General features: G+C 39.5%; 2 protein-coding genes and 1 long non-coding RNA gene across 5 annotated transcripts; 1 reads left to right on the top strand and 2 right to left on the bottom strand.

The window, feature by feature from the left end:
* Positions 1 to 27,884: 27,884 nt before the first annotated feature.
* LOC137136179 (uncharacterized) lies at positions 27,885 to 106,048 on the bottom strand. The gene is made up of 3 exons (XR_010915555.1): positions 105,889 to 106,048; positions 93,634 to 93,770; positions 27,885 to 27,929 (listed from the first exon to the last, which is right to left on the bottom strand). It is a non-coding gene; the product is annotated as an uncharacterized lncRNA (long non-coding RNA).
* Positions 104,747 to 116,243, top strand: tbx1 (T-box transcription factor 1). 2 transcript variants are annotated; one of them, XM_067521309.1, is made up of 8 exons: positions 104,747 to 105,340; positions 106,575 to 106,914; positions 108,983 to 109,084; positions 109,504 to 109,675; positions 110,392 to 110,547; positions 111,562 to 111,629; positions 112,175 to 112,275; positions 112,923 to 116,243. In XM_067521309.1, exons 1-8 carry the CDS (start codon positions 105,157 to 105,159, stop codon positions 113,303 to 113,305), a joined length of 1,506 nt encoding a protein of 501 aa, XP_067377410.1. In that variant the 5' UTR covers positions 104,747 to 105,156; the 3' UTR covers positions 113,306 to 116,243. The 2 variants fall into 2 exon arrangements, with proteins under 2 accessions (XP_067377410.1, XP_067377409.1); XM_067521308.1 differs by having other exon boundaries at positions 106,524 to 106,914.
* A 1,838-nt stretch (positions 116,244 to 118,081) lies between these two features.
* Positions 118,082 to 141,090, bottom strand: gnb1l (guanine nucleotide binding protein (G protein), beta polypeptide 1-like). Of its 2 annotated transcripts, XM_067521311.1 has the most exons (8): positions 140,965 to 141,073; positions 135,366 to 135,472; positions 134,810 to 134,978; positions 134,403 to 134,528; positions 134,116 to 134,278; positions 131,038 to 131,130; positions 125,899 to 126,114; positions 118,082 to 120,495 (listed from the first exon to the last, which is right to left on the bottom strand). In XM_067521311.1, exons 3-8 carry the CDS (start codon positions 134,917 to 134,919, stop codon positions 120,217 to 120,219), a joined length of 987 nt encoding a protein of 328 aa, XP_067377412.1. In that variant the 5' UTR covers positions 134,920 to 134,978; positions 135,366 to 135,472; positions 140,965 to 141,073; the 3' UTR covers positions 118,082 to 120,216. The 2 variants fall into 2 exon arrangements, with proteins under 2 accessions (XP_067377412.1, XP_067377411.1); XM_067521310.1 differs by lacking the exon at positions 135,366 to 135,472 and having other exon boundaries at positions 140,965 to 141,090.
* Between the last annotated feature and the right edge of the window lie 3,089 nt (positions 141,091 to 144,179).

The following is a 144,179-nucleotide window of genomic DNA, read 5'->3' as shown; positions in this document are numbered from 1 at the left end:
CCACGGCCTTCTGTATCTCAACCTGATGCTCTACCCTTTGAGCCACCAGGTCCCTTGGAATAACAATCATCATACTGAGGTTTTTAGTTTTGAGGTGTGTGGTTGTTTCGTAGTAGCCCAGTTTCATTTGTCTTTGATTCATTCAAGGTACAGGGTTACACATGTACCTTCACTGCCTTCTCTGTACAACACATTGACTGTGTTTACATGCACTTAAATAACCAGGTTACTCAAAAGAGCAGTCTTTAGAAGATCCTGCTATAACTAAATGTTAACAACCACAACGTCCTCTGATGCCGAATGACTAAACGACTGAAATGAACATTGAACCGTAACAGCTGGATTGTGATATATCTCATTTTACTGCTGAGGTTTTAGTCTTAGGCCATTTGCAAACCATCTGGTTTGGTGTGCACTGATGATAGTCCAAACCTGTGCGCTCAGCAAGCATTAAATCAAGATGTAGTACAATGCACCTCCTGTGTGACTTTTACACAATGAATTCGAGGTATTCAGCTGACAGTGGTATAGCTTTAAATGATTAAATCAACAGTTTTACAAGCAATGAATAGTGAGAAGTGAAACGATCAATGCCTCAGCTCAAAGTTCAGAGTCCCTGTACAATGTTTAGTTTGAAGTCTTTTTTTCTCCTTTGTTTCTGCAGGTTTCTTACTTTGCACCTGTGTCTTAGACAAATTAGTTCTGCAGATATTGCTGTTTTCTGAGGCCTTTCAACTAAAATATACCATACATTATTCAGCAGTGCAGGACAGATCACTATAAATATAAAGTTGATAGATCAAGAAGAGAAGAACTTGAGAATCTTTGGCCAGCACTGCACAGGCCAACACTGAAAACAAGTAAAAGCAACACAGTTCTAAAATTTACTGGCTTGGGCTTAACATGGTCTGGTTGTTGGGCAAACAGCCCGTTCCTGGGACGCTTTAAATAATATTCAGCACAATAATGTGAGGACCAAGGTTTTTGCAGAGTGTCAAGTATTTTATTGCATCAAACTGAATGTGCATGTGTTTGTATTTTCTATCTGCATTTTTGGAGAATAGTCTCTGATAGACTAGTATGAGAATAATATTCACTGCAGTTTCTGAACTTTGCAAAGTTCAAGGATGTTCATAACTGGCCTAAATATGTTCACAGTTTGATACTCAAATATTAGCATCAGCAGTGCAAAGCCTACATTTTAAATCACAGTGTTGTTTATGTGTGGTTTCAATTATCACTGCTGTGAAAATTGAAGATTCTGTTTATTGCTGCAATCTTCTTGTCATTGTGTTGATGCAGCAATCAGAAAACCATTCAGGGGCTTGGAGTGGCATTGTCGAACAAGAGAAACAAATAGAGATGCAGCAAGGCTGACTCTCGCCTAAGTATTCATCTTATTATCTGATAGGAATCTATGTGGCTGCATTCGATTGCGGCAACCTCACAGTGTCTCCAACTTAATCACAGTGTCTGCCCCTTCCCTCACAGAGATTATCCCCTCTTATCATGGAATCAATTTGCCTGTCACTGAAACACAGCCCTTCCCTCGACAAGGTAGACGGAGCTCTTTGATTGACATTACGGGAATTCAATCATGTTCCAGAGGTAAATTCACATCTGGAATGGAATCACATCTGGAATAAAGGAGGGATGAAAAAAATAAAATGACATGGTTTTCATGTCTACTGACTTTGATTTGATTTTAAACATTTATGGTCTGCAGAGAATGAATCCTATGACTTTCTGTCTAGCATCAGCACCAGGGTGACACTTTTATTGAAATGTCTTTCTCAACTTTTGGCTGAATGGATTAGTGTACAGCATAGTGTGTCCTTTTGGCTTTGGTAATCCCATGACTTCTCCTAAGGAGCCACCATGAGGTAGAGATTTTGGGTTTCAAGCCTCAACAACTACTAGATGGATTGTTTGCACAGTTTGTTCAGATCTGCACCTTGATACATTATTTGAATAAGCAAGTGAAACTGACAAATGAATGCAGAGCGCACTGGGAACGGAACGCGATCAGATCATCTGGACCACATTTGGAGGTGATCGGATCTCAGCCAGATGTGTGTATTGTAAATGAAATCATATTCTAAATGTGTGATCATATTCTAGCCTCTTTCTTCCTTTGAATGTCCATCAAGACTTGTTAAATTAAACAAAATACATATAAAATATGTCTGTGTTTGTTGATGTCCTGCAATGAAACAAAATGATCTCTAAACAGTGGTCTACTGTCAAATACACTGACCTCCAGTTAACCTGTTCCTGACCACTACCAGTCAGTTAACTTTTTCATGAGTCACTGGTGTCACTGACCCCCCCTACACACCCTATCACTTGGCCCACTCATGCATAGGACAGTGGGGTCGACTGCCAGTTCATAAATCTGAGTAGAAAAAGGTGACCCGCTCACCCCTGTTTACTTTAAAAAGACTCTCTGACTTTCAGTCTCTCTCTTTCTGCCTTCGATTGATTCATACCCCCAGGCGTGAAGGTAGATAGCAGGCTGACTGAACAATGAGCAACTGTGTGTGAGTGTGTGCGCGTACATGTGCCTAACCATGCAGGAAGAATGACCTTGCCACCCCAAATGTCTCCAGTGACTGTTAGAGAATTCAGCGACAGTCGTTCAGCTACTGAAGCATCCCTATGGGTCTGTTCTGCTTTAGAGAGAAACCACGCAGCTCTTTTTCTGTTTCCCTTAACATGCACCTTGTGTGCGTGCAGACACATCAACGAATAAAGAGCCGGTTTAAATTCCCTTGAGATGTGATAGAGATTCGTCTCCAAAGGTTAGAAAAAAATCGCAGTTGTTTTTTCATGTTTCCTTCTAAATCTTATGTGAGTAATCTTTGTAATAAAGGACATTTATGTCATTAGTATTTCCTTAATGAGATATATATGTTTTGATAGACTAAGATTAAAGAAATATAGCAGAGGATAAAGAGAGTAAGAAAAGGCCGGAGCTAAAACTAGGAGGTCAGGGACACCACTCTTTCAAACACAATACGAATAACATTGACATTTTTATGCCGTGATGCATTTTAATGACAACTGTAACAAGGTTTGATGGGGGATAGAGGAGCCTAAAGTTACTCACTGCCAAAGCAAATCAACAGAACAGCAACTGTTATAAAACAACTGTGTAAACAGACTCTGTTTGGGACATTAAGGACTGAAAATGGATTATGTTGCACCAAACCCATCTAGGTGATCAATGAAAAACACATGAGTGTGTTTAGAAATGCAAGGCAGCTCTAAAGAAAATGAATGTAAGTCTTTTATTCACTCCCTGGTAGCCTATAGTAGTCCACTGGTAGTCTGCTAACAATGTTTCAGATTTTGTTTTATTTTGATGTTAAGATTTTGGGAACAACTTGTTTACAACTTGAAGTTCATTCCTTAGAACAATGCAGATACAGAACACATACTGTCCAGGGACCTGACTAGAAGGAAACCTGATCTTCAGCCCTTATGACAACAATAGAAAACCTGTTTATAGGCCTTTCCCGCAAAAGACATTTTGACATCCCACAATAAGAGGTAAATGATGAAATGATAGATATAGCTGCTTCAATTTCAGGCCGTTGGTCTTGATACTGGCTGATAAACACTGTCATGGTTTACAAAGATACTGGAAAATACCAGCAAATAAAGCAATTAGTAATTTGGTTAGTAACACCTGAGCCTACAGTAACACCGCTGCCGATATTAGGTTGTTTTGATAGAATTCAATCATTGGTGAGATAAATTATGACTACTTTTAATGGTATATCTTCTCTGTGCGTGTTCTCCTAGTGCTTCAGCAGGTTTCCTCTGGGTATTCCAGTTTCCTCCCACAGTCCAAAGACATGCATGTTAGGTTAATTGGTGATTCTAAACTGCTAGTAGGTGTAAATGTAAGTGTGAGTGCTGTCTGTCGGTGTATGTCTCTCTGGGTTGGCCATGAGACTGGCAACTCTAGCCCGCCGTGACCTTGAGCATGATATGAATTTAAAATAATGGATGGATGGATAGATAGATATTTTTCTCTCTACCCCAGCAAAATACATTTCACCTGCCTAAGGAGTCACTCATGAGTTAACACGGGGTTCCAGAAAATTCTAACAGCTGACTAACACTTAAAGGCACACTATATCTTAGGGGCGGCAAGCCCTGCTTGATTTCCTGCTTGTGATTGACTGAACACACCTGAACCAAGTAATCAGTAGTGGGTTGGACAGGGATAGTTGGAAAACAAACAGAGCTGTGGCTCTTGAGAACAAGGGCTGAGCACCACATGGACCAGGCAAAATGTTCCAAATAACATTAAAGCACAAGACAATGCAAAAAAAGTTGATGCAAAATATTATGTACGAACCAGGGTGAAAACTAAATCTGATGTTGCAGATACACAACTGTGTGCTTTTGGATTCTAACCATGTCCAATAAATGACAGATCCATGTAACATATTCAGGTCAATATAGTATCGCAGATTCCAAAAAGCATTACATATACATCATGATTGTGGCTAAAGTGAATGACATGATTCTGTAGTTTTTGCAATGTAATATTCAACTATCTCACACACTGATGTATAGTACCTTGGTCTCTTTATTCAGGAATTAGAATTAGGTGTTTCACTTAATGTGATGGCAATCAGGAGTGAGTCTGGGAGACCTTGTCTGGTCTTAAAAGCACAGCTTAATATTAGTGTGTAATTGCTTGGACAAAGGAGATGTCTGAAGACCTTAGAAGAAGATATGCTGACTATGGAGCTAGAAAGTGTTTTAAAAGACTACCGAGTTTGGATTCAGCAGTGACCAGTCACATATATGGCGTACAAATGTTCAACAACACTGTTACCCTCCATAGGGATCGACGAATGAAAAAGGTGCCAAGATCAAGGTATGTGGGACGTCACAGGGAACCCCAGAGAAACGTACAGGAAATAATAGAGTGTACGGCAGAGTTGAAAGGAGGAAGCCACTGAAGCTGTTTTGTAAGGAGGAATGGGCAACAATTTCTTCAAGCTAATAAAAAACATTCTAGAAAAAAGTAAACTGCAATTTTTGGTTTATTGCTTTCCCTTTATCTAGTGCAAAGACTTACAGGTCATAAAAATCATGTTACTTTTATCTAACAGTGAAGATTCTAAACAACTTTTAGTTGCAACTGTACATTTATCTCTCTGTGTCTCTCTTAAGTGTTCTTCTAGGTAAAGTGCAGTTAACCCTCCTACCTGTTACTGTCAGCACACTCTCTAATGTCAGGCCCTTTGCTGTGCTAAACAGGCCGCCGTATCAGGGGTCACCACCGTATCGGGGGCCCCACACTACAAACTTGGATGGGTGATGCTTTCAAGTTCGACACAACTGTGTGTCCCATAACATCACAGGATACTGTATGTCCCTTGTCCTCCAACAAACTAGGGCAACTCCCTCCATCCCCTACCACCACGCCCCTGAAACAAATAGTAGCTTTTCAATTTCATTTGGGGGGGTGTGTTGTTGATTAGGAAGGAGGGAGCAGTTTTGAACAGTCTCAACACACTTTCAGATGTTACAGATCAAATATGTCAGGAAGGTCAATACATTGAATCAGTGTAGATTAAAAAAAAATAAAACGTAACGGCCAGAGTCACAAGATTCAATCAATTACTTTTGGAGTCAACCTTCAAATTTAATTTTTACAATATTCAAACTACTATTGTATAAACAAGGTATAGAAGCTAGTTATGAGTGGATCTTCTCCTAGGAATAACAAAACTTAATGAAAAAGTACATTTGTATGACAACTCTAGGCCCCTAGACACAATGACAGAGTCAAGGGCAGAGATTGGGGAGTGGCTTAAAAAAAACAACATTTCATACACATTCACTCACTTTATGTAGCCGTCTTTGAGCCTATTGCTTGGGTTAAATGTAACTTCAGAAAGGCCAGGGTGCACAGGCCTCCCCAGTCTCCAGTGCAGCCCACATCATTCTCTATGCATCATTACAGCTGCAGAAACCTTGAGCCAATAAACAGCTCAATGGCACTGCTCGTATTTAAGGGCAAATGGGGAAATGGAAAAATACACACGCATGTGCACACACACAGAGAAAGGCTCAGGCAGCCTGTCTTGTTGAAACACACTAACTTACATGTGAAAAACCAATAACACAGTTGACACACACACAGTTCATTAGATTCCAAATGGATTGAGTTTAGATCTGAACGCTGTAATTAATAGTTGCAACATACACTGAGTGCTATTAAAGTCACCCCTCAGGACTTTTCACTGTAGAGGAACTTTCAGATAATTAAAACCAGTAATCAGATACATGCACAAGTGGCCAATGTGTGTCTAAAGATAGATGTGTGCTTCTTGTTTTCCCTTATCCCAAGACAATATTTGGCCCTGCAGAGAAAAAGGAAATGAAGAATAAATAAAAGAAGACATTGGCAGCACCGGAATAATTATACGTCACTCTATCCAATCTACATAAATAAACTCTTGCTAGGCAAGAAAGAAAGAGAACGCTCACGGTTATGGTTAAAATCATTTTTCAGACCATGGCCCACCACAGTTTGAAGCGTGTTTATGGCTGCAAGCATGTTTTACAGTGTCGATGAAATATTTGGTTTAGTTTGGCCAGGCTATGACTAGTGAGTCATGGTGCAGGATTGATGCAGAGTGTGTCTCCTAGTGTGACATTAACCATTCATCTCTGACCTACAGCACAGAAACACCATGAACTCAACAAGCTTTTCATGTTAAACTATTGCTGAATGATCTATTTTTATATGTGTCAAGGACCTGTTTTGACCTGCCACATCATAATTGATAAGATATGACACTAAAAGCTTAATGCCAGCAATGCTGACCCTGCATCACCCAGGTCTGAACGTTTGACAAATAGCTGTAAAACAAACACAACATAATTTAAAGCTGAAAATATTCTTGTTTTAAAATGTTAGTTTTTCAGTCGTGGAGTTGCACAATCAACGATTAAGTCATGGGAGAGTAAAAGCTCCCTGTTTTGATAAAACATAAATGTGCATCGAGTGGCTCAGTGGTGGATTTGTAGATTTGTGTGACAGGGACACATGTAGCTGCTGCAGCTACATGTGGAATTACAACCTTTAATACATTATTGAAATATTTTTAATCCACTGTTCTATTATCAGTACTTTTAACAGTGGTCTATTATACGTTTTCAGCAAATTCGTTGTGCATTGTGGCAACTATGCAAAAACATAATTAATAAGCCTAATTTGAAGACAACATTGCAGAATTTAAAATTATTCTTGTATCTCTTCTGGAAAGCAAAAATAAGTTGAATGAGTGTCACAAGGACAGAGTTTTTCTAAAACTAAAGGAAGAATGGATGAGGGAAATGTAATTTGCCTAAAAGGCAATTGATGTAAATAAGAGCTGAACTGCCAGTGGATCTGTGTGATTGTCTCTTTGTCTGCTCTGTTGTAAACTAGCACATATAACTTTGAAGTGCGTAAATAGGATGAAATAACAGAATCGCATGCAACCCTAACTTAGCACAGACAAATCCTTGTGTTCTATGCATTTTAAAGGTTTTAATGCACAAGCCTCTATTGTTTGTTTTTTCAAAGAAAATATAACTTATAACTAAATATATGCATAGCTTAAGTCAGGTAAAATGTTTAAGTACAGGACAGGCTTTAAAATTGATCAATTTTACAATAGGTACACTACAAGCAAATGGCCGAATGTCAATTACATCAGATGGTGGGGATGCAGCAACACAAACTGCTGCTTAAATCAAGCAGCTTTACTAAACAAACCATAGAAATCCAGAAAGTGAAGCTACAAAGTCTGGGCTTCATGTTGCATTATCCTCGCTGCTAGCACCACATGTCCAGTTTATCTGATAGGAAGCTATGAGTCAGAGTCCTTGTTCTCAGCTGCTATCTGTTTGCCTGATCAAGACACTTGTTGCCCTTAGCTGTTTACACTTATTCTGCAAAGGCCACTGCTCCAGCTCCAAGGCTGTGTGGGGATGCTGGGCTCCCGAGGGCTTAACAGGTCCTTGATCAGATACCAACCAATAAACTAGACACACACATTCCCACACACACAAGTAAGACAGCAGCCACACAAACAGACGGAAATACAAATGCACATACACAGTATACAATAAAGAGCATATATACTAAACAATCCAGCAAAAATATACACTCAAACATTGATGCTCACACATTGATGCATATGCAAAACCTAAATGTACAGACTGTGTTCTCAGACACAAATCTACACACGCACAGAGTCAGACAGGGGTCCAGATCAACACCAGCATGCATCGGTAGACTTGCAAAGCAGGACTAGTTTGTTTCGATGGTTCATTGGCCACCGCGCTCCATCAGCCATTCCATCAGCCTCTCCATCAGTCTGTCCATCCGTCTGCTCGTCCGTCTGTCAGTACTCAGATGAAATGCCTAGGCTTCCCGTTCTGAGCTCAGCTGACAGACTGAAAAGGCTTCACTTCACTGCAGCACAACAATATTCTAACACCACTACATGTACTGCATCTGTTCCACAACGCAATTCTGGATCACACTTAATGTCTAATCATTTTTAACAACTTTGAGTTTGAAATTGTGTGTGCAGAGTTCTATTGTGCAAGAACTTAATTTAAAAACCGTATATGACAGTGAAGCTGATTAGATCTTCCGTTTGTAATTGCTGCATTGATTTTAAATAGAATACTTCATACAGTTATGACAAAATTATAACATGGGCATAATAAGCTTGAAGCAAATCTACATTGTTTTAGGTTTACAAATGGTACTTCACTGTCATATGTGCTATTTGCAGTGAGACTGGGCCACAACGTAAAGTTTTCTTGTAATGCTTAATAAATTAAAGCCTATTAATAACACTAGAGATAAAGCATAAAAAGCAACAAAACGAAAATGAAGTAAAATGTTTTTTTTCCCTTTAAATTTTGACTTTTTAATAATGGGGGAAATCCTGAGAGAAATTTTGATAATCATGAAATAATAACATATGTCATAATCAAAAAATAATGACTATATTATTATATGAACTATTGATATTTAGTAATAATAACAATAATGTATACTAATTACAGAGCATTTTACACATTATTTTACACTGAAAATGATCATTTAGGGTTCTAATTCTGAGCTTTCATACAGGACTGCAAGGCAGAAAACAACAAACCAAGCTTTAACTGATCCCCATCTGATGGTACAATACAGTGCATCAGGAAGGGCATCCGGCGTAAAAACTGTGCCAAATCAACATGCGGACAATGATCCGCTGTGGCGACCGTGAACTCACTTGATAAACTGAAAGGACAAAAAAAATAATAAATAAATTGTCGTGCAGTTAGGGGCAATAATCCAACCATACACATAGTAACATCACAGCACAGTACCTGCTGAGTACATGATGAACCAGCCCGCTCCAAGTTTCGCGGGGTGTATGTGTGTGTGTGAAGGGGGGTTAAAATAAATAAGTCAGCAAAACAAAAAAGAAAGACCTCCCTACATAACCTTTGACAAAAGTGTTAAGAACAGAGATGTTTTGTCACACAGGGCAATGCAGATGATTGTTAAAATCCTGGTGTTGCCATCCTTGGCCAGAAGGGGGAGGAAGAGCCCCATGTGTCTCCCCTCTCTCTCCCCTGAGCCCTCACTCATCTGTGAGGGTTTATCACTCCACTATGTCTTTGGTTTATGTGGAACACCCTCATCTACGACTAAATAAGTACGTATATTGGTGGTGATGGACACAGGTAGACTGCAGATGCCCTGCTGGTGAACCTCGACTTTTGATTGACACCAGCAGCTTGTCTCGCTACTTTGGATTCCAGGCGGCTGTTCACTCAACTTTAAATTGCTGCCTTTCTCATTACTGCAGCAAACAGACAGATATTTGTTAATGAATCCACATGCTTCAGTAATCCTAGCTTCCTTTGAGACACAGGGAGAGCGCCCACTTTTTCTCAGTAGCCTCTTCTTGGACCAGGCAGAAGGTAAGGTGGAGGGGGTCAGGGCAAAGGTCAAGGGCGGGGTCACAGGGTTGTAAGCTGCTAGGGTCCATCAGGCAGGGGTTATCTGGGACTAATGGACTGGGTAAAAGCAAAGAAATGCAACAATACTGAGTATCACTGCAGTACTTGGTTCTTCTCAGTTAAAATGTGTAAAAGTGTATTTTGTATATAAGTATCCCAATATTCACATTATATACACAGATCACTATGATTACACTTTCAGTTAACAGAGTTTGCAAACTTAGGCAGCAGATGTTTCCTGTCATTCAAATAAAGCCGATTTCAGAAGAATTAGAAGACAAAAGCCAGAGGAACTGGTGTAATTCACACTAAGCTGACTTTTATTGTTGCTGTAATGAACCGTACTGGATTTCAAGATGACATGTTTGTGTACTATGAAGTAAGTGAGAGGAAAGATTAATTTCAGACACTGCTTTGCGGTAGAAGATTAAGGAAAGTGCTGATGCTATCTTAAAGCAAGAACTGCACAGCACACCACGAACACACTGCATTTAAAGTACTTAATTATGTAAAATGATCCTCAAAGACAAGTGCCTTTGATTCCTGTCTCTGAAATGAAGTGAGAATGTTGTCTAATAATAGGTCACGCTGTTCTGCTGTTACATCCATTTCAATCAGCAGCTTCCAGGTGAGTATTTGTGGTGATAAAATCTAATGGGAATAATCTATTGGAGTGAAAGTAATGAATGTGACCCGTCTTGTAGAATTAAAGTCTTTAACTGATTTTGAATTGCTTCTTTTGGTTCTACTTTGGGTAGTGGATGTAAAGAAATGCAAACTTCCCTTTGACCTCCAGATATGAAAATACCTCTTTACTTCTGTCTAAAAATGGCCTCCAGATGACATCACTTGGAGGGAGCTTCAGTTCAGATTATGTTATCTCCTTTCTCACACTATGGAGTTTACATTCATAATCAACATGCTTTTCCAGAGCGCCTCCAGATGACATCATCTAAACTCCTACTCTAATGATAAAAAACTCCTCTGGAGGTTTTTGGCTAGAAGCAGAGAAATATTATTATAAAATATAGAGTAGTCAGAGGGACGTGTAAAAGCATTAATGTCCATTTACACCCTAAACTAGAGCCATACAAAGCAAGTTGATAAGTGTGAATCAATACCAGTGAGTCCCTGGTTACGGTCCAAAAGAAACCCTAACCATTTATGTGGGAAGTCATGACGATAGAATGCTATTATGTTTTCAACCAAAGAAATGCTTGGAAAAGGTACAAGTAGGAGTTGAAGTAGGGTCATCAGTTCTGGAAAACACTGTAAAGATGTGGGCCTAAATTACGTATTAAGTATTCGTAGAATACCTTTACTCATTTTAAGTTAGAAATCCAAAAACTGATCACTTGGTTCTTCACCATCAGCCTAACATAATTTTAATATGTCTGTTATTTTGGTTTATGACACAATACCTCCAAAACTAATGGTACTGTATTCCTATTAGCCACAGCTGCCCAAGGTTCCCCTGGCTATCCCCTAGATCTCCCCCTGCCACACACCAACATTTTTAATGTATACTCAGAAAGTCTAAAGCCTAGTGATAAATGTTGGACTAAGGCTAGATTTACATCGGTAAGGTTGATTGATGAGCATATAAAGCTGTGAACCAAGTAGAGAATAAAGTTGTTTCAGGACATTATCACACAATATATTTAAAAGGGTTTACAACACTGCAAAGCTGTTAACAGGAGTGCAGTCTTGTTGTACTTTCAATCAGGCTCCAAAATCGAAAGGTTCGGTAGCAGCACAGCCTTGTCATGTCAAAATAATATATCACAGCATTCTTATTTTATTTTAAAGCACACTTTGGTGTCTACAATGCTGACGGATTGTCGTAATATAACAACCTAATGGGATCCTCAGGAAAAACTAAAACAATACAGTCGACTTTATAAAGCAATAAAGACTTTCTTTTTAATTTATCATGTAGCAATAAAGACCAAAGGTCTCCACAAACAGAAACCCAATAGAGGCATTTTTAATTCTTTCTTCTTTGAACATCAGTAACAAATGTTAAACAATGCCATGTAAACCTCTGTGTTTGGAGGTGCACAGACAGGAATTGTTTATTTCAAATCCCATGTATATTACTGCTTAAGGGAAGTAACCTTTCCAGCACTGGCTGGCACACAGCTTGTGAGAAGTGTGCAAGAAAGTATTTGGTGGAGGACAATGCTACCGCATTGGTGCTGAGAGACATATCCAACCCTTGTGCCACCAGCCACCGGCCACTGTGACTATTCCTGTGTGTCTTTTCCCCTTTGTTTCATACAAAACATTCTGCATTTCCTTTAAACATTTGGTGGCTGTAAAACGTGCTCACACTGACACTTGGTGTTATTCATCTTTGATCATTGGGCCCAAAAAAACCTATGTTTGCTTCTGCAGGGTGAAAAATAATAGGGAAAAGCCCGGAGCCACAGTGGGCCACAGCTCACTGATAAAGGGCATCTACTTGTTATGTACAGTATGTATTTGTGCATTAACTGTGTAACTTTGAACTTTTGTGTGTGTTCATTGTGTGTTTCCCAGATTCTGTGATGCATTAAAAGATGCTTCACAGAGCTTACAGGCAGATTCATTTCAGAAAAAATTACATTTACAGTACATTATATTACAGAGACTGCATTAAGTCCAACAAAGACACGCAGCAATGACAAATGAATATGGGCCAGGAGCAGAACACACTTCAGCACTATTAGCTGATAATCATGGCTTCTTAGCTCAGTGACCTATTCATGTGCTCCTCAATATGAATTGTAATAGATTTGGTGTTAAATCTTTTTCATGTAGATATGTGTTTCTCCCTACCTTAATCTGAACCTTACCTCTACCCCAACCCTAGCGTGTCCTGTTTTATGATGTTTACTGTAACTGAAAACCAATTTAACAAATAATCATTTACCAGCCTTTACCACTTTTGGATACCTTATTCGGCTTATCCTATTATGGGTGCGTGCTGACTGCTGGTGAAAGGCGTGGTAGGGCTAACATATCAGGACGCACAACCATTCACACCTACACGCAAGTTAGAGTGACCAGTTAACCTAATTGCACATCTTTGGATTGTAGCAGGTAACTAGAGTACCAGGAAACCATGCAAACTCCTCACTAGTTGTGAGATGGCAGCGCTGCTACTCCATCATAATGAAAATGGTTGAATTAAGTCATTTGGAGGGAAAAGATATCTACTGTTCATTTTTTCACAATGACGTTTTTCAACTAAGTTCAGCATTATTTTAATGAGAAACTGATCAATTTGATCAGTTCATTTTCAAAGTTGATCAAAAGCCAACATCAGACTGGTATCAGTCTAAATATAATAATGTCAGTTAATCTCAAGCCTTGGCAAATCTGATTTGTCCAGTTCGTTCACAGTACTCACTTTGGCCTGCATTAGAAGTTGGCCGGCTTGTCTTTGGTGCAGAGGGAAGGTGAGCCAGTGCTCTGAGGAGCAAGGCTCATCCATCCAGGTGGCTGCTGACAGGGCCAGATAAGCATCTCACCCTGGGCAAAAATAACACAGCATCCCATTGAGACCTGATAATTACACGGGCCCACTGCCACAGTGGGCCTGATGTATGGCCCCAGATAGCAATCTCACACCCGCTAAGCTGCTGCACACATACACACACACTCAAACACTTGCACTTAACACGCAGGTTGAATGAACACACACTCATACCCTGTGAGATAGCATATCAGTTCTATTATAGATCTGGAAAATGCATCTGGATCTAACTTTAACTGTAGCAGCACAGAGAGGTATGAGGTTTCAGTTTACTGAGATCACTGGCACAAGTAGTGAGAAATAACATGTCAGAGGTGTTTGATTGTGCTGCAAGATCACAGGGGCCTTTCAACACAGACTTTTGCAAGATAAAAAATTTTATTGACACAGTGATGGGGAGATGTTGCCGTGCTATTGTTTCTTGTCACCAAACCTGCCAATCTCATGCCACAAAGTCAGATATTGACAAGAGCACATAATAGTTAGCATAACCATAAAGCCCTCACCAACCACACCCCCCCCCCCCCCCCCCCCACCCCCTAAAATTTATATTCTAAAGCAACTGGAAAAGCTACTGAAGGCATTTTTACTTTACCAGTTGTGTTTTTACAAAAGTACCCCTTTAGGGCAGCAGGATGGTAATTTACAGGTACCGGAGGTATTGTGCTGCTGGTGATTACCTCACAACAAATAGGTGATGAACCAGGTTCAAATCTGCAGTTCTCCATGTGCCTGTGGGGGTTTCCTCCAGAAACTATAGTTTTCTCCTCATCTTCACACAACCAAAACACTAAACTTGCAGGAAGTAGTCAACTGTGGACATTAGAAAGCTACTGTCACTTGGCCTGATGAGTGATTTGATCTGCTTCCTTCACAGGATTACATCAGTACCAGTGGTAGTGTATCTGTATAAGAGGGTCCCTTCCCTGCAGTACTTTACACTCCATAATCCCCTGAGTGTGTAGTACAAGGCCAGGCTATTGTGCAAACTAGCAGGTGATCCATTCTTTTCTAAAGTTGTCATCCTTCATCTGCTGAGCTGACGTGCTGACATCGATGGCTAACATGGACCATTGTTTATACTATGAGACTAACAACATCTGATATGACCACCTGTGGGCAAGTTCACAGAGAAGTGGGAGAGTTCACGGCATGTCTGACATTGTGTGGTCGACTCCTAGGAAAGAGTGCCCTTGATTTATGGTTAGGTATTAGTACTATCATGTAGCTGGTTGCTTCCTGATGTTAGCTACAGTTAACAGATAGATATAACCCCACTGTCAGTGCAGCACGGATCTTTGTCATTTAGGCTTTCAGAGCATCTGCTGTCAAATTTGTGACAGCACAAAATTTTGTTTTTTTCTTAATCCCGCTAAGAAGTGGACCCCTAGTACCCTGTTAGATAAAGAAAACAAGCAACAGTATTATAAATGCCTATGAACATACTAAACATATACTGTATCTTGCAAATACAAACGTGTAGGAAAGTTGGTCATTGTGCTCATTTTACCCTGCATAAAACTCACGTTACATATAAAATTGATTCAAGTTGTGCTTATTTTATCCAGTATATAAACTCTCAGGAACCCCTGTGAGTTGAGTTATGGCCGTGCAGCGTGTGGAACCCTGTTGTATAGCCAGAGGTTAACAGCATCAGGCTGTGCAGCAGAGGAGGTGACCCATCAAAGCCTTCCAGCCAAACACACAGACTTCATTAATCTCAGCCACCCTGACAGCACCATTGTAACCTCATAAATAGTCTGGACCCATATCTGATACTCACGGTGACGGGTGGGAAGATGGAACAGAAATGTATAATATGGGAGTTGTAAGTGGGTCATATCAATCTATATGTGTATGTGCGTAAGCACATAGAAAATAATAACCCTCCAGCTTTCTTACAAAACAAACCTGTTCCTGCTACCATCCTGTGCTGATCACAAAAGAAGAGAGGATGAGATTACTGTGGTTAACCTGAACCCACGGGTCTGGTTTCTGAGCACATTTTCTTTTTTTCTTTTTTCTTTTTTTACATAAAACACATCCCTTTAGGAAATAGGAAACAGTAGCCTGCCTGATAATGGCAAGTTTTGAAAAGACAGATCAACTATGGGCTAATACACTGACAAATTGCCTCATTGTATTCAGAATCACTTGAGGTCTTATTGCAGCATAGTTTGACTTAATTTCATTTTTTCAACACCAGATTTTCATTATGAGCCAGGTTTGGATCCCTGAAGCAAATTAAGCCCACTGCATCATAACACACTATTTTGTTTGAATGTATACTTTGCAGCAGCATCTAGCTCAGTGGGATGAGGTAACTGGCATCTGTAAAACCACCACAGGTGCTGGGGAAGCAGCCGCTGAAGGCAGCTTGTCAATATGTCCACAGTGTAGGCAATTTGCATCCAGTATCTTCGTTGTGGGATTTAAACAGGCCTTGTCTGTTGCATCTTCAGCTGCACCTTTGTTTTTGTTTTTTCTTACTAATTTCAATCTGTAGCAAGGATCCCCTAACAACAAATATAATTAGATATAATTAGTCATTTCCACATTTCATAGTTATTACACGGGAACTACCTTATGTGTATTTCATGTAGCACTGCTGAGTCTAATGGTAATGCCAAGATGAATTTCAGGTAAATGGGCTTTTTTTCCCCAAAGGCTTATTACTCAGAGGCATTCATCATCTGGAGAATATGAATGTCTTTACTAAGCTATGAGTAAACTAGCCAGCCAAGTGGTATTTATGTTGTGGTTCCACTGGATAACCTTTGACCTGCGGTCATAACTAGATGAAAAATGATCACCAAAGTAGTTTTTACCAACTTGGTTGTTGTTGGACTGACCAACATAACCTTATGCACAGCATTAGCCTGACATCCATGTACTTGTACATGTACATGTAGACTGAGGCTTGAGGACAGTCATACATTACAGAATAAAATATGTACAGGGGGTAATTAAATTAACAAAATCATTTTAGTGTGAAAAAAACTGAAACTGATCTTTTTAATTTTGTAAAATTAATTCTAAATATTATTCTATTCTATTCACATGTCAGCCTCAGTGCCTAAATCTTCCTAAATGCCGAGTTGAATGATTCCTGGGCTCATTTTTCCTGGGGACAACCACTGTTGCTACTGTTGCATTATCTCCTGCTGTTATTATCTTGCAGTTTAACTGACTGTAACAGCCTTTCCTCCATTAAAAGTCTCTCTCCTGCTGTGTCCTGTCCTCTTTCTCAGCTTCCTGTTCCTGGCTGATACACCTCAGTACAACTCTACCAGCAGGGGAGGGCATCCACACCACTAACCCATAAATCTGTCAAACCAGCTAACCCTCCCTGCCCGTACCTTAAAGGCAAACAGGGATGGGAAAGGTTTGTCTAAATAAAGTATTACAAACACTATTTTGGTGATCCACTGATCAGCTTCAGTAAGATAGTAAGACCATTTTACAACAGTCTTTAGGGAGGTGAGATAAATCTTTATGAATGTCAGACTGCTTTGTCTTATCTGTTGTTTCTTTAGTTCTCATTAGGACCAACAATTCACAGAACAACCATTAGCTTCGACTGACGCCGCATTAGCTTTTCTGTGAACTCACTTGTTTGTCCCTCACTAAATGTCTGCAGAAAGCTGATGAAGTTCACATTGTGTTTTTAATGGCAGAATTATGAGCCCCATGCAGACAGGGGTCAGCTCTGATGGAGGACGTTGTTGCTTGAGTAGTGGGGCGACAGAAAAAGCCTGACTGGTCTGTGATGGGTCTTTGGCCTGCAACAGCTACTATCCGTTACCCCACCACACAGACCCCTACTGCAAGTCGAGGAGCAGTGTGTCAAAAGTGGCTGATCAACTTGTTTTCCAGACAGCCGTGCTACCTTGGCCTGTGCTTTGGAGTGAGGGAATGCACCCACTGGGACCTGAAACCAGACCACCTGCTGCACTCTCCCACTCCACTCCCTGACTCCCAGCCTTCTCTGTTTACCAAACACCAGTTTCTAGGAACACTCAGGCACAGTTATTTGCCATTTGGCATGGTATGGGTGTGTTTAACAGGGGGGCGGCTGTATTTGTGTTTGTGTATAGCACTGTATGTGTGTATGTGTGTGTGTATGTGTGTGCATGTGTGTCCATTTGTCCATCTAGAATAAGGCTTATATGCGTATAAAAGTGTGTGTGAGCTTGTTATGATGGGTGAAGAGACAAGCAGCTGAGATCTAATGAGCTATAATGAGGTCTAATAGTGGAAAAGCCATCTAGAAGCCATGACCTTGGCATTATGACTGATGCCCACAACCATAACACATCTAAAAACAGCCTGGGAAACAAGCTAAAGCACATGGTGGTAAGTCATCGTCCATATTTCATGGGAGGAGTTGAATTACATCAGAGTTAGCAGCGATTTTGCAGCATATTCGTAATTTGGACTTTGGTGCTTGGTTTGATGAGAATACCATTTCTATTACAGCATGTTTGAGAATAACAAACACAGTTAATGTCTTGTTATTGTGGACACAGGAGAAGGTGTCTTGCTCATCTGTAATGTCAGTTGATGAGTGCTTTCATCCAAAGCGTAAAATACATATGTGTGTGGGATAGATTTCAGTAACATAAGATAGATTTCGATAGGTGATTAGAGTAAGGACTTCCACAAATTCAGTACAGCTTCTTCCTGTATTGAAGCATTTGCTTAGTTAAATCCATAGATTTAACTAAGCAGATTATTTTTTTTATATTTATTTATTTATTTTAATATTTATTTTATATATTTTTATAAAAGTGAAAAAGTACATGCTCTAAAATAGTACAAGAAATCCAGTAAGCAATCGTATTAAAATCAGTATTGGGTTTGATGCTGTTGGTAAGATAAATGTAAAAATCTCATCCAGATTTTATATGAAAAACTCTCAAAGGTGAAAATGATCACATAGATAAGTTATGGTAATTCCTGAAAGTTGAGGGCCAAAGTCACCCAGTGAGTTGGTGTAGAGCAAAAAGGGCAAAGTTGGAGCTGATTTTAATTATTTTATTGATTGACGTGGTAGCGGTGGTACATAATTTATTAGTTGTTTTGGTATTAAGAATCTTCATCAGAAAAAAATAACTTGCAACTAATGCTGTAAAATAGATTTAGTGTAGTACAAGTAAAAGCAAATGGAAATACTCCTGTTTTCAAGTACAGTACTAAATGTACTTACCTAAATGTTACCTATTCCTTCTCTTTAGGTTGACTTGTTCCTATTTTCCTGCCCATTAAATTCGATCTCATGATCTTCATCAGTGTCAAGGTTCCTTGCTTGTCATGGAAATGAGTTTGTTGACTTGCCTGGCAACTGTTACAACCTTTTAGAAACTTACATCCACCATGAATTCATGATGATTTATTTTGTTTTGTTTTGTTTTTCTGGAGTTTTCAACTTTATCCCAAATCATTGGCCAGACAAGATGATCTGGTTTCGACAATTCTGAAAAACTGTGAAAAAACACCAATGTTGGATAATTCCATTGCTAACATTCACCTCCTCCAATAATCTTGCACGGCAAATACAGTTTATTAAGTGTTAGGAAAACATCTTATTTCTGAAAAAAGATTTAAATATAACACAGGGACAGTTAGGAATCCAACACACACTTTTTAGTCTGGATACTGATGAACCATGCCTTTTTTACGGGACAGCTAACACAAACAATTCACAGTCTATAAGTCCCTGTCTCTTTGCTTATTGTTTGACCATAAATTACACTGTAGAGCGCCCAGGACGCACCATTCATTTAAATTGGGAATATAGGAAAGATTTAAGAACGGTGTTGGTTCGTGTGATTTTAACACAAACACACTGTTTGTCCGCAGTAATTGCATGTACTTTCTCACTATCACACAAATACTGTCCATAGTTTAGTCATTATTCATAGACCTTTAATGATGAGGTGTAACTAATCATGTCTGGTCTCATTTGGGCTTTTGTTGAGTCTCAAGTGAGACATTTAGACATAAATTCATTAGTGTTGAACCTTGCACTTAAAACCATTTTCTTGACATACATATTGTTTTCTGCAATGCATCATAATGAAAGAACCACTTACACTTTTATACTCTTTGCAATAAAATTATATTTTAAAGCACAAAACTAGGTATGGTCTAATACTGTTCTCTTTCAAATGCTGTTCTGCATAATTCTGTGTCTACATATGTGAGACAGCGTATCTGTGTGTATTTTTGTCTGCCTTTTATTAATATGTGTTGGTGTGCTGTGGCCTGCTGGCTAGTAAATGTCATTGTAGACCGAACGCTGCTGGAATAATAACAGAAAAGCTGCTGGTTTAACTGCACACTGGGACGTATTAAGACTGTGAAAGTATGTTGTTCACTGCAGTAGATTCTTAACAGCCAACATCAAAGTCTCTCTCACACACACACACACACTTGCACAAACATGAGAATTGTACCTCCCTGCTGTTTCATAGCTCTGTCAGGACCATTCAGCCCTCAGACATTCACTTTATTTCAATCAGTGCTGAACAGGTACTCTGAGCGCTGGTAGCTCCCCCTGCTTCAGGCCAGAATCACTTCCACTAAATTAAGTTTGACTGGCAGGTGGTTGTGTTCGGTCTTCTCCTGAATGTTAAAACGGAAGAAGGAGCTAGTTGGTGCATCATCTTTAGCCTCAAAGGTCTCTTTTGCAACAGATCAGTCAGTCAGACTAACAGGAGGAATGAACCCTCAGGATAGCGGCATTTTCACTTCCTCCACCTGTAAAGAGGCCTCCAGTGGTGGAGGCCCAATACGACCACTGAGGCTTTTCAACCCAGCTACACGAGTGGAACACCAACAGCAGCTAAAGCATGTGAGTTTTCTCCGCCTTCCAGTACCACTATAACAAATAAAATTACTTCCTTTATATAACATTAGATTTATACCACTTCTATACTGTATGTACCTGTTTCCAGGAACAGTGAATCCAGATATAGAGATCATACAGATGCTACCAACACCAACTCTTCTCTGCTAACATTTGGTTGGTTCTTAGCCTGCAGTCTGTATTATCATGTGGATTAGGAAATGACAAATGATTAAAAAACATGGTGTGTCATGTTAAATTTAATATATAAGTAAAAGTTTACTATGTATTAAAAATACAAAACTATGATTTCCAACAACAGAAATAGCAAATAAATCAACAGAAAAAAAACATAAATCAAAATTAAATAAAAAGGAAATATAGTGTATTAAGTGTAAAAGGGTTGATGGGGAATGTTGGCAGGAAGTAGCGGAAAATGCTGATTGGATGTTTAAACACTGCTGTTAAATATCTGGGACAGGAAGAAACAACAGGGATCAGATTAAAGAGGGCAAAGAGCATAGAAAAACAGATAGGGACTTATTTACAGGTACTGTATGTTAGCTCAAGTTTTCCTTAAATCTGTCATTAATTGCTTAAATTTAGCAGGTGTATTCAGATAGACAGTTAGTTTAGTGACTGTATACTTTAGTCCTGTATAAATAGTAATGGGAGGCCCATTCAGTTGTTGCTGAAGTATCCTTGGGACTGCTCTGAATGTAAATTAGCCATGTGCTCCTGTTGTTTTATGGTCAGTAATGGCCATGTGCTGGTTTAAGGCAGGTGAGGTTACTGTATTTAGCCTCTGTTTAAATGAATGAAAAATGTAAATATGTTACATTAAAGCGCTTTCATTTGTTAAGGCTGCTAATCTACAGTCCAATCTAAAACATAGTATTTCTGTTAAGCCCTGAAACTTGTTTTTTTATAACAAATATGCAAACAAATAACACCATATAGACAAACACATGTATATGAGTGTAACCTTATGCCCCCTATATTTTTTTACTTATCACCTAAATGAAACAGGCTAGAGGCCCTTTTCAGTAGACATCTTAAAGACTTAAGCCGTTGACTTGTCTTTCTGCTCTTATTGCCAAACTAAGCTAATTGCTTTGTACGCACCAACGCCTGGAATTTGTGGTGTTATATATGTTTTATATCATTAGATTGCTTGCACCCTTGCCACTGGTCACTTGTCAGTGAAACATAATTATAGCTTGTGTTGTGTGTTTTGTTTGGACAGTGTGTTCTTCAGTCCAGTGAACCACCAAAATGCTCAAACTGAATCATCACTGACTGTGTCTCTGTTTTGTTTTTGTTTTTTTCAGATGAAATGATAGAGCAGTCACTTTTTCACTCCATACAAAATGGCATATAGTCCCCTGCTTTCTCAGAATACTGCCTTAAGCGGAAATCTCAGAAGGCTCCTAAACATTTCTGCCTGCTTATGTAAGACTGTGTGTTCGGCCCATAACTAAAGATGCCTTGGGCTTAATGTTTTGGAAAATGGAGCTGACCCTTGGTGTTTTGAGATGAAGCCCATTGATTATTAATACCCCTGTTCAACAGCCCTTTTTATCCTGTGGTAGAATCTGTGGACACCGCAGGCCTGTTCCTAGTTTGGTCCTGTTATAGACTGAGGGTTTGGGGGCAGGCCTGGTCTCTGTCTGATTGCCAGAGACCCCCCCCTTCCACATACACACATACACACACACACACACACACACACACACACACACACACGGCTGCTGATTAATAACCATGGGAACAAAAAGCATAGTCCTGCTAGTCCTGTGCAGTCCCTTCGGAGCTGGTTACCTATAGCACTCAGCTGTTTTTCTGGGTCTGCTGTTTGTGGGGACAGACAGTGATTGAGATCCATATGGCTGTGTTCTTTCTCCTGTGGATGCAGTGTTTGATCTCCAGGCTTTGATCTTAAATAGATTCTTCAGCGTCATCCTTCAGACGTACCAAAAGAAAAAACAGGGATCCTTGAGGCTCTTAGACGTGACTGTGAACCCTAAAATAACCTCCAAGCTCAGTGTATCCCCTTACAAGGAGATAGCTAAATGACTGGCACTTCATAACAATGTCTACTGTTTCTCTGAGGCTTTAAGACACTCACAAGTCTCAAAGTGGTCCATCAAAGACAAAAGTTATTTCTGCACTTCAGTTTTCATTCTTTCATTCCTTTGTGTTGTTGGAGCAAGAAATCCCCAAGAACTCGGTTGTTAAGCAGATGTTTGTTTGATCACAAATGGAAATACTGTAGTGTCAAGTGACAAATCACACAAGATTTTATTTCATTAAATATTTCACAGTTTAGAGACCCTATACTGACAAAACAGTTATGGTTCAAACACAGATGTACTGCACTACAATCACAGTTGGCCTTTTACTCCTTGTAGCACATGTCCAGTGCTGTGGTGGTTATAGATACTTAACCTTTCTTACAATACTTTCTTCCTCATTGATAAATGGCAGATCTGTGAAAATGTTCTACATTATAAGAGTCAAACAGCGTGTGTGAACATATGTCTAAAAATTTCTATCATGTCTTATGCAAACAAGACGCTTCTTGCTGTACACGTGTAATGTCCATTGTGAGTTTATGTCACTGGATTTGCACACTAGACCATGATTGTACTCCAAACTACTTGTGATGTCACAAAAGTACACTTCTTAAAGCCAGATAAAATTAAATGTAGCAGTAAATATACAAACTAAAAATCTATAATTCTCTAGCGACGTTTTCCACAGTTGATTTAAAAGAAAATGAGCAGCCATAAGAACAAAGTAAAAAGCATTAATGAACATGTGGTAGGTTGGACCATCATTTTTGCTTCATCAAGGCATGTGATTAAGTCTTATTTTTACTGTTTAATGTTTTCTATACTTACTTTAACTAGACGAAACTGCACGGCGCTATGGAAAAATATGCCACACTGTGCATCAGCATGTGTCATGGTACACTTGTACAGTGGAAAAACCATATCTGAGGAATCCAGGATCAGGCCACAGGAGGCTGGCATCTCTCTGCTTCTCTGGCCATTCACAACAATACGCTCCAATAGGAAACCTGTCATAATATTAGTCAGAATATTTTTTGGAGGGCTCAGGCACCCCTAAAATAATATGCTGTACAAAATTATACAGGTCCCCTCAACCGTCTACACCAACCCCTCTGTGTCTACACCAAGAATTACAAACTAAAACCTGATGGAAATGTTTTCAAATATTTCTGTCCATGTAAGATACTGTGAATAGTTGTGAACATGTGCTACTAAATGCTTTGCTTTCTCATTTTCTTTAGTTTTCTTGTGATGTTCAATTTCTGCTTGTAGCAAAGCACTTGCACTGGAATTCAGCTAAAGCCACCAGACTCTAAATCATGTAAATTAATCCACAACTAAAGAACAGTGGATTAAATTCAAAGCAGGCAGTGAGTGAGAAATATTTGCAAAGCAGCTGTGTTTTCTTTAGTATGCACCATTATGTGCTGATACAAATAAGACACAAGGGTCTGGGGGAAGAAGACATCCCTGCTCCACCTTCCCAATTACCTGTCCATCCTCACCCCTGTTGTCCCTGGTATTAGGACTCTACTGATATTCTGACCATGAATCAGACCTTCAGTGCTTCACTAGTTAAATGACTTCCTCAGGTCAGGGGTTGATGTCCCACTACTCACTAAACCCTGACTAATGAGTTACTTAGGAAAATGACATCTCGTGTTTTCAGTGTTTTAAAAATATGAAACAATTTTTTGTTATCCACATAGTATACAGCATAAGGAAGAAAATATTTGTGTATTAGTAAGCTACTCGATTGGCTGCATATCATAAATAATGTTATCACAATGCAAGATTTTTAATTTTCTTATTCTTTTTGTTTTGTTAATTTCAATCAAATAAGAAAAATATTCAACAGTGTCTATGTTTACACTTTTTATCAATTTTTCAAGCGCCACCGTGCCTGATTGTCTGTTTCCCACAAGCCCTTCTCACAATTTCAGTCGACAGTTTTATTTTCCAAATCTGACTCAGCATCCATTTTCTGTGGTGTGCACGTCTTCTCCACTGCCCTGACTTGGATGAATAACCTTTGATGCAAACAGCAGTCTGTTGCTTAGATTGCGGCTGTGTTTGCACGCAATCTGAAAGGCTTTTGATGACACATTTGTGCCAGGAAGTAGCCCTGGTCATTGAATACTATTCAGAAACACAAAAGCAACGCAGAAGGCAATATTTACATCAACAGGAACATTAAAGGCTGTAACAATGTAGCCCTCATACTGCAGCATGTGTCAACAAAACAACGCTACAACAAGTCTGAATCCCAAGTTAATTTGCCCCCATAGAGTCTGGTACGGCCCAGTGGAAGAAAGAACTAGCGATTGTGTTTTGTTTTTACCACCAGCTTCACAAACAGTAGCACTAACAAAGTATCCTTTCTGTGCCGTTTCCTTCCACTCTGATTGGACTAATTGGGACCTGTTGACAGCGAATCCCATCCATGCAGGAACAGGCCAATCATGTCTCAGCATCTGTCATCCCTGGCACACAGGGCTTCCACCCCTCTCATAAAGCCCTTTGTTACTGTGACCCCAGTGACCTTTAGCATTTTTTAATATAGAAAGTCTGATTAAGACTCCCAAAACAGGATGTGAAAAATGTTGATGGACAGAATTAGGTACAAAGGATTAAGGTTGTACCCTTCATAATATAAAGAAGTGTAAAACAACCATGCACTATAAAAAGCGAGAAAAACTTTTAATTGAAACTTTAGACGAAACAATTTAACTAAAATGTTGCATTTGGAATTTGTTTCATTTGGAATTTGTTTTATTTAAAATATCTCTTTTGTTAAATCCACCCCTTTGATTGTGAAAAGCTTTAATTTGACTTTGCATATTTACGTTACACCAGTGTGAAAAGTTTACTTGCCCGAACTTCTATTATTTTTATTGGTTACTAGAGTGGTGAAACTCCGTCACATTTGTTTCTTGGTTACATCTTGAGTGACCCGATCATTTTTATGGTGCATTGTGGGATTCTGGGAGACATGGCCCTGTCTGACAACACAATCGAATTAGAGCATTTGCGCTGATCTTTTTAGGGTGTGTATGTGTCAGGGTCACATGATGCAAACTGTATGCTACAGTAATAAGCTAAAATGTTTCTAAACCTAATTTTTAAAAGCACTTCATCAGGAACCACCAGCTGCACTTTAGTTTTGAATTTAATGTTATGGTAAGTGAGGGAAAAATAGCCATTTAAAGAAAACAAGAGTGAAAAAATCTGCAGCATAACTCACAGTGGTTTAAAGTCATTGTTTCCACACTGTTAAGTTTGTACATGTGAGTGAAGGGAATAATACTCTGAAGGAAGACACAGACACATCACTATACTTACTCACATCACTATATTACTATATGGTAATTTTTCCTTCCTTTGCGTTGAACATGTGCACAGTAACGTGGCACAACAGCACCTTTGCTCCAGCAGTTAGTCTGAGACAAATGACCAGAGGTAGAGTGATACTGGAGTGACTAAGGAAGCTACTGAGCTCTATCCAGAGTCTCTGAGAGCAACTTATCTGTCAGCACCATTATGAGCCTCTCATATCTTGGCCTGCACCTGTCTGTGGCAGTCCAGGAGTTCCCCCCCACCCCTCCCCCCCTAGAGTCCCCAAGACCCTCCACCCTCAGAAGCTGAAGAGAGGCCTGGGGATCCCCATTCATTCAGGATGATCGACAGAGCAGCAGCCGGAGGAAAAGGCAGCTATGATGAGAGAAAGAAGAAAAAAGGAGGGTGTACTGCATGTCCTCTTTGTGCTTTTAACCACCTCCCCTCTTGTCTTTTACGGCCATGTCCACACAATAGAGTCTTAACAGGAGCTGTCAGCAGACAACACTAGTGTGACCACCATGGGCACTGGGGTGAGCTGGGATCACATTAGCTCTGTGTTTGTATGGCACTGAAAGCCAGCTAACTACAGTTAAAGCATGTTTTGTGGTGCTTTCTAAAGGAGTTTGCGGCAGCTTTCAGCCTTGTGTTTACCGACACTGGACTCCAAAGAGGCAGCTTCACATCACTGAAGAAATGGAGAGGCTTTCAAATGCTTGAAAAAAACCTTTGGTAAGGTGTCCAGCGAGGGCCTCCACTTTGCACCTGAGGTTTGATCAATATAGTCAAGTGATGACATGATTGCACAGGCAGAAAAAAATGGCCAGGCTGTGAATGGCATCGCTGAGAGACGACGGCAGGTGAATTGTTCTGACAGTGGATACACTGTATCAAAGTGCTGCTTTTAAGTGTATGTTTTTTCTCCCACACTGCCACTCACTCAATATTTTCTTACATTATTTGACCAGAGCTTGTGAAACCGATACTCTTTGCCATGTCTTTTGTGCTTTTGCTTTTGTGATGATGCAATTCTTATGAGTTATTGCATTGTACACACAGGCACGAGCCAGCTGCAGCCATTATTTGGTTTGATACATGTGATTAATACACAAAGCAGTTACAGGCTTTAAGCCAAGTAAACAAAAGAGGTAAGAGGGGCTGATCAGATGAGGTTGATTCAGCTTATGATTTGAATTCTTAAATCCATGGCTGGGCAGGTGTTTGAGCACAAAGAACATTAGGAACACACAGGTTCCCTCATAAAAGACAATGTTTTCAGTAACAGACCACTTCTGGAGAGCTGTGCGGAGAATGGGCTTAATTTCCCTGGGATACATAAGTATTTGGACGTCTGTAGCTTATGTAATAGATGAAACAGTTAACAGCATACTGAGGTGGAAGCATTTGAAGTCAATGTTGCATAGCTCCCTGACCATTAGATGGCAGTAATACACAGCTGAGTCCTCCAAGAGTGAAAGCTGTTATTTTCTGCTTTCTTGGAAAGACAGGGAAAATGTTTAGCTGATCATTTGTCTGTTACAGTTTAAAGCAGTGAGTCAGCACAGCCCAGTTTGGGTTTAGTTTAGGTCCAAATAATATGAACGTCAGACTGTTTCAAATCCTCTGCCTGGCCCTGCACAGTTAATGTGGGCATGTACACTTAGACAAAGGTTTTCCAGTAAGCGTTTTTTGTTCACTATCTCAGAGGAATTTAGTCAAAACCACATTAACATAAAATATCTGCCACATGTACATGCAAGTCACATTTACAGTCCCTGTCACTTATTGGTTAAATTCAGCATTAAAATGCAAAAAATTATGAAAACAACTCAGATACACTGTCATGTAAATTACTATGATGCATATACAATATCATATTTTCTCTCTTGATCTTTACGTGTGATATCCACACAAAGAATCAAACAGAGGAAACCTGAACACTTTCTCACTTTGTTGCTCTTTTCTGTTAGGATAGGATCACATCTCAAATTCCAAAGGGAAAAGCCACAGATAAACAAACTGCAAGTCAACAGAAACACATTTGACAGAGAGGATAACTCACCGTGGTAGCTGACTGCAGTGGTCTTTCTGTGGTCTGCTGTAAGACAACAAGAAACAGTCAGTCTGCAGTGTGCACGCTGGATCAAAGCAGCTTTATCTGCCAGCACTGCTCACCCGCGTTAATGTTACCTTTGCTTCCTGTGGTCTGTCCACTTTATCAACGCAAAGGATTTACTCACATTCCCCTTATTCTTCAGGACCAAGATTATTTGTATGTTCTCATAAGTTTACAATTTGAGCTGGTGTACATCCATACTAAACACATAGTACACACACACACAGTAGCTCCAAAGATGGTTGGTTCTTAAAGTTACTTATAATGTAAAATAAAATTGCAATGGTTTCTGAAACTCACTTTAAATAAGTAATTGTAAGAAAAAAATTGCCAGATAGACCTGAGCATATACTGTACAGCTAAAATCAAATTATCGCTAATTTGTACACGAGTATATCTAATCTAATATAGTATTAAGCATTTTCATGGTCAATATATAAAAGCTGCTCATCAATATTTTTATTTTTATAAAAGTAATTGTGTTGCATCTTTTAAAGGATGGAATTTACCAAAACATGACCATCCTAGATCATGTAAACCCCAAAGGCTGAACTGATATTAAATGGTCCAGGAAAAATTACAGTTGGCTGCCAAGCGGCTGAGGTGGTGGCCAGGAACAGCAGCCAGGGAGCTAACATCACCAAAGGGGCAAAGGGCCCATTAGTTGGAGGCATAATTTCTCAGAGGGTTTTGTTTTTTGGCTATATCTGAAGAAGCAAAATTAGGAAAATTATTTTTTCTCAAATTGAAAAAACAAAACTAAACAAAACACACATCATCAGCCTAAGGTTTGTTTGTTTAAAATTATTGTACAGTTGGTTCTGGATGTAAATGTAGCTACTACATTCTTGAGGAATGCCTTAGATTAAAGTACAGTGAACTTACTGTGTAACAATGGTGCACGTCCACAGTACCTACGGATATATATTTGTTGTTTTTTGATAACAATAAGGAAACTTGGGAAATAACTGGGTAACAAGATGTGAATAAGGAAAATACCTAGAGTGTAAGTATTTCTTAGTTAAGGAGTACTTATAATAATTATTACAATAATTACATCTCCCAAACATCTAACATGAGCTGTCCCTCTGATGTCCTCATTCCTGATCCTGTCCATCCTCGTCCCAAAGAGAACCTCAACATCTTAAGATGTGCTACCTTCAGCTCTGCCTCCTGTGTTTTCTTCTGTGCCACTGTCTCTAATCCGAACAACATCGCTGGTCTCACCACCGTCTTGAACACCTTTCCTTTCATTATGGTGTAACTACAGATGAAAAGAGGGTAAGAGTCTCCTCTTAAAATTACAGCCCCCATTTGTTATATACTGTATAACAACAGGTAACAAAGAGGCTTAGATATATATTTATTTTTAGGAAAAGAGATGATACTGTGCTAACCAACACCCATCATGTAATATTTAATTATTTATCAATAAATTGTTTATAAAACTAAAGTTCAACTGATTTAAATTGCTTTTCCATACTTTGAGGCAATAAAAATAAAAGCATGATTGCCATTTATTTTCCCAATAATTCATATATATTTAGTGTGGAGCCCCATACCCTCTTTTTAACTGTAGTTACACCGTAGTTACACTGTAAGTATTTCCACATTTGATGTAATTATTTAAAAAGTAGCCCTAAATTACAAATTATTTATACTGTAGGTATTTTTCTAACTCTCATATTGTTACACTGTTGTTCCCCAAGGTTTTCAAGGAACAACAAAAATGTATCCGTAGGTACAGTGGAGATACACCATTATAACTAATAAGTTCACAATAAGTTCACTGGACTTACCCTGTAAGTGACGGGCTGTAATCTGAAGGGTTACCAAAATCTGTGTACAACACATCTATACATAGGTCAGGTTTTATGATCTACTACATCTACAGTTATTACTGTCATCAGGACAATACCTCTAGCAGTGCAAACTTATGTCGAAATACGCTTTCAAGCTTGTAGTTTAAAAAAAAGCCTGGATTTTTGGAGTTTCTGTGAGAAAAAAACTCACTGTTAGTCACCAGGACTTAGATAATATTGTATTTGGCTCGGTAAAAGCTCCTGCTTTCAGAAGAGCAGAGAGGTCTGATGGTTAACAGAATCCATCTGTACAGCTGTACTTTACCACATGCTTCAAACACACTGTGTTGGACAAGAGTTCACCACAGGTCTGTGTATCAGTCGCATTACCTTTATATAATTGTCTCTAATAAAAAGGCATCATTTAAATGTAACATTTTCTTCTTACAAAGCTTGTTACAGTTGGTCAGACAACAGACAGGGGGAGATGGGAGATGGGAGATGAGCAGCAGTGAATGACATCCACCCAGACTTGAGGCACATGCCACAGCCCTTCCCTCTCAGCCAGGCAGAAAAGCACCACTCTAGCCTCTGCAGGCTATAGGCTGCAAAACACTGCAGTTCTCCCTCTTGTGAACCCAAACCCTTTGGCCAAGTGCAAGAGAGGTATTAGGGCTCATGTCAAAACAGCTTATAGCCAAATAGTGTGCTGTAAAAGGCCCGGGCCTATTCATGGAGTCATTCAAAGTGACAGCGCCCTGAGCCTCCTGCTCTCTAACATCGCTGCTCACTGGAGTGAGGAGAGCTGGTGCTTGGCTAATGTCAGGGAACATGGCGTAGCTCTTTGTTAATGTTGGCAGCCGAGGTCTGGGTCTTTAAAACAGTTAAGAGTTTTCCTTCAAGAGAAAAGCTCGGCACATGTTGCTGGCACAATTTATACGTATGGAGAAGGCCAGGTAGTGACCATATGTTGGTTGAACTTTGGATAAACTTTTTGCTTGAATACACTCAAAGTGAGTCTCCCAGTTGTCCTAAAGAAACCAGTTAATTGGTTACCCACCACATCCTTAATTGAGCACGGCTTAATTATAAGGAACGGAATAATCATCACAGTCATGTGGGTAAGCCTACTGTTTGCCACAAAATTGAATTCAAAACCCTTTGAGACAAAACAGAAAAGCCTGACAGAGCAAGATGTGTCCATGCCAATGCTACGCTTTAGCATCAGAGTAAACTCTAATTACAGCTTTGATAAACAGATCATGTGCCTAACAAAGTTAGACTGTGCTCCAAGTTAAAGATTAAAGACACTATCTGTATATATTTACTGTATAGCTTGCTGCTGGAAGCTTGGTCCTGCTATGGGCTGTTTGTACAGGTGCTGCATGTGCATTTATACAATCTACACCATCTACACCAAAGCATACAACTAATTTCCAATCCTGCTATTATGGCCTCTGGGTTTTGCAGTCTGACCAGGAACCGACCCTGATTTAAGACGAGTAAAACCGGTTTTTATATTTAATTCACACTCGCTCTGAACTTGTTTTCCATCGACTTTCTCCAGTTTTCAAATCTAATGTGGAAGTGTATTTTATTTCATGCTAAACAATTTTTCTAACGTTTTGTCCGGAAGGAAAATCACTGGATGTGTTAATATTGCACTTCAATAAATTTTATGCGAGGGATCTAAAAAGTAGAATGTTGATCAGACTCAAAAATATTAGGTAGTGCATGTTCCATAACAAGACTCAATGGCATCTTTAGTTCAGAATAAATTCATCTTCATATGAACATTTTGGCATCCGCTTCTGAAGTTATAATGCCATTTAAAGGCCGTTATGTGTTGTTTATAGCACCAAAGTTATGAACCAGGAGATACCCGCTCCGCATGTTAGCAGGCTCAGCATGTGAAAATATGCACTGTAATGTTAATTGTGTTGGGGACAAAAAGACAACTTTTCAATTTTGGGCACAGAAACGAGAAGGTTAAGTTACAATACAGAAACACTTACTAACAATATCAAACACGAAAAACTCTCCTAAAAAGACCAACTCTGGGGCCTGTGATGTTTACTATGGTCAGTAGATGTCGCCAGTTTCCAACTTGTCTTGCTAATGCTAACTATGCCAGTAGGTAGTAGGCGATCTAAAAAACCATAACTATGGACTTACAATTTAAAGGCATGATAACACTCAAATCAGCTCATTTCGCACAGTGGCGCTTTGAAAATTTTTATAGATACTTTGCTAAGATAATGAACATGGATTCTATGAGAGTCGAGTTTTGAATGAAAATTTTAAGGGCCTTCTATATGACATTGTGCACACTGGTTTATGTTAAAATCATCCATTTGGAAATAAGAGCCAAAAAGAAGTAATAAATAGTATGATCAATATCAGTGCCATGTGTCAGTACCTCCTTCATTGACCTTTGTCCTGTGTGGCTTTGTGTAATGCTGATCAACAAGGTGTTGAAGGTTCTACTACAAGTCATTGTGAATGAATGAAAAATGACACAAAGGCACCTGACAAGAAAGTTTCGGTGTGACATTACTGGTATGTTAAAAAGAAAGGATCCAATATCACTCTCGGCTGAGCTAGAGACAGATTGTCCTGGCAAGCTAAATAAACAGTAGATTAATCTGTCTTCTTACTACAGGCTGACAAACTCAGTCATGGATGAAATCGAGGCTTTTGACAGGTAGTCTTTCCAGATGAAGCGCTGATAGTGAGAACATGAGAGGGAAACTCTGAAACGTGAGTGTTCTGTTGGACAAATAACAAGTGATGAGATTCAGGGAGTTACTCCTGACAATGCTGTGTGCTGACTTTCAGGTGATAATTTCAATATAGGATGTGAGTTTTTTTTATTTTGTATTGACAGAATTCAATGATCTTTGATTCTGAACTCTTTAGTGTTTCTAAAACTCATGAGCACAGCTCCGGTGGGTCCATGCCATACCACATGTTTGCATTTAAACCTGAATACGTTAGTCAGATAAAATCTCTCTAAGACTTTCGATACATTTAAAGAGTAAGTACTGCAGCAGGTGTCAAAGGAGCAGCACAGGATCGCACCAGGCAAGCAGCAGGCTTGTCTTATCAGACAAGGCCTCATGCTGTCAGCACAGCGAGTGTTGAGTCTGCTGCATAACATTGACATCGTCCAGACGCCCACAAACTCTAAAATGGAAGGAACTGTTATTTGTCTTCAAACCTCATTTTGTAATGAAACAGTCTTCTGTCTTCCACACTCCAAGTGCACACAGTAACCTTCACATTTAAAAGACACACAAAGAGAATACAGCACATACATACACATTTGTAGTGTAGGAAAATAATGTATATTTTAGGTAGAATGATGGCAAACATAATAAAATAAGGATTCTGTTTACTTAATATCCCAGCTGTTGTTTGCTTTGAAAGAAAGAAATTAACAGAACACAAATGTATGAATTGATAACAAATTACAAAAGCAGTTTGTTGCTGCCACCTTGAAATATCTGCTATAACAAGATATTTATGTCATTTCTCATTTTTTTTACATTATTGCAACTCATGTTAAACGTTTACATCTGGGTGTTGTGTATATCACGGGGTGATACTCTGCTGTGTAGATATCTCATAATAACAAGACTGGTGTACCGTGCAAGTATTCATACTCCGAAATGTTTCACATTTTGTCGTGTTACATCCAACGTAAATTGATTTTATGTGATAGACCAACACAATTTACAATTCATAAAAGTGGTACATAATTCTGAAGTGAAAGGAAAATGATAATTGGTTTTAAATTTTTATATATATATATATATATATATATATATATATGGAAAATGGAAAGAGATTGGCACTGTTGGAAACGTACCAAGACATGGCCGTCCACTAAACCTGACATGCCAGGCAAGCAGAGCATTAATCAGAGAAGCAGCCCCAAGAGGCCCATGGTAACTCTGGAGGAGCTGCAGAGATCCACAGCTCAGGTGGGAGAATCTGTCCACAGGACAACTATTAGTCGTACACTCCACAAATCTGGCCTTTATGTAACAGTGGCAACAAGCCATTGTTGAAAGAAAGCCATAAGAATTGCCTACAAGCCATGTGGGGAACACGTGGAAGAAGGTGCTCTGATCAGATGAGACCAAATCTTTTTGGCCTACATGCAAAACGCTATGTGTAGCAAAAAAGACTGCACATCACCCTAAACACACCATCCCCACCGTGAAACATGGTGGTGGCAGCTTTATGTTGTGGAGATGCTTTTCTTTAGCAGGGACAGGGAAGATGGTCAGAGTTGATGGGAAGATGGATGAAGTCAAATATAGGGCAGTCTTTTCAGATATACTGTATATTTGTAAAATATTTTGAAAATCATTGATCATTTTCCGTTCACTTCACAATTATGTACCACTTTGTGTGGTCTATGACATAAAATCTCAATAAAATACATTTACATTTGTGGTTGTAATGGGACAAAATGTGAGCCATTTCAAAGGGTATGAATAGTTTTGCAAAGCACTGTAAAAATGTGAAATTAGTTAATAGAAAACCTTTGACAAGGGAACATTACTATAAATCGTGTATCTAAATAAAGACTCATTTACCTCCTCATACAACTCATCACACTCATCCCTTTTCCAACCTCATAACAATTCTTACTTAATAAAAAAAATGTGTTTATTTAACATACTAGATGAACCTAAGGTAAAATCACTGCTCCACAAATCTTATGTCACAGTCCTGTTTCCCTTGTATTGTGTGCTAATTATTACTGCCAGTGAATTTTCTGCTTTTAATTGTTTTACATCACTGTAATTAAATGTCTGACAACTTCTCACTTTTTATCTGTTCTGATTAATCTGTACACAAATCAAAGTAGTGTATAAAAATGGTATGGTGTGGTTTTGCAGGGGTTTATGTGTGGGACAGTTTCTTGGCCTGAGAACTTCAATGGGCAGTTTATCCATGGTTCCAGTCATTTTGCTAAGTTAAGCCATCATGATTGCTGGATCCAGCTTCAGCCAAAACACAGAAATGGATCTTCTCAACTCCCAGTATGATCATGTTAAGGAAATTTGTGTCAAAATCCACTACTACTTACAGAAGAACTGCAACACAGCTAACAAAACACACACCTTTTTTACCTAGTTTAGAAAATGAAAAAAGACCTTTATTTGTTAATACAGTTCTTACTAAATATCTCGGGTTTTAGTTTAATAAAGGCACAGATAGAATCTAAATTTCTTAGAAAAAACCTTATTACAAAACAACACTGAACATTTCGATTAATATCGGCCAATAAGAATAAACAAAATTCCTGTAAATGTCCAAACTGCAGGATACACAACCATAGACGCACAAATGCACACAGTCACACGTATACTCCACTGTACACAGTTACAAGCTGTAAGTAAACATACACATCTGAGCAAACAGAGAATGCACACAGGTGGATTTCAAACCTCATAATTATTAAGCACCGTTGAGCAACATACTAACAAGCAGCAGACATTTGGTTCTTTGTTGCTGTTCTGTGAGAGACTATCAATTGGAGGCTTGGTCAAAAGGAAAAAAAAAAAAAAACACATTACAGGTTAAATTCCACCGCTGAGGATGAAAACCAAACAGATGCACTGAACGTGCAGTACGACATGCCTTCCATCTGGTTTGCATGTTCACTGTAATCAGCATAGGAGGACACAATGTGTTTTGCAGGCTCAACCTCTTATTTGGAGGCTTTTCTGAGGAAGTGCTTTTCAGCTGTACATTCAAGGGAACCCTCTGCCCACTCAGTGCCAAAAGTGCTGCTGCCTGGTTGAAACCAGTTGGCCTCAGGCTACAACAGTAGCAGCCAGCAGCAGGAACTGTGAGCACTGTTCAGTACTTAATACTGAAGCTCAGCTCTTGGGAGAAAGGCAATATTTAACATAGTATGTAACATAATACACCAGTGGTGATTTTCTTTAATAATTATCAAATAAATATATATTTTTTATTGTTGACAAAACACTAAGACCTATCTGTCCAATCAAAGTCTGATATAAGTTGGTAGGGTAAGACACTCCTTTATTAAAATGAACAAAGGTGCTGTGTTTTATTCTTAATTAGCGTTTACCTCCCACATACAACATTGACCTGTTTCAAATCATTAATGGACAAATAATCAAACTTAAATGTGCATTGGTAAAGTAAAGGTAGATTCCTATTGCATTTTAAACTGATATACTCATATATATATTTTATCACACGTATCATTTCTATTTATTGTACAAAGCACTTTTCTTTGCTGCTTCTCATTCAACCATTCAAACGCACAGTCACACAACAATGACAGAAGAGCTATGCAAGGCACTGGCCGGACCCACTGAGAGGAACTTGGAGTCCATGTCTTGCCCAAAGACAAGTCGGCATGTGGACAGGATTGAGTCACACAGTGGTAGCTGTGGTTTAGGAAGTATAACTAAAGCACTTTTCTGCATTTTGAATGATGAATTTGTAAATATTAATACAAGTGTATATTGATTTCACTTTCGTAAAGGATCTGGGGGCTGACTCCTTTATTCATCCTGTTATAACTCTCAGTCTATAAATTGTCTGACAAACATGCAATATGAACGTCATGAAAGGCATCCGGCCGAAAAAACGGTGCCAAATCAACATGCGGACAATGATATGCTGTGGCGACCCTGAACTCACGGGATAATAAGCCGAAAGGACAAAAAAATAAATAAATCATCAAATTACAACATGTGTAAATGACTTTGATGTACACCAAAATTATTAGACCCCAAACCTCATCTAATATGCAAAGGTCAAGCCGTCAGAGAAAATCTGTAGTGCCTGGTGTCAGTGTTCAGTGGCCCTGACAAATCCGGACAGGCTGAGGCATCTCTCTGCCCCACCAACCCACCCACCTCACCTCAACATTATACTGAAATCGGATCTGGGACTTCCAGTCATGCGCCACGATTCTTCATAACTCAGTACTACTGTTGCTTGAAGTCCCGTTGCTCAGCAACCAAACGTATGCTGCTTTACTTATTTTGGCCTTTTTTGCTTGCCCCCTACCCCCACCCTCCAAACACATACAATCGCACACACAAGTATTCCAGGAATTGCATCACGGAAACGCATTCAAGATCTTCAACCCCAAATTACCACAAGTACCATAATACCTCCTATTTTCTCTTTTTCTTGGTTCTCTCCATCTGCACAGGAGATTATCATTGACTCCACTTCACTCCATCTTTCAATCCTATGCTTTTTTTCTCATCTTCCTTTTCCTCTATTTCATATGTTTTGGTCTATACCTAAAGCTGTTGATCATCAGCCATGGCCAACCAGCCACATTTGTTGACTGACAGGTCTGAGAGCTGCGGCTAACCAATGGGAGTCATGGATTGGAGCCACTCAGTAATAAACACAGAAGCTGTGGAATAAAAAAGCAGCTCCTCAATCTGCATCTCAGCAAGTCTGTGATGAGTTGAGAGGAGACGGGCTTGCTGAAAATGCCTTCAAGCCTATAAATAGTCAGAGCGTGCTGCTCCGACAGAGCTTCAAACACAGCAGTCCTGTGCTAGTGTTCAAGACAAATATCTGGGATAGACTGAGGCATTATTGATTCTATCCATCACGCCTTGGAGGAGCCACAATGGGAGGGCGTGTTGATAGCTTGCTTTGCCTTCTGTGGCAAAAACCAAAAGAGCAAAGAGAACTTGAAATTCAATTCATGAGAGCAAACTACAAGCTGTCTTCCCCCTCGTGACAACAGCTCCTGTGTACTCAGCAGCATACTGTACACAGGTGGAGATCTCTGTGAGAATATAGCTCCTTTTTCTTCTCCTGCCATTTCTTTCTTCTTTCAGTAGGGTGAAATCAAGATAAATGTTGCACAGTGATGCTCTGCGTACACACACACGTAAGCTCAACCAGACACTGCAAGTGAAAATAATCACAGCTTTGCAATCGTGGTGTTAATAGATTGAACTGTGGAGACATCAGAAGGTGATATGTCTTTCAATGTTTCTTACTTTAGCAGAGAGAGTAGTGGAAAAAACACAGTAATTTGGAAGAAAATGAACACAAACAGAACTAGAAATCCAGGGGGGAAAACGAAGGAAGGGGATGTGTGTGTAAGCATGTCTGCATGTTTTTTGCTTTTATTGTAAAGCAAAACAAATCTACGTATGTGATCTACAAATAAAGCATGGCAATGTTCGTTTATGTGGTTGATCCTAAAAACCACACACCATTTGCACGAAAGAAATTTGTGTTTAACAGATAAATTGGTGGTGCAAGGCAATTATTCAACTTTTTTTTTCGGTCATGCTCATGAGATTACAGCGCGAAGAACAACGGGTAAATATGTTTACTGTATACATGGGAAATAAAAAAATAAATATTTTACTATATCCTGCACCTTGTTTACATTGTAATTACAAGCAAGAGTTTAGAGTTTTATCAAGAGCAACTGTTATTTGATAGATAATGCATACAGTCCTTTCAATTCAATATTGTGTTTATATTTGAAAAGAATGTGCTGAATGAGCCTGAAGTTCTTTTTTAAAAGCAGTCTTGATTGTTCTATAGACTTGAAATACAGTGCCACAACTACATTATAGTCACCCATCCTTAAAACAATCTTTTTATATAGCTGGCAGCTGTAAAGACCTGTTTCATTTCCATGCAACATGTTATCAACATACTACAAAACGTACATGATTTATTTCTGACTCTCTGTTAAACACAGAGTACTACTTCTGCTCTAATCTTTCCTCTAAGTACTCAATACGTTTTGTCGTGATACACTTAAATAATTACACTGTAATGTGTTGGCTTTAGTCTAAAGTGTTTCCACTGTAGGCCGAGCTGTGCCTGCTCAGCGCTTCAGACGTGGAAAAAGGGGGATGGGGGGGCTTTGTCTGCATGGAGGGGTATCAACATAGAGCAATGGAGGGATGTTGTTGTGGAGAGAGGATGAGGTCAGAGGGAAATGGATCCATCCATTAGGGGGTAGAATGAGAGGGAGCAGCTGCTTGCCGCTGGGTCAGACAGCACACAGATGTGAGGGAGCCTCATGGCCTGACAGAGCTGAGAGGGAAAGCTGAAGTCCCTGTGCCATGACCTCATTCCCAGATTCAGGGCTCCCACTAACACCAGTACCACTGCCAGCAATATAAGGCCTTTCACTGGAAAGAGCCAGAGATCACTCATACCTTCATCTTAAATGCTAAATCAATGTAGCACCACCGTGTCCTGCTCCTGTACTGCCTGGTCAAAATCCAGCCAATCCAGAGGGGCACAGCCCGACAAAGACTAAACTCAGCATCACGTCCATTGCCACTACCTGCATAATCAAATATTTTCATGGGTGGTTTGACTTTTATAAGCTTCAGTAGAGTAACATGGGGAATGCTTAAATTAAAGTCTTTGTTTTTTTTTTTTATATGTGAGGACAATAGAATATTTCTGGTGAAATGGTGTCATTTTATCTCCTTGAATCAGCAGCTAAAAGTTTGAAAAGTCAAATCCGTCATATTTTATTATTCCAGTGCTTTACCAGCTACAAACAAGTAGCTGATAATAATATATATTAAACATGTAAATTGAATCACACATTTACATAAAATCTGTTTTTCACACAGACATGATCAAAGAATCATATATTTCATGACATATAGTTCATGCAAACACACACATGTAAAGTCCTGCAAAACACACTGATTTGTAAAACACACACACACACACACGAAGTAGGAACAGTGAGTCTTGGAGGTGCCGACACTTTTGGATGTGTCGGCACCATTTTGGATGATTGTGCGGCTGACAGTCTGTGATGAGTTGACGGCTGTTCCCTCTGTTGTTACAGGCCCCTGCAGTTTTTCTCTCTATCTCTCTCTCTCTCTCGCTCTCTCTCAGATGATGACATCCAGCTTAGTCATTCAAGTGCTCCTGCTTTGTAACGCATGTTCCCTTGTAGCTGCAGAGCTCTCTAGACATAAATGGAAGTCTTCCTTAGAGGAGTGGGACAGTGCTTTCTTGCTTTTATCCCACTGCAGCTCGTGAGAGAAGGATGGAGGTAGACGTAACTTTCAATTGTATCTTATCTTTGCTCATTTGCCACCTTCTGTTTTATATTCCATATTCCAAGTGTGTAGTGACATCATTAATTTTGTTTTTATCATTCCATTATTTTACATTCCTGTATTATATTTTCACTTTCATTACTATTAGCTTATTATTCGCTTGGTGCTACTATTACAAACTGCCATCAGATATGAGTCCCCCTCTGTATATAAGAGCAATATTTTACAGATCACTGGGTTTTGCAGCTTACTTAGTGTCAACCATGGATGTAAAAGCACTTGATCCACTGGCTTTTATGTCAATAAAAATACTCAGGTATGTTTTTGCTGCAAGCACTAGAAACATAGTTGCGTGGCAACATTATACCTCGGCTAAAAGAATCTCAAAGAGCACTGTTTGGGTCACTGAATACCTCAGTGTTTACCATGAGTCTAGTGTGGGATTGTGGCTACGATCCCCACCTCCTCCTGGGAGTTATTCCCCAGTGACATGTGCGATGGGGAAACTTAAGCCTCAGCAGATCTCCAAAACAGGAATTTTCACTTCTTTTCTTTATAATCCTATAACCCCCACTTCTTTAAAACCACTGTGTGCATGTGTGTGTCATTTGTGTGACAGGTCTAACTCTTCTCCAAACAGCAAATCAGTACAGCCTACTGCTCAGTTTAAGCACCCAACAATGGAGCAAGCAGCCAGCCAATCAGCACGGGACAGAGCGTTGATTGGACATGCTGCTTTCTGACCTTTCTGGTGAATTACACAAAGTCTACTGAATATTTACTGAACAGCAATAGAAAGAGACTCCATTGCTGCTCTCGGTTGGTCCAGGCCAATGCTAATGCAGAGTATACGTGGCATCAATGTCATATTTTAATGTGGAGAACTTCGTGATGGTCTCCATTTGAAGAGCTCGACACAAGCGTCATTTATCTGGGATCATTTGATTATGACTAAGCTAACAGAGAAGCCTTGCTAAAGTTAACCACTGCAAAATACAAATAGGGACAGTGTCGTGAGTAACAGAACTTTGTCTGTTTTTATTTTAATTAATTTGCTCCTAAACCTTATGTGGAATGAAATCAAATAAATGCTGTCACATTAATGTGAAAAAGCCTTTTGAAACTACAAGCAACTGTACATATTTTTGTAGTGTGTAGGTCACTCAGGTTCATTTACACTCCATCTTCTCCATACAGATTTATTTGCAGAGCTCAAGTACTAACATTGCACTGTAATCAAAAATCAAAGGGAGTTACATTTGCTGCAGACGACCATTTATCTCGGGGTCAGAGACCTTGAAAAGACAACTGTGATTTGGCAGTGGTGCGAGCAAATTCATCCTTCACATCTGCCAGGACTAGGAAGGGCTTACACAACAGCTTGAGTATAAAAGTACACATCTTAAAAACTCACTAAGACCACAGAGGAAAGCTCTGCTTTACCTCCAGAAAAACATTAATGGGCATATAAGAAAGCAGCCCAGTTAGAGGGTGCTGCAGGTTTAACCAACAGTAAATCCTTTAAGATAGTCATTGAAGGCAGATACAGTAGACTTCACCTTCAGACTGTCTACTCTTGGTAGAGAGGAAATGAATTGAAAAACAGGCTGCTTGCTTACACACACACACACACACACACACACACACACACACGTTTTTATTGGCAAGCTACGACTACCTTCCCCCATCATCTAAAGCTACTATACCTCTGAATTACTAAAACAGAGAAGGGTTATTACAGTCTTTCTAGCAAAATGCCATTTAAATCAAATCACTACATTGGACAGCACAACATGTCACCCACCTGTTGCAGTAACTGTAAATTACACAGCAGGTACAAAAACAGGTGCTGCTGAGACCCCTCTCTGTTTAACAATATGTACATTGTACTACATGTAATTGCTTCCAAATATTAGAAATGACAAATTAACTACTGTGAAAAAACAACAATGCTCATAATCTAATGAAGGAATGGACTATTACAATTTTATTAAACAGAAATTGTTAATAAACAGTCACTTCACAGACAAGTGTGAATGGTTGTCTGTCTGTGTGTATCTCTCTGTGTTGGTACTGTGATAGACTGGAGACCTGTCCACAGTTTACCCTGCTTCTCATCCAATGTCTTTGAAAAGGATGAGTGAGTACAGATATATATATATATATTTGTATATGTAAATGTTACATGCTATTAATCAACTGGGATTTGCATGCGCAGTTACAAGGGTTTGTTTAGTTTAAAACCTCAAACAAGCAAACCTCATGGAAAGTCTTCATCGGTTTTCCAGTCTCAAATGTCAATGCCATTACATCTACCTTATGACCCTGCACTTACTGTACAGTATCTCTCCACGTGCTTTCAGGTAGACACACATCTGTGCAAACATATTCACATGCCCACACACATCTTCACACAAAGATAACACACAATGACACAAACTCTTTTAACCAGGCCATGTAAAGTTAATAAAGATTCTTTCTGCACTGATCAATAAACCAATTAATATGTTGAGAAGGGATTAAGAGGCTTTTAGGTCAAAAACAACATCTCCCACAGCGCCCTAGAATCGCTTGCTGCAGTGGAATGACAGCCTGCCATTACCAGGAGATTACCTGTAATCTCTTATTACTTAAAACAGGGTGGAGAGGCTTTCATGAGAGTCAAACCAAAAAAATCAAATTGTGCTGTCAGCCAGGCTTAAGGCTTAGTTTATACATCAACTCATATTTGTACAGGAACATGCCTGTATTTGTACCTCCAACTACTTAGTAGGTTAGAGCCTGAAACAACCACACAGACATGGTTTTCAGCTCAGACTTTAGTGTCAACAGAACTAAAAATGAACTCCTGTTGTCTTTTTGGGATAATGGCAGTCTCTCGCTGGGGGATCAGCCCATAAAGATCTTATGATCATCAAAGTGTTAAACAGTATTTATACAAACACAGCAAACTGCGTGGAGAAGTTTACAGCTAAAATCCATGCACATTCATCAGCAGGAGTAAGACACCAACTGTGCCACAAAGACAGGCAGAGAACATGTGAAGACAGAACATTGTTCAAGATTAAAATATTGGTGTGTGAACTACATTGGCTCTCTCTCTTTCAGATAATTGCTGTTTTGTCTTGACTGCATGTGCTGTTATTTATTTGCACAGGAACTGAGACAGTTTCCCTCAGGGCAAGAGATGTTTTTCAGCTTGTAGTGTTTCAGGTTTTGCAAAAAAGAAATAATTGAAACAATGATATTATTTAAACCCAAATTTATATATATATATATATATATATATATATATATATATATATATAAATAAAAACATCAGTAACTTTTAAAAATGTATCCAAAAATTATCTGGTATCTACCACATAAAATCATTCAATCAACAATGTGTAGCTGCAGGGACAGTAGTTCTGCAGAAAGTGTTTATCTATGCTAAACAATGGTTACTTTATGACTTGAAGCCTGGTGTTTTAAATGCAAACACGAAATGACACTTGCAGACACTGGCACCTGCATTGCTTCAGGCTCTTCACCTGATTGAAAAGGTCACATCTCACTTTCAATCTGTTTGATTCCTGTTAAATAAGAGGACTGGCAGGATAAAATAAAAAGAAATAAGGAAGCATCCAAGATCAAGGAAAAGGAAAAGGTCACTCATAAATTATAGTATCCAAACAAGCTTTGTAATTAGATGCGGATAAGACAGCATAAAACAAGAGTGAGAACCTATGAAGCAACAAAAGGAAAGATGAGCTTGTGCCTGTAGTTTTTTATGGGTGCTTCATTGTTTGTTGTGTAATCTGATATGTTCAAGTACATCAGAAAAGGTCAGTATCCAAACCTGTTTTAAGACCTACATTCACAACACTGCAGGTATGTGCCTGCTGAGTAATGAGCCATGTTACCCAGCATGCTCCTATGTTTCACCTGTGTCTCAGCGGCTCAGATTTCATCTTCAGCCCCTGCAAATTGAGTGTACAATTGAATTCTGTCTATAAGGACGGCCAGTGGCTGCACAAGGAGGCAGGTGTCTCTGACATTCAGTGCAGGCATTTGTGACAGGCATCTTCCTGGATGAATGACAAGGAGAGCGAGGAGGAACAGGACCTGCAGATCAAAAGACCCGACCCGTATTTCCATGTCCTCCAGTCAGTCTCCCCATAATTCAGCTGTGATTGACACTATTATTGAAACATACCATAATGAAAGACAGGACATTTTTAGGAGAATGAATACTGCACTTTTCTGCATCTTTACAGGCTTCTGTAATATTTTGCATGTGTCTATACATGCACATGAACATATTGGACCACTTAATGTAGCTTTGTGGTATTTGTACATCTTTGTAAAGGTTTGTGTATTTGTAAGAGCATATGTATACGTATAGAGTAAATGACAAACACCTCAGGTCCATTTCATTCTTTACTGCTAAGGGTCATTTAAATAGATGACTAGTAATATGTGGACAATCATAAAGTCATCATTTAAAATCATCAGTCATCATCAAAATAAGACTACATTTTGCTTATAGAGAGACAAATTTATGGCAGCACATTTGGGCTATACTGTTTCAGCAGCTTCTATAGGCGTGTGCAGTGTCTAATTGAATATTTCTTTTGTCAGTTTGTCAAAATAAAACCTGGTTTATGATGTTTACTTCCTTTATTCTGACTGACTGACTTCTGTCTTTATCCATAATACTTCTTATTGCTCATTATAAATGTCAAATTTTCTACTTTCTGGATGAAATATCTGCTGTTTAGCAACAGCTGTCTATTTATTGTCAATAGAAAGCCAGCTTTGCTGCCGAATATCACCCTCTGTGCACTACAGATTCAACTGGAGCTCAGCTACAGGGTACAGTTGACCAAAGCTCAACAGCTCAACAGTTTAGCTACAGTCTACCAATCAGGATCATTTTCATTCCAGTTGAAAGTGAAGCGGAGAGCAAGATGCCAGAGAGCCACCTGATGCATTGTTTTCCTAATATTAAGAACGTTTGTTTAACATCCTATGAAACATAAGTTAACAGGACAAAAGAAACCAAGAATAAAAATAGTAACTAAACAGCTGCACAGTCAGACCAGAACATGTACAATAAGTAACACACAATGTTCAACACACCACGGACCAAGAACTACATTTTACCAGAACCCAGTTCCAATACGATACAATGTGGTCTTATTATTTGTATTAAGGATGTGCAAACTGAGCACATCACTCTTTTTGCAAACAAACGTCTAATCGAAAGCAAACCTTTAGGTCCACGCATTCACTGTGCCATGAAGAATGTAGAGCAGACTACATGTGTACACTGAGTGTGTATGTGACATACAGGTACATTGTCCCCACAAGTTAAGCTAATATAACGTACTTAAAATACATGACTGAATGAAAATGAGTGAACACTGCCAGGAGACAAAATACAGAAACCAAAAAACCTCATTGTTAAATTTAATTGTTGAGATGGATCTTTTTTTTGAGATGTCATTTGCTTTCAATATGACACACTCTTAGTTCCCAGATCTGTGTATAGAGAGCAGGTAGAAGTGATCTTTGATGTGTGCCAAATATCAAAAGATGTATTAAAAGTAACAAACAACAATTTATAAGAAACTTTAAACTGCAGGTGACTCAGTGCACATTGCGGTTCATTAGTCAGTTAATGATTCAGATGAGAAACCTGATGCATGTTTAAGCACTGTATATATTTAACATTTCAGAGGTTATACCATTTATGATTACCAAACAATACATAAATCACATGAGGTTAAAATTGGGTAATATTCATTAATATTGAACCACTGAGCTGGGCTTGTTTAGATTTCCTGCGTCATTTATCATTGTAACAGCTGCCTGGGTTAATGGTTTCAATTGAATAATCAGTTATATCATTTTGCCACGCCTCTGCTGACAGTCAATTCTCAGTGGAACTATTTTTCAATTAGGTGATTAATTCCACTCAAGTGACAAATTAGTAAGTCCAGGGAAGAGCTTCAATGACTTTGTGAAGGTTATTTTAAAAGACTACGCATTATTTCGCAATTAATCTGATCTTGATGAATATATCGCACCAGCCATTTGTTATCCATTGAGAGAGAGACAGGAAGTGAAAAGGAGAGGCTGACTGTTCCAATGTAATTTTGAATCGGGGGACTTATTTTTCATGAAGGTAGTTAAGTTAGCGTCACAGTCTGAAAGGGACCACCTGTGCCTGAGATTTTGAAACTAGAGAATAGGTTTTCAACTCTGCACACACCTAGTGTTTTAAATCTCATAAGTCTCACATGCACTGAGGCAAGTTATCAAAGCGGCAATAACTCATTTGTAATAAGTGAGACGAGAATTTCCACATGGCCTTAGGGCTTGTCAACAAAATGCTTGTTCACTATTACAGGGAGCTAAAGTGGATCTGGAACTGAATTCAATGTTACCCTGTCTATTTGACCAAATTCTTACAACTTCAGGTGGACTGGTTTCATTGAGAATACTTAGATAATGAAATGCATAAATTACCCAGGATAAACGGTACTTTACTCCTACTAGAGTGTATAATAATGTTGGTGAAATTAAACATTAAAGCAAGAGTTTAAATGACTTTGGGCAAAAACATACATTAAAGCATTTTTGGTAAATGCCCATAAAGACAACTGAGACCTAGTAGGTATTAAAAGAAGGGACCAGAACCAGACTTAGGGGCATTCTATGAGTGTAATTTATTTCAATCTCACTTAAGACTATCATATAAAAAAAACATATGTCCTTATTTCCTCAGCCCTGCAGTGAGTATGATAGTTCATCAAGGAGACAAGTGAAAACACAGCGGAGTGTGTGTTTCTTCACAAAGCCTGAAGCTTTTAGTCTGACCTTCTCCCCTCTCACCTTCTCCCCCTCTCTTCTCTGCCCTGGGGCACCATTGGGTGGGCCTTAAGGAGAAGCGAGTAAAGAGGGGGGGGCCTGGCATCAACCGTACATAGGCTTGAAAAAAGAAACAAAAACCTCAAAGGATGACGACTTGCCTCAACGTTGTTGAGACAGTGCTCGGGTGAGGAGAAATGAGGTAAATATCAATGACGGTGGTCTCACATAGCCCATTAGTCAACGTCTGCAGCTCGCTGTCTGAGCATCAGGACAGAGCAGCCGCAGGGTTTGCAACACCACCACTGTCCTCCTGGAGAATTGTACCCAGGTGAAAATAAAGCAACTTGAGCTGGGCATAAATCATTAGGAACATTTGTTACCTCAGGTAATTGTGCTTCATTCATCTTCAGGCCTTTTACATTTGTCAGCTCCCAGGGTCTGCTGGGTGTCTGCTCAACAGGTCCATGTTCTGAGTTTGCCTGACTGTGCATAACAGTGCAGCAGGAGAGGAGCCCCACAAGAAGAAAAACATACAGAGTGCAGAGTTGGACTTCGTGTATTACACAGTTGCCACAATTGAGATTGTCCTAGAGAATAGACATCAGCAGCTTAACGTAATTTATGTCTGATGTACTGAATTGGTTTGTTTGTACATCTGTCATTATGTAATCATAAAATTACATCAATGACATACTGTTGTTTTACATGCAATTTATTCAAAGAATGAGCATAGTGAAATACAGTATCCTGCAAGAACATATTTACCATCTAAACTTGGCATCTTAATATGCTACATTACATCATGTGTCTATGATGAGACGAGAGGAAATTCTAAACGGATCAAGGTTATTACAGTTCAGTATGTGAGAAACATGAATGGTTGAAACACATTTCAAAGCGAGCTTCCCAAAAGTTGCGAAGATGCTGCCAACTGGACAGAGGCTGTGGTCTCTAGAGCCAGACTGCTCCATAAAACAAAAAGAATGGGATAAAGAGATGAACTAGGAATGTAAAAAAAAAAAAAAAAATGAGGAAAGTACAAAATGAAAATTAAATACAGACAACCCCCCCAACCTAACCCACAAAGACCTGAGCATCGTCTCAGTTTTTTGGAACTGACTACACATACGTACACATACAGTAAACTGCAAGTGACTCCTTGTTGTTTCGCAGCTGCATCTCATAATGGCTTGGAAATAAGTTCAATCAATTTGTGGCTGACACATAAACACACCCTTTAACACAGCTAAACACAGACAGAGAGTAAGCTGAATGAGAGCAGGCTGGGGATGTGTTTTAATGTGTATTGTGATCCCCTCTTTAGGAAGGCATCTATTAACACCAATTGTAACCTCACAGCCTTAGAACCTGTCTCCAGCTGTTAGCACCCTGCCACCTCCATTCACCTTAGACACACATCTCTAGCACACTGCTGTCTGGAACACACAAACACACACGCGCAAGCACCGCACTCTACTTAACAAAGGACAATATTGGATCTGATGACGTCTTTCAGGGTTTTTTTTTCTCAAAGCCTCACTGCACAGAAGAAGAATGTGATTCCATTTAGAGGAAAGGAAAAAAGGAGTAGCAAAAGAGAGAAGCAGAAGAAGGATGGAAGTAAAAAAAAACATTTAAAAGGCAGAAAAATATTTTTCTCCAACATGGATGATAGATTTCAATTCAAAATATATTGATGTTTAATTAACTTCAGTTGGGAAAATAATATATACTGTATATTATATATTATATATTATAATTATCATTAGTTATTTAACCTTACCAATAGCCACAATGGCTGATATTTCGAGATATGCAAGGTTGATTTCATGCATTGTTGCATTATTGAGTTTGTCACCTGAAAATGCAAACAGGAGGTGCTATCTAAGTGTTGCCACTAGGGGTGTAATAGCATAAAACATTAAGAGAAATATTAGCCCATCTGTTTGTAATAACTAACCAATTTGATGAAATTTCAGCTAAGTAAGTCCACATATGCAATATTTATGATACTTCCTCATGTTTTTATTCAGACAGGAATGCAATTTGTGGTTGGTCCTGCACCACTGGGAGTAGTCGGGGCCCTGTCTGCAGCTTTTCAGCCAATTTAGCTCCTTGACTTGGTGTAGGTCTATTGGAAAGCGACAGCAATCAGAGTGGCTGTTCCGTTTTGTGTTCAGTTTTCCGAATCAGTGCAATGGTTAACACTGCTTTTTTCCCCAGTTTGGATATCTGCAGTCCCAGGTCTCCAATTTCTCCTCCTTTCTTGGAAATCCAGAAGATGCATCATCTATTTGACGTTTGCTTGGTGTGTAATCAAGCGTGCGATTGAAAAGAAATGTGATTTTCTGGAGAGATGACACGCTTCAAAAGGTGTTTACACATAAACATATACAACCCCAAATCCTAAAAAGTTGGGAAAATGTGAATAAAGTAAATGCAAACAGAATGCAATAATTTGCAAATCTCATTCATTTGTATTTTATTCACAATAGAACATGAACGACATATCAGAGGTTTAAACTGAGACATTTTACCATTTCATGGACAATATGAGCTCATTTTGAATTTGATGGAAGCAACACATCTCAAAAACGTCGGAAGAAGGTGATGTTGACCATTGTGTAGCATCTTCTCTTGTTTAAACCACTGTCTGTGAACATTTGTGAAGTGAGGAGACCAGTTTCTAGACTTTTAGGGGAGGAATGTTGTCCCATTCTTGTGTGATGCAGGATTCTAACAGTCTTGGGTCATTTTTTTTTTGTTTTATGATGTGCCAAATGTTTTCTATTTGTGAAAGGTCTGGACTGCAGACAGGTCATTTCAGCACCCGGACTCTTCTCCTGTGAAGCCATGCTGTTGTGATGGATACAGTATGTGGTTCAGCATTGTCTTATTGAAATATGCAAGACCTTCTGTGAAAGAGACATTCTCTGGATGGAAGCATAAGTGGCTCTACAACCTCTATGTACATTTCAGCATTGATGGTGCCTTTCCAGATGTGTAAGCTGCCCACGCTATAGGCACTAATGCCCCATGATGTCCAGTAGAGAATCGTTCCTGTTTTTAATGTTTTAATTAGTTTTGATGATATTTTTTTTAATCCATTTATTTCTGATTTGTAGCTATTACTTTTCCAGCCTTTTGTTGCCCCTGTTGCTACTTTTTTGAGATGTGTTGCTGCCTTCAAATTCAAAATGAGCTAATATTTTCTATGAAATGTTAAAATGTTTTAGCTGTTAAGCTGTTATATGTTGTTTATGATCTATTGTGAATAAAATATAGGTTGATGTGATTTGCAAATCTTTGTATTCTGTTTTTGTTTACGTTTTTACATATTCCCAACTTTTTAGGAATTGTTATTTTAGGTTTGTTAACGTTTATGATACTCTGCTGGCCTTGAGAACTAATAAAGAACAATTCCATTACAAGCCCATGTTCACACAGGGTACTGCCTCACATGCAGGTCTGCTTTTGAGTTGCCCATCATGGAACAACCCATCACATCAGATCTGTACAAAACATTAAAAATAGCAAGTTGTATTGAAAATTGACAGATAAGCAGATTTAAAAAATAAGAATGATTAAAATCAATAAAGCAGATGCCAAGATGTCCTGACCTTTAACCCATGCTAAGGGTAAAGGTCCAAAAAGACGTCCTCCTACATGTCCCATAATGCTACTCAAAAGCATAGTTTTTGCAAGACCTTCCCTCCCTCATAAATGCCAGCATTTTTCCCAAATCGCAACTATGTAAATCAGGGGTCATGTTAAATATGTGTAGTCTCAACACATTATACAACTAAATTTTGAGTGTAAATTGAGAGTATAATTTAAAAAAAGATCAAACTCACCCTTGGAATTATTAATAAAACTAATTAATTATGGTTAATGAGACAACTGAACATGCCGTGGGAGAAGAAAATAAGTATAGCAAAAATGGACAGACACATTCAAAGAAGTTTTCGGCAACTTCTAAGGATCAGGTCCACGAGTGGCTGGGTGACTGCTGCTGACAGGTGAGGATGTCTTTTATCAACAGGTGTTAGGAAGCCAATGAAGATATGAGGACAGATAGCAGAGGCAGGCAGAACAAACAGCCAAGAAAGAGAGTGAGAGATAAAGAAAGATGGAGAGAAACCACAGACAAGGTGTGCACAACCACAGCCACATTCTTAGCCTGCAAACACCTTTTCACCACTTCCATTCACACCTCCCCCCACCACACTTATCTCCCCCAAATCTGAAGGAGGCGGATGCTCTCAGAATTCACACATTGCCAACTCCAGCATAATTAGTAGAAGACAAGTGGTCAGCCACTGCCCGAGCTCACTAACACACGTTGGGTTCTAAAACACACAAGAAGCTATTTAGACCAAACAGAGCTAATGCTTTTAAGTCAGCGTGTGCTTTAAATGGACACATCATTCAGAATACACAAATGCAACATGTGCAAAATGCAAGCGAACACACATTACTGACTTTATGAATTTTTAAAAGCATGGACCTGTTTTGAGATTTATTTGGGCTCTGCATTTGGATAAGAATTGGAGGGGGGGGTTGGTGTTCATGCAGTCATACAAAAAATATTAGACATTTATAATGTATAAGAGGTAAGAACAAAGAGACACCTGCAATGGAGATAATCCATGAGGTGTTTTGGTTTAAACACACACAAAAAGTATGTGCTGTACAAAATATGAAAAACAAACAATATGAAACACACCATGAAAACAATACTGTATTACAAAGTCAGGACGCAGAACAAAGCATCCTGTCTGCCCTGCCAGATGGGCACCTTCGTTGTTGTGAGATGTCCAAGCTGGCTTCAGTCTAAACAACAGGCGGGACCATGATATCTGTCCTCAGGGAAACAAGGCTATCTCTTAGTATTCAGGTAGCAGAGAGGGAAATGCCCAGGGTCAGCATCCTGCTTCTAAACCTGGAAGAGGAAACTAATCCGGGGTCAAAGAGGGCTACTGTGTTGAGTGAGACTTCACATAGGGACTGGGTATTCAGAGCGCACTCTCCTGTCTCCACCATCTTCATTAAAATCATGCACCTGGGTCTAAGACTGATCCGTGGGGAACACCCTCATGGCCACCACCAGTCAGACCCTAAATCTGTCCCCAGCTCCTTAGTCATTCCCCCACTTATCCCTGCTTCCTCCCTTTTTTCCACCATCTCTGCCATTTTGGGCCAAGCTCAGAGCCACATTACTGAGCCAATGTGGACAGGAAAGGGATGAGATAGGATTAGAAAGATAACAGAAAGCCAAAGTTTGGTTTGTTCAGAAAAATGATCACTCCGCTCTTTGCTTGCTGCTTACACAATTAATAATGGGTTGTAATCAGAGATATTTTTCAGCACGTCTCCAAGGTTTCAGGATCCAAGTTGCCAGTTGTCATCCGGTGTTGAGAGGGAGACACAGACCCAGACTCAGCTAGCACCTGATGAAAAGCCTTCATTCATCTTCCAAATACAAAGACGTGATTAAGTGCTCACATTTGGGACAAAGTCTTTAGCCATTTTAATACATATGTAGGTCAATTTACGGGCTTCAATGAATGTGTCCTTGAGGTCTATTAAATGTGCAGAGTTCCAATGTAAGGGTGCTATTTTTGAAAAATTTCAAGAGAGAATTTTAATAGTTTCTGCTTGATAAGCAGGTTTTGAAGAATTCTCATTTATTAATCATTGTTTATTTGATAATGACTTATACACAAAGGGCTGTGCTGAGTGTAGCAGATGACAGAAGAGCTACCGAGCAGGGAGAGGGAGGGCTGGGTGCTTCAAAGTCTCATGGTAGCACAAAATAACATTCCATATTATAACTTTAAATGTACAAATTTGCGACCTATCAAAAACTCTGATTTCCATATATATAAACACACACACATACTGTTTACTTATATTATTTGGTTGTGTTCAACTGTTATTTAATGTGCAAATGTTCACAATTTTTTTTTTTTTTTTACAGTACGGTCAGACTTTCATCTTCCTTGCACAGTAATTTCTTGGTGTTGGAATCTTTGATTAATTGTGCTAATAATTTTTATTTTTGTTTCTTCCTTTCGCCTTATCCCGTGAGTTACGGATCTCTCTATGATCGCAGCGGATCATTGTCCGCATGTTGATTTGGCACAGTTTTTACGCCAGATGCCCTTCCTGGCGCAACCCTCCCCAATTTCTACCGTGCTTGGACCGGCACTGCACCGCTGGGGAGGGGAATGGGCTGTTAGGGGTTCAGTGTCTTGCCCAGAGACACTTTGACATATAGCCGTGACCGGGCATCGAACCACTGACCCTGTGGTCCTTGGACGACTGCCACCCCAATTGTGCTAATGATTAAAAAATTTAAAAATATAGAGACAGCTAAATATATTTAATGTAATGTTGAGGTCTATTTTCACAATTAGGAAAACTAATATTTTAAGGACTGATCTGACAAATTAGCTACTGTCAGTTGTGTAGCTTTTGCTTTTGCTTTCAGTGCTCTGCTGATATGTTTTTTTGGTTTACAAATGACCTGTCTATTTTAAGTAAAATTGTGTAATCACAAATACATTTGCTGAAAATGTTCTCTGTGTGCCAGAAGTCATAATTTATTGCTTTAAAGATTGGAGTGTTATCTGATACTATTGTACTCTGGATAAAAGTATTGACCACATCTGAAAATTAGAAGTGTCTGAGGTGTGGATGTTTACTGTGAAGCGTAATCACTCAAAGTTATTTGTGCTATGAGGTGATCGTTATTTAACTGCCATTCCAGTAGGTTTGTCTGCAGGCTCATGCCATATGTCCTGCCAAGAGTGTGTTTACACCAAGAGCCATTCCCACTGAGTCACTCTGTGCAGCCGGCCAGGCCAGCAGTGGCGTCACCCAGCTGCTCCAGTCGCAGCCCGGTCTGATTCTGTGTTATTGTTACTGGTAGCATTACCGCGCTTAAGTGCGACAACATAATTTGTAACAATAAGTACAAATTAACTTGATGCCATCTGTGTCCAACATGTACTACGTACATGTACTATAGCTCTGTAAAAGGATAAAAGAGACATACAAACTATACACATACACATGCAGGAATGAGCCTGCACCCAAAACACATGTGAGCACAGCGTCTCGCTACAGTTTGTCTCCCAAACACAAGCAGGGCTCAGATTTCAGGCCTTGTGGTCTCCTAAATATATATCGAAGTACACATCAGGCTATGTGTCACTTCTGTTTACAGAAAAGTGATTTATGGGGCTTTTTGGGGAGAACAAGGAAGGGTGATATGGTTTGAATGAGTTTCAGAGAGAAACTGAGAGGAGGTCAAGCTAACGGGGCTATTAAATAATCACCAGAAAATTCATTATTGAGGATTATTTTTTCAAGAAGAAAAACAACTGAGAGAACGTACAGTATTTCATGTCAATTGTGACATACGGTCACATCAAAGAACCATTAGTGAATTAGTCAGTTAAGCTTTTTTGTCATGTGGTTTGTTGGATGTGGAAACTCAACATATTGCTTGTGCAAATGCCAGACATAACTGCATGGGAGAAAGATAAACATAGTTTGCATGTTGTCAAATAAAGCAACTGTACCGGACTGTGTAAGATATGTGTTCCTCTATGCTGTCTTCATATGACAGGCTCTTTGTGTTGGACTTTACAGAGAGAACAACTAGTCCAACTGGTCGGGTTCCATTTTATTTAGACTAAAACGTGCATTTGTGTAGGAAGCATGTAGCCTTGCATGTACAGCTCATGGTCAGAGCACACGTCCACACTTCACAGGTTCATAACTATGTATCCTCAAAACACTCATGCCTGCCATTATGGAGGCATGGTGGTGCTTTGTCTGTAAAGATAAAGAGCGAGATTAGACTTTTCACGGGAAAAAGGAAAGAACTTTACAGTTAGATAAAACAGATAAAAGGGCATGTAGCTTTTCAAATGCTGGAATGACAAATTTGGGTCTTTTAAAATATCCAGACAACTGATTATTTCTATTTAGGAAATATGCTGTGGTACAGCTTTAAAGGCTTTTACACTGTGTGTTTTGAATTGTATAATAGAAACATTATCTTCTGTTGTAGCAAAAACATTATCTACGCAAATAAATATGGATTCATATACAATCAACTTGTATAGTGCACTATTGACCTGACAATTTCCTCAGCCTGCATTGCCAAAATATGTTCAATTTAAGATGTGTCTAACCTCTTTCCAAAATGCCCACATAGCACTGGGGCTATGGCCCATTTCTGCAAACTGTGTGTACTTTTGTACACTATCATTTTTCCTTTTCTGTAGCCATGATAAAACTGTGCTCTTCCATGTTAGAACTAGCCCCATATGTCATTATGTCACCGGGAAAAATGTTAGTATGACACTAATGTCATCAAGACAAATTTCAATACATTTATTGTACTTGGCAATTAAAACAATATTGAGTCTGATAATGAATTTGATTGGGGTTAAAAATGTGCACAAAACAATGTAAGCCACATGTGCCTCGCTGCAGTTGCAAACCACATGAAACAAAAGGAGATGGGGGTAAGAGGAGGAGCGGGGCACCAATTCAATCCAGATATGTCCAGATTCAAACATTCAGCAGAAGGTGGCCTGAGCTCAAACAGCAAGGACCACCCCAAAGCCACCCTGTGTTCTCACCGAAGACAAATGGGCCGCTGAGGTTTGGTGGCATCACAGAAAAAATAGATCCGGTTACGGTGATGTACGAAGTAGCTCAATCTTACTGTGCCTAGTGTTTGAGCTCTGCTGTAATACCATTTCCAAGAATGAAAGGAATTTCAATAAAGAAAGAACAGAACTGCAAGAAAAACTAAAAAATCTAATTGATCCATAATGCCCTGTGTGCTTTGGCATAGCAAGAATGGTCTTTTTTTTCTAGGTAGACCGAGACAGAGAAGGAAGTACATGGGTGGGAGTGTAGTGTTTATTGGTTTCTGCCAAGCCAGAGAAGCAAACACAAGCAGAGTGAAACCTGATCGACTGGCACCACGCCTGGACCAGCGGCAGTGCAATGCAGCATCAGGGGAAATACACTGACAAACATACACAAGCACAGGACCCTGGTCTCCAAATAATCACAGGATGAGCAGTGCAGATAAAAAAAAAAATCCAAACACGTCACTGAATTTAAACCCAAAACCCAAAAATGTCTCAACATGATTTATTGGACAGACAAAGAACAGGAGCGTTGGGAATGTTTGGGGACATCTGATCAAGGGTGACTTTTAAGCATCTCCAAAGATGCGAGGACGTTCTCCGATTGAAGTTTACCAATTCCATCCCTTGATCCCGTCCCACTATGCTCTTCCACCACCACCCCTACACACACACACACACACACACACACACACACACACAGAGCAGGAAAATCCCTCCGTGGCCAGGCATTTCTTTTTAACTTGATATGCTTGTGAATCACCCCCAGTGCTGCAGTGCTGCTCCACTAATGAACACAGGGCCCACAGACAGAGCTGTTCATGCCCTGCTATGCTCCCAGATCGCACTGGAAAACAGGATCCAGCTGCAAAGCACCCTGTCATTATGGAGAAGAAAACTCTGAACACCCTCTTCTTGCTCCTAGACCTGTCTCATCCCCTGACCACATCTCATGCTCACCCATCATGCCTCCTGCTGCTAACCTTAGTCTGGACTTAACCTCAGTAACCTGCCTTCGTTTTCAACCCTGCCACAGCTGTAGCAGTAACCCCCCATTTCACATGATTAATTTCTTCTTTTGATCACTTGTCTTTATGTTAAGCAGTCCCACTTACTTCAGCAAAAACAAATACTCAAACTGCACCTGAAATTCTTGCTCTGCAGTTGTTTGAGTGCTGTTGGCAGTCTCTGTTTTCCAACTCATAGTGTTGCTTATGATGAGATCATTGCCTGAAATGCATTTGGTTTACAATGCCGCCTCTGACTATCTGTTTAAAGCCCATTTCCAATTTTACTGTACTGCACACAGCTACTGATTTTTGTCTTTATTTTTCCTTGTACTATTGTGAATGCGATAAATCTCAAGCGACAGTCTTGGATCTGTATCTGTGCCAGACACCAATGTAAATGTGATATGTGGAGATGGAAGAGAAGGAAAAGGGACTCAAGGGGTTGATGTGAAATTCCCATCTGATAAACTCATCAAAGTGATGCATTTGTAGTGTGTTAATCTTGGCAGGAGGATGGCATGGGAAATGACATATGACACACACACACACACGCCCGGCTGATACCAGCATCAGGGTACAGTGAAGCCATATCTAATATGCTGAGTGAAAAGAAAACACAGCACTGTGGCATCAGGGCTTCCCACTTACTGACAAACTATTTGATTCAAAACAAGCCTGGGGCCAGGAGGCTTGCAGGAGTCCAGGGTGGGGCTGGCTAGCCATGAAGCTTGCATGTTTATAAAGTTGTACAAATGTAAAACATGAATAATAGTCCACTAAATATATTTGCCACGTTTTCAAAAATGCAGTGAGGAAAACTAGAGATTTCTTCTAATCCAACAAAGGCATATCTTATGGTGCTGCATGCACACTCTCTGCGTTTCTCAAGGTTCCCTGTTGATTTAAAAAGAACTAAAAAGAACTAATGTTATATTTGAAAAGAACTAATGTTATATTTGCTTTAACATCCGAATGTGTGGCTGTGTAAATAGACTGTAAACTTAAAATAAGCAAAGGATCAGGGAAGATGCTTAGGAAAGAGAAGAGAAAAATTATAGATTATAGAAATAGATATAATTTATCCGCAACACAAACCCATAAAAAAAAACACATTGTTTGTGTAATAGAGTAATCTATTTCCTATTATCTTGATCAGCTTGTGGGTCATTATCCTCCGAGTCTGGGGCATCTTAACCCACGATTGAAAACCAGTGAAAACAGTTCTGTCCTAAAATGTAAGAACTGAACCAGGGACTATAAATGATTCAAGGTAATTATTAATAACAGTAGTAACATTCATAAATGTAGTTCATGTACAGTTTAGAGTCCATCAAGATTAGATTTATTCAGTGGATTCTTAATATAAATAATCAATAGAACTGATTAGTTTAGTCTCTGTCTCTGTGCGGTGATGACCTCTCAGCTCTGTTTGTTGATGTGTCATGAACAAACACCTCGCTGCTGTGTGTGAGCATGTGTGTGTGTCTCTGACTGGCATTTAACAGACTCCCCTGCTGGCTGTGTTGTAGACACAATAAAGGAACCATCAGATGTGGCAGAGGGGGATCTGACTTCTTCTCCACCCACACACAGCTCAACCCTCTGCTGCAGTTTCTTGTGGTCTGAAATGTTTCACAAATCATGTTAACAAATATCTTGGGCTGAGTATCCTGTGGTTTTTCACTCCTGAGTACAAGGAGTTGTGCATGTTTGTTGTGGCCACTGAGATTGAAGATGATCTCGGAGGAAGCCAAAAGCATGTGAAAAATATTTGTAGCCATAAAGAAAGGCCAATTGATATTAATAGTGTGGCATGCATGCGGTGTGGGTGTGTGTCTGTAGATGAGAATCATGCTTGCTCTGGGTCATTCAGACACACTTGTTTCCCACTAGGATGGATCTGATGGGGGCCACAGGGCAAGGAGCAGACAGATTCATCAGAGTCATCTCGGGGTGTCCGGTATCCCAGGTTGCAGTGCTGCAGCTGCCAGGCCTGCAGTGGCACCCATGATGGACTCCAGGTGGACAGATATTCAGCTTCAGATACCGACCCACCATGCAGTGTGTTCTGTACCAAAATGCAGCATTTTGGCACACAAGAATATAAATGCCATCACTAACATTCTGAAAACTATTGTTTGTATTGTATTGTATTGTGTGCAAAGTATTTCACTGCTTTCAAATGAAATATTAGCCCATGTATACTGTATGTTGTTTAGCCAATTAGGGAAATCTCCAAACACATGTTAAACTGGGATTACTATATCAAATTTATACTTAAAGGATTAAACACCATCATTTAACATTACAGTGTTCCATGCATTAGACTTCTCACACAGATAGTATACTGTAGCATGAAACTTTTATCTTAACTGCTTTGCAGCTTTCCACAAGAAGCTTAAGGCTCAACAATGTTTTCCCACATTCTGTGACACATTATACAACAATCCAGATGCCCCATGTGATGTGCATGTTTCAAAAATACTGTCATATTTGGAAAATCCTAAAATCTGTGGGTTTGAGAAATGATTTTCTGATGAGTCTGTGCTGTATTTGGTCCACTAGTGGGCTTCTACTTAGGATTTATTGTAATTAATTAGTGTACAGTACTCTGTTAGCGACAGGTTTTATTTTAACTGTCAGAAATGACAATATTAGTTAATGTCTTTATGGAAGGAAGCACGATATTGTGAATCTATTGTGAAGATTATTAGCTGTGAAAAATAATAGTGGGGACTAGAGGGCTTGGAAGAGAGAGATTCCCAAACCCCAGCTGGATTGTAACTCTACTAAAGGAGAATTGACCTGATGCCTGTGAGCCTGTGACAGAAAACTTATAGGCCATTTTGATTCAGGAATATCTAATGTACTCAGTACTCAGTGCAGTGTCTTTTAAAGATAACGGACAAATCACACAAAATTATTTAATGTGTGACAGTTAAAATACAGAAAAATGTGTCAGCGAGTTCAAATATGTCTTACGCAAAACTACAAAATGTTTTGAAAGTCCTCTGCATTCATTTTTTAACCTGACAGTGTTTCTCTATCAGCTCAGGTAAAAAGTACACATAAATACACACGCCACTTGTTAGTTTGTCTACAGCACAGGAATTTGTCTTAGATCCTTATCACAGATTTGAAATATAACCTTTAGCACAACTTGCTCATAATACATTTCTGTCTCTCTTCTCTTTCAGTCCAGGATGGCTTGTTAAATCCGGAAATTTGTGACAAGTTTGATTTAAGGGTGTTTGGACTGAAACAGCAGAAGCTCGTCTTAGCAATCAATCAAATCAAACTGAAAGCAGTTATTTTTCTAACCTGACGTGCATCACGGAGGTATGAAGGCAAACCTATAAATATACCACTTCATTCACTTTGCAGACAACTTACACTTACTCATGGAACGAAGCACAAACATGGCCCGTTTTCTTTCTCACAGTTCCCCTGTCTTTATGACCAGTACAGTAGTAACAACTAACAACAGCTGCACAGGAAAATAATAAATTATTTATTTTACAAAAATTGTGATCAATGGGTAACAAAAACAAGTACGATCGTAAAGACATTTATTCTAAAGAAACTGACTTTTACCTACAGTAGACTGATTTCATAATTGGGATGTAGCATGTAGGTCGAGCTGCTTCTTCAAGGCTGTGAAGAAAACCTGCTTCAGATACCTATGGAAGCATGGTATACAACATTTAGGTTGGAACTGCAGGTGTACGTTAGCTGTTATGCTAACTCTGGCGCAGTCTTAATATATATGTGCACTGTCCCAAATTATTCACATTTGAATGAAATAAAATGTAGTCTAATTAATGCTATTGTATTGCAAAGATCCCTACACCACCACCGCCAAGTTATTGTTTGAAGGTCATAAATAAGTCTCCCACTCGAGATTATGAGCTAAACTTTATGTTTTGAACTCTGTTTTCTATGAACAGGACCTAACATGCAGTTAATATTTCTGGCTGTGTTGGAAGTGATAGTAAAATACATATGCAACAACAGTCTCTGATCAGAATTAAACCAGGAGACACTGCTGTTACACAGACTCCATCAGCCACATACAGCACCATATGTTGGGTTAAACATCAAATCCACTTGTATTAATCCCAGGTCTGATGTTTTTTCTTTTATTTGGTCCAGTAAAATGTAAACTCAGCAGAGTCTTGACTAAGGTCAAAGTGATGTGAATGAAGTTCACACCTTCAGAGTATTTACAATTCAGACATCTAAAATGTCAACCTATACTGCACAAAACACTTCACTCACATTTATTGACATGCTCCAAAAAACATGTATGATACTATATTGGCTTTTGTTATTTGAAAACAATAAAGTACAAGGAATAACCTTGTAATATTGTGGCAAACCGGAATCTCATGATCAACATCACTGTGTTTGAATTTCACAATACTATTTTAAAACCTGCAGGTGTCACATGTGGCCTTCAGAAAGGTTTTGAACTCTTACCTTGCAAAAAGAAAGACAAGCAACAAACCTCCATCCAACACCCAACAACTAATTAAGAAGAGAACAACAGTGGCAGTGTTTGGAGCTAAATCAACAGTAAAGCAAGTGACAGCACCATTATTTAGAAACATATCAGGAAACAAGATCCTGGCCTAAACCAATAACTGTGACATTTGCCAAGTGGATTCACAAGGATGTCCTGCATAGTGACTTAGCTGGATTGGGGATGTGCCTTTTTTTCACCTCGTAAATCCACCTTGGAGTAAAAGCATGTATATGGTGGCAGAGTATGAAAACAATGCTAGTATAGCATGGCACATGTCCAAGGCCAGGCGGTGTCTAATGCTAATGTAGGATGCTGACTTTCCTGCCCCTCCCTAATCAGGTGCTGAGAGATGTCTTGTAAGTATAAATGTGATGACTGTACTCTTAAGCTCGTCTTTGCTAATGACATTGCTTTGGAGAATGACATCAACTAAACAGTAATAATGCATTCATCCATTTCTTCTATTTTCCACAGAGAGAAGGATTCAGAAAATCTGATCTGGTCGCATTTTTATTCTTGTATTTCAGCTAACTGTAATGTACAGTATACTTACTAATATTACTTCTACACAATAAACACATTACATTATTAAAAATAAAATAAATGCAAAATCCACAACAGTGCAAGCCCATGCTTAAAGGGCAAGTATTGTTCTAACCAAAATCAGACAGTCAGATAATAGGACCACGACATGGGCTTCAACAGGCTGGTAGGAAGTTACCCAAAACAACTTATGCTGAGATGAGAACAAGGCTTCTTCAAACAAATGACTGAAACCTCAAGATCCCAAATCCTTTAAAAACATCTTCGGTGTCAGGGTAATCCAAATATTTGTCAGGAACAGATCCCATTCATATTGAAACACGGTGTCACCTCAGTGGTTATTTTAAATTTAAACTGTGGTTTAAATTTAAAATAAGTTAGTACACTTTTCTACATTGCAAAAAAAAAAAAATATTATTATAAAAAGTATTTGTGTGGGGAAGAGTGTAAAACTATCTGTATCACAGTTTAATAAATGGTAAATGGTCCGCACTTATATAGCGGTCGCAGCACCATCAGAACTAGATTGGCCCCCCATTGGTGGCTTTGCAGAGTCCCACTGGTAAGGGAGACCACTCATATTGACTGTTCAGCTTAGCAGGGGAGACCATTTTGATGACTTTAGAAGAGACCATTGTATTAACGAAGCCAGTACAATTTGTAACTTATTATAGGACATCTCACTGACTAAAAGTAGTTATAAGCCTGTAGTGGAGTGGGAGAAACTAAGGCTGTTATACAGCAGTTGGTCTTTGTTTTAGTTCAGCTTAGTGTGTCACAGCCTTAATGACTGGTTCAGATTTCCCACACTACAGATGTGCACATATTTCTATTTATTTAACAGTCAGGGATACAGACACATTACACGTTACACACATGCATAATACAAATCATGCTGGTAAATCTGCAGCAACAGTCACAAGTTCCCTTTTGTTTGTTGTATTTACATATTACAATAACACGTAAAGAAACTGCACGTGTAACTGTTCCACATGAACTGTGTGATTGATGTTGAAACAAACTTTTCATACCTTTAGTGTATAGAACAACCTGCTAGTTTACTGACACAGCCTAAGTGCTGTGGATAGTCTGTATGGACAAAATGTTTTGGTCTGCACAAGGTCGTTCGTAGCCCATCTGCTCTACGATTTAAACAATTTAATTTCATTATTCAAACAACCACAAATTGACATATTTTTGCCAAAGAAAAAAAGAAAATGTGCATCCATACATAGATTATGTTCCATTTATTCACTGTCAGATGATGGGGGCAGCAGGTTTAGTGAAGTTTTCCAGACCTCCTCCTGCCCATCAAGAATTCCCAGCTTCTTCTGTCGGTCTCTGAGGGATTCCTAGGCCTAACCCAGGGTCTCCTACCAGCAGGACATGCCTGGAAGACCTCCAATACGCCTCGCCTAGGATGCATCCTTACAAGATGGCTGAACAATTCAAATGGCTTCTTTTGTGAATGCGAATGAGCAGTAGTTCTAATTCAAGCTCCCGCTAGATGTTTGAGCCCCATACCCTATGTCTGAGACTGAGCCACACCAAGTTATGGAGCAAACTCATTTCGGCCACCTGCATTATATAAATGTTTCAGTCATTGCCCAGAGGTGAAAGCTGGAACATAGACTAACTGGTAAATTGAGAGCTTTGCTATGCAGCTTAGCGCCCTGTTTACTACTAAGGGTTGTTGTCACACCAATCCACCTGTCAGTTTCATGCTCCAGTTTACACTCACTCATGAAAAAGACCCCAAGATACTAAACTTGTTCTATTTGGGCAATGACTCATTTTCAACCCCGAACCAACATTTTCAAGCACAGAACTATGGCCTTAGACTTGAAGGTACTGAAGCTGGCTGAAAATCCTTCAAGTGCATGCTGAAGGTCAAGTCTAATGAAGCCAATAGAACCACAGTGATTCTAGGGTCCTCCAAGCGGACACTCTCTTACCTCCAGCAGTGCCTTGAAATTCTGTCAATGAAAATCACAAACAGAATCCATGACATGGGACAACCCTGATCGTGGCCAACAACAACTTTATTTGTTTGACTTACCAAGAATACAGACAAAACTACAGATATACAAGGACTGGATGGCTCCTAACAATAGTCCTGCAACCCATACTGCCACAATGCTCCCCCACAAAACCCTCTGAGAGACACAGGTTGGCAGTCTGACTCAGGGCGAAAAGAGAGACATAAAAAGACAGACAACTGTTTTCATTCACAGGCACATCTACCGGAAAGTTAGACTCACTAATTAACCTAACATGCATGTCTCTGAACTGTAGGAGGAAGCTGGAGTACCCGGAGGAAACCCACACAAGCACAGGGAGATCTGGAGTCGACCGGGGACCTTCTATTGGTGTGGCAACAGTGCTTGCCACTCCACCACTGTGCTGCCCCACAAGAAAAAACAGCTGAACAATTTTTTTTTGGCTTTCAAATTTTTTCACTAACTGATCATCACTTTTTTTAAACTTAGTCCCCAAGTCACCTGCCATCTGAACACTTCATAGGAGACAATTCCTTATGTTGTCAGTCATTCCATTTTAAAATTACTGTTTAAAAGTTAAACATATGTTTAATGTTAATTTGCCACCTTTAGAAATATGGGTCCTGATTTAAAAAAAAAAAAAAAAAAATTATGTTTTGGGGCATTTCTAATGATACATTTCGTCCATGTTTTCAGTGTAACCCAGCTCCTTGGCAGCTGGGTTACACTGAAACCAACAGTTTTACTTAGCAGAGCAAAACATGTGCTGACATGTCGCATGATACAAACACAAATGCAATGCTAATTCAATAGCAGCTTGTATTTCTTCTCTTAACAGGATGGATTTGTAGAAAAGCCTTTCTGACCTAGAGCATATGAGAGCAAAGCCCAAAAAGAGGGAAAATCATGCGTGTGTGTATTTGTGTGAAACAGAGTGGTGGAGGGTGGGGGGGGGACCGACAGAGTTAACGTGGGATCCTGATCTCTCTGGGACTTGCTCAATCCCAACTGTAATGTAAAACCTATGGGACAATAAGGGTCTACACAGTGCTGATCCTTACTGGACCAGAAAGTCAACCCAACATATTGTCAAACCATGAGGAATTTATTACTAATGTTGGTCAGCTGTAGTGACAGGGGGTTGGGGTTTTTTTCCAGCAAGGAAAAAGAGAAATCATTAATTATGTACACCGCAACGCTTGATCAGTCACTGAATTTCGGCTGCATGTATCTCCAAAGCGTGCATTTTTATCCTGACTGAGTCTTTTCAGCTAGCGTGTCCATTTATAAAGCTTGTGGCTTAGCAGAGGGGTCGTCTTCTGACCTTGCCACTGACAGCCTATGGTATGAAGGATTGGAGGTAGAGAAGGGAGAACAAAGCAGACATGGCAGCAGCATATGTTCTGCTATAAAGACGTGGGCCTTCGGGCTCTATGTTAATAATTTGGCTCTCCCTCCATAGTTAGATTGACCTGGCATTTTCAGTGTGAATTTGAAAAAAAATAAATAAATTGCCAAACAAAAACAGCGTACCAATATGCATAAACAATGGACTTTACATGACTAGAACAGTGTCTTGAAGGCTGATGAGTCAAAGTTAGATGTGTTTGGATCCCAGCATAGACCATATGTCAGATGCAAAGCTCATGAAATGGGGATAGATGCCTGCCTAACACCATCAGTGACGTATGGAGGTGGAAATATGATGATCTGGGGATGCTTTAGTAATGAGGGAGTGTGTGATCTGCATCATGCACAAGGCATCCTCTATCATCATGGATCACCCAATACTGAAGAGGCATGCCATTCATTCTGGACAACGAGCAATGGGGAATAATTTAACAGCAAGAAAATAACCCCAAGCATTCTTTCTGGTTGTGTAAGAATTATCTGGAGAAAAAAGTAGCTGCTGGAATACTCTCAGGGATGTCTTAGCTAGCTCAATTACCAGATGTCTTGCAAACAGCTGCTGAAAAAAAAAAAAAAAAACACTAAATAAATAAATAAAGTTGCCCTGATTGGCTGATCAGTCTTATTTCTCCATTTGTTTTTACATAAACATAACTGTATTGAGGAAATTCAACTAAAAGCGTAAATTTAAGCAACCGGTTTTTATGTATGCACCACATAAAGGTTGAATTATATCACATTCCATGATATCTCTTTAATTTCTGCACACTCTGGACACCCAGTAAATCACCTGTATCTGTTCACATAAAAAGAGAAGCAATAATATGATCAACCCTGACACTGAACTGTATTAAACATAATGAAATAAATGGACCAACAAGCATACTACAAGCATGTCAACTAGCATGCTGCATTCTTGGGACAGCTATTTGTTTGGTTTTGCACACACCGACCATGTGTGATTTCATACACTTTATAGCAGATATTGTTCCCTGATTACATTTGCTTTTTTATAACAGTAAACGATTGATTATTAATCTACCACGATCTTAGTGTTTGCAGCACAGGTGTAACTGAAATATAATCTTAAATTATGGTTATTGCTATTTAAACTTTGAATTACACTGTCAGTAAATCCAGCTCAGGTTTTTATGAGCTGCTGCTAAACCTGGCCAGACACGTTTAGTTCCATCTTAAGCTAATTCGTGCTCATGTTTGAGCAAATGTGTTTATTATCTTGATGTGAATTTCCAGGTTATGTAAGGGCAGTTAAATTTAGTGGAAGAAAGGCAGGGAAGTGAAAACAGCTGTGTGAAACATTATTTCATTCATCGTATGTAAAGGACTAAAACACTTTCAAATATAAAAAAAAAATATACATACTGACTAGTTTTTTTGCATTCTTCAGTATGATCAGTGTTCAGGGTCAAGTGGCCTACAAGGTGGCCACAGAAATTAAGCATTAATACTGACTTTAAACAACATAACTGCAACCAAAAGTTCTATTTGAAATTGTTCTGTATTTATAATACACATACAGCGACTAACCATGTTTTGCAGGCTTGGTTATTACATTAAACAAATAGAGTCTGACTGTCTCGAGGGTGCATGCTGTTTTCAAATACAGTCAGTGTTTTTACATCATTGCGTTTTCATGGTTCGGAGTTCTAACAATGTGAGTATTTACCTGGCAGTGCTTAACAAAACACCACTGAGCATTATTGTTATAGTACGACCTAAGCTGGGATTCTTTGGATTTCTTTGTGATCTTTATTTTTGTTTCTGTCACTTGTAAGTTACCAGAATTTTTGGCTGGGCAAAACTAATGGATTAAAATACTTCTCTAACTCCCATTTGTCATGGCATAATGCCTTCCAATCTATGCATTGTAATTATTTTTAAACTAACTGCAGGATTCTTAACAGTTTAGAAATATGTTTTTTTACATACCTGGTTAAAAAAATATGGGTAATCATTTGTGGCCATGATTATTTGAGGCTGCACATCACAGTAGAAAGGCAGAGGATCAGGAAATAAGTAAGGGCTCACTGACACTTCAGTTGGGTTTTTGGTTGATCCCATGTTGTGTGTTCAAAGTCTCTCATCATCATCCTGCTGCAGAAACACTGCTGAATTACATCCTGTGCAAACCTAATATTCATAATGTAATTTGATTTAAATTTATTTGCTAAGTTAACACATAAGAATTCTTGAGAGTTTTGCCATTATCAGTCAAGCAGGCAAACAGGCAGGCAGGTAGTTTCTGGCTATTGTCCAAAATTCATGAGTCACAGATCACACAGAGCAGATGGCGTGATAGCTCAGCTTCTTGTTAACTTTGGCAGTAAACCACAAAGTGCCTCACTGGAACCCATCCCACCCAACCCTCTATTTTCTTCCTTAACACACAAGACTGGCAACAGTATTTCATAAAAACAGAATCATAAATCAAATAAATACATCAAGCCTAAATAAAATTTAACCAGAAGCAAAAAGTGAAACATTGTGAGAAGAACAGTTATTTTTGGAATTGAGAAATGAGCCAAAGAAGAGGAAAAGAAAGTGATCACAGCAAGGACCCTTTTTTCTTAGCAAATACGTGTGTTTATATCTTAATATGTTATTGTTGCACATTGCAGTATAATCTCTGTACAATCAAAAGGAGCTGATAAATGAGTCTGGAGCACACTGCCAAGCTCACTCCACATTACACATCATTGCTCAGATTCATTAATAGGAAAGCAAAGAGCAACAGATACACTACAGTGTCACAGAAATTCACAGCTTATTCTTCATTTGTCATCTTTGAGAAACCTCAAGACAAGACAAATACGCTGCACAAATAATCATTGTGCTTCAAGCCGACATTCCAGATTAGACAACAAATAGCGATTACCAGCCATGTTATCAATCACACAGGTACAGTGCATTGTCACTGACTTTTTTCATGCATTCCAATTGACACTCATAACTTTGGCTTGACAAACACAGCCAGCTTGAGCAACCTCCTCAATCTATCACAGCCGTCACACGTATAGCATGGCTTTGTTCTGATTAATTACACCCTTGCTAGTAGGAGCTGTCACTCATCTGAACAGGCAATATATACACACTGTGAAGATGTTTTGAATGAGCATGAATGAGTGTCATGAGTCAACCCCCAAATATTCAAATGAACATTATAAGACAGAGAGAGTGAAAAAGAGTGAGAGAGTGTAACTAAAAAAAGGAAACCATTTGGCTACCCTCAGGCAGACCTATTCAGCCTTCACTGTCCAGGAAAGCAGACGAAGTGCTACTAGTGTCAGAGGATCAGAGCTGCTGATTTAGAGTGACGAGTGAATGCAATTTCCCCTCAGAGAGATAGTATCATAATGATGTCAGCGCCTTTCTGTAGACACAGTCTGTTTGAGTAAACCTGCAGGGGATCCCAACGTAACTCCAGCATGCTGCAGAGTTACAGTAATGCGTTTAAACTGGCTGAATATGCATTGAACACACATCAAAACCTACAAACAAAACATTCATATAGACTAAGGTGGATGTTCACACACAGGACTCATTTGTGTGTGTGTGTGTGTGTGTGTGTGTGTGTGTGTGTGTGTGTGTGTGAGAGAGAGTGTGAGAGAGAGTGTGAGAGAGAGTGTGAGAGAGAGTGTGAGAGAGAGAGAGAGAGAGAGAGAGAGAAAGAGAAAGAGAGAGAGAATAAGTGTGTGTAACCATCTTAGTGCTTGTGGTCATTCATAACATGTACTTGTCTGTGCAGCAGTGTGAGCACACAGTCTGCGCACGCAGTGTAGGAATCCAAGCGTTGCTTCGTGCTTCACTTTTTTTTCATTTGAGTCAGAAGTATTTACAAGTCAAGCATTTTAGTAAAAAATCCACACTTTGTGTTACTGGTGCCCTGGTGAGAAACACTGTCCAGTCGCCGTGGCAGCTCCCACTAAGTGTCTGAGTCTGACTATGACTGCAGTGTAATATGATCAGTGAATCTGTAACCCAGCTGCTTTACACTAATGGCAGAGCCCTGTGTAAATCCACAACACACCTTTTCCATGGATCAACAAGTATTCAAAGGGGTAATTACAGCTGTGTGTGTGTGTGTGTGTGTGTGTGTGTGTGTGTGTCTGTGTGTCTGTGTGTCTGTGTGTGTGTGTGTCTGTGTGTGTGTGTGTGTGTGTGTCTGTGTCTGTGTCTGTGTCTGTGTCTGTGTGTGTGTGTGTGTGTGTGTGTGTGTGTGTGTGTGTGTGTGTGTGTGTGTGTGTGTGTGTGTGTGTGTGTGTGTGTGTGTGTGTGTGTGTGTGTGTGAAATCATCATACGTGCAGAATCCAAAGCTCAATGTGTGAGGGTGTGAGCTTTGCATCTACAGAAGGTCATGCTCACGCTAATCCCCATGTCAGTTAACCAAGAAATCCAAAGACTACTCAAACTAGAACTTCCACTCAAACACACAGCAGCCTGTCATGCATTACTGTTTGATGGTGGCTAACACCAGGTGCAGCTGCACACGTGCTCAGTGTTTTACTCTCCACTGCACTTTCCACAACACTGCCATTCCTACAATAACCACAATCTTGTGCCAACGCACTTCTGCTGTTAATGCTTTTATGGCTTGCAATTCTACTAGAATGGTTTTGGTGAGGCAGCTGCTGAGGGAATGGGACATGAACACTTCAGTCCAGGGACAATGTGTCTCAGTTGACCATTACACATAAGCACAGTGGCCTTCAGAGGCTAAATGTAGACCACCATGACGCAGAGACTTTCCAGTGTTAAAACATGTCTGGGAGCAAACTGAGACACTTCAGTCTGTGTGCTCAGGTTGACTCGAGGGCCAGCAGGTCGTCTACACGCTACCGCCACAAAGCTCAAACTACATTCATGCCTCCTGATCCTTATCTGTGCAACCGTGATGCAGGCCTGCTCTAAGAAGCTTTACTGGTCCACAAGCAAAAGCTTTTTAAAGATTGACTTCTTTGTAGAGGAAAAAGGCTCTGAGGCTCGAAGAAGCAGCTCTAGCCGGTGTATTCTTACATTGTGTTCCTAAAATGGTCCACGCTTGAAACAACTTTCCAGCTGAGCAATCCTAGCATTAACAAGTCGTTCATCTTTGATGAGATCCATATGCAAAAAAAAACAAGGAGGGAAAAAGAGCCTATGATCAGAGAAATAAAATCATATGTATATTCTGTCACGCCTCACATCCTGTGGAACTGTGCAAAATGTGCTCTGCTTGAAGGAAAACAAATAGCGTGTCCCGGCACAAGGCTCTGTTTGTTTCTGCTGCTTTCATTGCAATCACATGACCAAATGTGAGCCTTGAAAACAAATGTGGAGCTAAAAAAGAATTTTTAGATGATTTATTTCTTTTATGGTGGATTGCAGAAATATTTTGTCTTATCTTCAGGAAGTCTCCCCACCTGCTGCAGGGACAAGTCAGGAGCCAAGAGCTCTCATTCTCACAAGCCGTGTTGTTCCCTGCGGCGATACTCTCAACCTTGGGTGGTCAATTTACATGTTGTTATGCCTTCTTTCCACTCCCTCTGCTTCAAACATTGCAACACAGTGAAACAGGGCAGTGCTTTTTAATCTCAATTTGATGACCCTGTGTCCTTCTTGGTGTTAGCTAAAAACCATCCATTGTCCACACCACCCCTTTCCACACACACAGACACACACACACACACACACACACACGCACTGACTAAATGGAAGACAAACACATCCAAGTTATACTGTATCTGCAAGACAAAAAAAAAACAAAACTGAATTCCCATCACCCCAACCTCATCCACATTTTCTCGTTTGACAGTCAAGTTCTGGGTCGATTGAGCTCACATCCATCTTACCTTTTGACGGATGTCACAAGTGAAAAACGAGACACACGAAATTTCCACATATAGGATTGGAGAGCTTATCTTCAACATCTGAAGCAGCTTGCAACCATAGGGTCACCAGAGTACACATGCACAGACACACACGTGCACGCCTTTGGCTCACACAAGAAAAGGGATTTTTTTTTAATGATTTAATTGGCTGTATTTTCCACGGTTTTCACCAGCACCTATTCAGTGTCAGATCATATTATTCCTTTCCACCACTGCTCAACCAGCTACACCACATACTCTATGTACACTGTAATGTGTACGTGCTGAGCCAGTGGAGCAGAGCCCAGGTCACAACAGATATGCTCAGTTTAGCTCAGCAGTGTTAAAAGAACATTAGCACCCTGCTATGCAGTTTATGCTCGATGGTGTATATTATGTGCCAGTGAAAGGGGAACCGGGGATAGAGTCATCAAGATTGTGGGATGACCCTGAGTTCATGATGCCCCCCCTCTGCTGCTCGTCCCTTTCATCAAGGAGCCCAGTTGTTAGTTTAGTTCAGGCCCTTCTCAGCAGGCCTTGGTACAGAGGAGAGCCTGTAGCCAAAGAGGATTTAGTAAGAGGAGGAGGGAAGAGGCTTTTCCAGCATCAAGCACCACCTACTTCCAATCATGCGTTACCCCAAATCCTCTGTGCCTGCAAAACCGGGAGGACCAGACTTTTTAGGGAAGAGGTCTAATCTGAATATATCCTAAAGTTAGTGCAGAGATACAATCTCTCAATAATGCACCATCACACCTTTCAGAACACTTCAGTGTACATTCAGCAAAATTTACAACATCAATCATATTTCCTCGGAGATGTCTGAGATGTTATTACAGCATTTATCTTTTAGTGGTGTAGTGGCACATCATAGCAGAGGAGATAATGACACACTTTATTGAAATTGAGAGGGGAGATGACTACACACTCTCCTCACCATGGGTGGTCTTGTCAGGAGCACTGCATGGAGAACAGCCCCACAGGCAATTAGAATGCAAGCCAGACTGAACATCTCTGGTTTTTGCATTACACACAGCTGGGCTCAAGACATCACATGAGTAGAAGAAACCGAGCGTGTGCATGTTTTTAAGCAAAAAGAACTGTGTGCATGTGACAGTGAAAGTGTAATAGTGGTGGTGGGGTTTGTGAATCCAATACTCACTGTTTACATCAGTGAGTGGCAAACAGTAGGATCAAGGACATCCTGTGGGTTGGTCCTAACTGTAAGATATCACTAGACAGGAAGACGGAAAGTAATTAGGTCTGCCCACATGAAGTAATAAATTTTGATCTTGATGGATTTTTTTTCCTTGTCAATTTCAAATGACAATTTCACAGATTGTCTAAGATTGAGACAGATTGTGGCAACGCTTCGTGATCAAACTCACTAACAGAAACACAAGAGGATCCTCAACACATGGGGCACTAAAGTAAGAATTCAAGTAAACAGAAAGGTACGGTTACAGATTTAACTGGCTTAATGAAGACACAGTCTAGGTTAACATCTAAAATCCTTCTGGGAACTGTAACCAGATAATGGTTTTAGCTAAATGCTAACATCATTATACCAATAGGCTATTTATTTCATGGTATTTATTTGATTTTAATAACTGTATAGTGAGCCTTACAGGTGAAGATTGGGGCATAATTAGGGACAGAAACAGATATTTTGTTTTTGTTTTGTTTTGTTTTTACATGGAACTGGGGCAACATCTGTGAATTCTACAGTGACCTACGGTGTCTCAAGTAAGTGCTATGAAGTAAAACATACAGTGGGGCTTGATGCAAAACAGAGGTTTGCAATTCAGTCTACTATGTTCCATTGTTGGTATGTAGATTTTACATTCCTGTAAACGAATGGCAAAAGAAGGGAGGATCAAAATGACTGCTTCTTTGTTTAGATGCTTTCTTTAATAATGATCCAAATATTTGTGGTTCTTCTTTGTCTCATTTTGGTCCTGATATGTTTCGGTTTTCTGCACATATGTATGCTCGTCTCCACATATAAGATTAAAAATGTTAATATCAGAAATTTGTCAGAGTGATCACATTCAAGCTTCACCAGCTGTGTATTCTCCCACAGTTAAAAAGAAAATAACATACAAAGGGAACATTCCCTGTAACATTGAACATTACTTGAAACAGAGACAGATACAGACACAAAGTGAAAATGTAGATAAACAGTAGTACAATATTAGAAAATAGTGACCTACATAACTGCCTGTAACTCTATAAATCCTAAGTAGAAAGCTTGTGTGTGTGGGTGTTCTGCTGGGAGATACCACATCATTGATCATTTGACTCAAGAGGCTTATAGAGAAGGAAAAAAATGGAAGGTTGAACATATTTTGCATCATCATTGCATGAGAGTGCTAAGTGGGTGGGACATTCTGGGCATACACTCATCTTGATTGGCAGACTGCTGGTGACGGCAGCTGATCTCAGGGATTGTGCACGGGCAGGTGCAGCAGTCAGTCAAAGCTCTGGATCCCACTCAGCATGCTGGAAAGCTGCCCTGAAACGTTCACCCAAAGCCACGAAAGACACCTGCAATTTGTCACCCCTATTAAATAACATTCTCCATCTAAATGTCATTTAGAGACAGAGAATTTTGTATTCCTATAAGGAGAGACTGGAGAGGAGAATCTGAGTTTCTTACAAAGCATTTTATTACCAGGAATCCCAACCCTACCCCCATCATCCACCCACATCTCTCCCAACTCCTAGTCTGGTGTTTTTGTTGCATTTGGCAAAGACAGAGGAGAGCTTTAAAGAAGATGTGTAATCTTTCCTGGCTGTGAAGCTTTCATACAAGTCAGTGTCAAGACGAGCAGGAAAAGCCCAGAGGGCCCAGCATCAGTTCTTTGTTTGACGACTGGCTTGGCAGATCGCCAGGGCCTGATTTCTCACACCATGCATGCCGCAGCACACCTCAGGCTTAGAGCACAGAGGCAGTTGGAAAGATTGACGAATGAATTAAGTTCTTGAAATTTTACTCTGCTCCATTTAAAAAAAGATGTTGATATTTCTGTCAGTTTTGATTATTGAATGCACTATTTGCATATTTTACAATGTTTTTTATATTTATATCAGTTGGTTATGAATGGTTGCTGTTGTTCTGGTACCTAGAATGCATTGTGTGGGTATTATGTTGCCTAGTATATACCAGGTTAAACCAGTAAATATCTTAAACCTCTAAGTTTTTAAGATTTTATTAGGCAGCTTGCATTCTTTAGGCCATAAGAATGAAAAGCAGCATGAATGATAATTTTACAGTATGCTTCATTATGCCTCCAATCTATTTAGTTGTTGTATATATTTAGCCACAGTAAAACTTGTAAAATACTTTTTTCTTTACATGTAGTAAAGGCTCACATGTCACAGTACATTCACTGTTATCTTGACAGTGCTGTTGCAGGTATCTTCAATGTATATGATTAGCAAACACAATTGTCAGATAACGTTTTGCATTCTGTCAAAAGCTGAGCCAAGTTCAACTTTTTTTCCCCTCACAGTCCTCTGTGTAGGAACTCTCACTATGCTGCCAGACTGGCCACGTTCAAACAACTGAAAGGGCTGTTTTTTCAGACAAACAAATGTCTGTCTATGAGCTGCCTGAGGCTGTAATGCCTCCAAGTCGATCACTGGTAGTTAGTACTGTAACCTAAGAGCAAACAAGACAGTGAGTGCGTGATCTTTTGACAGTGTATGACTCAGAGTACAAGGCTGTGGCCATTTCCTGAAAGCAATATTTACCAGCACATATCTAACACACTTTTCAGAAAAGTCTCAGTAGAATATTTGTTGAGAGTTGTTTTTGTTTGATTGTTTGTCAGCACTACTTTTTTGATATTGTGTAGATTTTGCATAAATTATTGCAGAATGAAACTTGGACTAAATAGTGGAACATAATTCATAAGTGCCCTTGTGCCACAACTGTTTCTCTGAGAAAGCAGGGCAGGGGTCAGCTCAAATCTGTATAATTTATGGATGCTTTCCTCTTATTCTCGACTTCTGTAGGGATCATCCTCCAGTGGTTTGCACAAGAGATCGGTTACCATTCTGGCACTGTGAGTGAGGTTACACGTGTTGTCATTCATCTCCACGAGTGCTACCTCACACATCTGTCACAAAACATGCAGATGAAATGAGCAGGGAGACTATTGAGCAGTGTTAGGTTATGCATCACATACAGTGCAATCAATCAACCGATGGATACTTCCCTGAAGCCATTTTTACTTACAGCTTATATTTCATAAACTTCATTGCTCAAGGTTTCAAATGGTTGCTAAACATGGAATATGCTGTAGATTAAATGCTTTGTAGAATACACCTTGCTTTACAGCACTGCAATGCTTGTAGAGAGCACTCAGGCATGACAGCTCTCTGGTACAGGATGTCCTCCTTGGTGTCAGCCAAATTACACATAATCAGCATTTAAACAGCTAACAATCTGGGCAACACTTGACAAACCCAATGCCATCTAGTGCTTTATGCAAGATTACAGCTTTTCAATGGGAACAATCATATGTATTGTGTGACTACAATGAACACCTGTTTAATACTAAGCAAGCAACTCTGTCATGCCCCAAACTGTCCCACCAAAACACACACAGGAACTCGTCAGCGCAAATATATAGTAAGTGGATGAGTAGACTGTGGGTAATGCTGACAATACAGGAATTGTTATACTGATCTTCACTGTGGTTTCTTTGATGATCTGGCATTAAAAGGAGACGGGAGCAAGGAGCTATTGGAGTATCCAATGACAGAGGATAGTCTTTATCGGATGACAAATTTTTTAAGTGAAAATCTGTTTAATGATTTGTCAGGTTATCTGATGTAAAAGTAAAGAGAGCTGCTTTGCAGACTCTAAAAAAAACATGTAATTATTTTATTTTTATGTAATTGTTTATCTAGGACATGCATACACATACAAGTTTTCAAATTTAGGACCAGAAACAAGGCCAGCTGTGAGAACGGACTGGAGGCTTGAGGGGTTTCCTCTAAGTTCCAGCTCTATTATTTACTTTGACTGGTCTCTGGTAACTATGCTGGCGTAAGGATGGTTCTGTTGCCATGGCGATTTCCTGCGGCCTTGTCGGTCTGTAGCCCCATGTCTCCTGGGGCAATGCGGGGTTTTCCATTCACCAGGCTTGGTTATCCTGCTCTTGGCTTTGGTTAAGCACTTAATTTAATAGAAAACTACAACTCAAAATACAAGTGTCCTGGAGGAAGATTTTAGAATCTTCCAAAAAGTCCAAAGTTAGCAAAGAGTCCTTAACAAGTCTCTCACACACACTCCACATCATGCCACGACTCTGCTAACAATCACCTGATCAGTCTCCTAAACAAAAATGATGATTCCTTTAAACATTGGCTCACACTGTCTGTTATCATAGTACAGGCCTACTTCTGAATCTGACATCTGGAAGCCATTTACAATCAGGTCATAAATGGGATGGAGACACAGGGGCAGTTTATCTACGGTGTTAGGAAACAACACTGCAACACTGCTACAGCTGTAATGTTATTCATGTTGTTTGCCATCGCGCTAAAGCTAAAGATATATTATATGTGCGTACAATAAATCCTAAAGGATCTTCTCTTAAAGCTACAATATGCAACTTATGCTAGCGGTAGTATGAGACTCAGGATCAAACTACTCTGTTTAACTGTAAACCAGCTCTTTTTCACTCCATATGCTCCAAACTCTGCACAGCCCTTCAAGTATTAGTCATTATCAAATTGGCATCCAAATAACTCCATTCTTGGCTACTGAACACCTTGACATTTCTACGTAGGTACAGTAATATTTGTAAAAAGGATTTCTGCTTTACTTGTCAATCCAAAAGTAAAGTAACTAAACTTGCCATAGTGGAGACTGTATGTGCCCATGGACTACAGATAACAATTTGTAATTGTAATAATTTATTCAGCTTGATAGTCAAACATAAAGTCTTCTGTCCATTTTCTTTCATGTACCCTAGGGTTCCTGTTCATACTGGCTGTGAAAGTAATGCTAATATATGGAACTGAGCCCTAAACTGTTGGCAAAATTAAACTGTTATCGTGCAATGCTTTAACACAGCAGTGACAGCAATCTTTGGAAAACACCAAACATTGAATTATGATATTCTTCCTTTCCTTAATAATATTAGCATGTGCTGCATTTCTGAATCCATCTAAGATTGTGAAACAGCAACACATGGTCATCCCACAGCGTGAGATATTGATGCTCCTAAGGCGTCAAATTGTGCAGTCTTGTGCGTCTTTTGGGGTATGGTAATAATGCCAAAGGTGTTCTTTGCCATTTTATTGGACGCTCCAGGAGCGCCACTATTTGACGCCCTGGGAACAACTGCGTCCGGTATTGATGCTGCAGGTGCACTTTGACCTTAGTATTGGACACTCCAGGACCGTCACCTTTCGATGTGACAGGAACAACTTTATATGCACAAAAACCTACTTTAGGGTTAGGGAAAACAACTTCAGGGTAACTTTACATTAAGAAACAACTATGGTTAAAGGTAGGCACAAAAACCTAAGATAAAAGGTTAAGTTAGAAAACAAATTGAATAAAAACAAAATGCTACAAAAAGTGCTTACTCAATATACATACTACATCCGCCACATTATGAAAAAATCATCAATAAAGAGCACAACATCTCGCACTAGAGTCAAACCACGGGGTGTCCTGTGGAAAAGTCCTGTGTCTTGTTGTACCGTCCACCATCCCTGTCCACTTGCCTACATTACATCATCGATTTTGCTGTCAAATATTGAAGCGCAGGGGTTTCTAAATAACTACCCTGAACGCTCCAAGTGTCAATCACCGATGCAAATGGGTACCTTCAGCGACAGCATGTAATGCAGAAGGTCTTGACAAAGCGGTGCCTCGGGAATGAGAATGGGCTGAGAACAGTGCATTGTCAAACAGGTTCATGTTTACTTAACAGATTAACTAAAGAGTTAAACATAACAATAGACACACACCAATGTACTGCAGGCAATCAGTGTTTTCACAGGTGCTAATATATAACTGATGCAGGTTGACTGAAAGAATCGATGAATGAGATTAACTTACTGTTAGTTTAGTGGGGCTGACTAAAATAATCAAGGACATTAATAGGTGCTGTTACTCTCATTATATCTAATTCTAATTACAAACAACAATAGTAAAAACTACAAGACACTTCCAATCCCTGACTTTTTTTGTTACTTAGTATGACATATTAACTCCAGGCAGCTTCCTAAAGAAAACGTTTGGACATAATATGGGCCTTCAGACATGTGTATTGGTTTAACCCCAGAAGGTACACCATGGCACTTGTGCAATGGAAAGACTCGTGCAGAACACCATGAGAAAAACCAGATGATGATTGGCAGGGCCCTCTGCAGAGCAGACGGGCCGACCGACTGGCTGACTGGCTCTCTGGCCAAATGCTTAGGGGTTTTCCTCGACTGCAGCTGGAAAAGGAGGAGACGGTGGGGTGACTTAAATGTAATGGGGTAAGTGAAGAACAGAGAGATAGAGAGAGAGCACAAGTGAGTGAAAGAGAGAGTGAGAGGAAGAGAAAGGAGGAACATGGTGCCAGCAATTTGTGCTGCTGTTGCCTCGGGATCCTTAATAAACACATGAACTTGCTGTGTCGCCGACTTTCTTTCTTCTTTGTTTTTGCCAGGCTGACCAGGGTCAAGGCACATACGGTAGTGGAGGCTGTCAGTGTGCTTTCACTTTTCACTTTGAGGAATTATCATTAGGGATGTCCCATGCCAATACCAGTATTGGGCATCGGGTCTGATACTGCCTTTGTGTACCTGTACTTGTACTTATACAACATCTCCGATACCTCACCTGTTACTGCGTTAGCCTCTGCAGGTAGGCGGAGGTGGAAAAACGTCTGTGGTATTTTAAGATAACTGATGATGTCAAAAGTAAAGCAGAATGCAAGCCACCACATTTGTATTGGCCAAAGAACATACAAGAATTTCTTAAGGAATTTGCCGAACTGCAGTGGATTGATCAGGATTTTACTGTTCAGCAACTCATACTAGTCTGGTAAACAGTAGGCACGGCTTATCATCTGGTTAATACAATTTCTAGGGTGAAGCATTGTTGTGCCACTATCATGCTGTGTGTGGGTTTAATTTGTGATTATGGGTTATAGTATGTAGATTGATGGATGTAGATTGTCATTAAAAAATGACAATGCAGAATAATGTTTAAGTGAAAGGGTCTGAATATTTTGTAATTTGTCTATGGCCTTGACCTGGAAGCAGTTTATCTGTAACCTGGTGAACACTGTCAGTCCATTCATTCCTCACTCCTCCCCCGACACCCAGACACTGCAGCTGTCCTGTCTTCCTCTAGGGTCAAAAGGAACATCGTGCTCGTCCCACTTAAGACTGGCACCTGTTGCCCCGTCTTAGCCTGACTTTCATAAAGACAACAGAGAATTCAATAAAACAGGCTTAGAGCCACGAGGCCTGATGGTGCCTCTGTTCTCCTGTCACTGATTTGGTCTACTTCCTTCGAACTTTTAAAAGTAATTGTGAAGTGAATCTGAAGCAAATGTTTATTATTTTATTTAGAAGACCAAGGTGGTCCAGCTCTTAGACAGATTACAGTGAAACTATAACAAATACATCGGTGAAACTATAGTGGGTTTATGAGAATGAGGCTGAGTGCTGCTGCAGAGATCGACTGTGCTGGGACTTGTTACGCAGTGGAAAAAGTTGTAGGAAAGTTGGCAAGCAACTTATCTTTCTGTGTATCGAATAATTTGAATCTGTCTTTAGGGCTTTTGTAAGATAAGACCATGAAAAGCAGATTTAAAACCATCAAATTATACACCTGCTTGTTGAAGTATATTTTATAGGTTGGAGCTGTAAGAACAGACAAGGCCGACATTTTGACAACTGTCTCTCTTTAGTATTTTCTATATTCATATATTTTCAATCAACTTTAGAAGGTATGTGTAAAGCTTACTCATAGTCAGTAATAACAACCACATCAGCCTATCCAACTTTCCCCACAGTCTGATGGCTCATTTCTTCGTATCTATGCCTTATTTTCAGATTGATGTGCACTCAGCTGCCCAGGAGTGTAATTAAAGGGCAGATAGAGCCTGCTGTCAAACTGACACACTGGAGCTGGATGAAAATTGGCTTGATTGTGACTTTGACAATGTGTGAGTCACTGCTCTGATCCCGTCCTTCATTAGAGCAAATCCCTGCCACAAAGACCAATGAAGAAGAGATTTACTGTAGTCTGGGAGGTCCTTCTAAAAACGGTAATGTGCCTGTGTGCATGTGTGTATTGTATTGGTGATGTAACTTGAAATGTTTCCAGGCTTTTTTCCCCACTTCCGCCATGTTTCTGTATCACCTCCTCTAGCTGTCACTCACACTCAAACACCCCTCTGCATGACTTATAATTAACTGCAGTTGTTAATGGGTTCAAGAAGAATTTAGCTTGTAATCCGATCCTACAATTAGGGCTTGTTGACTTTGCATAACTGTTGGGGGCTGCCCCCCTCAGGGCTGCAGGGCAAAAGAAGGGCGTCTTTGAGGGGCTGCCAGGCCTGGCCGGACCTCCTGAGATGTGGGAGATGTTGGAGGGGGAAGTGGGATCTAAAACATACACAGAAGAGCCCTTTCCAACAGCCTTGCTCTGAATCCTTTGGGGTCAAACAGGACATCAGGTCAACCTCTGGAAACTTAGATGAGACCCCATGGACCAGCGATTCTCAAAAGTGCATCCTCAAGAGGTTAACCATGCAGAATTATTTAAAAGAGGAAATGGTCTTGGAACAACTTGGATACATTATATGAGACTACTTCTGTCAAAATTAAGTTATCCACATTTAACAACCACTGGGATGCAAGTGTTTACTGCAAGAAACACAGATCCAACATCAAAACACATGTTTAGTATATACTTAAGTAAAATAGCGAAAATAGTTTACAACATTTAAACCTTATATGTTTATTATATAAAATATTTTATTTTATTATTGTTAGAGTCTTGTTATATTGTGCCGGCTCAGATCTCCTCACACACTATTTGTGGAGTTTATCCAGAAAACAAGCTCTATAATTGCCTCTTTCCTTATACTGGATACTGCAAGTTGCAACAAGTCTTTCTTCTATTCTGTTACTCTGTGGCTTAGCAGGGAGGTGGTTCAGGAACACAATGAGAACATGATGTAAAATATAAAAACTAAATGATTGACACATCGCTGGCTCATGTCAATATTTACTCACTCAGGGGTGCACAAAGGGGCATTTGCATATAGGCCCTAATGTAGTAGTCTCTTTCATTAATTGTAACACAAGATACTTTTTGATACTTTTTTATTTTCTTTATTTTTAATTATATTTGTATTCTTTGACTACCATTACCTTGTAAAAGATTTTACAAATTACAAATTAAACTAAAAAATTTAAAGCAAGAACATAAAAATGTTCTATATATGCATTTTTACAGACTTACCTGGTCTCCTATAAGCACTAACTTGTGCTGCTAAGGTTGCTCATTATTGAGTCCATTTGATGTTTTTAGGAGGTAGGTAAATGTAACCTTTGATGTCATATTGTACTGTAATTTTCCCTTCGTGGTCAGGTTTGTTAAGATTAGATGGGCCCACTTTAATATTTAAGAATAAATTCTTGGGAAGGTACATTTGCTGCAGAGAACAGAACTGTATCCCATATAAGCCACTGCTTACAGTATGAAATCAAAATGAGAAGCTCCTAGCTTAACCTGAAAGTACAATGTAATTTGCTAATTAGCTAAATATTCAGAGTTTAGCAATTCAATTTTTGTTATTTTACAACAAAAGGTGGGTATTTATCTTATTATTCAGCAGAATGCTATGTGAAGAGCAGCAGATGGACATAAAGTTCAGAAAAATAAGGATCAGATTTTGATTGGCTTTATTTTTGCCAATACCTAAATAATAGGATAAGGGGGCTGTCTGCACACACTAATTTCTCCTATAGTTTACCTCCTGCGATTGTGGCACAGGACGTCGTCCATCAATCCCACGGTTGTTGATTTGATCCCCGGCTCCTCCAGTCACATGTTGAAGTGTCCTTGAGCAAGACACAGAACCCCAACTTAGTTTCCCCGGGTGAGTGTTGGCCATCTACATAGCAGCTCCCCCATCAGATGTGTGATTGTAAGTGAGAATGGGCCGTGTAAAGTGCTTTGAATTCCAGTAGGTAAAACGTGGTGTATAAGTGCAGACCATTTTACTATTTATCAACAGTGGCACGTACAATTTTGTGAACCCTTAATAATTTCCCCTATTTCTGCATAAATATGACCTCAGATAATATATCAGCAATAGAAATGTCATTCAAGTTCCTCTTAACATCAGATTGAAAATGTCCAAACTATTTGTGTGCACACAGACAACTTTGCATGTAACACAACCCACAAAAGGCACAAACACAAGATTGACTGATTTCACTTCAAGCAAACAGTTATTTATGGGGTGGTCTTGCTGTGCTGTCAGGTCATGGGTTAAGAGCTAAACAGCAGCAAAGACATAGCAGGGGAGAACGGGGGTGCGTATGTGTAACAGACGACGTATGTAAATCAGCACAAGAGCTAGACTCTAAATATCTCAATCCCTCCGTACACATGTTCTTGAATCCTTTACTGATTGGTAAAATATACTCTCAGGCAACTCAAAATGGTAGGAGAGGCAGGCGAGGGGTGTGATAAATCATTACAAATAACTTGTATGGATGGATCAAAAGTGTTTTGGATGTTTTACCCCTTCTGACACACTTGCACTTAAAGATGAGCTGATATGCTGCAGCAGAGTCAAGTAAGTTCATTGGCTGGGTTTATATTACCTTCTTATTTCTTGAAATGTTACTGCACAATTACCAAGCTGTAAAGTGTACCATCACATCTGATGGTAAAACTATGATATGAACCCAGTACATCTTTAAGTCTTGTCTGATCTTTTCACTCTCCGTGTCATGTTTAGCCATGCTGAGAACAGAGGTGACAGGTAATTCTGTACTTCAGTACAATTTATCAGTACATTACGATAGCATAGCCACTTTAGGCTACGTTGACTTTCATTCAAATATAATTTAGAGGAAAATAGAAAGAATTGAAGAGATATGCCAAATTGCTGTAGTATATTTTGTCAGGCCAATACTTGCCGTTTTGAAGAAGAAAAACCTTTATTGTCATTGAGCACATATGCATTTTACTTCAGTATTGGATTTGTGTACCTCTAACACATCAGTCAGTGATCATGTTTTTGTTGTCATTTGTTTAGGTTTCTATCAGTAATTATTATAGTAATTGCTCAGATATGTATAAAACAGCTATAATGTATAGCTGTAGCTATATGTATAATGACAGGCTATAAACTTTAGAAACTTAGTCTTGTCTAAAAGCCAGAGAACTACCTGTGATGGAAATGGGAATGGATCATTTCCATTGGATGCTGTGATACTAAGTTGTGGTGGTGAACGCTAGTAAAGTCGGCTAAGCTACAACAACTAAACTACCAGAGATGCCTGCACTACTTCCTCTTCTGCTCTGACTGACTCAACAACTGACAGCGATGTAAGCAGCCTGGCGAAAGAGATACTCCATAGTGTGGTAAGATTTTAGTTGAGCCAGGATCAGGAGGCAAACTTAACTAAACTCACAATTCATGGGCACGGATGTGAACGATAGAGTTGTCTTATGTAATAATACTGAGTATTTATGATGCCAAAAGATATGTATAAACTAAGATAAAGTATGAATCTTCTTCTAATATTTTTCTCTGACTTAATGTATCAATCAGAAGTGTTAGCTCTACTCAGAAAATCATGATTTGAGGACAGGGCACACAGATGTGTTAAATCACTAACAGACCATTAGTGCCAATGCTGTATGGGGAAAAAATGTCTTGTTTTAGTTTTTGTAAACTATACCGCACCATGGAAGTTGACAAGGTTTCTCCCAGCAGCACCAGCTTTTAAATGCCATATTATAGTTTATACTTTTTTACACATGTACTTTCATTAATATGAAGATATTAGGTGGTATTCATTATTTATTCAGAAGGTATTGTTTACTTTGGAAATGAAAACTTTCAACAAGTATGTCTTAATTTTTTGTAATGATGTCACAGATTCTCAGATTTCACTCAGTTTGTGTGAGTGATGCTCTGCTGAATGTTGAACCTCTTGTGAGCTTCATTAATTGCCTCATATCTCCCTGAAAGCATACAATCAGATGTTTCAAAGCTAACAGAAATATATATCAGCATTCAAAATTAAAGTCTGTGTCATGGGGATAATATCATTTTGTTCACCTCCTTGTATTGCTTTAGGATGTTATGCTTTACCATGTGTATGGAAGACAGATGAACCGATAATCCAGCCATTATATCATATCTCCCTGAGAGACACATGTTTATAGGACAGCAAATCGAGCTCTAATGAAGTCATCACCAGGAGAAATGGTGGGATAGGCCTGCAACAGGGTGTGTGTCTGATGCCAAGTGCCTCTGCACAGTGATGAATGACTGCAGCTGAAATTTGCTAATGATCATTTTAGAAAAGCAAATAGATGTATCCAACATCCATATTTCTTAATTACCATTGTTTCCTGTGGAATTCTCTGTTGACGAAAACAGGGCTAAACAATCAATCAGACGAGAGAGAGAAAGAGAGACTCTGGGAAGCAGAAATGTAAACCTCAAAGGATGGATTTCATCATTCACAATGGATTTTCACCTTTTTTAAGTGTCTAAGTGAGTGTGCGCACATGTCTGAGAACAGTAAGGGAAGTGACACCCACATTAAAGTAAGAAAGTGTGTGTGGGGGGCAACCAAGAAAAACATAGCGACTTTCTGTGCCCTCTAAATCCCTTGCAGACTACATGCCAGTGGCTACATGCTGCTCAGAGTGCTTTAATGCCCTGTCAGCTGTCCCAGCAGGAGAGAATACGCACACACTAAATCATGAACTGATACGCACATTGCTAACCCCACAGCACAAATGCCTGCAGCTGCTGCCAAGAAACATACTGTTTGAATCCTGAGAGGGAGTGTGTGCTTGAGGTTTGAGAATAATGAACATAATACGCTATATACAGTAAGTGGTCTAACTGGAAGCAACGGATGCAACTGTTGACATTAGTTAATATTGTTCTCGGACAATTTTAGATGATTGAGCATATTTAAGGTTTAGATGAAAACAAATTTCAATAAATATGGGAAAAATGTGTCATGTGACACTCATAGAAACTAGCCAGTCTCACTTCTCTAACAACCTAATTTCCATTTTGATCAAATAAGCTTTGACACCCACTGTACACAGGTAGAAATAATTAGCAACTAGAAGGCATGGTTAAAGAGTAAAATATTTCCCTGCTGAGATGGTGGAGACCAAAAGAGTGCTAAAAGCAGTTTGAATATTGGACGGGTCGACAAAGACGAAAATCAAAATACACCCTTATTGTTGGTTATAAGCGATGAGAGAAGTGATATTTTCAGTCAATTTTTCAACGGTGCTAAAATGAAGCATTCTAAATCTGCTATAGATAAATGTAAGACAATTTGCTAGATGAGAATCAAAACTCTAATCTGATGGTCAAAACATAATAGATACATTACAACTAACACTACATAGTACCAACACTGTCAGTATTACTAAAAAGAATTCACACTGGCCAAAATGCTTGAACCAGCAGCTCTTCACACTGTTACTTTATAGGGTTAGCAAATCATAGAAAATGGTCATTTTCATCACCAGCACCAGTAAGACCTTAATACTTTCCACCTTTAGCACTTTTTCAAACACAGTGTTGTATCCACTGGTACTTATTCTTTTGGCCACCTCATTCCCAACCCACCCACCATGCTTTCTGTCAACTACACTCCAGGGTGAAAGGCCAGGATCAACCTTGGATTTGAGGCTGCCAGCCCATACACTCACCAATCCCTTTGTTGGACCCACCCTCATGAGCTCATCTCTGCCTAATGAATAGCCCTGGTCACAGGTGAACACACACAGAAATAGACACAAGAAATAAAAGCAAAAAGGCGTGTATGCATGCCTTTACACACACACACACACACACACACACACACACACACACACACACACACAGTCAGCACATTAGCTCTCTTTCTCTCTTTTTGTGTGAGAGCTTCCTCAGTAAGATTTGAAGGCATTGTTGCTCTGTCAAAGGGAGGTCTTACAAGAAGGCAGCAATTTCAAACCAAAAGCAGCGCTGACAGGGAACAAGTCTTAACCTTACGCGCCGCTTACATTTATACATAGGAAGCCAGGCTGAATATTTAAGCATTTTAGCTACAGCTTCCTTATCAGGGCTTTGCTCTAAGAAATAAGAGTGTGTCTGCCTCAAAGCAGAGATGGTTATAAAGCCTTTTTGGAGAGAAGTCACTTGTAAAAGTCGCTGGGAAAACTCTGTCTGTGCATGTCTTCCTTCTTTCTGTTCTCAGTTTAAATCCATACTCAAAGTATTTATTAAGAGATGTTACGAAAATATTCGGAAAAAGTATCGGAATATAACTTACTATTTACTGTCTCTATAGTCTTCTGAATCCAAGTCTTTGAATGCTGGCAAGACAATTCAGCATCAATGAAGAGGAGAAAACACTGGGAAAAATAACAATTTTTAAAAATTACAGTAAATATATGATTTTGTACCGTTTGAAATAATAGTACAATATGAATTATTTTACATTATCGTACATGTTCTGCGTGCAAGTATACACGTGTCTTTGTTCATCTCTCTCATGCACGCATGCACACACACACACACACACACTCTGTGTCATGTAGTATGATCTGCTGAGGAGATAGTGCTTATTAGTATCCTATAAATCTTTCCTACCTCCCAGTGGAGCAATAAGTTGTAATTTACAGCAACATGTGCTGCCGATGTTCAGATTTCAGAAAGCTGATGGTTGCTGATAACCAAGTTTAAAGTTTATGGAAAAGTCAGGTCCTTGCCAGTATAACTATATTGGACATGTTAATGGAAAATCTAATTAAGAATCAACAGGATTACATCACATTTGAGGTCAATTATAATCAAACAAATCAGGTAGGGGGTTTAATTGCAGAACAGCATTGCCCTCATGCTTTTGTCACACATATTAACTCTGAGAAGATGCATACGGACAATAAAATAAAAAGAAAAGTAAGGGAGAGTGGAGGATCAAGAAGAGGAAATATAAGGAGAAAAAGGTTGAAAAGATAAATCTTGTGTCTCACGTTCACAGGCCTGTCAAGGTTGAAACGTGACATTTATGTGATTAGAACTGGTTATAACTCTAATATTGGCTCCAGAATCATCAGACTATTTGTAAAATGACATATGGAGTGAACCACTGGAGAGCATGAGTGACAGTAAAGCAGCGCACAGTTCGGAAAGAGGGTATAATCTGGGGTATTGGATTTAAGCTGCTGGAAAAATGCCATGCTGGCAGTGAATGGGGGCTTTGTGGAGGTTGAGGCTTACAGGCTAATTTGCATGCAGTGATAAACGCTGTTTACACTCGACATACAGCTCTGTGAAGTGGTAGGTAAACGTAGCAGGAATGATAGATTTACTACCTCACATGGGAGCCAGACAGTTATGTCGTAAGTACACACATACACAGAGCTGCACACATGCTCACTCACCAATTCATGCAACAGGTATGCAAACGCAAACACACACACACACACACACGCACACACACACACTGAGATGGATCATTTCATGCAACAAGGATGTAACAGACCTACACAGGTACACAAACATGAAACTGTATCCTCTCTGGTGATAAATGCAGAATTCTTTCCAGTCTGGCTGATATTCATATTTCTAGCCAATCTATCAACATCATTCTCAAATTATGTTTCTTTTCTCACTGCATATTTGATAAACACATAGTGCAGATATAAGCTACAGCTCTTGTGGGTGCAGGGGAAGTGTAGAACTAACCATGTCCCCTACCCCATGCCAGAATGAGGAATCCCCGTTCTAAGCAGACAGGGCAGGCTGCAGGCAGGGGACCAGGGGCCACGCAGGGTCTCAGCCCCATTTAGAAAGCGGAGAGTGATTTGTCATCTTCTGCAGACAAGGGGCAGGAGGGTGGCAGTGTGGCACTGGGGAAAGATGGAGGTGGGGGTGTCGGACAAAGTCAGCAACTTAAGCCAGTTAACAGGTCTCGGGTCACTGGCATCACACAGTGGGCCAGTCAATCAGCTCAATAACTGGACAAGGTAGAGTGTAAGAATTGGAGTCAGGCAGTGTGGAGGTAATGGGTGTCCACCCTCCATGTCCTTCACCAGCACAGAGCACACCTCCAGGTCAGTGAAAATGGTAGCTCACCCATTTTAAACATAAAGCTCCTTCAGTCTAGGCAGGTAGGTTTGTTTTACAGTGCCAGGGAATGTCATTTGCAATGTGGTGGGTGGAGGCTGAGAAAGGCACTTTGTAGGAGGGGCACTGAAGTTTTTTGAAAATGTCATGTGCCTAATTTTTCTTTAATACAGTGACTGCTTCTATTGAGCACTGTAAAGTGTGACAACATAACACTCCCACAACCCTTGTTTTAAGTGCATCCCTCTGTTGATGAGAAAAAAAAATAATAATATTGAGTTTTCCTGTTTCCCACAGAGACTTGTAATGACAGGACGGTGTGGAGGTCAGACATTTTTCTCCTGTGCTGCCAGCCAGCTACTGTAGTTAGGGCAAATAAATCAGCTGGAGCTTCACACAAACACAACACCCAACTGAGTGAAAAAGCAACACTACAAGAGCAGAACTCACCCTCCATTAAGTTCATGATGCAGGTTTTCAGTTAGTAGACAAAGCTACCATAACTAAAAAATTTAATAGAATAATAGTAAATCTTATTGAATCAGTCACCTTGTCACTGTTTTTATTAGCAAAGAGCAATGTAAAAAAATGTTTGGATACCAGTTTTTGGGGTTGTTTTATCGGAAACTCCCTCTGTCACTTTTGTTAGTTTAAATAAAGAAATTCTTCAAATTAAACTTTTGGTTATTATCTATTTAATATGCACTTTTTTATGCACATTCATTAGAAAGAAAACGTCACTATCTAAAATTACTCTAACAAGACCAGCTAAAATGGGAGTATTGTCTAGTGAAATGATGTAGACTGTCACATCCACCAAGTATTCCGGATTCTTACAATAGCTTTTCACCTTAGCAGGTCTGAAAGACAACATCCACTAGTAGCAATAAGTAATTTGTAAAAAAAAAACTGTGTCTAAAATAAGTACACAAGTACATAATTAACCCTAACCCAGCAGAAAACAAGCAAATAAAGAAGCTGGGAAACTTATTACATAAGCTAATGTTTTGGCAGTTAGTTTGTTTATGAAATCTAAATCTGCGTAGTTGTCAACGTGCTCCTGCCTATTTGCAGGTATTGTTGCTAGTAGATTAGATAGTTAATGGTCATACATGTATATAAATTTAGTTAGCTGCATAACAGTGCAGTATAGACACATATGTAGTGACATACACACACATGGAAACGCATTTCACTTGACTAGATTTAGCTGGGTCTGACAGAGGCCCGATTGGTGTCTCTGTCTTTGGGTGGGCTAATTTAAAGTGTCCCTTAGGTCCCATTTCAGGTAGGGAGACAGACAGGGGCCTGGAATACCCCATCCACTACCCCATTCCTTCACAGCTAGTAGACCCCAAACCCACACCCTCCACACACACTTGCACAACCCAAATTCCTCTTCATCTAAACAGCATCTATGCTTTCTCACACTGGCAAAAGCTGTCTGGGTCTCCGGGTTGTGTGCATTTCTCACCCCTCCTCACCCGTTCCATCCCTAACGAGCCGCCGCACATTCCTCCAGCAACCGGGGTTATTATTGGAGGAAATTTATAGGGCCATTTATTTAACTGGATCTGAATGACATCGGTTCTGGATGAGTGGAGCTAGGGCAAACTGCCTGGCCATGTGGTCCAGGGAAAACAGAGCAGGGGATAAATCATCTCACTCAGAGAGAGAAGGAGGTGGTGGGTGGGAAAGTAGGAGACAGATAGGGAGACAGGCAGAGTAAAACAGAGCAAAACAACCAGAGTCATAAGAAAGAAAAAAAAAGCTAAATAAGCTCAGAAGACCAGCATATAATCATGGTAAGATGCAGTGTGATGCCATATCCTGGTGTGTCTTCCAAAATGTTCATTCATTGACATTAACACTGGTGGTCTTAATAATGTCATGGAGGACAAAGGTCAGCACGGGCACTTTGCGCAGTACACAGATAGACAGACAAATGTGAGACTGTGTGCAGAGGTGGTAGAGGGCAAGTAAAAGTGCAGGTATTGGCCTGAAATAATACTCCACTACAAGTACTACTTCAAATCTTTCACTCAAGTAAAAAGTACAAAGCAGATTTACTATATTGTATTTAAAGTATAAAAGAAAATGTACTCCACTAAAAACAATGCATTTTAAACAATACTGATTATGGTAATTGGGGCAAAACGTACAGTAATTATTAAAATAATGTGGGTCAGAGATTAGTAAAGATGATTTTGACCACTTTAAGTGCTGACAGGTACTTGGTTAAACTAAGTAAGCATTTCAGAGTGAAAATACTTTACTTTTAATTTCACTACAAGCACTTGTCTGTTATAGTTTCTAGTTACTTCAAAACAAAACACCAACTAGCAGTAGAGAAAGCGATACCTTAAACAGCTGCCGTTTTGTTCCACAACAAATCTCAAGGTAACAGAGATGGTTGGCACACTTTTCAATTCTTACTAGAATTAACAACATACCGTATCGTTTGACAAAGATACGTTATGTTATTCCCTTTGAAAGTTTCTTTATAGTTTTCTGCACAATTGTGAAATAAGTTCAACATTACCTCTATTTAAAATGTTTGGTGTAGTCAACATTTGTTTTTTGTTTTTTGCTGCTATTTAAAAAGGATACATATTTTTATAAAAGCAATTAGATCAAGTTGATTTTTCAAATTTAATTCTCAGAAATCAGGTTTCTGTCTCTTTAATTCTGTAAAAATTAATCTTAGCAATACCTGAACATTTAGATTTTGGCAGAAACATTACTTTTGAGGTACATGTGAAATAATTGCAACCTAGGCCTGTACATTCCTATTTATCAGGAGAATCAAGTTCAACAGTGTTAAAGTACATTTAAGTTTTTTTTTATTAGCAACAAGAAGAGCTGATGTCAAGAGAATTCAATTTTGTAGTGAGCTACTTGTGCTTTTTACTTAGTAGTTTACCTTTAATAAGGGAATTTGAAGAAGTGGTACCTCCACTTGTATGAGTGGGGTTTTTTTAGGCTGGTACACTGTGCTACAGTTCTTTTTTCCTTGAGTTTGTTTAATTCTACTACCTCTGTCTGCAACAGGGAACATTTAGCAATGTCTAAATATCAAGGGAGGAAATGGATTGTATAGCCACAGGGATCTCACAGACTCTATGTGTGTGTATTACTTTCCTACTTCCCTGTGAACAGGTGTCTTGGTGATAATCACAGAGTTGACAGGAGACATCGTAGAAGACACCAAGAAAAGAGATGCTTTAAAATAACTTGTAATTTGAGTGCGAGCCATTTTTGAAATGGTGTAAAAATAAACAGCTTGAAAAGATGATACATCTGCTCATGTTGAAAAGGTTTCATCCTGCAATGATGTGAAAGCTGAGTGCACTTAATGAATTTACAGCAGCAACAGGAGAGACACTGACAGAGATATGAAAGAAAATAAGAGAAACAACAAGTCTTTGGTAAGACTGAAAGTGATTTGTTATCTTTTTATAAAAAAAAACAGAAATAATTATTCAATTACAATTATTAAAGTTGAGGGAGATTTTTTTGCACGGTTCTGTCACCTCTATCTCTTAGATAATTTCTATTGTTCTGATAAAAATCAAGGTTGTAAGTAACTTATTATGCAATAATATTTTATTTCTTCCTTGATGCATTGATCAGTCATTTAAAAAGAATTATCATCCTAGTATCTCAAAGCCCAACGGACAACAAACTAGTAAACATTTAAATCCCAAGCATACTAAGTTTACTCTGTATAATTGAGACACAAAAAATATATCACATTGCAGAAGTTAAAATCCAATAACTTTAGAAAATAAATAAAAACATTAGAAAATATCAAAACGATAAAACACTTAAAAGAACAAAGAAAGATTTTTGTGTTGTGAATTAAGAATAATCAGTTCAATGATTAATCATTGCTGCTCTTGATCACATAAGACCAAGTATCTCAATGTAAGACCTTTCTGCCTGGGTAAGCGTTCATGTCACTGTAGCCTGCAGGTTTTACTGCCACAAGTTTTCTTTGCAGGAAGTACTACATTCAAATACTTATGTAATATGACAACAGAAGGAAAACGATATAACACTGACAACAGCTTGCACTGGGTTATTGAGCATATAGAAGTTCACAAATATAGAGGAGGGTACAAAAGGTAGGAGCTAAGCCAAGTGACTACCAGAGATTAAACTACACTGAGCAATGATTGCCAAATTATTGTTCGCCAACTGTCAAACAATTTAAAGAGGAAGCTGTTCTCTTGTTTTGATTTTATGCGGGTATAAAAGGGCAGAGATAAACTGAATTTAACAAATGTGAGGGATAATTAAATTATATATCAAACACATTAAAAGAGCCAGACAGCATATTAAATGTCATCTATGGATGTACTAAAATTTTCATCACATGCCAACATGTAATACGAACCCTTGTTGTTTAAAATTATTGTGATCTGGTGCTACCAAGTAATGTTCTCCCCTGACACCCATGAGATATTTTTTCCACATTTTAATTGTAATGAATGATATGGAAAAGCATTCTTTGGTAACCTGACCCCTGTTTACTCAGCCTACCCTAATGCAAACAATCCTACACACACATCCACACACACACACTGCACTGCACTAAGTGACTGACAGTGACGGCTGTCACAATCTGGTGGGGGGTGACAGGGGGTGGAAGTAGTAAGTTGGGACCTAGATAATCCTTGTCCACACTAATGACCCGCCTTCAAAGCATTTTTTTCATCCATGCACACAGGCACACACAAAGTCATACAAATCCAGAAACCTAACTCTGAATCCATAACACACACACACACAGCCAAACACACAGCTACAAACTCACAGAGATACACACAATGCATGAGTACATTTGTAACATTTTGCAATGGGAAAATCTGTCTCTAACAATGATTAGCTGCTGCTAATAAAACTTTTTCAAGCTGATGATGTGCTCCTTTTCAGATGTTTGTAGTTGGCCTAAAGGGGGAGCTACACTATTTTTTTCACATTACACACAGAAACTTGTATGTCACTGACATGCACACGATACTTGAATGATTCATCCTATTACCTATTGCTCAAGGGGGGACTACAATGTTTGTTTTCTTGTTTTGGATATGTTGACTTTTCAACAGATCATCAGTCATCAATGGCTTTTCTACACAACATAACTGTCATACACACACACACACACAAACATTGGTTTTACTACATTTTTGAGGATACTCAGTGACCTAAGTATTGCCCAGCCCCTTACCCTATCCTTAACCACAAATACCAAATGCCTATTGAAGAATATACTCATCAGAAACTTAGACTTAGATTTTTGCTGCCTTGTACCTCACTTGTAAGTCGCTTTGAATAAAAGCCTGTGCTAAATGACTAAATGAAACAGTAGTTTAAATAAAATAATATAACACACACACACAATAACGACAATAAACAGCTGTATTAATCATTCACATAGCTACATTGTGTCCGTAGCTATCTGTATATGACAGGGCTGTGTGTTTGGGTCAGTAAGTGGGAAAAGGTGGAGTGCGGCGTTCTCACCATTGAAAGTAGCAGCAGAAATCCCAGCTGACTGACTCCTGTTTACTCTAATTTGGTCAAGCCGACTGCTCACTCCCCCAATATTAAGTCGATTCGTATTTCCTTTTTCTGTTCAGCACAACCACAAAACCAGAATTCTGGAAATTTGAAAACAATGTTCAAGTTATTTTGAGTAACTCAAAGTGTAATAAAAATACTGATTGGACAAGTTGTGATTTTTTATATATATATATATATATATATATATATATATATATATATATATATATATATATATATATATATATATATATATATATATATATATATATATATATATATATATATATATATATATATATATATATATATATATATATATATATATATATATATATATAATTTGTTTGTTCTGCAATGCCTCTCTGAATGCTTGTCAAGTGAAGTGTAAACTCCTTAGTAGGCCACTGACAGTAGTTGTTTCGTGTGAATCAAAAGTTTTTTTCTTCCCTGAGGACTTTACAATAAATTAAAAGGTCTAAAAATTGATTAGTCAATTCTACATATACATATTCATACAAAATGTATGAATAAACAGCAACAGGAGGCCAAGTTGCTCTACTTCGGTTTGAGCCCCTTTGGTTTACTACTTCAGCCTGATGAACTAGACCTTTCAAACAAATGAATCCACCTTAAACCAGCTTTTCATTTGGTGGGTGGATGCATGGGAGGTGTAGACGTGGAGGGGTGAGTGTATTGAAGAAGATGAGTTGGGGTGCAGCATTAGAAGAAGGACCCACCTCCCACGAAGCCGCTACGCTCGCTGCTCTTCTGAAGGTCGCCTACCTCATAATTTGCATCAGTAAACAAGGAGCCGACAACTTCAAAGTGTCAACACCAATGAGGCCTGACACTGGAATGGACTTGTGTTTAAGAATGTGTGCAGGTGTGTGTGCAAGTGTGTGCCTGTATCTAACCCAGAGTGTGTTAGATTTATTATTTCTCAGAAATTAAGATTATTTTTAACATTAATGATGGAATTTGTGTTGATGGAATTGAGTTTTTAATAAACCTTTGGAATGAAAATTATTAAAGTAAAAAAATTAAGAAAGATATGGTTTCACAACACAAACTATGTGAATGCGTGTATACATTTAGATGGACCACCACCCAGGGAAACTTGTCATGTAAACATTCTGAGGCAGGGGGGTGGTAAAGTGTCCAGTGTCCAAAGAGGGCATATGCCAACCAAAGCTGTCCATAAACCCCTCTGATGTAGACAGAGACATCTGATCCTGTATTAGCCTGCCTCTGAAGCTAAGCAACATCATGGTTCACTCCAAACATCAACTTGAACTAACTGTGTATCAGCAAGTACTTTAACTTACATGTGCATATTCCTGCTTGTGCAAGTATGTCATGATAGCTACAAATACAACAGAAACTTGGACACTGGCAATAAGGAGTAGAGTTATTGTTTTCAGTTTGAGTACTTCCTCTGCAGATGTGTATGTATGCAAATATATGTATGTGTGCGTGTGTGTGTGTGTGTGTGTGTGTGGTGATAGTTGTCATATTTTACTTGAAGAGAGAAGTGATAACAGAGGCTTTTCCTTGTTTAATTCCATCAACAAGAACACAGGCCTAAGGTTAAACATTGATGGGGGAAATATATGGAATATATTTGGAAATATATAATTGGAAATTTGCATTTTAACTTATTGCAGATGATTAGGTTTTAAGATTTTACCAGTGGCGCTTCATTCAGCATTAAGCAGCTGCTTTTCTCCATGTTTATTACGCAACAGTGACTGCATGTATTGATATCGTTGCCTCAGTTAAAGATATTAAGGCTTAGATATTGCTGTGCTGGAGGAGCAGATGTTCTGGTTATGTTCTGGTACCCAAATGCCCACCTCTCCCCCAGCGATGCCAGGTGCTCTTACACCAGCAAACCACACAGGGGAGCTACTGCTTTTTCCAAGGCCAGTAACAGAGATTATACACACAGACACTCTTTCATACCATCTCAACAGCCAAACATTCCCCTCAGTTAATCTGATGCAAAGGTTTCAGCATGGATCAACAGTCAAGCTGGAAGCTAGAAAAGCAGTGATTTTTCTTTGTGGCCTACAAAGGCACAACATACACAGGTGTTGCCTCTATTGTCCGTTTGTTTTAATGCTGCCCCTTGATTTTAATAAATTAGCTTGTGCAAAGATAGATGAAGGCTGTCAAAACAGTGTGTAATCAGTGAAATATTATAATTTTAATATAATTTTTTCCCCTTCATGAAATTTTGGTTATATTTGTACTTATGTAAGTCCCTGTTTAGCTTTGCAGGCAAGTTAGCAAAAAAAGATAAACAGAACTAAAAGGTTTAATACATCATCATAAATATATAATATGTTGTATAATATATAATACATTGTATTTTTTCTTACTTACAGAGTTGAATAAATTGAAAACATTCTTAACAAACGGGAATGAAATGTGAATAATATTGATGTCCCACCACTTTCTCTTAGTCATGTCAACACAACTCCGTATCAGGACAATGATGTCAGATACGGTAAGAGACATATAGCAAGCAAGGACATGTTTTAATAAATATCATTACATTCTAGCAGGCTAAAATATGCCAGTCTGTAAGACACTATGGCTACAGACAAGATTAATGAGTTGAGAAATCAGACCCAAACACAAGGGCTATTTTTTTGCCCACATTCAGTGCCCTCCAATGTTTAGGCCTTCTCGGTGTGAGCCACATGGGAGGTTGCTGCAACACATATGATGTGGAAGATTTCTACAAGTCTGCACTGCTTTTTTCAACTCTTGCTGGTTTTGCCAATGTGTTATGGGTGCAGAAGAAAAAGATAAGGGGATATCGCTATTAAAGTATAGCTGAAGTAGAGTATGACATTATAAATTAAGGTATTTTAAGTTATTTTAAATTGTGGCAACTTTAAAGCAGCAAGTATTGGAAGTTTTATAATGAAAGCAGAAGTCAACCTGGTTAGCAATGACTAAATGTAAACCAAAGTTTAGTGACAGCTGCATTATAAATAATTGTTATTATCTCCAAAATTCAATATTTTAACTATTACAAATGGAATTATACTGTGATTTTTTCAATGTTGCATGACTGTACAAAATATCAGGTTTTGTATTTGCTGAATAAATTACGGATTATGTATTCTCAAAGATAATAATGCATTTCTAAACCTATGAACCAGTTATTTTAATGATAAAGACCTTTTTGTTATTAATGTGATGTCATTTTTTATTTTAAAATCTATTTTTCTGATTACTTTAAACTATACATATATTATTAAAATATTCTGAAAACACGACACATTACGCAACAAACTTTTGACAAGCTTTATAAGATGATTTTTTTTTTTATGTATTCAAATTTGAAGGGGTCAATTTTTAAAAAAGGGATGCAAAACATTTTAATTTGAACAATTTGTGGTTAAATCAGTTTGTAATTGGATTTTATACATTTTGCTAATGGGAAAATAATCAAATCGTATTGGCTATATGGCTATAAAAAACAGTACTGCATAGAAAAAGAAAATATTATCTAATATGTACAAAGTGAATGGATACTTTGAGTAAACATTTCTCTCTCTCAGTACAACAGACTTGGGAAATTTTTTATTACATATGGGTCATGCTATTTCTCAACCCTTTGTTTTCCTTCAGCTCTCAAATGCCACCTCCAGATCTGCCTAATGGATGTCAATGGAGGAAGTGTTTGACATTATGGACACAGCAGTACTTGTTTTAGAGGAGCTGGTCATGTGGTCTGCCCTAAGAGGCCACACAGTACCCTCTTAATGTGACCCAGACCCCCCTGCCAACTCCAGGGGGTTTCAGGAACTGTCCGCTTTGGGGGAACTAAGTGTCAGTTTAGCTCCCCCAGTGAACACAAGTCAACATGCCTTAATCCCTCTCATCACCTAAAGTTACACTTTTGAGTCTGCAATTAGCCAAACGGCCAAATTTCCTCCATATCCAACTGTGCCCGCTCTTTCCGAGCCCCAATGTGGAGCTCCAGACTGGGGCTGAAGAGAGTGCACAGAGCTCTGTGGATCCTAAAGCCGCTGCCTGTGCTGCTCATTTCCATGGCACAGTGCCGGCCTGGCCACATGGTCCCTCATATTTCACTGTCACTGTCGCTGGAGAGGAAGAGATCAAAACAAACATGTGGTGGCAGGGAGTGCCTGACATGATGGATCACTGTAATCAGCATCAGACAGCCTAGTCCTTGCTGTGATTGGTGAAGACAAATTCTCTTTGAGTGACAGAAGAACAAGATGCACAAAGTGAGATCTGTAACCTGAAGGTCAGTATAAGACCTGAGATATATCGGATACAAGCACAACCACAAGCAATAAAAGTGTTCGGGTCATTCTCCACTGAGCTATGCTGAATGTAAACATTTCACAGGCTGAGAAATATTTGCAACATGGAAGTTGGGGGTTTGGTGGGCACCCTGTCCATTATTAGCTGGCCCAGAGCCATGCCAGTTGCAGTGAAATTTTAGGCCTTGGTATTGATTTCATTCTCAACATTGTTTACCTCCTGTGTGACTTCCTGCTTCTTCATCTTGGAAGAGGAGCACAGGAAGGCCCGGTATTCCCCCCTCAATCCACATCTCCTGTACGCCCAAACAAAAAGCCATACTGTAGCTCATTTTCCTGTCTCCTCTGCTGCACATTTCCAGTCAGGGGTGTGGTATTGGCATTCCAAGGTCAAATCTCTGCACGCCTCTGATCCCCTAATTTCACTGTCTGGGATTGGTGTGGGGGCCTCTCTAATGGCTATGTTATCCACTTCCTGTTGCTAGTAAAAGGCAGTCTTGATCCTACTGTCACTGAACAAATTGTGATGTTAAAGCTCCTCTAAAAACCTTCAGGATTTCAAATTGTAGAAGTACTTGACATTAGCATTATATATTCAACACCTGAGGCTGTAGCTTAATTTAGATGGGCCAAAGGAATAATGCATTATAGAAGGAATAAACAGGATCAGCCCCTGAAGGGTGAAATTACTTATCAGGTTGTCTTTACAGGAAATGTTGCAGTTTTAGGAAGAAAAGCAGACCCCCACAATGGCTTAGACATTAATTAATTAATTAATTTCAGACAGAGATTGAAAATGGTTAAAGGAATATGCAAACATGTACTTAAACACACACACACACACACACACACACACACACACACACAAGTGCACACACACCTCATAAACATGCACAGAGATTCTGAAATGGACTTTGACTAGAGACATGAGGTTCAAGTTCACAAAAGCAGCAGCACTGGAGAGGAAAGACTGAACGAGTCAGGGTGGCTGAGGAAGGACAGATGGAGCAAGCAATCTTGGGATGGAGGCATGGAAGAAGTTGGGGGGTGGTAGTATTTGTAGGGAGGGGGTCTCTGCCTTGAGCCCCCTCTGCCAGAAACAACAAGCAGGCCTTCTCATATTCAAATAAATACCAAGCCAGTGGGGAGCAGAGAGGGGTGGAAGATAAGGAGGAGGCAAAGGGGTGAGAGCCAGACTGGAGGATGGCTTCTCTGCTACACTGAATCCTATTTAGGACCAAGGACCAGGCTAAGAAGAGCAAAGCATTGACAGATTTATAATGAGAGTAGACTGTGCCCTCGCATTTAATACCAGGTTTAAGACGTATTAGGGAGACATAGACCACGGACCCTGCTCAGGGAGAAGAAACACCTTAATTAATTTGTGCAGATCATGGAGGCCTGCACCCACATCACTGGCTCTTTGTGGCAGGAATGCCAGCTATTTCCCAGCGCTCCAATAAGGCTGCAGGGAGAGGCAAGGTGATGACGACTGGGGCCACTGTGCAACAGATAGCGAAAGGATACTTTTCAAAAGCTAAAAGCTTCCCAGTTTAAAACAAAGAGGGGAGGGAAAGAGAAGAAGTGATTTTGAAAAGAGATCTGACTCCAAGCATCCCCCCCCCCCACCCTTCCTATGTCCTACACAGACATTCCAAACTGTTTTTGCTCTCTTTCAGTCTCAACTGATAGCAACTCTGAAAATAATATTCAGAGGTTTAACTGAATCTCATATACTGTAAATACACAAATATGCATATAACTTAATTTTCCTGTCCTGGTGAAATAAGCAAATAGACTTTTAGGCATTTGCCGATTAACATACAGTGGATGGATAATAGCTCACTGTTCATCTCTTTCCTTTATGGTGTTGCTTCAGGTGTGGTGAAGTTGATGAGAACTAAAGTCTGGAGGCTGCATTGCCCCAACAGGGCTGCACAGAGCCTGTTTAAGGGCACAGTTGGCAGCTGTCAGACCTATATTTGTTAACTCTAACAAGACATGTGGAAAGAACCTTCCCTTCCAAAATAAATAATAGCAGCATACATCTTCCTAGGCATCTGCAAAGGGCAAAGGGAAAATAAAATTGAGCTTTCCTTTATTTGTCTCTTTTTATTTCTGTGTGGCGACCAGGAAAGGTAGAATAGGTAATGAGTTGTTGTACTTTAAGCAAAAAACAGAGTTTGACAATATAGGTTACACCAAATTATATACTAGGCGTTATAATGTTTGGTTTGTGCCTCTTTGTGCCTCTTTTTACTTTTTTAATGAATAATATCAAAAGCAAATTTCTACAGCCTGTTTTTCCATGATTTCTGAAAATGTGTGGGAATATATTTTGTTATTTGCCTGGGACAGACACTAGGGATTCATAATTTTCACCTTTGGTCAACCATTGTGTTCATGTCTATTGTGTTTTTATGCACATGTCCTTTTTATGATGACCCCAAAAATACAAAAAGGGAACAAAACAGGGCTGAACAGGAAAAACACATTTATATGCCAACAAGGAAATCTGTTTGGGCTTTTTCTATACCCCCCCCCCCAATTTATTTTACCCAATATGTCCTTAAGTGCAAGTAGTCAAATAAATTTGCTTTTGTGCCTTAAGGTCTGGCTATTTTGTAACATTTGATAGCAGTACACATTACAATAGATATTTTTTCAATAGTGATTTATGACATTTGAGTTTGTAATTACTATATTATTGTCCCCATGTTACTTTAAGGGCTCAAGTCGCTTTATAATAATATTTGTATTATAGTATCTATTGACACTTACAACAGGATTACTGTCCCGTGGTTGATTTTACGCATAACTGGAGGCCTGTTGAAAGGTGATGTAAAGCTGAAAACACCTGTAAAACAAGTGAGCACAATCGGTATTTAAGATTTGCCCTGATAAAAACACGCACATGGGAGCACACCAAAAAAAAAATTTTTTAATCTGTAATATTTTTGTCTCAGCGTGAATAATTGTACATAAGGATAATAAGCTTACCGTTATATATATTTTATTTTGTTCTTAATATCAAACAAATAAATGACACATAAAAAAAGTGTAACTAAGGAAAAAATAATGACGTTAATATATTGTACTGTATATATATCGCCATGGTGAATATTTAAATATTTTTCATGAAACAAAATCCAGTTAGTCTTGTTAGTCTTTCACAATTTTGTAAAAAATAAATAAATAAAAAATAGACAACTACCATTAGACTGCCGGCACCTACATTCAAAATAAATAATATTTTTTTCTATTAAAATAACATGAATAAAATAAATGTGATACTAGAGCAGCACTTAATAACACTTGAATAATTTAAAGGTCTATTAGGCGTCTGTTCAACACCACATTTCGCTGGAGAAATGTTATAGAAATAGTGGGTTTTTGCTGGTTGCGTAAAAAAATAAAAAGGCTTTGAAATGTAAGCATAAATAAGGAATTTCTTAATCGAAAAGCCATCTCGATGATGTTCATCATTTGCTCAGGTAGATGTCAATTCAACCCTTATAAGAACATTCTTTTAAGACACCGAACGTATTTGTTTTTAATCTCGTCACTATTACTGGCCTATTGGTCCTATAGTTGAGACAAGTTTCTGAATATATCCTCCTGCATACCTGCGTTTCTCCGAGCATTTCCTATAGCCCCGCGGAGAGAGAGGGGACACCCTGAGCCCTCTGCTGTCAGCGGTCAACTGCTCACTTCCTCTCCTTCTTATTCAAGGATTTCGACTAATATTTAGATAGGGTAGGGTTTTATATGTGGAGTGCGCCGCCTCACTCACTATAACTTCAGTCACGCAACGTGAAAGTGAAAAATGGTCGGTTAAGTTAGGAGCGGGTAATTAATAATCTGATCAGCCTGAATATGATCCATACAATATAATTAAACTAAAAGGGAATTAGATATCTACACAAAATAGGTAGATAAATATAAAAGTAGATAATGCTTTCTAAGGAAGGAGAGAATTGGGAGAAGAGAGTGCGCGCCCCATCTTAATATACCAATGACTTAATCACATCTTCGGTCAATAATAACACAAAAGTTGCTGCTTTACCGTTTACGAGAGCTGCGCCATTTCATGAGTCATTTTTGCTTTTGTGGTTCGTCACGTTACCACAACAGGACACACAGGAGCACACAGCCCTCTCCAACATGAAGGACAGAAGCTTTTATTCTCCCATAAAATACACCAGGAAAGCAACCAATGACATGGGGACTCTGTGCTGTGTGTGACCAAGTACTTGTCAGAATTTGCTATACAATTGTTTCTGAGACAGGATTACAATGAAATCGATACAGTATTAAGCTATAACACCGGGAAAATGTTTGTTTTTATTCAAGTGCGTAAAACCGCATCACACCGAGGGCCTGCGGGTTTGCTTTCAGTTGGCCCCTGTCAGCCTTGTCCAATAACCATTCAGTCAACTTCACAGTCTCACCGTGCTGTCCAAAAACAAGAACATTATTCGAGGATAATCAATTAGAAAGCAGAAAAATAACTGTCATAGAAAGCTTATTACGCAAGACGTTTTGCGTAAAAAATCTGTAAAATTGATTGTTCAAAACTTTAGTTTGTGAATGCCAATGTGCGGATGCAAATAATATTTTATAACATTTAATTTAATACCATATTAAAAGATGCCGGTTCAATATTAAGCCAACTACTTCCTAATCAATAAATTCAAGGGTGATTATTTCATATAGCCCTGCAATTTTCAATAAATAAATCTTTTATCAGGTTTCACATATTGTCCACCATTTAAATACTAATTTTACCATAATAAAATTTAATAAAACAAATATGTGGGGACATATGCCATTGACAAAAACAGATGTCCACGCTGTTCTTTATCAACCAGTCCGTTAAGATAGACGGAGCAGTCGGTTTTCAGGCCCGTATCCTAAGAGCTGTTCACACAGCTTCTCACTTTATCTCACCGTTGCCACGTTTGGACCATGCGTGTTAAACCCTTCAGGATAACCTATAGCACGCGAGGTTGTGCAGAGGAAAGATTTCAAATTTAGTCACAAATGTCCGTTTGAAGTCATAAACTACCTGTTTACCTGGTTTAAAGTGATTAGCCACCTCAGAGCTGTCTGAATGCAAACGAAAAAACAATTCTACCCATAACTTATTAACTTGTTTTGTTTCCCACCCGTGAAATCCCTAAAACGAGGAAAATCTTGTTTGCCATATTTAGCTCATCCTCGTCTATGTAATGAAAGCAAATGCAATCTTATTAAATGTTTTATTAAGCGTCTTTTATTTACGTTTTTTAAATTAATTACTGTGAGATTTCTTCTGAAACATTTCTTATATGTGTGGAAGGATAGTGTTTGTGATGAAAAATAAGCTTCATACGCTTGTTAATAATAATTTTATTCAACCTAAAATTCAACTAAGTCAGTCTTTATGCTCAGAAGTGCCGTGTTAAATGTCTCCGCTGTGTTTTGGCCGCTGTTGAGGCCTTCGAGCGAATTCCAACACAGTCTCTTCCCATTTTGATCTGCTCCTGTATTTTGTCTTTTATCACCTGAGTATTTACAAAGGAGGCTTCCGACTTGGCAATGATGAAGTGAGTTGGTATCGATGGCATCATATCTGATAAAAAAGGTCGGCATGAACTGGAAGGAATAAATCATCTGAGCGATGGTTTACACCGGTTTTAACTGCGCCATGCCTAATTACTTTTATTAAGTAATCAGTGTAAGTAATCATTGTGCAGAGACCATAGAGTAATTTCATCACTTTGCAAATTCACATAATGATGTCACTATTTACCCATCTATCCGTCTATCTGACCTAAGTAACCTATTGCAGTAGTTTATTTATGCTCGGTGCCTCCCATAGAGAAACATCCAAAACAAATAGGGCTAATCCTCTAACTGCGTTATCCCATTAGAACCCCGCTGCTGCATTCACACCTAAAACAGTAACTCTAGTGTAAATTACACTTCCGTCCGCTCGCCCTCACGGCAGCCCTAATAAAATACAACACATTAAAGCTGAACGTTGATAAGCTGAAGAGCAATAGGCAATACTGGAGGTGCAAGGCGGAGAGGTCAAGTCCACAAGCTGCCTCAAATGCCATGTGTGTTTACTCTCTGATTAAAAACAGACCTCGCAGATGGCCTTTTGCTAGGTGAAAAAGATCTGGGTGTATCCATGTGGCTGCGTAAATGTGAGGTACATTTGCGTGGAATCGTTGGATTTGAGATGGCCTATGTTGCTTGGGTACCCACTAGTAAACTAATGCATGCGTGAGGCATAAGTAAATGTAGATAGTCGCACGATTGTGTAAAAACTGAAAGAAATACCTTGCAAGTCTAACTTATTTCTATTTCTGTGTTTCTTAATGATCATTTTCTCGTTGAATTTAAAAATAATAATAATAACATTGTTTGTGTGTGTACTTGTGTGTGACTCATTTCACTCAAAGCATCTCAAATGATGAGAAAAGTATTCATGTATGTTTTGCAACTTTGGTTAAGCAAAGTCATTTTTTCTAAATTGTGGCTTAAAGCAATCATTTTTGCAGTGAAGTCTCTGGTGTTTCAGACAACCTCAGGGCAGGAGCAGCTCCACCTGGGCCTGGAAAGCTAAAAAAATGGAAACATATATATGGTCCTGTAATTTACTGGAAAAGTGGCTCACTTTGAATCCGGACATTGAAGTGACGTTGGAGTTGATTCAAATGACTGACAAGGTCTTATTGAAATAAAACATCCAGTCCAAAGCGCAGACATTTTTTTTTCCTAGTGGTGCAGGGGAGGCGTGGATCTAGCTCACTTTTGACATTCTCGTAGCAGTAGTAGCTTCTCCTCAAGGCAGGACTCAGATGACACCACCCCGACACCGACTGGAGGAGAAACCGGGGAAGCTCACGCTCTTCATTGCGATGAACTATGTTTGACGCCAGAAAGTGTTTAATAGTTGATTAAATGAATCTGAGCACCGAGGAGCTACTCTCGTCTTCGCAGTAGTCGTGGAAGTACAGTTTACTCCCCACTCTCGCACCCATCGATCGCCGGTGGAGGAACGTGAAAACCTCACTTGGCGCATGTTCCTCTCCATTGTGCACAGCCTTCTCCTGCTTTCTGCGCGGTTGGAAAGCGGAGGAGGAGGAGGAGGGACGGCTTTTCCCGACTCGATCCCTTGCCTATGGACGACGGCGGTCCCCTCTCTCCAAAGGCAAATGCTTTCAGTATTGCCTCTCTGATTTCGGCTGCAGAGCAAGCAGGAAACGCAGCGTTTGAGAAACAGAGCACCGGCCTGGACAAGCCAGACCTGCAAAACCACAGTTCCTTTAAAATGCACTACAGCACAGTCACCCGGGAAATGGAAGGTAAATCAGTTTGTTGATGCCGATAGAGCTACTGCAGCATGTTTACATCTCACCCGAAATGACATATCTCCCTTATTTGTGCTCGGCTATTCGGTTAAACGAGCACAATTGGGTGCATTGCGCATAACAGATACGTGCATTGTTTTATACATGCTTGAATTAAATTTAATAAGTTCTGGCACAGTTGGTCCCCTGTAAAAAAAATAATGCCGATTGAGTACAGGTAATCGCCATCAGGGAGGAAAAGTCTGCAGACAAAGCAGCCAGACCGGGAAAAAAAAAGTTTCTCATTCCCCAAAACTAACGCATTGTACCGAAGAGTGAGCTTAAATTCGTGGACAGGATCACACATATTGAAAATGAAGCCAAGAGGAGGAGGGTTTACACGGGTACCCTGTGCATAATTGTGAAAACAGACCATAATAACCAGATCATTATCCAGCCAAGAGCGGGTTATGTCCATTCCATATACGTATTTGCTCAATAACAAGAATGCAACAGTCACCTGCTGCCTGTTTGTTTGTTCATGCAAATCAATGTTTGTTTACCTTGTAAACCGTTCACACTCCACTGTTCCGATCAGATCCTATTCTTTGTTAACGGGGGTGATGTGGGCGATGCCCTTATCCAACACTTAAATGGGTGCCGGAAAGCCCATTAAAAGGGGCGCACTTCTATGTCAATCAGTCTCGTCCCAAGGCGAGGAAAAGGCACATTACCTGCAGTTCCTTATCTAAATAGAAATAAGAACCGGTTTTATCGCAAAGGGGAGGCCCTCTGCGCCAGATAAGAGAGGGAGACGGGGTTGGAGTGTAACACACAGCAGCAGCGCACGACAGGGGCCGTTCAGAGCGTGAGCTAAATCCAACTCCCACGCACTCTAAGCTCCTTTCAGTCCTCAGTTCGGAGATTTTACACGACCGCTACAGATGTTGGAGACATTTCTGCATTATTCGGGCTTTTACTATTTTAGATCAGAAAAAGCGTAACATGCTGCCAGTGGATGCAACCTCAGAGATTAACAAGAATCCGAGACGGAAACTTTTAAACCGAAAGGGGTGCATTGGTGCCTGACATCTTCATTTGGATATTGCTCACTCCTGCTTCTGTTTTTACTATCTGTGTTATAACCAGCTCAGTGCAAGGCATATTTAGTAAATCTAGTTTTTTGGGATGATTTCAGCCATTTCCAGTCCGTGGCTGACGCAGCTGTCCCATTTTTGCGATGTTGCAGCCTTCACGACGAGCAGCCTGAGCAGCCTCAACACGCCGGGGGGCTACCACCTTTCTCCGTCCCCCGGGGACCCCTACAGCCAACATGAGTCCCACTTTGAGCCTTGCCCGGCCGCCCAGCACAACTACAACTATCCGGGGTCTAACCCGGGCCAGGCCCCACCGAACGACAACGGGACTCCCAACTGCTCCTCGTCGTCCTCCAACTCTACACCGAACAGCAAAACTATTGTGAAGAAGAATCCTAAAGTCGCCAACATTAACGTCCAGCTGGAGATGAAAGCTCTGTGGGATGAATTTAATCAGCTGGGCACGGAGATGATCGTCACCAAGGCCGGCAGGTGAGCACACATTCACAGATCAGAGGCTGAGAAATTACTTCGTTGCTCAAAATCCATGTTATAGAAGGACTTGGGGTTGTATTTTGCATTTTCAACTTAATTTTCATTTTTAAGCATCATATGTGCTGGGTATATAATTCGATCAAATATAAAACGCTATATACTGCCACTGCAAATAGAAACCATTTTACTATTTACCCTTTTTACCATTAAACCATATGGGCCATATGCGTCAGTGGGTCTATACTGTTATAGAAAATCTGACAGAAATCGATATCTTTCTTATACTGAATATTAATATCTTCATGCTTGTTAACGAGTCGGAGGAAGTCAATGACTAATAATCTCAGTCTTTGTCGGCGCATCAGGCCAGTTCGCTTTTAAAAACACAACAAATTATTTTGTTTATAGCTATGTAGGTGATCAGTTCTTCTGCAGCCGGAGAAGCTGTAAAGACGATGAATGTGTGTGTGTCAGCTGTAAACACCGTGAAACTCGAATGCTGCTGCTGCTGCGTTTTATTAATCCAATAAACATATATGTTACTCTTCTGCTTGTTTTCTTCACTGTCAGCCGGAAATTTTGCACCGCTGATACACGAACATTACAGGCTCGGCCTATGAGTCTTCGCATGTGTGAGCAACGATCAGCTCGAAACTTGCTCATTACAGTCTTGGAGTTTAGAGATTGTTTTTATTCACGCCTCGATGCGTTCACCTTTAGTCCATATTTTATTTTACACGTGTCCGTTTGTTTCACTCTCTTCCTTCTTCAGTCACACACAAAAATAATTTTTGGTTACAAAACTTGCACTAACATAGTTAATTAAAAACAAAATTCGATTATATAAAATTGATTTGTCGAGATTGGCTTTCAATTTCTAAAATGTAGATACATTAAACAGACTTTTATATTGCAGAATATACGTTTATTTATTGTATTGCTCCCTTGCAATCTAAACCAAGTGCAAAGTTATGAACAATGACCTTTGACCCCTTGAATAGCACATGAAATGTTACACTAATCCTATTATCAACCAATACACAACTAAATCTGGCATGTATTCTTTCTGTATTATATTAATGATATAAAGAGGCATGAGATAATTGATTTAATCGTGAAAGTGAGGTCTGAGTTTTCCCACTCCGTGCTGTCTGACAGGAGAAAGGAGATCTGCAGCAGAGCACTTTAAAAGCTCCTTCAGCCTCACCTAGCCACAACACTGACGTTAATTGAGCGTTGATTTTAGGATCCCTTTCACTGACTCGGTGGATTACTCAACTTTCAGTTGATGTTCTAGGAGGATATAGATCTGCCTTGCATAGTAACCCAACCTAAATAGGGTAAAAAAAAAAAAAACGACAGAGCCTCTGCACCAGAGACCAAAAAGTAAATTAATTAATAAATTTAAAATAAAAAAAGGCAGTATTATGCAAACCTAAAAATATAGGGGCAAGTACATACATTTATATCCTAAAGTTAACATATGAGCACACAAAGCATACAGCATCAAAAAAATTGTAAACTTTATTTTTTTTATTCAGATATCTTAAGCTTAATTGATAAAGAAAAGGGATGCCTACACAAATAAAGTCAATGTGTAGGTCTTTATGTCTGCAAATCCTAGAAAGAGCAGAAAATAAGTTAGTGAGTCTTGTCAGACGTTGCAAAAGTGGCGCTAACAGCCAAAAAAGACAGGGGAAAAAACAAAGCTCCATTCATATCAGATTTTTATCTGGTTAGGCACGGACCAAATCACGTCATTTCTAAGGGTTTGAAGCTTCTGTTTTCTTGTAGCCTTCAGCTCTGGCCAAATAAGCTTTGTAGGCCTGGAGCTGCATGTCTCACTGCAAACACGCTGCCTTTTGCAAAATACGTTTGGCAAAAATCATCTCTTGGCTCATCTAACGAATTGCAAATAATGTTAACAGTTGAATAACAGCGTCCACACATAGGATTCGGTTTAAAGTAGGACATAAAAACAAAACATGCACCCATGCAAGCAGCAACAGCAGCCATTTAAAATCTAGATTTAACAGTCGTGCCAATTTTTTTTTTCCTTTGCCAGGAGAATGTTTCCAACTTTCCAAGTGAAAATATTTGGGATGGATCCCATGGCAGACTACATGCTGCTGATGGACTTCCTGCCTGTAGACGACAAACGTTACAGGTATGTTTTTTGGATGTCTTTGGACAACTGAAGGCCCCGTCTGTCGCTGAAAAAATACAAAGTTTTGCACTACTTCGAAGGTTTTGTGCTGCGTAAGCAGAATCTTGCGGCATGTTATTATCCAAGCACACTAAATAGATACATTAAATAAATAAATACACGAATATGCTCTTCCATACCTTATTATATGTTTAAATGGCGACATTTATAAATTATTCCATAATTAACCAATTTGTGCCCGTATTAGCTTGGTGACTATGTTCTGACACATATTTTCCCGTATAAGGCGTAGAATAACCTGCAATTTTTTATAACCTCAGTATGCGTCTCCATACATGTCAACACATGCATGGAATTTATTTTTGCGTGGATAGTTAGAACGAACGGCACCTCGTGTCTAACTTTTCTATATCTTACAGGTATGCTTTCCACAGCTCGTCGTGGCTGGTGGCGGGCAAAGCTGACCCCGCCACACCGGGCAGAGTCCACTACCACCCGGACTCTCCGGCCAAAGGCGCCCAGTGGATGAAGCAGATTGTGTCTTTTGATAAACTTAAGCTTACTAACAATCTGCTGGACGACAACGGACATGTAAGTACACGCCTGAAATAAACATGTGATCGCCCGAAATGTACAAATTAATTTAGCGAAAAGACCAACATTATTTATTACACTAATAACAGTATAATATTTACCGACACCACAAACTGGTCAACGTAGGCTAAAAAATATAAACTCACCATTTAGTCATAAAAGTCTTAATAAGGAAGTGTTTTACCAGTTAAAAATCAATATTTCGACTAATAATCAGGCTTTGCGAAAGTCTACAGTCAATTCCCCAATAATGGTTATGTAGATCAGGATTCGTTTTAAAAATGACGGCAGAAGAATGGAATATTTCACCTCTGAAAATCTCAGCTTTTCCCGACGTTTTCTTGTGTGTGTCATTGCAATAGTTCTAAAGTCGGAAAAATATAGAGACGTGGTTGCAATATTTCAAATCGTTAATAATAATAATTAATGTCAGGTTGTCTTTTTTATCATCTAATCCTAATAAATGTAATTTTTAACATGGCTCTAATTAGACGTGTGCACGAATAAAAGCGTTGCTTTGTTTCTGCATGTCATAGCATTTAACGAAGCCATTAACACGATTTCACCCACCCACACCACATTTTAGAGAACACGGTCTAACCATAATTTAGTCTATGATTACATCATAAAACAATAGGATCCGCCTAATATACCGAATTACAGGGCTGTACTGAAATCTTATTCTGTGCTGATATATCCTTTGTCTTTTCCAGATCATTCTGAACTCCATGCATCGCTACCAGCCTAGGTTTCATGTGGTTTATGTGGATCCCCGCAAGGACAGCGAGAAATATGCAGAGGAGAATTACAAAACCTTTGTTTTTGAGGAAACCCGCTTCACAGCGGTCACGGCGTATCAGAACCACCGGGTAAGCAGCTTTTTTTGGGGGGGGGTAAACGTGTGACATTCACAGGTATAGATATAATGGCACCATGTCCCGATATACCCTATTAAAACTGCATAGACGATTTAATAAAAGATTTGGCAAAAGTGAAGAGGTGGGTCATCATAAATGATTAGCACAGGGTAAACTGCGAGGTAAAATTTAATACACTGCTGGTTTTGAAAGATGATTAAAAAAACATTACTTTAAAAGATAAAAAGTAGTAGTTTATCCTTCACGAATTTGGGCACACGTGGACGAAATAAACCTTTTTCTTTATCCTAAATCGTATTTGCTCTCATGGCAACCTTTTGCGCATCTATACGTACAAACATTTGTGCGTCCTCCCTGCTCTTTTGTCCGCCAGTCTCTGCGTCTGTTTAGACTCACAAATCAGTGCACTCATCAGTTATTCAGAGCGACTGCCATACGAGAGGATCCCCAAGAATACATTCAGCTCAGTAGTTTAGAAATGTTTAAAATGTGTAGAAGTGATTGTCCCGTTACCAGGCTACGGAGAAGTAAACTGTAATTTTCCTGGTTGATATTGCCACAAATATTCTTTTTGTGTTAATTGTTTTTCTACAACACGCCGATAACTCGTTGTCGCCAAACACAAAGTGATACAAACGAGCAGTAAAATTATGAATAAAACTATGAAAAACATATAAATTACCATAACGTATAAGTTATGATCATAAATCGTTTGTGTTTGGGGCTGTGATGTGTTTGTGTCAAATAAATTAAAAAATCCTGCAGCCGTAGAGACGAGAAATAAATAATATGAGCTCCGCTTAACTGTAAATTCACTTGGTTTTAAATAACATCGAATGGATTCGATGCTGTAGACTCTTTGAGGCAGTGGTGTGCTAAGATTTTAATAGCTATTTTCCGACTCAAGATTTTGATTCTGCTGTCCTGTGTAATTAACAATAAGACAAATAAAAGTGGCTATTATGTGCAACACTCGTTTATTTGACCTTGTACTCTGGATTTCAGATTACACAGCTGAAGATAGCCAGCAATCCCTTTGCAAAGGGATTCAGGGACTGTGACCCAGAGGACTGGTGAGCATTTACACCCAAATAATAGTCTTATTGGCATGTTTCCACATGGCGTAAGAATGAGCCATCCAGCTAGAGGGCATATTCAAGATAGTTTTAGTTTTTGTTTTATCTCACTCAGTTGTCAGATGAGTGCCACACAGGTTAAAAATCACTCGATATTGTTTAAAAGTCAATTGACTGTGCTTTTCTGTCACTGACAAATTACAAGACACTCTTGTAATTGTAACAATGGAGTAAACCCCACCCATGTGGTGTGCTCAGGCATCCAAAGGCTTCTTTTCTTTTCCTAACATTAACCAAAACATTTACATTGAACTATGTAATTTTTTGATTTTATAGACAGACCAATCTGAGTCATTTCATCTGAGTGATCCGAGTCACATTTCTTTCTTTGTAAATTGGTGGTATGTCAATGTGTAAATGCTCATTTCATGCATCAGTGTAAACTCTTAGATTGCATTCATCATTATAACATATAATAAAGAAATTGTGCCCTGGACATTCATTAAGTGAGTGGGTAACTGTATCCATTCTCCCTTCTCCAGGCCCAGGAATCACAGGCCAGGCTCTCTGCCAATAATGAGTGCCTTTGCCAGAACAAGAAACCCAATGTCATCTCCCCCTCAGCAGAACGGCTCAGAGAAAGGTCTGCAGCTCTTTGTTTCATTTTAAAACTCTTGCCTGCTATCAAAGATGAAATGCAGTCAAGATAAGTTATTCAGCCTTTAGGATCTTTTTTTTTATTATTATTTGTTGGCACATTTTACCAATATTCTCTTTCTTGTCCTATAAAGGCAGTGGCCAAAATATCAGCCAATGATGCAATGCCAATAGAGGCTCTGCACAGCTTCATAAGACTACCAAACTTGCAATGGAAATTAGTTTTTCTTGGCATTACAATTATTTATTTGTTAATTCAAAACTGTTTTAGTCAATTAATTATTAAAGTTGACTGTCTTAATTGTCAGATTCCCCTGATAAATCTTTTTAATTCTGTTGTCTGTTGGGAAGTTTCAATTTAAATTGCACATGTTCTACAGTCCTTTAACATTTTATGCATGAGGACAGATTTGTGGGAAGTTTGTTTTGGAGGAATTAAATTTGTGAAGTGACATTTTATCATATATGAAGGTACACAGGAACTTATCCAACTACTTACCAGCTTATCCCAAAAACCACTGGCTTCTGTAAAAAACACTGCTCATAACCTACTAAAGTTATACACACCCTGCTGGTTGTACAAATCATTCACATACTGACCGTTTCTAACTGTCACATGTCTCTTCTACACAGATGACAGTAGGCGGGAATATGAAAGAGACCCCAACAGCACACCTATACATGCGGACCCAGCTCACCAGCTGATGTCTCGGGTTCTAAGCCCTGCCCTGCCCGTCCCAGGGGGGCTCCATGCTGTTCCGCTCACTAGTGGCCGACCCAGCCCTCCCCACGATCTACGGCCAGAACCCCATCCTCTACCCCCGGACACCCTGCATCATCACCCTTACAAGTACCCCACCACCTATGAACACTATTTAGGGGCAAAGACCAGGCCATCACCCTACCCTTTACCCAGTATCAGGGGACACACGTACCATCACCACATGAACCCAGCGACAGCTAACATGTACTCAGCCACCAGTGGCCCCTCTAACTACGACTACGGGCCCAGATAATGAATGCTGCCCACCAGGGCTAATGCAGCACAGTGGAAATGGAAAGAGGCAAGAAAGGCAACACGGTCCCGTCTATCGAGGTCTTCTACAGAGCGCAGAGTACGTTCAGGGCCTGACACTCTGCTGGATAAATCCTGCCGTATTTATTTAAAGGAAATGCATCTTTGTGGGAAGTGTGAGCACCTGCTCTGAGCTCTTGAAGGGGTTCTGCTTTGAACTTTGGTCTCAAAAGGCAAGAGCTCTACATCCTCTCACTGTATGAGAATAATGTTCTTGTACATGGTCCCTGATAAACTTGATATTAATAATCAGGGCATCTCTTATCTGAGAGGTGAAGACATTGAGCCTGCAAAAAGTGGAGACACGGAGGACCTCTCCTTAACATGGACAATACCTTTGATCACAGACTGGAATTCTCTCTTTTTTGTGTTGGATGCACTTTTTGATTTGCCTTGTTTTTATTGCTTTCAAAAAAGCCATATGTTATATAGTCCATCAACCTCTTGGGTAGACGAGATGTTTGCATGTTGAGCTCATCAGAGTGGGTGTCGAAACACATCGAAATGTTTTTGTTTGAGGAAAAAAAAATTACAAGATTTGATTCTGAAACATTCTCAAAATTTTGAGCCGCTCTGAGAGGTTTGTACCATGGCACTGACTTGCAGCAATTCAAAGTAAATAAATGAAGCAGAATGACTGTTCTGTATCTGTAAAATAAACATTAAATTCTTGTAATTCATAAGAATATGTTCCTTGTGCCAACCTTCCATTTAAAATGTTCCTCTGCTGTTGCACTGCTAAAGTGGGAGGGTTAAAGAAAAAAAAGCTTACCTCACTGATAGCATTGTTCAGGTTTCTCCGTCCGGATCTGCCCTGTTGAAATAGGTTGAGGTGTCCGCTGTTCCTGCAGTCATTCGGTGTCAGGACGTAGAAGCTGTCTAAACATTAGACTGCATTACAGTTCAAATGTTGAAATCTGCACCTGGTTTTACGAAGAAAAAAAGCATATACACACACATTAATGAGTCATTGACCATACTTCCTACTTTTACACACAATTTCCTCTAAACCATGTGTGCGGCTACACACTTTTGACTTGACTGGAGTTTTGAAGATTTCTAGTTTAAAAACTGCCTGTGAAATCCTTTTTAAAAGATTTTCACAAAAAAAAAAAGTTAAGCCCATGCATGAAAGAAAAATAACTTAATAAAATGTAAAAATATGTAAAAGTAAAAGTGAAGCATTATTTACACATCATACTATTGCACAAATTATACAACAATTCATGTATTTCTTCATGGGTTTCTTACTTTCTTTCCAGAAAGTAAGAAAACCATTTCATGACCCACAAGCTGTAACAAAACAGACAGCACTTACTTTCCCCTCGTCCCCAAAAGGATATCATTGCTCATATTTAATGGGACAGTTGGGTGATATTTTAAGAATGTCACCCTCCCTCAACCCCCTTATCTGTGCAGCCATTTCCATCCCCTATTTGAAGTCCTGTGAGGAATGCTTTGTTGTCAAGGTTAATCTCGTTGAAAAAAAAAGGCTGCTTTGGGATTTTTGCCTGTCATGTTACAAAGGAAACCGTAACCTAATGATTCACATCAATATTGTTTTTTTTTTCCCCTTCTTGAGCCCTGCTGCCATCGCGCACCGAGCAGGGGAAAAGGATAGCCTACCCGGGGGCGCTTGACCTCTGACTGTTTAATGGCTTGTAAAGGTGTCAAAGGTTAAATAATGTTTCCACTCATTTAAACGCAGACCAATTGGTTGTATAATTTTTTAGTTTGTTTGGGCGGTGACAAAAGCGTCGACAATGTTACTTTACAATGAAGCTAATATGGACAATGACGGCTTGACCACATTTCATTTTAAGCTAGCCGGAAACATTCATGCTAGGTACTAGCCAGGAGCAAAAAGTAAAATAAAAATAAAAAGTTTATTTAGTCCTATATTTGTTAGGCTTATTAATAACACCTAACTGAACTTTTTTTTAATTGATACAAACCTCACACAGGCCTTTCCTGTGTATTCTGATTCGGAAGCAGAGCTCTGGAGATGTGCGCCGACACCGCTGCTGCTGAAGTCAGTTTCCGTGTTTCTCCTTCAATATATGCACCTCAACATACGCTCACGTGCCATCAGCCTCCAACGGTGCAGGTGCTAAATCAGCAAGTCGGTGTTTTACCGGGGCTCGTGGGGTCAAAAGTTTCTATTCACAATAGGTTTAATAATACAAGTCGGATGAGAATTTGAAGGCTGCAGAGGATATTGTGTAAGTAATCTAAACACTGGTTCTGATGAATTTGTACCTTACTGGACTATTTCCCTTTACATCACGTTGAGCACAAAGATGTAGTGGTTAGTGTCGCCAAGCTTTGCATGTTCTCCACGTGCTTGCGTGGGCTTCAACACACAGTGCAAACACATACGTGTTAGGTTATTCGGTGACTCTAAATTGTGAAAGGTGTGAATGTAAGTTTCTGTTTGCGTATGTCTCTCTGTCTTGTCCCTGAGATAGACCGAGGACCTGTCCAGGGTGTACCCCTCCTCTCGACTAATGACAGCTGAGATAGACTCCAGCCCCCCCTGCGACCTTACACAGGATAAGCAGTTACAGATAATAAATGGGTTCCTTTTACTCTACTACAATTCAGAAGAAAATAATAAAATCGTTTGCTCTTTATCAATTACTATGATTACAATTATTGCTACTTTAGCAATTACTATTTCTTGGCCTAATTTTCACTAGACTAGACATTTAAACCCTCCGAGTCAATACTATTTGATTGCTTTCTTAGCAGAGTAGACTACTTGTACTCTACTTTTGTACGTTAAGTGAAATTTATAGCGGGCATTTCAACTTGAGAAAAGAATTTGAAGGGTACTGTACCTTCTACTGATTGTGGATTTTTTTAAACAAGTACTTGCACTTTTACTTGAGTATTTCTTTTTGTGTACTCCAAGTCAACCATCACATTGTATGCCAGCAACTATATTTAAAAAAATAGAAAAGATTTACTAAGCAATTTGCTACTACAACAAATTATATCTATTTTTTTATTAGTTAGATATTCACTGTATACTTTTATACACTCACACAAAATTAGAAAAATATGCAATAACAGATAAAAGTCGTGCATTTTAAGGGCTTGACAATGCTACATGATGAGAAGTAGCCAACTACCATCCCCTGTCAGTGTTATAACAATAAACCTACTGGATTATGTTTACTGATGCAATGAAGTGAAGTGAAGTGAAGTCATAATGGTTCTGTTTGGAACCACTTTATGTCATATGAACTTGCATGTAAAATCTTTAATTAGTTAAATAAAGTGGTCAATCTTAAGTGCAAAACTTGCGTAAAGAAAAGCAGAAATCAATGCATTGAAATCAAATGTATTGTAATTTAACTAAATTAAGATAAACCTTTAGTTTATCAAAGTTAAGTGAAACTGAAACACTGTAATGCTTAAAACTAAAATGAAGTGATTTTTTTTTTTTTTTTTTTTTTTGTAAATGCCAAATTAGGGAAATTGCGCCTACTGGAGGCATTATAATGAATTGCATTAGTTCCAGCCCAATCAGTATTAAAAAATATTTTCCACACTGCATTTTTTTGAAACGCACATCTACATAGGCCCCAGCATAGGTTCAACAGCCCCAGGCTATTTGTTTTAATACATTATTGTGATAAATCAATAATTTTAAACATATGAAAAGATCAACCTGCTTCATACCAATTATGTTGCAGAGTAGTTTATGTGCCCAGACTCAGTCTCAAGAAGACATGATGCCAAGGACTTGTCGTTGAAGAACAAAGAGGTAGAGAATGGATGATAATACAACCCGGGGCATCATATGACACCCAGCTGCATCTGGAACATCTGTTGTGACAGGTCCATCAGGTTTTCCATGCGTTCACTTCACCACTATGTACATTTCTGCTGCCAAGCCTTGCCTTCATGCATCTGGGGACAGTTAAGCTGTTAAAAAAAAGCCAGGTAAACCCACCAGAGTCATCAACCTAAATAAAATGTTTTACATCCCAAACCTTGGCCTCTCAACCAATACAAAACGTGAGGTTTACAGTTTGCATGAGGTTACTGATGGACATTTTATGTGGAACATCCAAACATATCATAATCACTTGGCGAGAGGCTTGATACATTTGTATTAATTCACGTTTGAAAAAATAAATAAGCCTGGAGGTGAAACATTGGTTTTGGCTCGGACAGAAAGGGATTATTTTCTTATGATTATTCTTTTTCACCATTGTTTCCTAAATAATCAGGCTCAGTGTGACATCTTGGTCGTAACATAATCCATGAATCCACCCAAAGGCTCAGGGTTTGACAGCATCACCCATAGGTATACTCGCACACCATTATATCCCAAAGGATTATGTCCTATCCTAGAGCCAGGCTGACCTTTACCCTTTGAGGCTAAGGAAGACACACGTTAGGTGATAAGTAAAACACGGGGCCTATTGTGCAGACGGTCACCCTGTCCATTTATTGACTTCCTAAATGATCTATTATGAAGTGATTTACGAGTTACCACCAGCCACTTCTAAGACCGGTAGGTTGCTGACTGCCCCATTCAGAAGACATCTGCACCAATGGACACAGCATTTGATTTATCAGAGAATGGACGGAAGCGGGCCCACACCACCTCTAGTGTTTGTTCAAAGCCAACAGGAGAATTAGGAAGTTACTATGCATGCAAGATGTCACCAGTGGGGTCAGGGACAAAAGATATAGATGAAGCTTCGCAGTGAGCAAGGAAAACATGTAAAGTGCTTTATTTGTCATCATACATACAGGGTGTACAAAAGAAATTGCATCAGATGATCAGATGGAGGGTTAGTCCTGAGCCTAGCACCCAATTTTAGTGGTAGGGGAAGCCGGAGCACCCGGAGGAAACCTACACAAACACAGGGAGAACATGCAATCTCCACACAGAAAGGCCCTGTCTGGTCCAGGGATTGAACCCAAGACCTTCTTGCTGTGAGGAAAAAGTGCTAACCACCCCACTAAAACCAGGAAAAAAAGTAAAAATGATTTTTACCCACTGATCTGGGGGTTTTAGATTTGGGGAAAAGTTTCAAGTACAAAACCCTCATACAAGTAAGAAAACACAAAAAGCCTGCAGTTGCACACTTTTTCACGACAGTAGCATCACAGCTAGGCAGCTTGTCAAGTAAATGACCTCATCTTTCCTCTGTTTGCTAATGATCCAAAGTCATTATGCTAGTCTGGCTTTGATTTCTCAGGCCTTTCCTGTACTGCATGATGTGCTCCGCAACCTGGGGTCATCCCAGGAGACAAAGCCTTCATGAAGCAGAATGTCTAGAGTTTGAAGCCGTGGCCCTTAGCCTCACGGCACTGTGTTGTAACACATGAGCTCCCATGCTGCTCATTGACTCACACAGATATTATTAGAGACAGTGGACAGAAAAACAACACCTCTCAATTTTCCATGGGACTTCACAATACCTTTGGCTTTCTTCCTGACAAATGTGAGTTCTTTAAGAAAGACATAGAGGCATGTTTGGTATTACATGTAAGGGAAACACACATATTGATTAGTTATTTATTATTCTGTTAAAAAGGGGGATTTAAAGTTTTAAAGTTTTTTTACTTGTTAAGGGTTAGGGTCAGGGTTTTATGCAGAAATTCTTCTGCATAAAAGTATAGAAAGGATTTTTTGTTTTTTTTGTTTTTGGTAGTTTCAAAGATAAACATAGAAACAAAAATCAGCTCATGAACAAATAATGCTAACCAAGGAGGGCAATTGCAAATTTGCACCTTTACTAAATCAACATCTCTCTATTGTCGATTTCCCTTGCTGTGATTAACTTTGTTGGACAAATACTGCTCAGGTCAGACTGCAAGGCCTGTATGTTAAGACCTGCTAGGATAACAAAACAGGATTACATAGCTGCTCAGGTGCATTGTATACTGCAAATTCAAGTGCACTGGAGCAAATCTCCTATCAGAAAAGTCAACACAATCACAGCGCAACACAAAGCATCCCATCAGGCTTTAGCAAATAGTCTGCAGAAAGTCAACTACTGCCTAATTACCTTTTCAAAAGACAGAAGTTATTTCAACTTCCTTAATAGCAATAGAAACACTGTCTGTATGTACAACTCTGACAGGTTACATTTGAATGCAAAATTAAAATTACAGAATTATCTCTTGAGAAAACAAGGTTAGTGATCTGGAATGCAGTCTTCAATTTGTAGTACATTATACTCCTACTAAAAATAAATACATAGGAATCTTTCAAAAACCTAGTAGGGTATTTACTGCTGTTCAAACGGTATTTCGATAAGTCTCAAACATTTTTCAAACATCTGAGTCAAAACATTTTCCTTTTACCAGTTTCACAAGTTGCAGCTCCGTTTACTCTCCAGGTAGGTGAAAATTATCATAAATTTGGCCTTGCACTTTTGTAAAGCAAAAGCTAAATTTTACACTTTTATTTAGCGTGTGTGTGTGTGTGTGTGTATATATATATATATATATATATAGAGAGAGAGAGAGAGAGAGAAAATTAATAAAAAAAAAAAGAAATATTAATTAGTATCAGTATATATCAATTTAACTGATGGTAGTGGTTTGGCATACTGCGATTTACACCAAAAATTAAAAATAATTTTTAGCATGCAGAGGTTGGAATAATTGGCCAGCAGAGCTTTTGCAGATTCTGCAAAACCACCCAACAATTAATTAATTCTACCTTCAAAAGTCATCATGTACTAACTTTTGTCTTTGTCGCTCAAACAGTAACAGTAATAGTCAAGAGGCACGAGCATGTGCTCCTGCCACATTAAATAAGTACCAACGAGAGCAAAATTTTATTAAGAAAATCTGTGTGTCTTCCCAGTGCTTGAAGGCTCAGTTAGTGCTCGCCGCCTCATTGTATATTGACCACAGGCTGATCCTTTGGTCCTTGGATCCAGCAGCCAGCAGTCTCTGTCTAGGGTCCTGGTGGTCAGAGAAGGCCACACTTAGCACCATGTCAGTGTGGTACTGAAGCACTGCCAGCGGTTTCAGCTTCTTCCAGCCAAACACCCGCACGCGGTGATCCCAGCCTGCTGACGCCAGAAGCTTACCATCCTGCCTGATACACAGCTGGGAAACCCCAGGGTTGACCATCGTCACACAGTCTTGAAGCTGTAAAACCACCAAGAGGAAGACGATCTTACCAGGTGTTTGCAGGTAAGAGGCATGAATCAAATATACAGTGGACACATTTGTTTTTATATTACATAAGCAAAATTCATGCATATGCCGTACCTTACTGCAAGTAAGAGACAAAAATAATCAGAAACGAATTAGGTCAGTAAGTCAATTAATCACTACAGTCTAGGAAACTGAAGCCAATACAAACACTGACAGGGAGAGACTATCAGCTGATCTGATGACTGAGGTCCAATGTGAGGCTGAATGTCTGTTGAACCTGGCTGTAGACTCCTGGGACTCAATCATCAGCCATAAAACATTACAGCACGAGGATTGCGAACAAATCTCTCTGCGTGTCACTATTTAGTTTGGAGGTAGGAGGCCTATTCCCGGAAGAGCGACGGAGCTTTGCGTTACCTTAGTCACAGTTTGCGAGACCATCTCGCTGAAATGCTTGTTTGCAGAGGCCTTGTTGCTTTAAGCACCTGATGAATTATATTTGCAATGAAAGGTCCGGTCAGCAAGAAAAGAGGCGCGATAAATACACCGCTGTAACATCTGCCTGCTAAAAATTAGCCACAGCTCCCTCTCCCTGTGATCTACAGTGTCCCAAAGACTGTATCAATCTCTCTAAAGGGGCAACATTGTGACATAATATAATGAATGGTGGTAATGGTGGTTATCTAAAGGGCCTACTGTGATGGGCATTCCTATGGAGCGAAACGTGCTCTTCCTGCACTCTAGGGATCTTTGCTGGTTCACTGGATGGGACACAAACATCTGGATATGGGAGCCGAAATCAAACTGGACAGCGTAAAATTGACTTCATAAGTGTTGTCTAAGGAGACTAATGACCTTGGATGAGAGGAGACAGTGGAGAATTTATCTACATGCTCCTGTTCCGGGCAGGAACCATCCATGAGCTGCATGTGGAAGATATAAGCCAGGTACTCATAGCCCAAGTGGATAAAGTGGAATGCAAGGGAGACAGAGAGCAGAGAGGAATGTCATTGATCAAAACAGAGCAAGAAAGTTAAGTTCAGAACAGGCGATGGTGTGATTTCATTCCTTTTTTTATTGTAAATCAAACCATCATCACTAGTTTCAATAGTACGAAACAGCATGTGGCTGGTTAGACCAAACAAGTCAAATACAAAGAATATGAAGAGATGAAAGATTGTTTTGAGGCTATTACCTCAAGAAGTTGGTATGCCCCATCTGGTTTGCATTAGGAGCCTGATAATGATGGGTTTAAGTGTCTGTTTTTGTTTGTTTTGCTTCCCTTAGTTTGTGTCAGGAAAAGGCATTTGTTTCATTAAAGGGTCAGTTGTAAGCAAAATGGCTAATGATGTAGTAATAGTCATTCAGCAGGGTTGGCCAGCTAATTGTTTTTACTTTCCATAGTCTGAGAAAGCCAGGGGAAAAAGTGGCGAGACAAGACCTTTGTGCCATAATTAATGATGCTTGTGTGCAGTTCCGCTGGTTGTTAAGCAGTCTTACACGTTACTCTGATTCAAAGTGGCAGTAGTGCTTGACATGAACAGCATTAAAAAGATTAGCTAAATAACCAATTAGCTGATCACCAACAATTTTAGACTTCGATCAATAATTTTAGTTATTTGTCTGTATGTGAAAATGTTTTTACTTTTTTTTTTAGGATGAGTGCAATTGTCATTTTAATTCCATGTTCTCCAGCCGCAGTGATATTGTTTATGTTGTGCTGATTGGTGGTTCAGTAGGGGTGAAGACTAAAGCTGATGTGCTGGCCTTCTGTTCATCATTGCATCAGAAAAGCTCAAGTAGAAAGACTAAGTATGTCATTAGACAAGAGAGTTCAATAATAGGTGGAACCAGGTGGCATAATCATAATTTCATTAAACTCACAGGTCAATAGCTTAACCAGTGCTCAGCCACAAGTTTTTTTCTTATCCTTTTTTTTTTGCTTTCTTTTTTTATGTCACTCTTGTTTTATATAATAAACAATGTCAAAAATGTTTGCATGTTATACATTAGTCACCCCCATGTGTTTGCTTCCTTGTTGATGTTCAAGATAAAGACGCTCGTCACTACAGTTAAACAAGTAAGTCACAATGGAAACACTGCTTGTTTAAGGTGCTGCGATTAACCACGTCTCAATCTGTAATGAAATCCTTTAGCTATAACTAAGGCGTTTTGGTTCATTTTACAGGATGCTCCATTTTTCCTATTGCTTTCTTACAAGCTCATCACAGACAAAATATGTCTTTTCAAAGGTTTCATCACTTTTTTTCTGAACACTCCTTCCTGGCCTTTGTTACAGCATGCAGATACACACACACAGTAGATTTGCTGTCTAAACACCAACTTTCTAAGCTGTCAGGGGGCTACCAGCTCTGCTGAGCAGCTGGTCCCACAGATCCAACATAAATTCACACTCTAGGATCCTCTTTTGTTTTTTTTTCCTGTCTCATCGACAAGAGCGTCCACTTGGCAGATGTCACTCAGGCCTTGCTCCACTTTTCTCCTCATCTTTTCTGTCAGTCTTGGCAGGGATTTTGGTGTTCACGCTGATCTACTGAAACGTCCCATCATCGCTCACTCACTTGAGCCAAGCGGCTGTGAGGCTTTTTGCAGGTATTTCTGACACACCTTGTCCCTGAATCACACTTGGCAGCAAAGAGATTACAGCCTTTTGTCACCTTGCCTGTCGGAGCATGGCTTCAGCTGACAGGATATGGATGTGTCAGACAGGTGAGCAGCCCCATTCAAAAAAGAGAGGGGAGTGTTGCTCAACAGAAAAAGCCATAATTGTTATGACAGCCAGCTCGAACATACATCAGTTCTATAGCAGACTGAGGTAGCGACAAATACGTCAGGACAGCTCAAATCAGTATTTGCTGATGGGTGCAATAATTTACAGAGGACACCATGCAGGTGATTAATGAGGATGCACAGTTGGTGTATCTATACACTGTAATAAAGATGAGAAGCAGGAGTTACACCTGCAGAGAACTGTCATCAGTGTCAGAAATGGCTTGCTGTCAGCCATGGTTGATTTATGTAGCAAATCTTCTTCTGTCCATACCTGCTTCCTTTTTCTCCAGTCCACGACCTTTGTCTTTTTCTTATTCCTAGGCCAACACGTCACTGCACTTGTCAATACAGTCTAGTAGCCACCTAAATATATGTCCATTTTGCTTAACAGCTCGTAAACACTAGCACCCACACTTTCATTGTCTCACCTTGACACTTTCCCAGAAACACACAGTAGAAGGAAAGGGGGAAAAAAAGAGCTCAAGATGATGCCTCATTACTACGAGAAGATATCAGGCCAGCCAGGTCAAACAGCAGATAAAAGGCCTCAGGGAGCCATGTGTAATACATTAACCTCTATTCCTAAGGCTATCTGTCTTTATCTGGCCTTGATAAGCTCACTTCACAGCCCTTCAGCTTCACTAAATCATAACTGCACTGTGTTGTGTCATATTCAGTTTCCCTTCCATTTCACAAAAAGAATCTGTCTTACCAGCCAGTGGACTGTATCGCAGGGGTAATCTGTGGGAAGTGGGATGCTGTGGCACTTATAGCCTCCTCAGTCTTTATTGCAGCCTCCCACTGTGAACTACTGTTCCCTTAACTGCAGATGTGTTTTTTGTTTTGTTAAGGGGCCTCCGAGGTTTTGATATTTTTATTACCTCTCACGGGTCGTCCGTCAGGACCCGTAGCCCGAGTCCACCACCCGGCAGGTCCCCCCACCCGCTTACAGCTGCCACACAAAAATACTTTTGTGGGAAGAACTGAGAATAACTGTCTGGACGTCACACTGAGCTGCACTTCAGGATAATTTAAAAGCCCCTTTTGGATTTTTTTCCCTCTCCTTGTGCTTTTATCCTGTCACCCTCATCCTGAATTACATGCTGAATCAATATTTTGTTGCTTGAGCAAAATAAACCAAATAACTGATCTCCTCCTGTTTTAGTATATTGAATCAAATCCTTCCTAGTGTTTTCCTAGATGCCTTTTCAGGGCGAATAAAAGATGGGGTTTTGCAAATATTTCTAATTCAAGCGTTCATTTGTAAAAAGTCTTGGAAAGAATAATACCTTCACTGTGCAGGAGTGTACTATATCAGCTTCAGATTCCTCTTGGCTCTGATTAATGGGGGCTGGCTGAAAAATGGAAGCATTCCCCTTTGCTCATGAAATCAGGAGAAAATACAGATTCAAATGAGGCATTAAGAAGCTGAAGCGCTGGCTGTATGTAAAATAACTTATGGTACAAGTTGGTGTGATCTCTTTTAGTGAACTCACAAGATAAGCCGAAAGGACAAAAAATTTAAAAAAATAATAATCTAGACCTATTGTGTGACTATGTGTCAATGTGTATGTGTGTGGTTAGACTCTGAAGTGACAGCCCTTGGCCTCTGATCCCGCCAATGCTGTGTAACCAGCAGCTGATTTATGGCCCCCCCTGGAGCCCTGCTGAGCCTCTTCCTCTTTGGCCCTGATGTTTTCCAAAAGAGCCCAGAGAAAGGCAACACTCCTCTCCTCCCATATTCACTATGAGCTTGTTTTAATAGACTCTTTTATGGTTTTTAGCTAACTTTCTTATGCAACCATTAGTTAGCAGGATTAGACTTCAGGACCAGAAACACGGAGCTACTTCTGTGTAACATTATCATGAATAGTCAAACAGGGACACTTCAACAGTTTCCCTTTCCCTTCAACAGTTTGTAGAAAGACTACTAAAACTATAATAACTACAATTAATTTGAAAACGATGTCATTATGATTTGGATAAAACACAGCCTTAGCTATAAAACTGGAACCCTAATTGTTGCAACTGACAACAAGACCAAAAAAGTCTAAACTGTTAGCTTAAGTAAAGAATAAACAATTCATAAAGCTAAATGAAAGGAGTAGAGAAAAAAAAAAAAAATTATATATATATGTCAATTTATATTTATATATATTTATGTGTGTGTAAAATCAATGTATAAACATGTTAAAAGTACTAGAGAAAATTCGGTTACTGAACTACAAATAACAGAGAAATGGTTGAAATATTAAATTAATCATAAATGTCCTTAATGTCCAGCTTTGGACAGTCCAAGGACTTGGACGAACAGACCAAAGCATTGACTCTTCAAAAACACTGTCACTGTATCCATTAAATACTGGGTTTCTACTGGAATTCTCATTCACTTGTTAGCATATTGCACTGTGTATTAGCAACTTTCCTATTTAATATTGTTAAATAACAATCAGTTAAACATTCATTTAAATAAAAATATTTGGAACAAGATGGGCAGTCTCCCTGAAGAAGTACTTCAGTTCATCTGACAGGGGATTTATAAGACTAAAATGGTTGCAAACAATTAACCAAGAGGCTACTTTCAGCCTGTCCTCTGCTGACCTGCAGGTTGTTCTGTCTGTCCATCATCCAGGAGTTGAGCTTCTTCTCAGAGGAGCCTGATATACCCCTCAGATGCTTGGTGTCCCAGGCGAGGCACATGACAGGTTCAGGGTGGACTTTGGCTTGACTCAGCTTGGACCTCTGGTTTACATCCCACAGCAATACAGAACCATCCTCATATCCAGCCAAGAGGAGAGGTCCACGACCTGAGTCTGGCTAGAAGTAAGAGGGGACAACAAGTGAGAGAAGGTGAGACAGCAAAATAGGAAGCGACACGAAGAGCAGTGTGAGTAAAAACCACAAAAACCGCTGCTTTGTGCTAGAAGCTGAGCGGAGCAGAGGTTATCATCCTGGAAGCTCCCGCTGACACTTGGAGACATGCTGTGGGCTCCATTCGTCAGCCCTCTGCTCTCTCTTTCCAGCACTCCATTACACCACTCCTCAATTTGCTCCTCATCTATATTTCTGAGCCCCAGACCTCATTTTAACTTAGATTTTTTTGTGTGCTCTAATACATTATCTATTGTTCTGATATTTTTTTTCCATTTTTCTTCTTAAAAAAAAATAAAGAAAAATATAATTATATTCTATCACAGCTACTAAGGCACAAGTTATTTTCATTAGTGATTATTCTAACCATTTTTAATTTGTTTGGTCACCTGTCCTAACCCTTCAGAAATAATTTTGCTATCATCAATAAACCTCGAAACCTCACATTGGTAAATCTTTTAAATAACATGAAATGAAGACAGGCACAAATGGGCAGACGACAATAAAAAGCTGACGTGTATAAAAAAAAAAAAAAAGAAGAAAGAAAATAGGGGTTTTATATAGCTCTACAATGTTGGTGTGACAAAGATGGACTGAAGAGTGTGTACAAATGAAGGAAACAGAAGAAGGGAGGCAAGGCTGTTTGATCAAACCTCCATCCTGCTGCTGCCAAAATTCTACAATTCTTCTGCATACCATGACTCGTGCTATCTATAACATACTCCTTTACATCCACATATGCCTGGAGCAGTCTCCAAAACAATCATTCAAGCTTTAAAGTTGGGACACTGACCCGTTGAGCTACACAATGCATTTTGAAAGACCCGTGAATACACTGCACAGATATAATCTTTGTACATAGCACATATGCCTGAGCCTTGGCTTTAAACTACCATCATGCCCCCAGCAACAGCACTGTGCCCTGCTGAATTTAGTAGGGAAAGAAATTTTTTCCATATGTGAGAGGGGGCCATGTCTGCCATTTTTCATCTAGCTTCAGTCCTCTTCTCACTTAGCGCTCTATACTTCTCTTCTTCCAGCTTTAAACAAATTATAGACACAGTCATGTATTCCTTCCAAACACATCAGCGAGGACGAACACTAAGGGATTATGAAAACAAATAAAAACAAGTGAAAATCAGTGGCCCCTGCTTGCAGGCAGGGCTCAGGCTAAACGTTCCAGGCTTGGGGCCCACTGTTTCACTTAAGTGTAGGACCTCCTTGATAGATGATGTCATGGGTCGGAGGTTGGGGAACCCTGGGTAGACACCTAATTCATTATATCCTCCACAGGCCCTTCTACAAGAGGGCTCTCTGTTGGAGTGGGCTGGGGCTCTGGGAGGAGATTCATCACCATACAGGCACTGGAAAGACAGAAGGATGGAAGGTGGTTGAAGAGGCAGCACTGAAGCTCGGGCAGCTCTGGACTGGCTTAACCTGTTAATACTGATATGACCTTACAGTATGCCACTTTTTCAAAGTTAAATTAATAGAACGCTGGAACAAAGGGACAACAATTGCATGTTAACAAATAATTGAATGGTTTCAGGTATTGTAATTTTGTCATATTGTTAAGATATTTCACATTTTAGATTTTTAACAACTTCCATTTGAAGCATTTCAAGCTTCTATGGTAAAAACCTGTCTGTTTGATATGTGTCATCACTTTTGGAAAAGTCTCTGTGTAGCTAAGGGGAAAAAAGAAAAAGATGTAACCTATGGAAGCACTAATACAAAATCTAACAGAGACAACAACATAATTGCTAAATTATACATGAATGTTTATCCCTCTTTTTCTTTCTGACGGAATACAAACGCACACAGAATGTCGCAGTTGCCACAGTTGTGATGTTAGGATTTTACATTTTTTATTTGTCCTTTTGGCTGATCCTGTGAGTTTAAGATCGTCACAGTGGATCATTTGTCATTTGTCCGCATGTTGATTTGGCACAGTTTTTACGCCGGCTGCCCTTCCTGATGCAACCCTCACCATTTTCTACCGGGCTGTGGATGGGGATGGGGTGTTAGGGGTTCTGTGTCTTGCTCAGAGACACAGAATGGGGGGCAAACCTCCAACCCTATGGTTAGTAGTCGGCCACTCTACCAACTGAGCCCTATTGTAGTTGTGAGTTGACTAACAATAATCTTTCTACATGTCATATGTATGATTTGTTTTATTTATATAATAACAAAGGCAGTAGAGAGAATCACAATTTGTGATTAGTGTCAATTTAAATTGCTTCTTTATTCTGATTCCTAATTACAAAGAAATTGACAATCACAATTTTGTCAGAATGTATCTAGTTAGACAATAAATTTATCTATATATCAATTAGTGGACAGCTGCTTTCAGTTAGGATCTAATTTCCTGACATATTTGTTGACAAAACTATTTTCCTAATCCCTCAATTTCCCCATTTCTGATTCAATTTCTAAGTCAGACAGAACATTTTTTACACAGTTATTCTTTCTAGACTACCTTTGTTAAATATACTAGTGCTGGGCTAAAATGAAATCAACATTTTATTAGCTTTTAAGTATTTACAAAATGCATTATCAGATATTAAAAGAGAAAAGAGCACCAGGGTGACCCTTGTTGGCTTGTCCGGCCACACCTGGTGGGGCGGGAATCAAACCCGCTGCCTTCTGCATCCCAACCCAATGCTCTACCACTGATATACCAGGCCTCCTATGTATATGAGTTAAAAGTATGTGTCTTTTTTTTTTCAATTTCTATAGTGAATTTCAACATCTAGCCTTGTTCATGGCTGGAACATTTACAGTTTTCAGTGTTTATCGGTAAGTTCTGTCCCTCATTCAAGTTCTGTCAAATAAACTAATACAGCAAAAAGCAAAAATAAATAAAATCAAAGTGTACTGTATATTCAACACACACGTCTATGTATGTATTTCTGAATGACCTAATGTCCAACGTCTTGTTTACTGATGTGGCTGCCACAGGCCCCAGGCAGGCAACGCTTCAACATAAGGAACCAATCGTTTCCTCCAGTTTTTGTCCCAGTCCGCCATGATGTCATGGCCACGAGGCAGCAAGGTGATGAGCTGAGAGTGATGGATATCTGTATAGGAACATTTCCTTTTTTCCAGCCAGCCCCTGTTCACATTAAAATCCTTGCACATAATATATCAATACTGTCCCCTTAGCCAAATACTGCATCCCCCCCTCAAACCCACATGTGGAGGCACTTTCGTCCTTCTCGCCTGGAGTATTCTCCGCTCCATAGCCTATCAGATCCAAAGAAATCAGATAGTGTGCTCTGTCACCTTTGAGACATATTGTAGCTCAGCATATGGCTTAAAGCGTGGGTGGGATTTTGCTAAAGTGAATTGGAATTGAGTAGAAAATGAAGTTTTACAATGTGTTTAATCTCTTTCATAAACTCCAGCAGAGAGGGTTTATAGGCCCACAATAAACCTGCTGTTGAATCTGTCTAGAAAATAATGGAGGGTAATCACTTCTCATCTCAACAGGGGGAATAAAAGAGGGAGTAATGTTGAGAGGCAAGACACAGAGAAGAGATGATTGTCAGTAGCTTCTTTCTGGAGTGTGTGTAATAGAGAGAGACAAGGTAGGGAGAGAGGTTGACGGTGTCAGCTGCTGCCTCCCCCTGTGTGGAGTTAAAGAAACAGTGGGGTAGCATATGAAAATCTGATGTGAAACACAAGATGAGCTTTTTTCTCATGACTGACAGACAACATATGAGGGTAGAGTTCCCAACCTGCATGTGTGTGTACATGTGTGTGACTGAAAGAGGATTTACCCACTGGGTTTTCGGCCTTCCCCACTTCTTGGACTGCTTGAGTTGCTCAGTCAGTGTAACAAATGAACATGCCTTGACTTTGAAAGAAATCAGCCTGAAATGATTTAGAATCACCTGGGCCCTTCGGCTTTGAAGTCTGACAGCTGCCTGTGCTGTATTACATGATATTATATAATTTCTAATGATATAATTGATCATTATGTTTCCTGGCACTCAACAGTGCACCAGTATTGGTTAATAAATCAGATGATGAAAGGTGGGTGTAACAGTAAAATCAAAGGGAAAGAAAGAAAAACACAAACACAACATCAGTTCGCAAAGTGAGATTGTAACTCTCTAGACTCCTGTCTACGTGTCTCTACAATTATATCACAAATATAATGTCACCTTTACAGCTTTTGTATTTGGCTTATGCGACCTAAGCAACTCTAACTGCTATTACAGGAATACAGGACTAAATGTGCACAGGCCAGCAACACAGCTCCCTTTGGCTTTCAAATAATACCCGGTGATGATTACGTTGCCTAAAAACTGCACAGCCTGTAAGATTTGCATAAAAACCACCCCTCCCAAAAGACCTAAACCCACATCTAATAATTAGCCATAAAAATAATTACAGGGTCTCCTTAATGGCTGGAAAATAAAACTCTCAGCAGCATATACAAAACAGAACGCAAAAACATTGTTCGACTCAAACTAGATGGAGAGCTGCAGGCTGATATACGGCTGTAAACCCTCTGCCTTACAAATGTCTAATTACAGTGTTGGGTCTTGCTGCCAGCTGAGAAAAAGCACTTGGAAAAATAGCCCGGAACATGTTGATGGGCTGTAAATCATGTGCCACATCTCAAATGTGCTTTTTTGGTGCACTTTCTGTTACTCAATCTTGTTATGACCTGCTGGCAAATCAGAGTATCGCAGGTAATTATTAAAAATAATTTAGACAGAGAGAAGGACAGGACTGTTCTGCTTTTGATGGTGACTGCCAAGGTGAATTCACTATACAATGATTCTGTAAATCTATTAAGGAAAAAACCTATGCAACACTGTTTAATAAAAAGACACATTTAAACTGCCTGTTGCTTACCTGCCATAGTTTTATACACATGACCATCCCCAGCTTAGCATCTGGTGCCAGGGTACAGACTGGGGTCTTACTGGGCAGCTGAATGATTTTGATCTGCAGAGAACAAATGACAAGTACATCTTATAACTCACTAGAAATGGCTGGACCCGTTTGCATGCTAGCAGCTTTATGAGGCTATTTTAAAAGCAGCACCCTGAGCTAGACCTAACATCTGAATGCTAACGTGCTTTAGTTAACACATATCACACTATGATTTCTGCTCCCTTCTATAACTGTATTTACATGCACTTGGTTACTGCATGCAACCTGGTTACTGGAAATCTGCGTATACATATACAAAAGTAACTAGATTTATCCTCCACCTCAGACTTATTTTGGATGCCTGAAAATTTTAACCGTATAGGTGACAGCAAATGCTGCTTTCTTTCTTTCTTTTGGGTGTTCATGCTGATACACAGTGATTAGACAGGGACTAAGAAAGGCTAAGAAAGATATACACAGCTGATTCATAGCATGAGCTGTCTCCGCATGTCACTGCTCTTTTGGAGAAAGCTGATTAGAAAACTGGTTATGCATATACATTGCAAGGGAACCCAGTGTTCTTTGGTAGAAATCTACCTGAAGATATTGGATTTCTATATTCCCCTACACCGATTTCGGAAACTATCTTTTCCGTTAACATCACAGTTAGTAATTTAGCTTTCCCGAGAAAGCCGACTACAACCTGGCATTTAAATGCACTTTATGAGTTAACATGCATTTAAATGCACTTTATGAGTCAATATGTTAAATATGTAAAGAGAATTGAAAAGTATTTTCCAAGTAAGTCAAATAAGAAATCTGAATCTGCTAAACCTGCCACCGTGTTTCAGGACCAGGAATAGAGTGCCTCCAACCATCAGTAGAGTACATTACAACCATCAGCACAGAGCAGCCGCCCCACTGTCTATAATAAATCCTGCTAAAGCCTGACCCTGTGACATGAATGGTGTTTTCCTGCACTCTCTGGCACTGATTCTGATAGAATACACAGCCTAATGAAGCCAGTGATAAAGTGCGTGCCTGTGTGTGTGTGTGTGTGTGTGTGTGTGTGTGTGTGTGTGTGTCCATACCCACACCACTACCAAAACTTATTCCTTCAACTTCCTTAGTGCTGATGATCCACATATTCATCCTCATTAGGGCTCAAATTAAACAGCCCTTTAGGGGAGCAATCTGTATTTTAGCACTAGAATACATCTGTCCTGCATGCTTCTCTCTGCGTGCCTCACAAAAAGGGCCTTTGAGGACTTCTCTATGCCTCAGGTGATCATTGTTCTTGTGTGGCATCACACTGCCCATAAATAAAACACCCACACTATTAATTAATGTTTCTGCCATGGCAGCAAAAGGCTGGCAGGAATCTCAGTGTGAGCAGTAAACAGTAAAACCACCTAATATAATGCAAAAGGAAAAGGTTTTCTTAATTACATATCTAAATAGTGAGCTATCTGCATGTTTTTTACAGCAGTTGAGAAGTACCAGTAATGCTATTATGTAGGTTTTGTGGCAAGTGCACATGGATTTTTTTCTTGAGGGAATTAACTTATGTGAGTGTTCTATTTGTGGATACATGATAGGCATCTGCCTTGGCCAGTTACGTCTGAAGAATAGGGTGTGGAGACAAAACGACGAAATTGGCTGTCCCTGTTTTGGTGTACCTTTTATGGGTGTGTGTGGTGTATGTGGGATTCTGTCTGTCTGTCTGTATGTCTGTCTATTGGGACAATGGCATTATTGAGGTGCTGGGAGTCACAGGCGCCCTGATGCCTGGCCTGTTGGACTGGGGTTAGTAGAGGCACGTTTGACTGGATCAGGTGACTGTTCTGTCCCTTTCAAGTGTGGCTCCTCCAAAGTGGAGCAAGTAACATGAATCTGGAGGCAATAAAAGATGACTGAATCCCTGGCTGCCCTTTCACCATCCTGCTTCACCTCTCAGATACTGGCTCCACAGAAACCCCTACAGACTTGTGGGTGTTGAGCATTAACCATGACTGTGATTCCATTCCAATGCACAATCTTATCAGGCTAGTACATTTTGTTTGCAAAACTTTGGAAAATTGAAAACGTTAACAGCCACCTTGACAAATAGTACAGCCCACTTTCATAAATGACTGAATCTGTGGCTGGGAATTATGTATGTGTTACTTTTCATTGATAGTTTATAAAAGGCATATTTAACCTTGCTTTCTTAGGCTCTCATGGGGCCTTTAGGTGCTGTAGAAAAAAAAAACATAAACTGAATAGTTTGATTCAAGCCACGGCCAAAATTAACTGACATTTACCAGTGACTAGTATTAGGTTCCTAAATTTGAAATGTGAATACTTACTTGTGACATGAAGGTTGGTTTGTTAATATGGCTGTTTAGATTGCTGTTTGACAGCTTCTGGCTGTAAACTGCACTCATCACTTTAACTCATGACACATCCAATGTCAATAGGCTAAAAATATTACCTTGGCCATCTGACTGAACATTTACAGAGCAAATCACCTGCAAAAGATAACTGCAGTGTGGTAAGAGGAAAAGATGACAGAACTTTGAAATAAGAGAACAATTCTTGCAGAGGGACTTTCAATTCTCCACTAATGTACTAAACAGAAATAAAAGCCACAAATATGTGCGAACACTTTAAGTCTGATGAGAAAACTGGAAACAGCAAGTCTGGTCAGGTTCATACAGGCTGACATTTTTTATAGTCAAGTACAGTACGTCTGTGTAACCTATTAACCATCCCACCTGCCAGTAAGTTCAGACATTACCTCCTGTCATACAACAACATGTGCTGGGGGATCCAATCCTCCAAATTAACATCAGGGAAGTGCACATGGAGGACTGGTTAATTTCACCTTATTATGATAAAGTAATAAAAATTGTATATTTCAAAAGATAAGCAGAAAAAGTTTCCTTTTAAAATTACACTTATCCCTAATCCAACATGCAATGGGTGAGAAGCAGGGTACAACCTGGACATGGTACATATATCACATTCACATTCACTCCTACACACAATTTACAGTTTCCAGCCGACATGTCTCACCTCCTCTGTGTGTTGTCCAGCAAAGGCCAGCAGGAAGGTCCCAGGACTCATTTCCAACAGGCTGCACTGAGAGAATCCAACACTGCCGGTCCACACAGAGTCCAGCACCTCACTACGACCTTCAGCTAGATCCCACAGACAGACTTGCATGTCTCGTCCCTGACTGCTCCACCAACAGAAAGAGAGACATTTTATATTGCAGTGCATGTTCAGAATTTTTTTTTGTAGAAAGCTACACATAGTAGGAAACATTGGAACGTTAAGATCAAAGCTGCGGTTATCCTGACCTGATGAGAGTTTCTCTTGAGTGGAGTGTGCTGACCCAGATGACCGAGCTACCAGAATGACCATCAATGATCTTCTCAGCTCTCCTGCTGTTCAGATTCCAGATATGGATGGCACCCTTCCCTGACCTGCAAACCCCACACAAGATGCTTTAGAGTGGCTGTTTATATCATTCATACTGTGTATAGGTGCCTAACATAGGCCGAAATCAAATTAACCAACTATAACTAATAAAAACCAAGATCATATTAAATCTGGTGTGTGGTGCATTACCAGGCCAGTTTGATGTTGCCCTTCATCTAATTCAGTTCCAGATGTAAATGGTTATTGGACAGACTATTATCCACTTATCAAATTAGGTAAAACAAACATGTATATGTGTGCATGTACACTGAGATGAATGACTAACCCAGAAAACAGGAGGGGAGTGTCCCCTCCATGGCACTTAAAATGAAGGGTGTTGAGGGGCCCACCAGCCCCCCTCAGGGTGTAGATGGGAGCCGGAGTGAGACGAGACATCCCTGGGTGATGCAATCAGAGTTTGAATGCAAAGAGGCCACAAACCCATGTCATGATGCCTAATAAAACAAGAGCAAAAGAAAAGTGAGCAAAGAGATGAGTTACTTGTGATAAAGAGCTGAACAGGCAAAAGCATTTTGAGTATTAGTCACAATTTGTCCCACAAATTTTGTTTTTTGCAGTAATTCAGTGCCATTTGTGTTTCTGCACACTGGACAGAGCGGCTTCATTTTGCCGCGAGGCCTTTCTCTTCCACACTGCAGAGAGTTGTGTTTAAGGCACGGTTCTTTCTGTTGTTGGTAGCTACAAACCCTGTGGCTCTCTCGCTCTCTCGCTATCGTTCTCATTCTATTCTACATGATAACACCTCTCTTACTCAATACGTCATAAATCACAACTTCTGACAGCTTAATTACAGTAAACAGACAGAGATTCAAGCTTCTCACTCCTTCTGTGATCAACAGCCGTTGTCCCAGAGGCAGTGGCAACAACTCAGACTTTTATGTCTTCTGTAGGCCGGGCAGCTGAGGAAACCCAACCAACCACAGGTATGCTGCAAGGAAATGATGTGTCAACATAAAAGTGCAGCACAATTGCATGTGAAGGATTGTCAGTGATCACTTCAGATAGCTAATCCATCAATTCATACATTTTCTAGACAGAGTTTTGATAAATAATAATAGTAGTAATATAATAATAAATAATATTAGTGAATTTATATGTCAAATATAAACAGATAAATCATATATAAAACACAAATACATAATTATCCGCAATAACATGGTCACAAATTGCAAATCCAAAATCCAAAAAAAGACCAGTATCAGAATCACTATACTACAACTTTGTCCGATATGAAGTAAAACACAGGACTACTGCTTGCCCAAGCCAGTTTTGGCTTAAAGGCACCCTTTGGAGTTTTTGGAGTTAAGGGGTCAGTGTCAGTTGGCTGTTAAACTTCACCACGGCACTTGTTGTAAAGCTCAGGGACTGCAACTTGAGAGAAATAGACGGAAGGGCAGCTGGTGTCGCATGTCCAGGGTGCAGATCATTTTGTGACATACCTCCTTGCTACCAATGTACATGTACAACATGTTTTTTGTTTTGTTTTTTTGTCAAGTAGCACATTATGGATTTGATTATTTCTTTATATTACAGCAATCTCAACTGTCTCTTTACTAGTCTAATATACATACATCGTTCTTTTTTCTGTGCTTCTTGAGGTGCAGATACAAATTTCTTGTGCTGCTGCACGATGTTGCAACTTTCGATTTTAATGTTTTACACAGGAGCTTTACCACAGTACCAATTATTGTTCTTTGAATTTCTGGCCAACAGTTCAGTATCAGTGACTGCAGTCCTGATTATTGTAAATAAATTAATTTAATTAATTATTAATTTAAGCATTAATCTCACTACACCTCTGTGACAAATGCAGCATTTAAACTCTGCTAGCATGCAGGTTCTTAGTCTTATTATAAGAATGTACATTTTTGTGTCTTGGGCTTGTGTACAAGCACATGCACATGCACAAATGATGTGAAAAGTATTCTTCCTCTTTCTCACTATTCTGCATATCAACAGGTCACTTCAATAATGCAGTAGCAGAAAAGGCACAAAGACAGGTAGCTAGTAAACATGCAAACTTGCAGATACAATGTTTTAAGTCTTTTAAAAAGCTGATTTGATTTACAGAATAGGAAATGTGGTTGTTGTAACACATTTAACGTCTTTTTTAGGCCTCTAAAGACTCTGAATATGACGCAAAATTTAATATTAAACTACTTCTATTCAAGAAACTTTACAAGACACCATTTTTCATTAAGCACTTTGGATAACTACATGTTGTGGTTAACAAGCACCACCTCACCTTCACCCCACTGCAGTTTTTCCCACATTCACAATCACCACCTTCTTGACTTTTCCTTAGCATAACCCCTGCTCCCTGCAATCAGCAGATGCTGAAAGTAGAGCCTGAGGCATTCAGGGGTAGCTCATTTTAGGAGGTTAGTGGTTAAATTGTCCATGTGAACCTGCACAGCGTAGAGACAGATCACTGACCAGCCTGCCTTATTAAGGACACTCCACTAAAGGACTTTCAAGGACACAGTCGATTCTTCAGGTTTACTATTAATTTACTGGTCCAAGGAGACACATGGCATTTTCCATTCTCACTATAAAAAAAACACGGCATTCCTCCAAATATGTAACATGACAAAAAAAAAAATTAACACAACAAATGGTTGTTTGCACAAGATACATTTCTCTGAACTAAAGCAACAAGAAACTGTCAGCCATTAACTCTATAAACTTTTTTTGTGTTGTATGTGAGGGTCTGTCAGTTAGGCTGCTCCTCCTACCAACGGGTGGGCAAGGCTGCATTCCTATGCCAAAGTTACATGCCGGTGAGAGAGTGTGACAGCGGGAGACACACCCTGATAACAGGTGGATTAGGCCTCCGTTTTTGTGCTCTTGCAGTAACCCTGCATGGAGCTGTGAGTCATGGACATAGCAGCCTGAAAATGTCTGTTTTCATTGTTTAAAGACCAGGGGTAGTAAAACTTTCCAATGCCAATCACAGTTCACTGTCATTAAAAGAAAACAGTTGGGGACACTGAGGGTGAAGTCACAGTGCAGGACAGGTCTCAAGATATGCAGAACAAAAACGCATCTGAAAGCTGAGCATACTGGCCACTTTTCACTGCCCCTACTTCCTCAGTGGGCTGTTCCTTCTGTTTTTCAGGCATCAGCATTTTCCAGTCACTGAACTGCCCCCAACAATGGCTCTGTTGTGGTGGCTGCAAGTGAGTCACCCACAAACCCAAATACAAACATGCAGGTAGCTCAGGAAGGGAGAAAGAGATACTGTAAACAAACAAGAGGGTGCCACTCAAATCTATTTGCGAAGAGCCCTAAATTGTCCTCTGCTAACAGAGAGAGGCAGCCAGGCAAACAATCAAGCCTGTCACATATCGAGTAAATTTAAAGATGACTTACTGGAGTAGCATCTGTATGTTGCTGGGAAAGATACAATCCACTGGTCAAATTTCTCTTTATTAGTTCTCTTCACCCAGCGGTTATAATGAACATGTTAAAGTGACTGAGGAACAGATAACAAATACTCAACAGATCACCAAACTGTCTCATTGAACATGTCCACAGGAGAAAACTCAGAATTTAAGGACAAGGCAACTAGCTAGCCCTAATTAAACCTGTGTGTCATGAATGAGCCATGAAAAATCAGACTGACTGATTAATATACTTGATATGAGAACCAGTGGGAAGAGGCAGGAGAAGAGGATTGAGGCTCCTGTTGGCCCTGTAACAGATAAGACAGCTCTGAGTAATCTGACTCTAAGTCCATGGATAAAGGCAGTTTGTCTCTTCTTGGGCTGTCTGTCCACACCTACTGGGTAATTAGGCCTAATTATGAGAGAAAGGTCTGCTTCCCCTTCATGTTATTAAATAAGAGCCAGCCTCGCTCGCCAAGCATCTCTCAACACCAGCAAGGGGCTGGCGACCTTCAGATCAAACGCAGCCACTATCTGTGCCCCCTCCCCACCACACCCCTTCCTCTACAACACCCGTTCCCCCTCTCAACATGGCTCCACATATGAGGGAGGGGGCAAAGAGGGCATTTGTTATAATACAGGGAATCAACTTTTTTGAGTAAAAAGGGGAGGGGGGCTGTTCACATTCTTCACTTGGCTCTTTAGTGCTGGTATCATGTGATCGGCGGCTACTCACCTGAGCTGCCCCCTCGTCAAATTCTGCCATTCATAAATAAGAGCAAGGAGGGAGGGATATACTGATCACAGAGGTTTATTATAGAAGCTTTATAATACTCCAGCTTCACAGGAGCCATTATGGAGGCATGGGATCCCAAGATCTCCTGCTGATATCAGCCTCATCAAATATGAGATTTGAGCTGCATGGTGAAAACTGAAAGTAGATTACATATAGCTCAGAAGCTGCATTGTAGATAGGCCTTCCAATGAAAACCCAGACTTATAACCTATCAGACCAATAGTATTTCTCTTCTTTTGCATGTTTGCCAACACATTTTTAAAAAGCCCTGAAATCCATACAATGCTGCTACATCATACTTCAGCTATTAGTCATTTTCTTTTTAGCACAGACAATGGTCTTATCTTCTGTTTCTATGCTTTTCAACATGTCGCCAAGGAGGCACTTCCACCTTGTTGACTGGTCAGTGGGTGGGTGGTGAGCTGGCTCTGTGACCATTATAGTCAGCCCTTGTGCTCTAACCCTCCCCCAAATAATACAGATCTTACTGAGGAGGAAACCAACGTGCCAAATGGAGAGCAAGGTCCATTATAAAAGTTCAGTTAAACAAACAACATGGGAAGTGGTGAGGAAGACACACGCCCTTTATTGTGTCTTGGTGGTGGTATCTGGCCTGGATAAACAGCCAAGCGCCCGATAGAGGCTGAAGTAAGACACAAGTGCACCAACACCCACTGTCAGTCACAGACCCAATGAGCGGGAAGAGATGGCATTGTTCGTGTGAATGGCGTAAATGCTAAGCGGCGGCCAACGCAGATAAGAGCTCAATGCCTTGTGGGTGTCACTGAGCCAGGACCTGATGGAGCACTGTGTCAGATGGTCCTGATTTAGTAGGTCCTGACTGTGGTCAACAGGTACAAGGAGCCTTATCTGTTTGAATTATCACCCATTTCCTCCATGAGTTCATTTACCTGAACACTAGAGGATAAAGGAACACAAGAGGGTTGACAGCACCAGTGTCATCATACGTCACCACACATTTTAGGTGCGATGGCCTTAGGGCATATGGGGATTTTGCAGTCCATACAGCAAAGACATGAAAACAAGTACATTCTATTGTGCTGTTATCATGAATAAGACAAAAACATGCAACAACATGCAAGACAAAAACCACAGGAAACAACAAGATGCTAACACGTTGTCAAACAGCATGGCCCCATGTTACAACTATCAGTCATCATCAGTAGTGTGATGAGTGACTGCATAAAGACTAAGTACTGAACGTTGAAAAGTCACTAACTAGGTAGGAAACAGTTTCCGGAGTTCAGGTTGAACCCTCACACAAAATTTAAATCTGGAACCAAACTATCACATCTGTCCCAACTGTTTGTTAGGGCATGATCATGGGACATATTGTGAACTGTATTTAGGAGGAGCATTATCAAGTTAACAACTAAAAAGCACTGACAGAAAGCATAAATCCCACTAATCCATTTATATATATATATATATATATATATATATATATATATATATATATATATATATATATATATATATATATATATATATATATATATATATAATATAAATTAATAGCCCATAAGAGATAATAAAAAACGTTCAGAAGTATTTAATCTCCATCTATTCTTTCAGCATCAACAGTAAGTGGAAAGTTGAAAATAATAAAGAAAGTAGCAGAAATGTTTTCAATGTTGATCTTTCTGTTGCCTGTTCCGTACTCATACAAACGACCGAAGAAAACCTCTACCGCTAAGTACATCCACCTCACAAACCAAACTTGATCAAAAAGGATGCAATTTGTGTTGCCTTAGTAAGTGGCAGATATGCTGCTGGAAGATGACTGCGGTTAGTTACAATTAAATAGTGAAATAGTTTTTATTTTGTAGTTTTGTTTGTTCTTATTTTACGATTAGTCGATTGTTAATTGCACAGTACTCACAAAAACAATAATAAAAAAGTTGTGCAGATGGATTCTTGCCGTTTAATGTCAACAATTTTGAATGGAGTTTGGTTTGCTCGTGTCTCACAGGTAATCTAGAAACGTTAACAGGACGATAACAAGTTCATTACCAAGGCAAATATCTACATGAAAACAACAAAAAACACTACAGTTTCGACATGTAAGCTTTAACATGACAGTTAGCAATAAGCTAACGCCTTAATTTCACAACAGATATCACAAACTACAACCCAGTACGATAATCATTGCGCGTTATAGTAAGTTCAAGAAAGTGACAATAATAACGTTGGCTTTAACAAAACTTGACAAAATACCATTTCACTGAGACACCGGTGCTTTGACAGTTGTCAGAAACTCTCATGCAGCTTCACAAGAAAAGGGAATTCAAAACATACATGCGCTGGACTCGAAGGACCTCCATTACGGTAGCGAAGGTGTCCAGGAAAGTGCCTGTGCAAAAAATTCTAAACACACACTCACACACGCAAACTCAGTCTCTCTCTTTCGGTGGGGACCTTTGTGTGTTTTCATTTTATTCATTCCTAAGAATTTAATATAAACCATAATCATAAACAGGATGGATAAATGAAAAGCAGCCTATCCTATTCAATTGTTAGATTATGACTTAATTGTTAGCTATTTAAGAGAAAAGGTAAAAACATCAGTAAGCGATAGGCAATAACTAAAGAACTTACAAAGTTTTACAATGCTGCACCAACAGGGGATTCTTTATTTCATTCTTTCATCCTTTTTGTCTAATTGAGAAAGAGAGACAGAGACAACACAGGGCCCTAATCCATTGAGCACACAGACCCCTTTCATTGGAGTGCTGGGAGAGAGCTTTATTTGTCCATTCCTATCATGGAGAAAGCTGGTTTCAAGCTCAGCTAGGTCTGAGCTGCAAGATTAGATGAAACCAGAGTGTTTTAAACCTCTTCTGTGGCCATGGATTAGAGTCAGACATTCCCCCTGCACGCTGAAATGAAACAATAAGAAAAGGAGTACAGGTGGGAGAGCATAGCCAGTAAAGCACAGTGTGTTTAAATTCTAAATCATTTTTTTAGTCCAAGCAACAAAGAAAATACAAATAAAGAATTGCTTGGCGATTGCTTGACTTGCAAAAACAGGAAGAATATCATTGTGCACAAGAATTCATTTTGGCAAGTCAATAGAAACACCTTGGTATCAGTACAGTTTACTGTGGGGGTACAGGGCATTAATTTTTGTGCATCGTTGTTTCATTTGAAACCAGTTAAAACACATTTTCACTTCCTAGCAATACTTAACTCAACTTATACAAATAACACAAGCCATATTCTGGATTTAAAATGGGGAGGATTATGAGAATTTTTTATTCTTTAATGAAATATCAGATACATAATCTGACAAACAGGAAAAGTGTAGATCAGCGGTGCACTAAAACCAATTTGAAACCAATTAGTGCAAATGGAGGTGGCAGGATGGCACCCTTCAGCAGGGGGTGGGAGAAAATGTCTGTCTCCCTACCTGGACTGATACTTTGGCCTACATCATCATCAATTATTCCAGGCATCTCATCTTACTCAGGGCAGGGAGGGTGTAAGGGACAATGCCAGGGCACACTTGAGAGCTAGTGCCTTGGTCTCCCCATGGGTCCTAGGAGGAGGACAAGAGGAGTGGGGGGGTTGACATGGTTGAGGTGTTTATTCAATATTGTCCATCCAACCCAGGAGAGAGACTGGAAAAGAAATCACTGGAATCCCACTCATGCTCCAGCCATTTGTCCACAAGGGCAAGCAGGTCACTTTACAGCTCATCACCAAATTAGAAAGGCTGCAGGTCAGTCTGGACAGCGGTCAGACCACAGAGAATTAAAAATAGATGGAAGTCATGATTCAGCATGCTGGCCCTAATCTCCTCTCATCACGAAGGCGGAGGAATGTATTGTACAGTGTGGAGGGTAAAACTCTACTACAAAACAGTAGCTCTTAAAGGGCAACTTCACCAAATTTCAATTTGCTCTCTATCACTTTAGTTTAGTGAGTAAATGTACATGAATGCTTTTAAATTTCCCTCTGACTTCCCTATTTTAATATATACCTCCAATTCTACCTGAAAAACTCCTCCAGATGACATCACCTGGAGGAGTTTTTCATCATTAGGAGTTCAGTTAAATCATCTGTGGGCATCCTTTACTTCCTCTGATGACTGATGAGCAGGAGGAATTTTATTAAAACACTGCAGTAAATTAGCATGAAAAATACTTGTTAAAATACGGCGATGCACACTATTCAATACATTTCTTGTTTGTTTTCAAATGTGAAAGATGTTACAGGAGCCCCTATCAGTTTCAAAGTTGATTGACAAGTCTCCCTTTTATTAAAACCCTTAACGTGTTTGTCACTGGCACAGATACTGTGAGACTCTGTTATTATATGTGTATCACTCTGTGTGTTAATTATTGGTTAAAAAAATAACAAAACATAATGTTTCACAAGCTACACAGGAAATCATTGGTTCCATCACTGAGAATAAGAGACTAATCTACAAAGAAATTTTTCTTTTAAAGCATGGGACTTTATGTGCACCTTTGTGTTTCTATGTGTCAGTAGACAAGTATGCATAAGTTATCGGAACAGAAGGAGAAGATACTGTGTGTGGGAGTATGTGTTGGATGTGCATGTATCATAAAATGTGATGGTGAGGCCCCCGCAGCTCATGTTTTCCTTGGGCATCTGAGCAGGTGTGAATGGAAAGATCTCAGGGAGGGCAAAGAGTGACTGGTCTGCTTGTCACTTTGAGGTGGAGAATAAAACTCCAATAAATCAGTATGCAGTTGGAAGGAGAAAACTGATGCACAGACATTATCAGCACCACTAAGTCATACTCCCTTGGAGCGGTGATGAAGGGGAGGCTCCAGCTGATATCCTTATCAGTTCTTTTGGAAAGTCCTCTTTAATGATGAAGCTGAAGAAAAATAATTACCTCTGACCTTCATATTATACAGAGGAGTAAGCATTTTTTCCATTTTAGATATTTGGCTTGGTGTCAAAATGATGCACAGACTTTTACTTTTATCCAGAAACATACTGTGTGGCCTTGTTCCCCCAAAGAGAATCAAACAACGAGATAATTTCCCTGTTATTGTTTAGTTTTGTTTTGTCTTTTGGTTATAAAAAAGGTTTAACACCAATTTAATTTATCTGTGCAACAAGTAGCCTTTGTAGATGGAGCAGGAAGCTAATACAGTAAAAGGCTGGAAACCTGGGAAAGCAATAAGCCTGTACAAAACAAATGTGTACTACTGTTAAACTCACTAAAACACATTTATGCAAAAACAAAAAGTTGCATTATCTTAACTCTGGTGAGACCCAAACTATCTCCAGTTTAATGAGTCTAATATAATTAAAAAATTGTCTCCACACTACTGCCAAGCTGTTCACTGAGTCTATATATATATATATATATATATATATATATATATATATATATATGTGTGTGTATATATGTGTGTACTATATATGTGTATATATGTGTGTGTGTGTGTGTG

The sequence above is a fragment of the Channa argus genome, chromosome 11 (assembly GCF_033026475.1).
Source record: "Channa argus isolate prfri chromosome 11, Channa argus male v1.0, whole genome shotgun sequence".
NCBI lineage: Eukaryota > Metazoa > Chordata > Actinopteri > Anabantiformes > Channidae > Channa > Channa argus.
Note: the sequence above shows the minus strand (reverse complement) of the source record. Positions and strands in the feature narration are given on the sequence as shown.

What these genes read in the sequence shown, in the direction of transcription:
- tbx1 (XM_067521308.1), top strand. Translation starts at nt 105,157, where the DNA reads ATGGACGACGGCGGTCCCCTCTCTCCAAAGGCAAATGCTTTCAGTATT. An exon ending in GTAGACGACAAACGTTACAG is followed by an intron (nt 109,085 to 109,503) that starts GTATGTTTTTTG and finishes TATATCTTACAG; the next exon opens with GTATGCTTTCCACAGCTCGT. An exon ending in GCAGAACGGCTCAGAGAAAG is followed by an intron (nt 112,276 to 112,922) that starts GTCTGCAGCTCT and finishes TCTTCTACACAG; the next exon opens with ATGACAGTAGGCGGGAATAT.
- gnb1l (XM_067521310.1), bottom strand. Translation starts at nt 134,919, where the DNA reads ATGTCTCGTCTCACTCCGGCTCCCATCTACACCCTGAGGGGGGCTGGT. An exon ending in ACTCCCCTCCTGTTTTCTGG is followed by an intron (nt 134,529 to 134,809) that starts GTTAGTCATTCA and finishes TGGGGTTTGCAG; the next exon opens with GTCAGGGAAGGGTGCCATCC. An exon ending in TCAAGAGAAACTCTCATCAG is followed by an intron (nt 134,279 to 134,402) that starts GTCAGGATAACC and finishes TTGGTGGAGCAG; the next exon opens with TCAGGGACGAGACATGCAAG.